The 144,179-nt window shown below is 45.7% G+C and overlaps 2 protein-coding genes across 3 annotated transcripts in view; one reads left to right on the plus strand and one right to left on the minus strand.

Annotated features, from left to right (window-relative positions):
- Positions 1-1,487: 1,487 nt before the first annotated feature.
- MDP1 (magnesium dependent phosphatase 1) lies at positions 1,488-88,190 on the minus strand. Of its 2 annotated transcripts, none has more exons than XM_086923729.1 (6): positions 87,437-88,190; positions 38,332-38,392; positions 36,913-37,023; positions 12,518-12,625; positions 11,601-11,686; positions 1,488-1,902 (listed from the first exon to the last, which is right to left on the minus strand). In XM_086923729.1, the coding sequence occupies exons 1-6, from the start codon at positions 87,471-87,473 to the stop codon at positions 1,805-1,807; spliced, it is 501 nt and encodes a 166-aa protein (XP_086779855.1). In that variant the 5' UTR covers positions 87,474-88,190; the 3' UTR covers positions 1,488-1,804. The 2 variants fall into 2 exon arrangements, with proteins under 2 accessions (XP_086779855.1, XP_086779856.1); XM_086923730.1 differs by having other exon boundaries at positions 87,433-87,535.
- A 7,948-nt stretch (positions 88,191-96,138) lies between these two features.
- The window catches only part of LOC147716780 (aflatoxin B1 aldehyde reductase member 2-like), a 387,565-nt gene continuing 339,524 nt past the window's right edge, over positions 96,139-144,179 (plus strand). The window contains exon 1 of the mRNA XM_086923731.1: positions 96,139-96,396. Within this exon, the coding sequence (XP_086779857.1) occupies positions 96,180-96,396 (217 nt within the window). The 5' untranslated portion in view covers positions 96,139-96,179. The remainder of the gene's footprint in view (positions 96,397-144,179) is intronic.

Here is a 144,179-nt window from a genome sequence, read left to right on the forward strand (position 1 = left end):
TGCAAAGTTGTGGCGCTTTTTTTTGGGCCAGTGACAGGGCCGTTGACAGGAGGCCAACGTGCATAGGTTCTCAGGCTTTGATGGTGTGAGAGATTGTTGCTGTAATGGTTTTGCAAGGTTCCTTTATTGTGATATTGAATATATGTTGCATATTTTTATCTTTATAAGAATTTACATCTAGAAGGGTATGCCCAGACGTGGGTCCCTTGCTCACTAAGCCACTGGAGTCAAGCTATCCGAGCTGAAGATGGCTGCTAGCCATAAACTGGTCCTAGGATGCTTGATTCCAGTCCAGGAAAGACATGACTTGGTAGTTCGGTCTGGACTGTTCCCATGAGGCACAGGGTCAAGACTGATTTGCATTTGGCCATGTCTGAACTGGGGTGGCTCGGTGAGCAAAATAACGATGGATTAAACCCAGATCTGTGATTGGGGTGAATGTTTTGCCATTGTGCAACATTCCGTCCATCATCTTGTATGTTTAGAAATTCCGAATGCCTGGACTGCAGATTTTACGTGGGTTTCTGAAAAGAGGTAGCTTCTCAAAAGAAGTTTTGGTTATAGAGTCAAGGCTATATTAATCAACCGCCTTCATCTTTTTCACTAGACGTCGGGAACCCACACATCAATGTCAAACATATCCGTGGTGGGTTCTCCACTAGAAGCAGAGGATCCTAAAGTCAAGAATGAACTCATAAGTGTGGAGTATTTCAATGTTGAATAGGAGGTCCTGGATACTTGAGAAATGGAGTGCCCAGAGACAGATTATTTTGACCTTGAATACATTGCTGCAAATTGGGAAGGAGAGTAACAGTTAAATGGGGTGAATTCTGGGGGCATTGAGGGAACATCAGATTAGACCGAGTCACAAAAACCAGATGAGGAGGGTACCGGACACTTGCTGTGCTAGAGCTGGTGGGCCATGAGGGCAATCGGCCCACTTTTTGTTTATTGCTCTATGGTACACGCTCTTTCTCCGTAACCCACATTTTGGGCATCTACAGGCACATTTTCACCACTATCAAATGGAAATTAAATCTGGAAGACAGACAATCCCATTGTTGTGGCCGTACTCGTTGCTGGATTTCTGACCTCCACAAAAGGTCACTTGTCAAAGAAAGCCGGCATGACGGTTCTAGAATGAGGGGAGAGAACATCTTAAGGGTAAGAAAGGAAACCAGAAACAAATAGCTCTTACATTAAGATAAAAAATTGTTTGATAGAGCTGAAGTCAAAGAGTTCGGATGTAAGCTTTGGAAAAGGAATATGTACTCTGCAACTCTTTTCTATGAGCTGGTAAAAGCAAACTGCCTGACTGACTCTAAACTGCATCTTAAAAGTGCAGTGCCAGTTTGCCTCTGTCTAAATGGGTTTGTTTTGCGGCCTCTTCATATTTACTTAAAACACTGTTGCATTTTCATGTTTTATGTTACTTGAAAACTGCACACACTTTTAAAAGTAAAGAAATATGTTACAACATATTTGCATCTTACAGACATGCTTTTGTTTATTTAATGGTCTTTAATATGAAAAATGTATGGTAAAATAGTGTTGGTGGGTCATCCAGGATGTGTGCGGAGATATTCTACTGTTTATGGATTCAGAAATTATCCGTTGATTGAGATCCTCATGGACTTACCTTGGATAACAGCACTCAAACCATTCTGAGACACAAAGCCAGCACTCTCTTAATGACCTCACTAATGTGATATCCAGTGGCTTACAGCAAGGCGATGGGAACCCACCTCCTGAATGTCATCCCGTGTACAGAATGGAACAATGTGAAATGCACCCCACCCTACGTCTACTGGCCCCCCGGCGTACGTCGAGCAAAGGACTCTAGTCCATCCTCTAGGGTCTTCGTAGTCATCCCATCATGGCCAATATGGACACAGGTCACACCTGTAATGGAGAAAGAGGCAGATGGAAAAGTGAAATGGTGGCAGATGGAAAAGTGAAAAGGTGACATTCATGTAAAAGCAGTGGGTTTGAGTAGGCAACAAAGAGTAAAGGAAATATGTAGGTATAGGAATGGGATGAAGATCGCTAGCAAGAGATAGGTTGGCAGCAGTACGTTTAGGGGTGAAAAAACACGCATAGGTGGAAGAGGTAAACAAGAAAAAGTGTGGCACAGGCAAAACTGATGTGGGATGGGCCAGAAAATCGTTGGAGCCCATTAGGGGGGGATGGAGAACTAGGCATGATAACCTAAAAGATAGCTTAAGCACATGAGAAGGGTGAACTAGACGTAAACAAGAGAAAATATAAGAGAAATGGGGAGTAGCAGGTATTGAAGAGAGTGAGGGGGAAGCAACAGTGAGAAGGGAACTGTAAAGAACGAGTTACTTACCTTTGGTAACGATGTATCTGGTAGAGACACAGTCTAGCCGCAGATTCCTTAACTTAAAATATCCCCATAGCGAGAGAAGTAGAATCCAGACATCGCAGAAGTGGAAGCAAAACACAGACACCAAAAGAGGGGGGTTTCCTTTCCAGAGTCGGTGACCGGGGAGACCAGGCTGGATTGTGTGAAAGGAACTGAATCAAGGTGAAAAGTTCGCCCAAACTAACCAATAATTGGAATCAACTTGTAAGAAGGTTCCAGAATACCTCGAGGCGACCTATATAAAAAGAAGGCGCTCTGAGAAGTCTCCACCTAATATTATAAATTCTGCACATCATTATCAAATCCTCCAGATGGTCAAGCAGAGGTGAACATATAAACTAAAGGAATATTCCACTCCAGGATCAAGACTGGTATAGCAAATTGAAAATGCTCTAAGAATTTATGAAGTTTTTAACCATAAGTCCTGAAGAAGGTGTTCGATCCAACTAAGCACCGAAACGCGTCGACAACTTTGTTTTTATATTTTTATACTGTAACATTAGGAAGAAAAAGTATATGTATGTATTTTGATGTTTATATGAAATTGTTTGAATTTTTGAATATCAATGCTTGTTTCTTCTTTTTAATAAATGTGACAATTTTTGATACAACTTTTGGTCTAAAGGTATATGTGTTCTTGAGGATACTGTAAAATCTGTCCCGCAACAGTGGTCTTACTCTATTGGTCTGATTTATTGTATAATCATTATAAAATAACCACAGAAAGGAAACCCCCCTCTTTTGGTGTCACTATTTCCCAGTCCTTTCTGGGTTGATTCGGGAAAACTCTCTCCTGTTTTTAGCAAAACACAGACACCACATGTCAACGAACATAGAGGTGTGCACCGACCGAACGCGTATAGAACACAGGAGAAATATGCTGTGGCAGCCCTTCGTGTCCAGGGGCCGCACCAAAATGGCTCCACCCTGACGTTGTCCTTGGGCAGGCCGTCAGGAGCAGAAGAACTGTCCCATAACGGAACAGAGCATGGTGGCTCAATGGACAGTGGCTGACGATAAGGGCAGCCAACACAGACAAAGAGGAAAACAGCGAGGCTGAAAGACACTCCTCAGAGTGGCAAGTGGGGCAGAACCTGGATGAATGGAACATCCACAGATGTAGGGGAGTGCCACAGCCCAACTGCAGACTCTAACGGAGAGCGATACCAACCCGTGGGTCGCAACAATGAAAAAGTTGTGAAAAAAAAGGGTTCATAACAGTAGAAAGAGACCACTGTCTCATCTACAGGATAACCCCTGTGTAAGAAGGTTCCGCAGGAGCCATCAAGCCTTCTGTGGAAGGCATGAAGCTATACAATAGCCAACGAATACCCCACATAGGGCAAGCCTCAACCCCAGCAAGGGGTACCACTTGCGATGAACTCACAGAAGGAGGACTGAAAAGAAACAGAAACAGCGGACCAGCTGCCCTAAATAGAAAACAAATTGGCGGAATAGCCAAACTGATCACCTGGGTATTACGTCGTGAACCCAGGGTCCAGCCCAAGCAGAGACTATACTGCAGATAAAAGAAAGCCTGCAGAGGGACGAGAAAATATAAAGTCACGGGAGCCCTGATATGAGGCGGTTGACTTCTGAGTCGGCATGACTGTCAAAAAGGGACACGCCATCAAATGGCAAATCCCGAAGCCTCTCCCGAACGTTGTCAGGGAAACCGCCATCGCGCAACCAGGCAAGGCGACACAGAGCAACAGACCTGGCCATAGCCCGACCCACAGATTCAGTGGTGTCCATGGCGGAGCGAATGGTAAATTTTGCCAATTATCGGCCATCATGAAGACGATCCTGGTCAGCACGAGGACCCTCTGGTAGAGAGGGAAGAAGACCCTCGACTGAGTCCCAAAGGGCAGAAGTAGCCCGCGCAAACACGCAATTTGTGTTCAAAGCACAGATGCCCGAGTTAGTGGACGCAAAGATGTCGCAGCCACATGTCTCCAACCAGCAAGACTCCCTAGTGGGAGGTAGCAATGGAAGAGTTGTGCGAGGCTGTGTGGCGAAAGCCGCTTAGACGACCTGTCACTGTGCCATAGGATGAAGGAACAAACCAATAGGGTCATTAGGAGCCGGGCAATGCCAGCGTGCAATGGCCCAATCCACAGACTTTCCAGAGGAGGAGAGTGTCCATGTGCCAAGAAGGGTGTTAAACAACAACCAGCCTAAAGGTAGCAAAGGTTCCACCTTGACAGGCTCCTGGTGGAGCAGATCCAGTAATGGATCAGAAGCCAAGGAAACTGAGGGGGGCTGCAAGTGTAAAATATCTGGAGCCCTGCGAACAGCCCTAGCAAAAGCAGCACTAGCCTCTGTAGCCATTCTAGGTGGCGAAAATAACCCACCTGTAGGGAACGGTTTAACACTCATGCCTCCATCAGAAAGTTAGGCGCTCCAGCCGGGGGCCGACTTAAAAACCACTGTCCAATTTGCAACGGAGCCGAAGAGTGGCGAAACAATCAAGGGCACTCCGGATCCTCAACGTCCTCTAACTGAGGATCATGGACCTGTGCCGGCTCATAGTCCTCCAACTGAGGAACATGGACCGGTGCAGACGGTGACGTCAGACTACGCAGACGTCGACAATCACTAGGGATGACGATACCTGGCCTTGGTCCGACGTCCACCCGACCTCCATCGAGACGCCGCGGGGAAGAAGGACACAGGGCAGGAGTGCAGCTCCGTGCTGCAGCCGCAGTCGGCGCAGGGAGCCCCAAAGGGCTATGCAGAAATGGGATGTAAGGGCTTAACGTCTGACCGGGATGCCCGTCCGGGCCGTGTCCCGACGTCTCAGTGACTCTGGAATCGGAGTTGAGGCACTCTGCCGGCGCCGAGGGTGAACCCGCTAGCGAAGACCCGACCTGAGTACCCACCTCCTCTGTGGGGCCTGAAGGCGGGCCAGGGAGAGGGGGTGACCCAAAGGTGGCATGAAGAGCCTTGGAATAGGTTGCCATCTGGGCCTGAGTCGCCCCAACACCTGGAAACTGTGGGTATGAAGGGGTCGAGTCTGGGGCGCCCGTGTCTGGTAAAGACGGGGAGCAGTGGGCCCAGTCATCACGTTTGTGTGAGGTAGACGACCTCAGTGACTTGTGCTTGCACCTACCTGCATCAGGTGGATGATGGCTGCGGGAACGACTCCGTGACCGAGAACAACTCCGTGACCGGTCCCGAACAGAAGCCCCAGCTCGAAATGGAGAACAACGGCGTGAAGACGCAGAGCGGGACATCCGGGTGGACAACAACTTCATTCGACACTCCCACAGGGACTTTGGCTTCATCTGCCGGCAGGCGTCACACTCCTCTGAGTCGTGGTGCTCTTCAAGGCACCATATGCAGATCGCTTCCGGATCTGTCGCTGACATCTGCCGTGTACAGGTCTCACACGCCTTAAAACCCGAAGGCATCGCACACTGTTCCCAGACGCTGAAGGCGTCGAGAAGGCCTGACAAAAGGCCAGAGGAACCGCTCACTCCGGATCCGGGTTGTGACGCGTAAAAGAAGGAAAACGACGTCAGCACGCCGGGGGAGGACTTATATGGCTCCACTGACGTCACGTCCGTGGACAACGTCAGGGCGGAGCAATGCGGTGCCATCCCCCTGCGGGCAGAGGTGCTGCTGCAAATGTTTTCCAGATCCAGTCTGACGCCTGGGAATATTCTACGTTAAGGAATCTGCAGCTAGATGTCTATCAGATAAAGTGGACGTGCATGAGCTAGACAGGGATCAGTTTACAAATGGGTAATATAGGGGCATATGTAGGTAATTTCCATTTTGCGATTCTCAAATAGCGATTTTTAAGGAATCGCTATTTGATAATTGCAAAATGGAATTTAGGTAAAAAAATCGCAACATTTTTGCGAATTGCTAAAATTCCTTAATTGCGATTAGCAAATTGCGAATCACAATTAAGGAATGAATGGGGATACATTTTCAAATTGCGATTTTCTATGAGAAAATCGCAATTTGAGAATCGCAATTCCAAGGGTGCCAGGGTGTCCAAAGAACACCTGTTGCACCCCTGGAATGTGCCTGTAAGTATATGTGTGTGCACATACATGCCCTAAGGGCATGTCTGTGTGCCACATGGCACTTTGAATTTTTTTTAAAAAAAAGCATTTTGACAGGAAATTGCAAAAAACCATCTACTTGGAGTAGGTGGTATTTTGCGATTCCTTAAGCCAAAATCGCATTTTAAAAGTCACCCCTACATAGCATTTAAGGAATCGTAAAATTGTGATTCCTTAAATGCTTGAGCAAAATAGGGAATCGCAATTTTTGCGATTCCTTATTTTGCTATGTGGCACCTACATACCAACTGGCCGTTTGTGATTTAAAACGCCGGAATTCTGCGAATTCCGGCGTTAGCATATCGCAAACGCCTTCCTACATATGCCCCATAGAGAGGGGGAAAAAGAGGGGACAGGCAGCAAGGAGTTAATTAAGCAACTGGTGGAGAGATAGAAGGAAAGATGCATGATATAATAATTAGTTTAACTGTTGTAAGAAAATGAGTTATTACTTGAGGGCTGTTAGTACGCACCTCAAGTAATAATTGCAATCCTGGTCAGGGTGGACAGCTAAAGTTACTAAATAAACTTGAGCTAAACCCCCTGGTGGTTATGGGACAAGCAGACAGGCTTAACTTGGAGGCAATGTGAAAACTATTTATGCAGTACTAAAATAGTAATAAAGTTAAAAAAACAATAAAAATCCCAAATGAATTAGAAAAATAGAGTACATTATAATAAACAAAATTACACCTAAATGGCAAAAATACAATCAGGAGAACCAGTGATGTGAATCTGTAAATGTTTAAGTAGAAATAGTGCGAAGAAGCACAGTACCAATGATAGTCAATGGTTGCAGTAGAACAGGACCTAGGCTCAATATGACATTGACTGTAAGGGTCAGATACACTAACTAGGTTTGTCCTGACCAAATAATTTATCTTCTGACTTAATCCTTGAACTCCCAATACACCACCACAAGAGTACATTTCTAAAGCCATCCAGGAACTCGGGGTAGGCCCTTAGAGACTCTTAGGGCGGCATGCAAAGGCCAACAGGAGGGCCCAGGACAGGTGCCACTAGCCGCTTAGCAGTTGCAAGAAAATTGTCTCTTGTAGTTTATTGCGTGTCCCTGTAGCTTTAACAGATGGTCTGTCTTATGACCCTTAGGGCCAGATGTACGACCATAACAATTTGCGAGTTGCAAATTGAGCTGGATTGCGAGTCGCAAAATGCCATGTACAACACTGCAATTCCCAATGGGTCGCAAATTGCATGTCTCCTCAAAAGCAGTAATACTAAGGGAAGCAAATAGATAGCCTCTAATTGCATAGGGAATAATCTAGAGGCGATATACTTACCCAGAACCTGAATGGAAAATGCACAGATAAAGACTAGTGGTCCTATTGTTATTATACTACAATTTACAGTACTGTAAGCAATATGATTAGCATGTATGATAAACTTAAGAAGAACACAACCGAAATGATACTGAAATTTGCACATGCCGATGGCAATTGTAGGTCAATATACTACGCCATGGTACTTATTAAGAGAAAAGACTGTACTATCGTATACCTTCCCACCACATATCAATATGAATCGTTCTTCTACATTACTATATACCTTCCTACCTCATTCTCTGAATGTTTTTGATATGCAAGACTTTTGTATTGTATGGTACTTTTATTTGTATTCTGTGAAGCGCTCTGATACCCAAGGGTCACGTTCGCGCTATACAAGACTTTCTAAATAAAAATAAATAAAAAATAAAAAACATTCATGAGGCACTCGCAATTACGACACCATTGGGAATGGCTGGCCCTCCCAGGGATGGCGGTCTGCTGGGCTCAGCAGACCTCCATGTCTGGGACTGCTTTTCAATAAAGCATTTTTTTTAACCCCTTCGCTGCGGCGGCAATTCCGCCGCAGCGCTAGGGGGTGGGGGGGTGCCGAGCGGCGCTCACATGCTCGTGACGGAGCCACTCCGTCACGAGCCGCGGTTGCGCTGTGCTCATGACGGAGCGGTTCCGTCATGGCCCCGCCCGCTCAATAGAACGTGCGGCGCAGGCGCGAAATCAGCGCCGCGCAGACGCGGCGGCAGGGCCATGACGGAACCGCTCCTTCATGAGCACTGCGCAACCGCGGCTCATGACGGAGCGGCTCCGTCATGAGCATACAAGGGGTTAATGCAGCCCGTTTTCCCGAAAGAAAAACGGGATGCATTTAAAAATAAAAAATTAAACGTTTTCGTATCATTTTTTAAGGGCAGGTATTGGTCCCTGGGACCACTGTCTGTCCCTAAAAATATTTTCTCCTGCATTTGCAAAGGGGAAGGGGTCCCCTGGGGACCCCTTCCCACTTGTGAGTGCATTACCATCCTCTTGAAGAGGGCGGTAAATTGCGAGTGTTTTGCGACCAAAATTGTGGTTGCAAAAAATTCATTCATGGGGTAGAGAGTCGCTATTAGGAAATGACGCCCTTGAAACGCCCCTTCCGAATAGCGAATTGCAATTCCTATTTAGCGAGTCGCAAAAAAATTGAAACTCGCTAAATAGGAATTGTACATGGCCCTATTAGTTTTTGCATGCGCAAACAGGTCGCTAACCCGTTTGCGCATGCAATTTATGGTCGTGCATCTGGCCCTTAGAGTGCATTTCTTTGTTGTGGGTACAAGAGGAAGAGCAGGCCCATCCTTCTAGGTCTCAGAAAGTAGGTTAAGTCCTCTTCTGACTCCACAGGTCCAGGAGTGTTCTGAAGTGGGTGCCTGGAGATGCCACATTTATGTCAGGCATGAGCTAGTGGGTGGGAATGACCCCTAGGGACACTTTAATCAATGGGGTAAAGGCTCCCAGGACTACTCTAACCACATTAGGCACGGTCTTCGTCTGCGCCTATCTTGGTCTCTAGGGGGTCAGGGTGTGTGTAGGGAAAGTACCATCATAATCCTAGTGTCCACCCACAAACTCAAAGACAGAAGTCTGGTAGGACAAAGTTGAGATTTCACCAACTTGACTGGATACACACAAATTGTTTTGGCATTCTCTTTACCTCCTTTGAAGTATGCCCCAAGTCTCATATGAAAACTCCCAGCAGACCAGTCAAGCAGGTCTTGACACTCAGCAAGATCGGACACTGAGATACCAACAAGAAGCTGAATGTCATGGAAGCTGGTCTGGCTACAGGATGAAAGAAGGTTGCAAGCCTGTGGGTTAGATACATCCGCTTGCGACAGGGTAAGCCTCTTTGGAATGAATCAAGTTCTTTGGCCCAGCCAACAGGCCATTCTATTAAGGGAACCACACCACCTCCCCTCAACCAAGGTCTTTTTGTCTTGTCCTGGGAGCAAGTTTGCACATCATTCACGCCCATTGCTAATTACACACTGGCAGAATGCAGATTTAGCTCCCAGAGACTTCAAAGCAGGGCAAAGGTAACTTTTTAAGAGTAATTTAAAAAATATTTCTTTCAAATCAGACTTAATCAGTGAATAGGACTTAAAATAAATATTTTAAAAAAATCTAAATATTACATTTGTAGCTGTTTGCTACGCGTCTACAACATTTTATAAACTTAATATTGTACCCCAATGCTTTCCTTAGGTGTAGCCAATCCTGCTATAGTGAAAATAGCTTTTGGAGCCTTTTCATTGGAAGAACCGGTATAACATTAAACTTTTACATGTCCAACCTTTAACCCCTTCGCTGCTGATGACGAGCTCAACTCGTCATCAGCCACGGTGGTCGTGTGCGGACGATGAGCTGAGCTCGTCATGTAACGCGGATTTTTAAAAATTGCCGCATACAGCGAGAAAAGCCGCCGCAGCGATGCGGTTAAATACCATAAACCCTGTCTTGATGGGCAGGTAGCCTTACTTAGGGTTGACCTATTAAAATAAAGTTTTAAGCCGATCAAAAAAGGGCTATTTTAGCAGGTCTAATTTGCAGTTAAAACCTGCACCGCCAGGCTACTGGTGGCAGACCTGTAAGCATGTTTTCATTGTCACTGCAATGGAAGTGCTGCCCCCTCCCCCCCCCACTGGTGTCTTAACTTACCAGCCCTAGGTATACTTTGGGCACAACATAGAAGGGACTTATGGGTACGTTAAATACACCATTGAGGAGTATGTCAATTTCATCATGGTGAACGGAGGAGCACAAGCATGCTATCTCTGTTTAGCAGGGTTAAAGTCCAGAGTTCTATGGCCATCAACCATAGGGTTCATCAAAAAGAAGGCAAAAAAACACTGGGGGTGACCATGCTGAGAGGGCACATTTCCAATAACTGTTACTCAAAAGCATGCTTGTAACCTATGGACGTGAAAGAGGCCCAAGTAATTACCAGTAACTGAGATTAATTCTATCTATCCACCTATGACTTTTTGGTTTCCTCAGCACAACACCCTAGGTGCAAAGGATGTGGACTGTGTGCTTACTGTGCCAAAGGAGTTAAGCTATACCTCAATGACAGAGCCTGACCAGACAAAAACTGGTGTGGGGTTGCTTGTGTACCAGTTTAGATGGGACCTGGCCTGTTGGTTCCGGCTGCTCCTTTTGGAGCAGATCTAGGGCTGATTTGAATAGGGCTAGTTCCTGTCTGATGTGACATCGTGACGAAAAGAACGATATACTGGAGTGTGGCCTTGAATAATTACCAGTGGCTGAGACTAAAGTATTCGCATCCATCACTTTTTTGTTTTCATCAGTACTTGTAGTGGAAGCCATTTTCCTAGCATGACCCCCAAGATCAGAGCATAACACTTACAAAAATTACCTAATAAACAAAAATACACAAGAGAACTCTTACATTAAATGAGGGAGACAGACACATATAAAGATAAGTCTTCCTGAAACAGAAAACACCGAAGTATACAAAAAAGTAAGGGATTGAATGCGTGACAAACTCAGCCACTTGTAAGTAATTACTCGGGCTGCATCCTAGTCCATCGTTATTTTGAACACCGTGACACCTAAGGTTGGACTTCGCCACATACAAATCAGTCTGGGTCCTGCTCCAATACAAACAGTTCAGCCTGAACTGCCAGGCCAGGTCTTCCCTGAACTGGACCAGAAGCAACCCAAGACCAGTTTTACCTTATTAGGGCTCATCAGTAAGGTAGGGCTTAAGTCAAACCTAATCAACATACATGGCAAACTCTTAATCCACCTCCTTCGGTGCTCCGAATATAGCTATTTTACCTAATTTACTGACGTCTCTGATATTTCTGGTTTCGTCATCGAAAAAGACCATTTCCGAGTAGGGTATGCCACTCTTCTTCTGGATTCTAAAGGAAAAAAGAAAGTTAAAACTAGGTTCACCAACTCCACAAATCAGGGACTTACACCCTTCTCTTGACCTCATCAATCCATGGACCAACCCGTGACATGTCCCACACCAGATCCCTCCTTTAACTTCACCAATCAGAGATTAAATTATGGTATAGCCCCCTCCCCCAATGGATTCCTTCCTGATCATTAAAGGGACACTAAAACGTTGTCCCCAGAGATCTCTTACTCATTTAAAAATCCCTAGCCTCTGAATACCTGGTTTTCCTATTGGACACCATCTTAAATGAAGAGGCTTCATAAGGCCTGTCCTTCTTGGATTCCCTTCCTTATTTCCAAAAATGACAGGCCTTCTATTACCTGCATCAAATTGGATCCTTTCCTCATTCATCATAGTCTTAACACTTGTACTTCATATTAACAACTAGACTGCCAGTGCTTTCACCTAGTGGATACTTTTATTCTCACCTCATCAATGAAGACTTCTAAAAGCTAATCCCCCACTGATCAGTGGTCATCTAATGCCAGTCCGACAGTGGCTCCCTTCCACACCTTCACCCAATCAGAACTTGCCTAATGTCAACCTCTCTTTGGATCAGGTTTACTATAATGCTGGTGCCTCAGAGAATCTGGTAAGGTGCGGGACAAAATACATCACATGCAAAAGCTAGCACCCATTATCTAATGAACCCTCTTCACATCCAGATGGTCCCCAGGGCGACAATGGAATCACCTCGGATGGTGCGTCAACTTTTGTGGGGGGACACTGCCCACATATCTGGTTGTTTCTCAAATTAAAGCAGACCAAAGATTTAAGTTCCACTTCTCACCTCTCAAAATGTGTCACTTTACATCCGGGGTAGATCTCTTTAATGCTGAAGTAGTGTTGTAGGTGGAAGAGATCCAGCAGCTGGTTAGCTCCGGCAACCTCCCCAGTACTAAAGCAGAATAAGAAATTGCAAGATGTTACTTCTGTGTGGGGACAATAACCACATGGAAAAGCATGCCACAACATGTATGACAAGGTCCACCTCTAGAAGGTTTCCTGTGAGCCAGAGTATATCAGGCATACACAGTATTTGTTAAAAAAACCCTAACACACCAAAAGGGCCCTTGGTGTCATGCTTCATCATCGGGGTCTTCCCGCCCCACTGCGGGACGGGGCGTGCTACTAATAGCGACTACGCTGGAGCACTTAGATATTGTAAGTGCTATGTGACGTGTATTGAGTGAGTGTGAGTAGGGTCAGGAGTGATATGGAAAAGTGAGATTTAAAAGAATACCTGGCCTTTTGAAAGCAAAAAATTATATTATTTATTAGATGTAGGATGGTATCGTTAAAAATATTGTGGCGGAGACAATCTAGCTTAACAATGGGCTAGTTCTCCTGGTGTGAATTTTTTGCTTTCATAAGGCCAGGTATTCTTTTAAATCTCACTTTTGTTTCCTTGTACGAAAGAGAATTGGGCCCAACCGAATAGAAGCTATATCTTGCTGCTCTTATTAGAAATTGAGGCCCTGTGGCTGGTGTCAAGTAGAGATATTGATCGATGTATTTGGATCCCATAGCCCCACTTCGGAGTTCTAGGGTCACATTCAGCTCTAGGACTGTTGCAATGCTAATCCTGACCAATGGGTCCCATTTCCGGAAAAAAGGTACAGATGTATTTCCTTTTTTTTAAAGAACAAATGAAGGAGTATTGCCCGATGAGAGATGAAGGCTTTCCAAACATGGAAACAGTGTTCCTTGTTAATAAACCCCTCACTCACCACCTAGTGGTGACTTGCTTCATCATCGGGGCCCACCCAAGTGGCCTAGCGTCACTCGGGTGTGCTTCGACACCTGAGTTACAGTGGAGCAGGTCGTGAAGTGTGGATGCAAACAAAAAAAGTGTGAGTGTTAAAATTGTCCTGGTTTATGACTTTATATTACAATTTTATTAAAAAAGCAACTGGACAATGTTAAAATGTGGGTGAGATACTGGAAGGGGAGCTACGACCTACGTATCTCAATTATGTGTTGGTCAACATGTTTCAACCATTTGGGGTGATCCCCGGTATTCATCAGGACCAATGAAGGAAGTGGGAGGTGTGGGTCCCCTAAAAGACGCACCCTGTCCTAAATCCTTAGTCATCCAGAGGAAAGAATGTTCCACTGGGAAGACACTCCTAAGTATGTAGGGTGCCAGAAAAAAACTGGAGGGATTTCTCTTGTTTGGCTTCAACGAGCAGGGGGTAGGTGCTTCACGCGTTACAACATATTAGTTGGCTGTCGTGGAGAGAGGCTAATCACCTACGTCTACCGTCCACCGCTCGGCTATATCGAAAGATATTACAATTCAGTTGGTAGAGACACGGGGAGGAGAGTGATCAACATTGTGGGACAGGAGGACCGGTGGGCCAGGGAATATGGAAAGGGAGAGGAGTTAGCCCCCAGGAGTTGGGTAGCAGGTGCACTGAATGCTTAAAAAAAAAAAAAAATCCTGGAATATGGCGAGCTTGGGACTGTCTAATTCCAAGTGAAACTTTTTAAAGTGTTTCTGTCCATTGATAATATGCTTACAGGACACCTGGTTGTGTTCAGATTTTAAATATGAGAATTATTTTGTATTTTCTTGTGCAGCAAAACCCACCATAAAAGATCACGCCAGTGGAGGTGTAGCTATTTTACTCAGTAGTAGTATAAATTAGAATCCTAAAGTGTTTATCCATCCCTAAAAACTTTGCATCTGCATAGAGTTAGCCCTGCGCAATGTAATAGGAAGACAGTATACATCTTTTCTTTGGGTAAAGTTTTATATAGCCCAGGGAGGTCGTCTGACTTTATTTGAATCCATGGGGGTCAGTATGACAGCGTATAGGGCATTTTAGGGCAAAGATTTTGCACAGTATAAATAGATTTATTGTATTAGTACTACTTATTTGCTGCATTTATTACGCTTGTAGAGTTTCCTGCATTTTACAAGAATTGTTTTGTAATGTTTTCAATTGCACATTTGCACTTTTTCTGTCCGTGCTGCCTTTTAGCAAAGTAGAGCATGGTCGTATGCCGAAGGGCTTTTTTGTGTATAATATAATCCTGTATATTTTAAACTGTATGAATTGCCTTTTATAAAACTTTGTATTTTATGTGGACCTTTTTGAGTGCCAAATCATAATAAAATATTTGACTTGACTATTTGAAATTCAAACTTGTGTCTATTGTACATATATAAAAGGAGAATGATATTATAATGTTCAATTAGGCAGTGTACATAATGGATTTGTGATGCAAATTTGAAATTATTGCTGTATTTTGATCAAATAAATTACAAGAAATGGAAAAAAGCAAAAGAAATTGATTTGGCTAATAGGGTCAGTTTACAATTTGTGACTAATTTAATATTAAAGGAATACTGCATAGCAGGAATCTTTTTCAATTTGTATCTTGCATAAAAAAACAATTAAAAAATGGTATACATTATTTTACGTGAATCTCGATTTTATGTATCTGTCAAAACTGATAAATAATCTGTAAAGAATATTTACGCCATACGTTCGCATTTCACCCCATGCAAAATAGTGCTCCTCTGGAGGAAGCTGTGTTGGGGAATGCCAAATAGCACAGATGGACAAAGCAAAGATCTCATCGGACAGTCATATTTGAGGCAATTGCATGCCTTAAAAAGAGGACAAGATTTTTGATACATAACCCGGAATGTGAGCGTTCGTTTTTTGAGCTTGCCAGATAAAAACTCCTGATTTTTCAATTAAGATAAAGGTGTTGGTGCTAGACTTTGTTTTTTTTAAGTCTCTATATCCTGTGTGACCTTTATGGAGGATGTTTGTATTAACTTGCTGGGAGGTGGTATCAGCACCTTAGAAATGAGCAAAAAATACTAGAGTTGGAAATTACTTTGCCCTCCTGAATATCTCTCAAATGCGTTTCTGTTGGGCATCTGGCATCAAATTTCTCCCATCTCCTCCAATTTTGTGCTTATTAGATCTGGCCAAAAGAGCATAAAGTTGGCAATTGGCCACTTCATTTCAGCACCCACCACCACTCTTTTTTTAAAAAAAATGTTGTTCTTTCATAACTTACATGCTATACAATTTCCACAATATTTCAAATATAAAGGTTCCATGTAGCATAAACCAACATTGTATAGCAAGACTCTGTTGAACTACTTAATAGTTTAGTCCTTTTCACACAGTGCACAATCACCCAAACACTCCTCCATGCCTCTGCACACTTAGAATTTATCTCAACACTTCTGAGATAATCATGCACATGGTATTCGCTGGAGGAAACACTCCCACACACCACCATTGACACCTGTAGTTGCAATGATGCTATTCCTCATAAGAGGGGAATATGCAAAAGTTTTCCTTATCAATAGCCATTCCCTGTAAGTCATACACAGTGATCTGTCTATCTGTAATATCAATTCATGTAGTGGTACTCCAAAGCACGTATCCCCCAAATACAATCCATATCCAGTCATCCTATCATCACTTCACACCCCACCAAAACTTATTCACATTAGTGAGTTCACAGTGGTCTTCAGTCTGTATGATCATTCAATAATCTAATCATCTCGGACCACATCATGAGGTCATCCACTACTTTTTCATCTCGCCGAGTCTGCCTTATCAATATCGACTCTGCCGTGGCCCATTCCATCATGACCTGTATCCATTTAGAAATTGCTAGTGGATGTACATCTAAGCCAGTGTACAACAATTCTCCTCTTTGCACGCACTACCTTCAATAGGTTAAATTGTCTAGCCAGTTCCTCCTTTTTTCCATCGGGCAGCAGTCCTAATAGACATTCTCAGATCATCGGCTGTTTTTCACAAATCTGTGCAATGTGTCAGATTAGTCCGTTCAGAAGCCTCCCACTTTCAGACACCTCAAGGCTAGATGTAAGAAGTCTGCACCTTCCTCCTGACAACACAGACAGCTGAGAGAGGACCTTAGACAAATTCTCCTGAGCTTGACAGGGATCAGATGTGTCATATGAACATAATTATATTGGACTAGCAGCCCGTCCCGACCTTGTCCGGAAGCAATAGGGTTCCCCGACCCCGCCCGCCCCGACATTGTCCAGCAGCCCGGGCCCCCGCCCGGCCCGTCCCCCGCCTGCCCCGACATGGGTCCCCTTACCTCAGCCGCCGCTCCTCCCGCCTGTCCGCTGCTCGCACCGCCACTGGCCTGTCCACTGCTCCTCCCGTCACCGCTCCTCCCCCGCGCCATGTCCGCTGCTCCCTTACCTCAGCCGCCGCTACTCCAGCCGGTCCGCTGCTCGCACCGCCGCTTGCCTGTCCGCTGCTCCTCACGTCACCGCTCCTCCCCCGCGCCATATCCGCCGCTCCTAGTCGTGCTCCTGGACACCGCTCCTCCCAATGCTCCTGACGTGAGCACGTACGTCGCCGCCGGTGCTATTTCGAAGGGACTACTTGTTTTTTTACTGTAAATTTTTTAAATAAAGTTTTAAAAAAAAATGTTATATAGCCTATAACCATCTACACACCCTGACGATTCCAACGGTGTATCGGGTATGTGTATTGGCGCAGTGGTTGCCGAGTTTACCCGCCTCAAAGGCTGAAAGTTCTTCCTTTATTATAGTAGTATTGATAAGTTTAAAGCTGATATTAATAGACTCCTGTCTCACTCCAATACAAGCCTTATCCCAGACCACACATCTTGCCATCCATCACAAACTCTCAACCTTCGTAGCGATCAGCCATCTCAAAGAGCCCAACATTGGTACGTAATCAGCTTCCCACGGTTCGCTAGAGCAAACAATTCAAGCATCACTCGATTAGGTGCTGTGGCCTGCATGAATGTAGGCCTTATTTCCGGAGCTGTATGTGCTATTTTTGCATATTGTAGAAAGTGGTTGCACCTTACATGAAGAGTCTCTTGTGCATCACTAAAGGACAAAAATCTGTCGATCACTTGGGTACAGGTTTGCCAGCATCTGACATCTCCCACCAGTCTCCATCCCTCCACTGACATACTGTGAGTTATTTTGGAAAATAGGTAGATACTCCACATCTTCATAGCAGGCGGGAACGGAGCCTAAATTGCCAACACTTTGCTAAGCAATTTCCAATCAGCATTCAACAACCATAGAGGACATGAGGCAGAGATATCTGTTGGGTCTCTTTCCGGCTCAGGAAACAGCACTATTAGCGCACCTCACATTGGTTCATAGAGTTCGCCTGATTCATGCCTCTACAAAGGCATCAAGCAACTTGTCTGCTAAAAGCACGTCATTTCCCTAGTAAAATTATCCAGACTACTAGTCCGCCCCAGGTGTTTTGCCTTAGGCATAGACAGTATGGGCGTTATTAAATCCTCTTTTTCCAGTAGCGTGTTAAATGCCTTCTGGTGTTCTAGAATAATCTTGCAAATAGATAGCTCCGACAAGTAGAAGCCACCTCGCTGCAAGTCACATCCCAGGGCTATCTAGATCTGTTGTAGGCAGGTAGCACATGTATTATTCATACCCAATTACAAGAGGACCTCACTGTCCTTATCTTTAACTCTGAGTTTCGGACTGTGTTGTGTCTCTCTTTTTATGAGGCGACCACTATAAGTTTGACGGCCTCATCTAGTTTCTGACTTTCTTTAGCCAGTAGTGGCATATTACCCGTCCTTTGCATAAAAGGTTTTTTTCTTTCTGCATGCATAATCAAGGACTCTGGAGGAACATGTCCTTGAAGGATCAAGTGGAGCAGCTCTAAACTTTTGCTTTAATCTTAGTGTGACCATTCATTATCACAGGATCTTTGAAATAATCTTAAATCATTTTAAACACAGATTTTAGTATTGGTAAGTACTGGCTAGTCTTCTCTGTTTTTGAAAGAGCCTCTATCAGAAAATCATCTTCTTTGATTAGCAGCAAGAGATAATTTTGGATTGCAGCATTCAGGATTATCACATATGTTGATGTTTCATAAGGTAAGGTCTCCTTTGCAGAGTATCATTCTGAAGACTCATAATCCTGTAACTGTGCAGTAGACAGAGAAGAAGTCTGTGCAGTAGACGGAGAAGTGTGGCTCAGGGGTTAGAGGCGGCAGACCCGGAAGCTGAGATCGGCCCTGGACCAGGGTTCAATTCCCCGCCTCGGCGGGTCTTGGGCTCAAAAATTCCACGGACTCGATAATTCTCACTCCGGTGCCTTCTCGACTCATGGGTTCACACTCTGCGACTCTGGGCAATAGCTTGCTTAATCTCCACAACGGCCCCTCGCGGCGGGATGCCTGGCTTTCACCTTGTGGATTCCCTTCTGGGGTTATCTCACAGGGGAATACCAGGACGGGTTCCCTAAGCAAGCGCCGGGAAACCCTTTGTGGGTAGCTGTGCGCTATATAAGCTCAAATACATTTACATTTACATTTAGACATGTCTTCTGTATGAAGAGTTGCAAAGGGGAAGCCAGAAATGGAGGCAAACTGGTCTGTTGTTTTTTAGAGATAGGAAAAGCTTGAATGTAAACCAAGAAATAGCATACGCAGAGGGGAACTTGTGTTTCTTTTTCCTGTGTTGGTCTAGGTGTTTGCGGGTGGCTGTGCCACAGTGTGGCCTTTGTCCGGATCAAAGTAAACTGCCAGCTAGTGACCATCTCGAAGATGACCAGATTTCCTTCGGAGTTGGACATTTTTTCTACACCAGAAAATGTTTGGGATATTCTCAACTTTGTTGGCATGTCTTAGTGTCAAAGTTCCACTTTCGAAGGAACTTGCCGATTCAGAGTCTCTTTGGTTAGCACATTAGGCATGGACTCCATGTAGACAGGTCGAGCCATTTTCTGAGGAGAATCGATTAAGTCATGGTCCTGTTTATTAGCCATTTATTAGTATGGTGATTATATTATTTTCATCGAGTAGGATGATTCTCAGTAGTCCATGGAGTGTTCCTATTGTTCATGTCAATACTCAATGTCAAGCGTGCAAAGCAGAGAAGAAGCCTTAGGTATTGGCTGTGGTGGCATCTCTGGAGTTTGAGCTCTACGGCGTCTGAGAGATCTCCCCATGTTGGAATCATTGCATGCAAAGGCATCACTGGAGAGCCCACATGTACCTGCAGGCATGCGTGACCAGGAGAATACAAGAAGTTAGCAGACCAAGAGGTGGAGGACACACAAGCCTGGAATAAGAGTACTTTCCAGAAAGCGAGGGAGCAGTGCATGAATGTGAGCTGTGCAGGAGAGGAGAAAAGGCTTTGTTTCAGGGTGGTACCAGTATCCTATGAATATGAGATGCTGGGATGGTACAGGTGAGATTTAGGCACACTGATGGAGAAGTCTAGGTTGTGCAGCAGAGATATTACTGACTGTAAATGTGACCATGTAGAGTCCTGACTTTTAGGAGGAGATTGCCCAGGTAGGAAAATAATGAGTTTCCGAACTTCTGATATAGGCTGTCGCCACTGCCATCACCTTTGTGAAGTCTGTGGTGTCAATGTCAGCCCAAGGTGAAGTACTACAAACTGATAGTGAGTCTTATCCACCATGAATGGCAAGTACTTCCTGTGGGACTTCAGGATTAGTATGTGGAAATAAATACCCTGCAAGTCTCCCAGTTCCAGCAGCAGAAGTAGAACTTGAGCTAGGGACAACACCTTGAACTTCTTTTTCCAAATGAAGAGGTTCACGACCCAAAGGTCCAGGATCAGACGAAGAACTCCATCCTTCTTTGAAACAATTTCCTCATAAATAGCATCCTTGTCCATTCTTCTGCCCTAGCACCAACTTCACAGCTCCTTACTGAAACAAGACTACCATTTCTTACTGCAGTAGGAGAAGGTGTTCCTGTGAACGTCTGCACAAGTAGGGGTAATCTGAGGCTGGGGGTGTAGGTGGGAGGTGGCAAGCGGTGGAAAAGTGCGGTATATGCATTTTCCATTTATTGTAGGACCCAGTGGTCCAGAGGTGAGGCCTCCCACGCTTGCGGAAAAGAGGACACGCAGCCCCCACAGGTTTCATGTGCCTTGACAAGGGCAAGGTAGAACTGCTTCCTACTGGGGGCAAGGGAGGAGGAGGTACTGACTGTCTAGGAAGGTGTCCGACATCGGCCCTTCCTGTGGCCCTTACACTGGCGAACAATAGGGTTCTAGGCCTGCTACTCTGTGATAGCTGCCTGACGCTGGGGGAAATTCAGTGCTCTTCCAAAAAGCATGATACTTTCGAAATTCCTGGTTGTCTCTCTTTAAGGGCTGCAGACCAAGGAATCCACCACCAGCCGAGCTGGTTCTGAAACGCTCCAGGAAATACGCCTTGACCCCTAACAGCTTGGAGCCATCAAACAGCAGGTCCATGAGAGACGATTGTATATTGATAGACAGCCTGGATGTCCTTAGCCATGCATGCCTATGTACCGCCACTGATGTCCCCATTGCTCTGGCGATGGGAGTCTGAACTGTATGGGCCTGACTGAATAAGCTGCTGGCAACAGTCTTTTTAACAGCTGGAGTAGACTAAGGCTTTTTCCAGGCAGCAAGGACCGACTCATGCAGGGCTGAACAGACAATGTTCTAATGGAACTCCAATTGCCAACCGTCATGAATATATAGCTCGCTAAGTTTAATAGCAGCTGCCATTAGTCATATTTGTATATGAGCATACTATGCTGCATTGCTGATCTCTTTGTTAAATGGAAAATCCCAATAAAAAGAATATTCCAAAAAGCATGCAGAGCTTAACGAGGTGTAGGCTGCAGCACCGTTGTTAAAATATTGTCCCCAGTTTTCACAGGGTGTAAAGATAAATCTAAAGTTTCTGCAGCTATCCGAATGACCCTATGCAAATATGCCACCCTCAGTGCAGAGAGCCTCAAGAGTCCATGAAATCCAGTGCAGGCGAAGTGTCAAGCCCACTGGCTTCCATGATGTCATGGAAACTTTCAGGGACTGCATAAGGTCCCCCAGCCTCAATCACAACCATGTCTGAATCCGGGCCAAAGAGGTTGTATAATGAGTACCTTTTCTCCTTATATTGCTTCTCCTCCAGGGAGCGCTGTCCCTCCCTTCTAGCCCCCAGGTTGTGGTATAGAATCGATGCTTCAGAGCCACGACCTGCATTGGCATTGGCAACAACAAGGGCTTGGGAGGTGGTGATGGCACCCAGAACAGCATCATTGGAACTAAAGGTGCTGACTGAGACGTGAAATGCAAAATTATTGCCATGGGAAGAACTGCCAGTGGTAGTACACGGGACAACCCGAAAGGACCCATTAGATCCGAAGGCACTCCAGAGGGGACAATAGCCAATCTGAAAACTCAAACATAGCATTCAGGTATAGCGCTGGATCCATACCAGGTATCAGAAAGTCAGGATAGGGCTGGACACTGATCGCTGGGGGTAGCGATAGCAGTGGCAACAGAAACTCCACTGGGTGCCCGCACCAAAGGAACATGGAGGATGATCAGCTCCAGCTCTGAAGATGGGACTGAGGGAAGAGGAGAACCCCTCACAAACTTACCTCCCTCTTTGTCTTCCAGCTGTGGCTCCTGCTTTTCTTATGTTTATAGCGGGAAGACCTGGAAGTTGATGACTCCGGAGACCTTGATGGAGATAGAGGATGTTGATTGTGTCTGCCCCTTCGCTCAAGCGATAAAGGATTTCGCTTCCCTCTCTTTAACGGCCTTGGATGCATACTTTGAGCATGACTCGTAGGAAGGCGAGTCTAGAATAAAATCTAGGCACAAGAGGAAAACAACATTTCAGGGGGGTGGGGGGGGGCAGTGACAGACATCTGACCCCCATATTACTAACAAGTCTTGAACCCTGACCATTTTAGTCGGAGAGCTAGGTCTTGAGGTCCTTCCTGAATTGCAGCAGCAATGGCGATTGCCTGAGGTGTAGAGGCAGGAAGTTCCAAGTTTTCGCAGCGAGGTAGGAAAAGGATCTTCCTACAGCAGTGGTCTTGCAGATCCGTGAGATGGTGGCTAGGGCTAGTTGGGTGGAGCGGAAAAGCCTGGTGGGAGTGTAGAAGAGGCAATGGTTGAGGTATGCAGGTCCATTGTTGTAGAGAGCTTTGTAGGCGTGCGTGAGGAGCTTGAAGGTAATTCTTTTGTTGATAGGTAGCCAGTGAAGGTTTCTCAGGTGGCAGTGATGTAGCTGCTGCTTGGGATGTTCAGGACGAATCTGGCAGAGGCGTTCTGGATGTTCTGCAGTTTCTTTGGTAGTGTCTGGGTGGTCTGGCGTAGAGCACTTTGGCGTAGTTGAGTCTTCTGCTGACATGCGTATGGGTGACCATTTCCTTGGACTCGAAACATTTGAAGAGCTTACGAAGCAGGCAGAGCATGTAGAAGCAGGAGGACGAAACGGGGTTGATTTGGCAGTACATTCAGAGCGAGGAATCCAGGATGATACTAAGGTTTCATGCATGGTCCGTGGGTGTGGAGTGGAGGGGTTCCAAGCGCTGCTGGCCACCAGGAGTCGTCCAAGGGTTGGAGCCCAGGTTGAGGATTTTGGTCTTGTCTGAGTTAAGCTCGAGGCAGCTGTCCCTTATCCAGGTTGCGACTGCCTTCATCCCATTGTGGAAGTTGTTCTTGACAGCTTTGGGTTCTTCAGTGAGGGAGAGAATCAGCTAGGTGTCATCAGCGTGGGAGACAATGTTGAGTCTGTGGCTTCAGACTATGGCTGCAAGCAGGGTCATGTAGATGCTGTGTTGTTTGTATCTCAGTGCCTGGGGTCAGTCGGCATGCATGAAGGAACTACACTATATGCGGGATACATTCTGGTACATTCCCAAGACAACAAAGAGGGGAGAAGTGTGGCTCAATGATTAGAGCGGCAGACCCTGATGCAGAGGTCTAGCCCGGGACCAGGGTTCAATCACCCGCCTCGGCGGGTCTTGGGCTCAAAAATTCCACGGACCTAATAATTCTGGCCTCGGTGCCAATTCCAATCATGGAGTCCCACTCTGCAACTCTGGGCAATAGCTTGCTTGATCTCCACAACGGCCCTACAACGCTAAGGATGCCTGGCCTCCACCTTGGGGGTGCCCAGGAATGGACACCTCACAGGGAAAGCCAGGATGGGTTCCACAGCGGTATTCGTACAAGCGCCTTGAGACCCTTGCGGGTGAGTAGTGCGCTATACAAGTATCAATTTACAATTTCTTTTTTTTACTCGGATCAGGGTATAAATAACAGACAGTAATGTGCTACCATGTTTTGTGTGGGACTTCCTGTAATCAGGTGCATCGCAATGCTTCTGGATTCTGTTATCTAGAAGGCTCTATGCTCCGGAGTCACTACTTCTCCTTAGCATTTTTGCCCAAGTTATTTGTGCCCCTTTCTCTCTCCCTAATTCTTTTGCCTATGGCTCCCTCCTTTTTTTTTTAACTAGTAGTTTTCCTTGGCCGTATCCTTCCCTTCCTTCTTAGTTTGTTTGCTACTCTTGTTGACAACATCAGAGGAGGTTTTTTACGCCACTGGCCTTTTCATTCTGTTGGCGCCGTTTTTTAAATTACTTGTTATATCCTGCTCTTCCGCTCTCTTTGTCCCTCCTTAGTGTTAGTATCTGCTTGTCTATGTCATGTCTCTGTTATGTCATCCAGGATTCTACCTGTTGCTGTTCAAGGGATTGCAAATGCTACTTACCAGTATGCCTCTGTTCTTGGCATGTAGGGCTGCTGACATTCATATCTGTGCATAGATCGCCGCCTAGTGTTGGGTCCGGATGATTGCACATTGTTGTCCTGGAAGAGTCTTCGAAGTATCACGAGATAGGTGGCTCCTCCCCTGGACTACAGTGCGCATGGGCATCGCCTCCATCCCCAGATTGTTTTTAGCCATTGGCAGAGATGGAGTGAAGTATGTGAATGATGCCTATGCTGTGAGCAGATATATGTATGAAGACTGCAGCTGCTACAGGCGCCGGGGAGGAGGGTGGGCGATATGAATGTCAGCAGCCCTACATGCCAAGAACAGATGCATACTGGTAAATAGCATTTGGAGGCATGTGGGCTGCTGAATTCATATCTGTGCATAGAATACATAGCAGTCCCTCCATTAGCGGCGGCCGCCCGTGCCAGCTGCAGCAGTCTGAAAAAGTGTTTTGAGAACAGCCTGACCAACAGCTGCCTGCTGTTTGGAGTGCACGTCTACACAGTAATGCTTAGTGAAAGTATGTGTGGTAGACCATGTGGCTGCCCTACAAATATCTTCTAAGGGAATGTTACCTAGGAAAGCCATAGAGGCCCCCAACTTCCTGGTGGAGTGGGCTCTTGGTGGGATAGTGAGAGTGCGTTTAGCTTTAGCGTAACAGATTTGAATGCATTTCACGATCCACCTAGCGATCCCAGCTTTGGAGATAGCGTTTCCCTTGTGGTGTGAGGCAAAAGCAACGAAAAGCTGCTTAGTTTTGCGAAAATCTTTTGTCCTGTCCACGTAGTACATCAAGGCTCTCTTAACGTCAAGGGTGTGGAGCATCCGCTCCGCCAGCGTCTCTGGGTTTTGCAAAAACACTGGCAACTCAATTGTCTGGTTCATATGGAATTGAGATACAACCTTGGGTAAGAATTTAGGGTTAGTGCGGAGCACAACCCTGTTAGCATGTACCTGGAAGAAAGGTTCTTGGATGGTGAGCGCCTGCAACTCGCTAACCCTCCGTAGCGATGTAATTGCTACTAAGAAAGCAACCTTCCAAGTCAGAAACTGAAGCTCACAAGAGTGCAGTGGCTCGAAGGGAGGACCCATCAGTCTTGTAAGAACCACATTGAGGTTCCATTCTGGAGCTGGTGGGGTCCTAGGTGGAATGACTCTTTTGAGTCCTTCCAGAAAAGCCTTGATAGCAGGGACCTTAAAAAGCGACAGGTGCTGCCTATTCTGGAGGTATGCCGCCATAGCAGACAGGTGAATGCGGATGGAAGAGTACGCCAAATTGCAATGATACATGTGGAACAGGTAACAAATTATGTTTTGAATGGAAGCATCTAGCGGGTCAATACCGTGGTTTACACAGTAGACGACAAACCTCTTCCATTTAGCCGCATAACAAGCTCTAGTAGTGGGCTTCCTTGCCTCCCGAATGATGTCCATGCAATCGGGGGGAAGATTGAGGTAGCCGAACTCTAGGACTTCAGGAGCCAGATCGCCAGGTTGAGCTGTTGCGGATCTGGGTGCTGAATGTCGCCATGGCTCTGCGTCAGAAGGCTGGGAGTGAGATGAAGCCTTTGATGCGGTACCACGGAGAGTTCCAGAAACGTGGTTACCATGGTTGGCGAGCCCACGTTGGAGCAACCAGGATGAGAGTCATCGAGTGCTGCCTGAGCTTGCGTGCCACCAGCGGTATCAGAGGTGCTGGGGGAAAAGCGTACGCAAATCTGCCTGACCAGTTCATCCACATCGCATTGCCCTGTGATTGCGGGTGTGGGAACCTGGCGGCGAAGCTTTGGCATTTTGCGTTCTCCTTTGTGGCAAACAGGTCTATCTCTGGATGACCCCACCTTTGGAAGTACGGCTGGAGTACTGATGGATGTATCTCCCACTCGTGCATTTGATGGCTGTGCCTGCTGAGCAGGTCCGCCATCTGGTTGTCCTTGCCCGGGAGATGCTCTGCCATGAGGAAGATGTTCCTCTGAATGGCCCACTTCCACATGCTCTGAGCCAGATGAGACAGCTGCGGAGAGTGTGTGCCTCCCTGCTTCTGAATGTAGTACATGGCTGTCATGTTGTCCGTCCGGATCAACACGACCTTGTTGCACAGATGTACTTTGAACACCTTCAAGGCCATGAAGATTGCCATCAGTTCCAACACATTGATGTGCATCTTCCTTTGCTGTAGAGTCCATAGTCCCTGCACTGTGTAGTGGGGTACATGCGCTCCCCATCCCTGGAGAGAAGCGTCCGTCGTCAGGATAATCTGTGGCACAGGCTCTTGGAATGGTCGGCCCTTGCAAAGGTTTTGTGGATTCCACCAATGCAGAGAGTTGTATGCCCGACCGCTCACCAACACTAGGTCTGTCAGTTGCCCATGAGCCTGAGTCCACTGACGTGCTAGGCACTCCTGAAGCGGACGCATATGTAGTCTCGCGTGCGGGACAATGGAGATGCAGGAGGCCATCATGCCTATCAACTGCATGAACACTTTCGCTGGAAGCGAGTGTTGAGGTCTGAATCGTTGGATCAGCGTTTGGATACTGGCGATTCTCACTGAATTTGGCTGCGCAGTGGCTGCCAGAGTGTTTATCGTCGCGCCCAGATACTGTCGTACATGGGCGGGCTGGAGATGGGATTTTGGGTAGTTCAGAGAGAATCCCAGATCGTGCAGGAGATGAATGGTGCGGGACACGTGGTCGGCGCACTGCTGTTCTGTTTTTGCCTGAATGAGCCAGTCGTCCAGGTAAGGGTAGACGTGGACGTTCTGGCGTCGTAGATGCGCCGCCACAGTCGCCAGGCACTTCGTAAAGACCCTTGGCGCTGTGGTGACCCCGAACGGCAGAACCCTGAACTGGTAGTGCTGGTCTTGAATCGTGAATCTGAGATACTTCCTGTGGGAAGGATGCAGGGGGATATGAAAGTATGCATCTTTTACATCCAACGTAGCCAGGAAGTCCCCCTGTTGAAGCAGAGGGAGTACCTGCTGTAACGTGAGCATATGGAAATGCTCCGAGAGAATGTACCAATTGAGGGGCCTGAGGTCCAGGATGGGCCTGAGGGATCCGTCCTTTTTGGGGATTAGAAAATACAGAGAGTAAACCCCTGTTCCCCTTTCTTGCAGTGGTACGAGCTCTATTGCCCCTTTTTGCAGCATGACCTGAACTTCCTGCTGCAACAAGTGCAAGTGCTCGCCGGACATAGGACGGCTTCTTGGAGGTATGTTTGGTGGAGTGGAAGTAAGGTCCAGACAGTAACCGTACTGGATAAGAGACTTGACCCACCTGTCCGTGGTGATGGATTTCCACGCGGGCAGGAACTGCTGGAGTCTCCCCCCGACCGGTGTTGCGTGGTCGGGAGGCCGTGACAAGACGTCACTGCTTGTTGGCGGTGGTGGACCTGGAGCTGTTGTTTCCACGTCCCCTGCCTTTGATGTTGTTGCCTCTGTAGCCACCTCTACCCTTGTTGTGTATGAGGTTTGGGTATTACTTTTATAATACTGTGTGGACTGCGATGCCTGACCCCTTGAGGTGCCTCTGGTATTGGAGCGGCGAAAGGAACCACCCCGAAACTGCTGAGACTGGAGGGCCCCCATAGACTTAGCAGTGTCTGTGTCTTTCTTCATTTTTTCCAGTGTCGCATCCACCTCAGGGCCGAACAGGTGGTCAGGATTAACTGTTTGGTTCAGGATGGTTGTTTGTATATCCGGTTTGAAACCTGATATCCTAAGCCATGCATGTCTTCTCAGCAACACACTAGTGTTGATTGCCCTGGAGGCTGTACCAGCCACGTCCAGCGCACATTTGATGGAAGCGTTTGTGATGAGCTTTCCTTCCTGAATTAACATTTCCCCTGCCTCCTTGTACTGGTCAGGCAAGTGTTGCAGCAGTGTTTCTAGGGTGTCATAATGAGCCCTATCGTAGCGTGCAAGTAGGGCCTGCGTGTTTGAGATTCGCCAAATATTAGCTGCCTGTGCAGCAATCCGTTTCCCTGAGGCCTCAAATATTTTAGACTCTTTGTCTGGGGGTGGAGCGTCACCAGTGGTCTGCGAGTTCGCCCTCTTGCGTGCGTTGGATACCACCAACGAGTCCAGTGGCAAGTGTCCCCTGATGTATGTTGGATCCGAGGGCGCTGCCTTATATTTTTTGTCAATGCGAGGATTGATGACACGCGCCCGGGTGGGCTCTTTGAAGACCTCAGTCGCGTGCTTTAGCACTCCCTTGAGCATTGGCAATGTCTTGACTGACTTTTCAGCCACTGAGAAAGTGTCAAACAAAAAGTCCACATCCACAGGATCTGAGTGCAGCTCGACATCATGGTTAGCTGCAGCTCGCTCAATCAAAGCGTTGAAGGCTGCCGAGTCCTCCGTCGGTGAGGTCTTTGCAGCAAAGAGCTGCAGTTCCTGACCCGATTGTGGGTCGTCCGGGTCGCCTCCGGCAGACCAAGGCTCATGTTCCTCCTCCGGATCCGAGTACGCCGGATAGTTGTACTCGACCTCCTCATCGTCACCATCCCCTGCGTTGGAACGCGTTGGCGAATGTTCTAAAGCTTGTGGAGAGGCAGGCTCGATCGGGGCCGAAGTACCCGCAGAATCCTTCTTATTTTTGAGAGGAATACGAAAATGTTCCAACACCGGCTCCGTGGTGATTTTCCTTTTGAGGAGAGACAGTTTTCCGGTATTGGCTTCGATGATGACCTCTCAACGCTCTTCCTCCGCAAGCGGCTGAAGCCGAGGCTTCGACACCACCAGTGCCGCTTCGGGTGTCGACACCTGCTTCGAGGGCACACCCGCCCCATGCTTCGGAGCGAAAGCCTTCGGCGTCGACGGCAGGGTAAAGCGGATAGGCGTTTGCGCCTTTGTGGGCTTTGTTGTGTGCTTCGGCACCACATCCCCTGGTTCGGGAACCACAGCGTCCTTCCGAATCCGTTGCAGGGACTCCGCGACCTTCTTCGTCAAGGCCGTGGAGGGCTTGACCGGCTCGAGCGATCTCCCCGAGTCGGGAGTCGGGTCGGCGAGAGGCATCGTCTTCGGAGCCGACACTTCACGGTCCTTGTCCCCGACGGGCGGAGCCGTGGAATCGCCTTGACGCTTCTTCGAAGCTTTCTTCGGGTCATCGACCTCGACCATCTTCGGCGCCGACGCGGCCGCGTCGGTCGACTTAGTCTTCGGCGTCGACCCCGAGGCCCTCGGGTCGGCCATCTTGGCACGGCTCTTCAGGTCGGCCATTTTGAATTTTTTGGAAGTCGACGCCTCCAGAGCCTTCTGCACCAGTGCAGCTTTCACTTTCGGTTTCGAAACCGGAGGAGTGGATCCCAATGGCTTCACTTTCGTTTTTGTCAACGGGAGTGGCGCCTTAGAAATGTCCGTGACCGGGCTCGGAGGCGGGGCTGCTGGACTAGTAACGAGGTCTTGGGTAAGTCCCGAAGGCGATCCCTCGACCTGGGCCGCAAGAAGGGGATTGACCCCTGAGTCAGTCTGGGGACGCTCTTCCTCCGAGCTGTCCCCCACGGTGGCAATTGCCCCATCGTCGTCCACTACCTCGTCGCCGGCTTCGTCAAAGTCCTCGTCTCCCGCGTCATAGGCATCCCCCTCAGACGCGGGGCTAGAGTCCGAAACCCGCATGACATCGTCGTCTTCAACAGATTCTTCGAAGATGTCGTCCGGCGGGGGCGCCGAGGTTGCCGATAACTGGGCCGGGAGTCTAGCGGCCCGACGAATCTTGAGAGTCTTCTTGCACCGAAACTTCGAGCAGGCCATACACCTGGCCTCATCATGGTCCGGTGACAAACATTTGTTGCACACAGGGTGCACATCGAGGTGTGAATACTTGGAGGTGCACACCGGGCACCTTTTGAACGGAGTCCGTTCCATGTCTGGAGCGTCGAGTAGGCCCGTCCGCGCCGAGAGCACGCGGATGGGTAGAGAGAGTTCGGAGCTGAGAACAGACAAAAACCCGAACGAAACTATACCGACGCCCAGCCTAAAGACCTTTTGGTCTCGAGTTAGAAAAGTTTTACAACTATCGATTCCGACAGAGGGAACCGAAACACATCCGAACCCAATGGCGGAAAAAAACAATCTGGGGATGGAGGCGATGCCCATGCGCACTGTAGTCCAGGGGAGGAGCCACCTATCTCGTGATACTTCGAAGACTCTTCCAGGACAACAATGTGCAATCATCCGGTCCCAACACTAGGCGGCGATCTATGCACAGATATGAATTCAGCAGCCCACATGCCTCGAACTTATCAGTTACCTGGAGGCTGAGCAGGAAGTTATCTGCTCCCGGTGGGGTTCTTACCATATTACATTCCTACCTGAATGCTGTACCTTCTATCTAATCTCAAGAATAAATATACTACATGAACATTACAACAAGGACCCTTCATCTTTATTTTGCTGAATTTAACACTGGCGAAGAGGTAAAAAAGGACCCATTTAAAAGAAAAAGGACTTCATTGAATTTAAAAAGGACATCATTGCAACCAAAGACAAGAAGAGAAACGTTTAAAGTTACTTTCCTGCTTCTGGGTACCCCACCGGTGTCTGAATCCAACCGACAGCCTCAACCCAGAGCATTGGAATAACCTTTGCTGAAGTAATACTACTACTATATCATCTGGCACTAGAGCAAACTTAAAGGACTCCCTGTTTTCATCTAGTGAGTCAGCCTTTTACGTGAGTAACGTTACTGCTGCTGTCTGTCCTAGGTGTGCTGTGCTACCTCTGCAACCTCCTGTTTGAATGGAAGTGTGCCTATGCTATTTCTGGAATCTGCTGTTTAAAATATTGTCAGCTCACTTTGTGACTTCAGTTTATTGCCTGCGCAACTTGTGCCAACCTGCTGTTTGCAGGTCTCCTGTTTACAAAAGCGCTACTTACTGGGACCATTACAACCTGCACTTAAAATTAAAGTCTGCCGGCATCAATCTGTGTGAACTCCGTGTTTCGGTACCTTGGAGGTTGTGCACTGGCAGTTTGAGTGAAGAGAGGGCTTTTCTACTTTGTTATTTGGCTTGCCTTGTGGCCTACACTGAGACCTGATGCCTATTTCTTGACAACTACCTTTTTCAAAAATCAAAAATAAAGATGTAGCTCGAGCTCCAGGGCACACTCACCTTACTTCTAGCGTCGCGTGGAGGCAGAGTGCTTCTGTTATGTCTTTCTCTCCTCGTTCCTCAATGACGCCTGTTCAGCTGCCTATCGACGCCTGCATGTTTCTGCGTGCCTTGAGCCACCCAGCTGGGCATCAAGAAACGTACCGCCATGTTGTGGTTGGTACCGTCATTGCAGTTTGCCTTCTTGCCAACCTTGTCCTGCGCATACTCTGCAGCAGTACTGCGTGTACTTCTGGTGTGTACTTTTGTCAATTTCTCTGTCATGCAGCACTACGGCTTTACTTCTTTAACTTCCAATCTTCGATATTTGTGCTCTGTCGTCTGGAATTCACATGCCAGCGCTTGGCTTTACACCATTTGGGAGTCTGTCTACATTCCTGACTTCGAGAACCTGATTTGCACACCATTTCACTACGTTTGGATCTACAACCCGGGTGAGAGATCGCTCACCGGTGTTTGCTGTTTCATGAATTATTTATTTATTTATTTATTTTCCTTAAAACAAAGGGTGTTCTCCAACAAGGTACTGTTTGATTTTCTTTACATTTTCCCGTGGAGATTTCTACAGAGCTGTTTGTGTCTCCCTTCATTCAAATGACAACGGTGACTACTTTTATTATTTTGATTTGTTATGTTTAAGATGTGTACAATTTTGCATTTTTCCTAATTTATGCAATGTGTAGTTTGCGCTGTAATTTACCCTTGGGTGCATTTCTTTTAAGTACTGTGGTGTGCTAAATATCGATTTATATGCTCAATGCTTAGAATTCTGTTTCTAGGTTATGTATGTATGCTGTTACATGTTCTTTTCTGTGTGGATTTGCAAGTGATGCATTTTGAAATAATTTATTCTATTATTGCCTACTTTACTGGAGCCACGTTTGTGCTCAACCTTTGTTGAGGTGCTCATTTGCTTTCAATTTGGTGATGATTTGTAGGCGTTATGCTTGTTGGGGTCATTTATGTGCTCAACTCTGTTGAGGTGCTCTAGTTTGTTTTCATTCTTAGTGATGATGAGCTAGAGTGATGCTCAATTTTGATGTTTATTTCTGTTATGAACCACTTATAGTGCTCTATTGTTAGAGGTGTTCATGTGCTTGCTATTAGAAGCCAGAGGGGCTTAATTCTATTGTCATTTCAGATGAACCACTTATAGTGCTCTATGGTTAGAGGAGTTCATCTATTTACTGTCAGGAGCCACAGGGCTCAGTTTTATTGCTGATTTTCTGTTACTTACTGTGAGGAGCTGCATGGTCTCAGTTTTATTCTATTGATAGAGAAGTTGCGCATTTTCTGTGAAGAGCCGTTTTGTCATGAACCACTTTTACTGTGCTCTATGTTTAGAGGAGTTCATGTATTTACTTTGAGGAGTTGGGCTCATTTTTTTGCTTTATTTTGGAGGAATCGAAAATATTCGAATTTGAGGAGTTGACATTTCATTTTCTATCTACGGTACTGAGCCATACTGTACCCTTGCTCATTTGTATTGAGATGTTCAGTTTTCATCCCATTTAAGCTTACATTTTTTTGTTAGCTTACGGTGCTTGTACAACCTTTGTGCCTGCGCCCCTTTGATATTACCTCTTCTTTCCATCTTGTTGAAGAGGGTGTTTATTTCTGGTGCATATATGCTCTTTCTTCTGCCTTTCTGCTTCTGCCATCTGTTTCATCTTATCCATTTTTTCAATTAAAGGAGGGAGGTGTGTTATATCCTGCTCTTCCGCTCTCTTTGTCCCTCCTTAGTGTTAGTGTCTGCTTGTCTATGTCATGTCTCGGTGATGTCATCCAGGATTCTACCTGTTGCTGTTCGAGGGATTTATCAGTTACCTGGAGGCTGAGCAGGAAGTTATCTGCTCCCGGTGGGGTTCTTACCATATTACATTCCTACCTGAATGCTGTACCTTCTATCTAATCTCAAGAATAAATATACTACATGAACATTACAACAAGGACCCTTCATCTTTATTTTACTGAATTTAACACTACTTTTCCACTTCATGTTACAGACCTTTGGCTAGCAAGCGGCTTCAAATCTAGAACACATCGATCAAAGAATTCATGCCCACATCCAGCCTTCTATCTGTATCTGAGGTGTAGAACTACACCGATTTATCTGGAAACCATTGTTTCCATGAAATAGTGATGGGTGTCATTAAATGTTAACACTACCATTATTCAACACACACACCTCTCAAATGACCGATCTAAAGGATAGCACATAAAATAGAACAGGACACAAATTATATTATCAAACATTCTTCATTTGCAATTTGGACTAAAATAAATTCATTTTCATTCATCCTCATTTATGGCCCGCCTCCCCGAATAATTGCTGAAAAGTTTAACAGCACTATGTACAATTAAAAATGTTACTGTCTTCACAGCTGAATGCTTACACCAAACCTTTTGCAACCTGACATTATTCATTCAAGACACCAAGCCTCTCACATAGCAAATATGGCCAAAGCAGGTAACTGCACATCTTTCATGCGATCAAAAACCTGATTACTATGCAAACTCACTAGCAGTTGGCTTATCGCATACACCAGGGTAAAGGCAACAGGACACTTCACATCCTCTTTCATGAGGTTGTCGCAGTTGTTTCAGATGTGCAATTTTGGGTGAAAATGTATTGGTGGGAATTAATGATTTTAATAATGCATATAGCCATAACTAGAGCTCCCAGTATTCAGTTTTTACTGATTTCTACAGATAAATACAGACAGAAAATTATTTTTTCCTCTGTGTATTTATTTTAGAAGAATAATACGGAAAATATGTCTTCTTTGCATTTTTTTTCTACTATCAATCATGAGTGCCTGGTCAGTAGGTGTACAGATCGAGAGGTAGGGGACGTGAAAAAATACAATACATTTCCTAATTAAGCTTATTTAAGTGCAGATCTACTGTTATGTGTGCTATTCTACAATGCAAGTGTTTTCAGATAATGCTATTGCACTGTATACTGCTGAAACATTTTGGACATTCAAATGTGAATCTACATTTACCAGTCAAATGTGAAAAAATACCCATGGCAGCTTCATTTATACAGAAAACACAAAATAGAAATGGATAAATACAGACAAAATTTGCAAAAAATAAATATGGATAAATAAAGATGGAAATGTACAAAAAATAAATAGCATAAAACCGGGAGCCCTAGTTATAACTGATGAAGCTGCACTTAAAACAACTTGATTATTTTGTTTAGAAGTGCGATTAATAATGCGGTGCAGGTATACCATATTTTCTTGCAAAACATCATTATTTTGAAATGGGATGCAATTTCTGGAGTTTAGCAGGTCATGCTTCTGCTTCCTCCATCCAGTGTCCCACTGCAAGTCATCTCTCCCCACAATATTTTTGCAGAGCACGGAATGCTTTGACGCAGGAGGCGAACTGTGTCAGTGAGCATGTATTGTGAATGAAACTTTCCATCATGTACTTGATGTATTATTTGAAGGATTTGCAGTGAAGTGTCGCTATAGGCTTACAAAAGAAGATAATCCTATGAGCTATGCCTTGAGAAATGTCTCAATTATGTTGTACATCTCCGGAGTTCAATTGCTAAGCAAGTAAGTGGAAGATTTCTCTTAACTTAAGAAATGGGTTACCGTTAAGAAACTTTAAAATTACGTATTTGTTTTTGATTTACCCATGCAACCTAACCATGCTCATACCATGGTGAATTTGCAGTTTTATTAATTGTTATGCATAATTGTGTATAAAAACCCTTGGTTTTGAAAGAGCAGGGGGAATTTTTCGTTTTCCACCAGAGAATCTGTATGATTTTGAGACTTTTTTATTTCTTCCCAAAGATGCTGTCAATACACTTTATAAGTTTGACACTTAAAATGTAATTGCCTAAATCGGGATTTTACTAGGATTCGTGATGCTGTATTCTGCATCTTAGCCTTTATGGCAAATTCATGCATTTCTCAGTATTATTTATATTAATAATTCTGTAATAAATCCTTTTAACTTTTTTAAAAAGTATATTTTATTGCTTTTTATGAGACAAGACAAAGGAAAGATCAAGTCTGCGCAACAATCACTCAATATAGTCATAATGCATCGATGTCACACAGTCATACATCGAGGCAGTTATTACATTCAAGGTCATCTTATACATTGCCAATCGATCAGCGATTTATCCCAGTCTATTCCCTCTCGCTGCTAAGAGTGACGCAATTGGGCAAAGTGCAGAAACTGGGCAGGTTGTAACAGATATTTCCACTGTAGTGAAGGAAACATCAGTCTGCCTTCTTCAAGTACATCTCCTACCGAGGAGATAGAGTGTATGCCACGCCCCAAATCTGTAGGTCAGGAAACCATCCCCAGGTACCTACCATTCCTTAGGGGGGTCTCTCGGGTTATCATATATGCCGATTCCAGCATTCTGGTGGTCCTATGCAGTGATACCTGCGTTGTCCGATGCAAAGCACGAGTCCCCGCAACCTTGCATGTTATGTTATGCGTTTTGTAATGCACATGGCTGTCCCAGCAAAGGGACGTCCCAGCGCTAGAGAACAGGAGAGAGAAGAAAGGAGAAGAATACGCTACTGAAATAACCACGTCTTTACTGCCTTTCTGAACACCAAGAGATTGGGGATGCTCTTAATAGCGCGAGGCATAGAGTTCCTTAACCTCTACCGCGCTAGCGGGTTTTCCCGCTTTGCGCTGAGATTTGAAAATCGCGCGGTTTGTGACAAAGCCAGCTCGTCATCCGCATAGCGCAGGTAACGCCCATGACGAGCTGGCTTTGTCATCCGCATCGAAGGGGATAAAATGGGAGCCAACACCTTGAAAGAACAGCCTCCGGCTCTGGCTCTACGGAAAGGCGGATGGAATGGAGGAGCAATTACCTGGAACGACTTATCACGTAGAAAGGAGGTGAGCCAATCGTACCGTCTTATTTTATTAAATGTAGGTATTCCAATTTCATGTCGCTGAAATATTTAAACAGTAAATCAAAAAGAAAACTTCATTGATTTAGGTTATGAAACATATAATCAAATTAATAGGTTATGTTAGCTTCAGCCCATAATCGGGTACATTTATAGGAATCCTTTACTAATATTTAAGTGATTTTGTTTTAACCAAAAACTAAAGTATACTTACTATAAAAGTTGCGTTCCTAATGGTGTAGGCAAAGTGGTGTAGTAACGTAGTAAATGGGAACAAAGTAAAGGTGCAGCAGAAGTAACTGCAGTGAAACAAATGTCAGGCAAAGAATGGTGATAAAGTAAAGATCATACACGGTCTGTAAAGAGAAAGCCAATCCCTCTTTAATTTAACTCTCCCTGGTGGAGTTCAGCACAAAAGGCCTGAGCAACACTGTATAATGAGGAACTGACTCTAATTGCCAACGAACATCAGCCATTTTCCAAAGATAGGCACTGTTTGGAGGACTGAGTATAATCATTAGAGGAAGAAAAAGGTGTGTCACCTGGAAGCAAAACTTCTTGAAGGATGATGGGTTGTAGAGAGGATTTGGGGATGAGGACTTACCGGGAGGCAGCTGCGATGTGAATACCCTCTCCGTGCAGCCGTGCCATGATTGCAGGTACATCCTGGTACAGTGTAATGCGGGTTCCAGTGGCATCCAATACCGTCCCATCACTGTAGGGAAGACAAGAGAATATAAACCCTGGACAAGAAAGACGGGAAAGAAAATGAGAGTGAAGATCAAAGAAAGAAAAAAGAAGCAGGTGAGCAGAGGAAGGGCATCCATAAGCTATCCTAGCCATCCACAACTCTGTAGCTGCACCTCCATATTTTAGGCCCACTCCTCTGTAATCCAATACACTCTTCCCTTCTTGCCACTTTAAAGACCCATCCTCACTCAATGACCTCATATTTCTTAGTATCCAGCAACATCAAAACCTACACTTATCCTAATCCTGCCAAAACAAGCCTGCAATCCTGTTCCATCTGAGACATCACTTTTTACCCATTAGCAGTTCCTACTGTATCATAAGCTCTCATTACTACAGAATTAATTACCTCTTTATGTCATTCTATGCTTTGTATAGCTGCAGCTTCATCACCGTCTATCTACTTTATTCATCAGACTTAATTTACTTCCCATTGATGCGCATCACAAACTTCACACTTGCTGAATGTATGTATCATCGCAGGCATTTCTATTAAGTCATTTATGATGCATCATATCCTAAACTCAATACCTGCCGCATCACAAGCTTCACCCTTAATTCAGTCTCGAGAGCTCAAAAATCAGACGTACACTCCTCCCTCCGCATTCAAGGAGTGATTCTTCGTCCTGGTCTTACCCATCCAAGATCTAGTACCATTTCCAGATCACTGGCCTCCTCTTTGTATCATATTTGTGGCACCTACCAAATCACCACTTTATCCCATGCCTGCCAAATCAGACATCACTCTCTTATTCCATTTTTACCCCATAACATATCTATCCATTACTAAATGTCGGCCCTATATATCATTAAACTGATCCTATACTGCCTGGCTCCCAAATCAGCATTGCTGCTTTAGGTGTGGCGCAGTAGCCAGAGCAGCTGCCTTCGGAGTGCGGGCTCATGGTTCGATCCCCGGTGGCAGCTCAGCTCAGCATCATGCGACTCTGGGCAATAGCTCACTTAATCTCCCCGACTGCCTCCAGTGCCTTGAGAATCTTAGGGGTAATTAGTTTGCGATTTACAAATGCCAGATTGAATGGATTGATTGATTGAAATCCATCCCTAGTCAAGAACCGGCATTCACAATACACCATTATTCGCCATTTAAAGCCTAAGACATATACCCATTACTGCCCGATCACAGAGCACACACATACCTAATTTCTGCCAATCACAGACCTTACTCTCTTATCACACTGCTGTTCATACCGGGCATCAGATCTACCATGCCCCATCTTCTAAGCCATTCCTATCTCATTAGAAGACTCACCTCTTCATCCTGAATGGAGGGGTTACGTGGGTATCCACCCAGAAGGGCCAGAGAGTGAAATCTGTAGGGAGAAGGAGGAGTAGGATTAGTGTGGGCAGGTAGAGCAGCTCTCCCAGGGTTGGCATTGAACAAAGCTTGGAGTGGGCAACTTTCTCTGAAGATTAAGAATGTGGTACCTAAAAGCTTCTCCTCTAGGTACATTGTGCCGAATGGAAGAATAGCTTTGACAACAGACTGCTAACTGTTGTGCAAAGATCTAAGGGTAAAGTAAATTGCACAAAACAGGGCCTACGCACGATTGGAGACTCAGCTCATTCAGTGCATCTGGAGGCATTTAATCCGCATTTTAGTGAAACCTCTGGATAATGTGAAAAAAAGGTTTTGACTAAAACAAACTAGGCTCCGATCCAGCTCTGTGAACATGGAGATTGCCAAATAACTTCTAGATTCCATTTCCTTAAAGATTCTGACTCACAAAGAGGAGATCAATAAGAACTTGATATTTAACAGGTTAGCAAATCGCGCTATTGAGGAGCAGGTGAGAAAAGGATAGGTGGATGAAACGGAGAGTGAGCAGGGCGAGGGAGGAAAAGTCAAATGTGTCATCACGAAAAGTTAGCAAACTGTCCAACAACAACGAAAATACATTTACCATGAGTTTGCATCACAGTTTACATTTACTGAACATGTACTGCTGGAAAGCTGCATAGGCCTAGGTTTCCAGGCACAAAAATGAAATCTCTTTCGTGGAGCTGTGACAGCTGTATGTACTGAGAGTATCTAGCATTCGGGAGATTGTTGAATCCCGTATGCAGCTCACCTGAAGACGTTTGGCTGCTGGGTCCCGGCTTGCCTCCGCAGACTCTCCCATCGCCGGCTCCTGCTTTCTCGCTCCCCCGCCTCCATACTGCTGCGTGGGGTGTGGGGGCCATCCGAGGCTGCTGCAGCTGTGGTTCGGCCGCGGCGGTACCGGGAAAGCTGCGGTAGCGTCGGCGGAAGCCGCGAAGGACCAGTACAGGAGCCGCGAGAGGCTGAGGTGTCGGTGTGAGCCGCGGGAGGCACCCGGTGGCGGTGCATATTGCGAGAGGCGCCAGGAGGCGGCAGGAGCCGCCGGAGGTGCCCGGTGGCGTCAGGAGCCGCGGGAGGTGCCCGGTGCAGGCGCGAACCACAAGAGGCGCCCGGTAGCTGGGTGAGCGGGGTGAGCCACAAATAGGCGCCCGGAGGCAGAGGCACCCGGAGGGCGCAAGAGAAGGAGCTTGAGCTGCAAGAGGCATCTCGAGGAGAGCCAAAAACGCTGACCGCCATTCCCACAAACCGCAGCAGCAGCAAGCTGCAAGCAAGGTCCTCTGCAGCACGTCTCCCCGCAACGCCAATCACAGAGCCCCCCGCCAGATAACAACCACCGCTCCCTGAAGACCCGAACCTGAACTCAAGCTGATGGTAGATCTGTTTGGTCTGCTGCTGTTGGTCTGCTGGTGCTGTTGTCGGACCGCCTAGTCCTCTCCAGCCGCACAGCCATCGACTAGCCATCGGCTGGCAGCCAGTTTCCCTGACCATCGTCCGTGGCAGAGATTTTCCAGCCTGACTCCTGCCTTCTACCTGGAGATTCGGTGGTGTTGCCTTTTAAGGAGGCGATACACGGAAGAGCGTGCTCAAAAGGGGTGAGCAGGGATTATTGAAGAGTGGCCATCTACTTGGAAGATCAGGACTGGCCGAGCATTGTTCCACGAGCAGAAGGGGAGACAAGGAGACCTGGTGGCAAGGAGGGGGTGAAAACGGCATCCAGCGCGCAGCCCCGACCAGGCGGAAGGCGGGATCTGGCAGCCTCAGCTCGGAGTTCAGCACCCAGTACCCAGCATTGAGCACCAAGCGGAGAGAGGCAAACGATAAGCCGGGGCGAACGGGGAGAGACCCACGCGCATAGGAGACGCCTTAAACTGACTCTGGAAAGTTCCGCTGATCAAGAGACTGCGAGCCCGGGGGTGGTGGCCTAGGCTGGTCTGACTAGGTCCGACTTCGCTAGCAGCTCCCCCCTGCGTGCCCCGCTCGCTCCAGCTAGTGCATCAGTGGCCCCTAACAGAAGGCGCAGACGCCGGGGAAAATGCCTAATTGATGGTCATTGAATCTCCGCAGCGACCACCTTGCAATAGAAAAAAAAGTGACAGTCAAAACAGGGAAGAAAATTGAGGACCAGAAATTCGTCCTTACTACAGGCACAGGAAAAACCTCGACCACACAGAACATCCAAGAGACGGAAGGCAAAACTTTTCTACCCTCCAGGGGTGGGTGGCCTTTACTCCGGACCTGGGCTGTCGGAGGGGGGAACCCCGGGAACACCTGGTGCCACCGGTGCAACGCCAACGTCCCCAGGATTACCAACTGCGTACCCAGCACTGACATCGTCGCAAGTAGGGCAAGATGGGAGACGCTATAACCCGGCACACCTTTTTCCCAGTCCCGGTGCAAACACTTCTCTAGGAAACAGAGACATAAGAAGTTTCTTTTATCCCCTGGCTACAAGTCCAGCTGCACCAATTAGATCTTTAAGCTGCACGCCGCCCAACAAAGCCATAGAGGATAGCCTACCCCCCAGTCCCACTGCCTCACGGGCTCCAGGAAGGCCCCATTCACTAATAATAACCACGCTACAGGGTGGCTTACCCCTTAAGCCAGAGGTCCCGGGCAGTCTAACAACTCTCTTACACCACTCACCTGAAGAAACTCACTCGAACTCTATCCCAAATGGGGCCCTGGCGGCTGACATATTGATCAGCACATGTAGCGCAACCCCGGCAACAGGGGAGTACACGCTTGACGCAACCAGTCACACCCATGAAAGTTATGAAGGAGGAGGCATCACAGAAATACAGGCCCGGCACCCCCCACCTTCATACTTGATGCACCAGAGCCCCCGTGAACAAGATAAAACAACCCTGTTACCATCTTCAATGAGTAGAAGCTCGGATAGGGGGTGAAAGTTCCCCAGTGATCACACCTTCGAACTGGATGTACCAGAGCCCCCGTGAACAAGATAAAACGACCCTGTTACCATCTTCAATGAGCAGAAGATCGGATAGGGGGGAGAGTTCCCAAGTGATCACAGATCACCTAGCTCTGATCAACGAGACACTCATCTCTATGACAGGTGCGGCAATAATGCACGCAGACAAGCTCGATGCCCAGATAAACATATTACAAACTGTCGCAAACCTAATATCTGGAATCGACTGTAAACTGGACCACCTGAATTCCCTGATTCGTAGAGCACAGGACAGCACACACTTCAAGCCTGAGTCATGTAGTTGCAGCCCAATTTTGATCAATTTAGGAAAACTTCCGGCCATCATGACCACATTAGTTGAGGACCTCAAGAACGAAGTCGGCAAGATCAAGGACCCGATCTATCAGGAACCAACCCCGTACCCTCCAAAAACAGAAGGCTCAAGAAACCTAACAAACCACTCGACACAGATCAATAAAGAAGATAAAATCGCTTGGGTGCGCCATTACCCATGCTCAGCATGAGCAGGCAAGACGCTATCACGACCAAAACACAAAACCATGAGCCCCAGCACATTACCACACCAACCAGCCCAGACTTCCACACTCTATCTAGGAAAAACAAGAAAAAATTGAAAAAACTCAATAAGGCAAACAGAAATAAATCTCTCGCTCCCAGAACCATCCGGGAATGGCTACTGCCTGCGAATGAGATGCCCGCCCGCAACGTGAATCAGGAAACGACCAAACTGGGAGCAACCGTTAAAATACTGGAAACAATCGTGTCAAACGTCGAAGGCACTCAGCCCACTAGCTTAGCAATAACCTCACTTGCAACCCCCAGCCAGTTTTAACAGCACCACACTCAAAACAAGCAATGGACCCCTACGGCCAAGTTCAGCTGAAGCAACTCAAGCAAACTCAAAAAGACACGACCCTCAGGTCGTTGCTCTATCAATACCCGCGAAGGGCTGCGCATCGCATGCGCCTTTGACTGTTACAGACCTCAGGGAAATTGAACTGCCGCCACTAACCATAAGCGCCCCCAGCCTGCCACAGATGGAGGCCCACCGGCGGCAATTGGGGCCATTGGGGTTAAACAGGCAGTACAGTACACAGTATAAATATCACAAACAGGAGGCAATGGGGCGGACTCAGCCTGCTGAATAACCCACCCCCAGGATCGCAAGATAACGCTGTATCCTGACTACGTCTCCCAGGGGTCATGGGACATTCTCAACCGTAGCAATTTATTAAAACTTTTTGCAAACATCCCAGGGTTGGAGGGAACTAATGCTACAGACATCGAAACCAACTCCTTCCTCCCGCCAGATGCGGAGGAGAAAAACGAACCCACGGAGCTAACCTTCGTGAGCCCGCACATGGCCGAGGCCCTGAAAAGTCAGCACAAGCTATTGGAAAGTTGGGGCATAAAAATAAAACCTACGCGCACCAAAAAATACCCACTCCTTTTAAAAACTCAATCAGCACACTCCCAGATGGGAAACATAGATCAGCGATCTGGAGGGAACCCAGGCCTGCATGCCCACCCCAACGACGCGCCTCACGCGGCACCCATCCTTCAGTTGTGGGAAGGCGCCAAAAACACTGGTCTGACCATCAGCACCCCAATCAAAATAACAACCAACACGAATCAGGGTACACACATATGCGCAACCTTGGGACGCGCAAGTAAAGACTGATCCTGGCTGCCGCTAGCATTAAACTCAAGATCCTAACACAGCCACGATGTCCCGAGCCACCCCTCGGCAAAATGACCATCGTTCAACAAAATCCTCCAGACAGGTACAACCCCCGGATTGCCTGAAAATCATGACTTGGAACGTCGCAGGGCTTAGGAGGCTGCTTCTTAACAAAAATGATGTGACATTCATGGAAGAGGCAGTTATCATCTGCATACAAGAATCCTGGCAGCTCCACCCGCTTTCATTAAGAGGATACGTAGATATGGAAAACCTGCAAAAAAGCTTAACATATTCGGAACACCATCGGGGGGATATGTGTTTACATAAAGCATTCACTCAGCCTGGAATTCGTGGCAATTCCCAATCTTCCAGACAATCTCCAGGCAGGCATCCTGAAAGGCTGCCGCCTGACAAATGGTCACTTTTCGTTTTTATTAATTAATCTCTACTATAATCCATATGGGCCCATACCCAATTTGGCCACGCTGACAACCCTCCTTGAGTCCTTAATGCTCCAACATACGGCCTTGGAATGCATCATTCTTGGTGACTTCAATACCTATAATATAGGGATATCAACCACACGACGACTTCAGCCTGGGGCCACCATTGCCCTGAATGACCTATTAAAAACGTACAAGTTGGCGACAGCGCACTCGGTCCTCCTAAATCTCAGCCCAGGGTCCTTTGTCGGCCCTACATATAAAAACCAAACAACGATCGATTACATCATCCTCAGCGAAAAACTACAACCTCTCATGTCAAATTTCACAGTTCACCCGCGAAGTGATAGCGACCACGCTGCCTTAACCATCACATTGAATCTCATAGCGGACACTCGCCACAGGCTCGAATACATTGGTGCATCTAACGGCGAAGATCTGATAAAACTGCCCAGAAGAATTAAATGGGTACAGACCTCTCTCACATCTTTTAACAACTGGGCAAACCAGTGGCCAGGCTGGCTATCGATTGAACAAAAAATGGGCGCAATAGCCACCTGGAATGCCACCACTGGGACCCTGGCTGCGATCCTTAGTGGAACCTCAAACACATCTAACAGGGACTCTCCACTCACATACGGACACAAGGTTATTATTATTATTATTAAATCGGTTTTGTACAGCGCACGGTTACCCTAGAGCATCCCAGCGCTTTGCCACCAGAGAATATCAGAAATAGCGAAGACAGAAAAGGTTAGCAGAAGAGGAAAGTTTTAAGTTGTTTTCAAAAGCGCAGAAGACAAGGTTCCGCGTGTAGACATAGAGGGAGGGCATTCCAGAGGGTGGCAACGTTGACTGAGAATCTCCTTCCTCCTGATCGGGCCTTTTTTACCCTAGGGACAACAGTCAGATGTTGCTGGTCTGAGCATAAAGTTCTGCTGGCTTTATACGGGATCACCATCTTCTGGAGGACGGGGGGGCCTTTGCCTTGCAAGATTTTATGTGCAAGGCATAGGGATTTAAATTTCACCCTTTCCCGTATTGGCAGCCAGTGTAGCGCCCTCAGTGCTGGTTTAGCAGAACGAGACATAGGGATGTTGTAAAGCATTTGTGCTGCCGCATTCTGAACTTGTTGGAGTCTGTTCAGAGTGCTCTTAGGGGCACCGAGGTAGATCGCATTGCTGAAGTCTAACCTAGACATAATCAGACCCTGGATTAGGAGCTTTCTAGATAGAAAAGGGATGAGTGGTAGTACCTTACGTACCGATCGGAGGAGACCAAAACAGACACCCGCTAGTTTGGAGGCCTGGGTTCTGAGGGAGAGATCTCGTTCCATCCAAATGCCCAGGCTCTTGATCTCAGCCTTTGGTTCAGGAAGAGGTCCTAGGCAACTGGGCCAGGACAAGCAGGGGAGAGAGGGATTTTTTGGTCCCATCAACATAATCTCCGTCTTGGACCCATTCAGTTTAAGTGCTGAGTCCCCCATCCAGAAATGGACCTGTGAGAGGCAGGCGTGAAGTATCTGGGAGTTTTCCATGGATTGGGAGAGGGCGAACACCAGTTGGGTGTCGTCGGCATAGCTCACGATCTTGATGTTGAATGGAGCCACCACTTCCTCCAAGGGAGCCATATACACGTTAAATAGTGTGGGACTCAGGGAGGAGCCCTGAGGCACGCCACAATGGAGGTGAGTGGATGCCGATCGTGCGCCCCCTTCCCAGACCTGGAAAGATCTTTCGCTGAGGAATGACCTAAGCCAATTTAGTGCTGTCCCCCTCACTCCGGCGTCCGACAGTCTCTGGAGTAACACTCGGTGGTTAACAGTGTCGAACGCTGCACTCAGGTCCAGGAGGATCACTGCCACTGATCCCCCCGAATCTAAAATGCAGCGTGCCTCCTCCATGACTGCCAGCAAGGCAGTGTCAGTGCCTTTTTGAGAGCTTTTTAACACACCATTGGACTCAACAAGATTAGATAACTGAGAGTTAACCAATTTTTCCGCGATTTTACTCAGTCCTGGGAGGAGCGAGATAGGCCTGTAATTGGTCATATCTAGGGGGTCTAGAGAGGGTTTTTTTTAGGAGGGCTTTCACTATTGCGCTCTTCCAATTAGGTGGGACAATACCCGTGCCTAATGAGGCATTGATGACTTCGGTGATGGGCTCCACAATGGAAGGGGCAACCGGTTTAAGGATCCTCATGGGGGCAACATCCCGAGGGGAGCCACTCTTAATTGAGCATAGGACTTTAAGGACTTCATCCTTAATGACTGGCCCAAAGGATTCCAAAGTTATCTGAGGACGACCCTCCTCCTCCTCCAATAGCTCAGGTCCTATCTTGGGCTGGGGTAGAGAAATGAGAATTTTTTCAATTTTTGTGTGGAAGTATTCTGCCAGGTTATTGCATTTAACTTCCAAATTCTCCGTGGGGGCAGAAGTTGCGGAAACCTTCAAAAGTTCTTTGACCACCAAGAAGGTTTCTCTTGAGGAGTTAGAGGCATTACTAATTTTCTCCTCGAAAAACTGAGTTTTAGCAAGCCGGATGGCGATCTTGTAGCTCCTCATTGCCGTTCGGTATTCCATCTTACTAGCTACCTCCCAGTTTTTTCTCCAGGAACGCTCAAATTTTTTGCATGCCCTCCGCATAAGCCTCAGCTCAGGTGTTTACCAAGGAGCGGTGTGTAGTCTTTTCTCCTATATTCCTGTCGATCTTATAGGGAGGCCAGCGTCTAAAGCGTTCGACATCCACCTACAAAGGTCTGCTTCGGCTACGACAGGGTCCTGTGAAAGTAGTGGGCGTGAGGCTTCCAGGCTACAAGTGAAATTTTCCACTGATAGACTGGCCCATGGTCTGTCAGGTGCACCAACACTCGAGGGGGGGATGCTCTCAGATTTAGTTTCCCTGGTAAAAGGGATCAGGAAGTGATCCGTCCATGGCAGAGGAATAGGGGGGGCTGCTTTCATGGTGGAAATATTTGCAAAGATGGGGTCTAACAGGTGGCCTTTGTTGTGAGTGGGCTCCAGGTTTATAAGGTCCATCCCATAAGTTTTAAGGTCATGTAGGAGGGCAATCGCCAACCGCTCTTCCTGGTCATCAAAGTGGAGATTGAGGTCTCACAGGGCAATGAAATTTGTGGCAGAGGCAGCACAAACCATTACCGTTTCCATAAGAGAACTGGTAAAATTTCCAATATTTCCTGGGGGGCGATAAACTAGCAGCCCTGACATAGCAACAGTAGGTGAGACTTGGAAGGAGAACTTACAGCTCTCACAGTCTTCCACTTCGCCTTTCTGAATTCTGCAGGTCAGTGAGTTCTTATACAGAATGGCGACGCCTCCTCCTCGACCCAACGGTCGATCCTGTGAAAGAATAAAAAAGCCAGGGGGAAGGGCGTTAACCATATCTGCTTCTGAACCCTGCGTAAGCCATGTTTCTGTTAGAAACAAGATGTCTAACTCCTGTTCCAGAATGAGGAGATTAACCTCAAGCGAGTGCCTGGGGAGAGATCTGCAATTCAGGAGACCGAGACGTAATGTGTGTTTTCCCACTGCTTGGTTAGGGGGGTGGCATAAAACACAATAAGTAAAAGGTAAAGGGTCAGTCTTACACAGGGTACAATATGAAGGTGGCAGGGAACGTAAACGAAGTAGTGCATCTCTGGAATAAGTGCGAAGGGTACCTGGTAAAATCGGCAGAGTGGCTGGCCCTAAGCTCGTCTGGGCGCGGACGGGCATGACTCTGGCACGACTCCGGCGCGTCCGCTGAGCGCGTCAGCTGCGCGGAGTCATGGCCGTTCTTTATGACCGCTGCTAGAGCGCGTCACTCACGCACCCCCACCCAATATGGCCGCCAAAGTTGGAAACAACCAGCCCTCGGCGTCTACACTCGGCCGAGAGCTGACCGGGGGCAGAGGGAGGGGGAGAGGTACAGAAAGCGATTAAACAAGAAGGAAAGTCTCTACACGCCTTTTAGATCAAGCGATATAGATGCAGGAAATGCGAACAAAGTGCAATAAAATCAGAGTATTTTTAAAATCAGTGAAGCGCTAAGCGCACTGTGCAAAGAAAAGTACAGAGACCTCCCGGCTTCCGCCTCAGGAGGGAAATAAGCAGCTGTTGGCAATACGAACAAAGATTCCCAAGGCCATTTATGACCGCTGCTAGAGCGCGTCACTCACGCACCCCCACCCAATATGGCCGCCAAAGTTGGAAACAACCAGCCCTCGGCGTCTACTCTCGGCCGAGAGCTGACCGGGGGCAGAGGGAGGGGGAGAGGTACAGAAAGCGATTAAACAAGAAGGAAAGTCTCTACACGCTTTTTAGATCAAGCGTGATAGATGCAGGCAATTCGAACAAAGTGCAATAAAATCCGAGTATTTTTAAAATCAGTGAAGCGCTAAGCGCACTGTGCAAAGAAAAGTACAGAGACCTCCCGGCTTCCGCCTCAGGAGGGAAATAAGCAGCTGTTGGCAATACGAACAAAGATTCCCAAGGCCCTCTATGACCGCTGCTGGAGCGCGTCACTCACGAACCCCCACCCAATATGGCCGCCAAAGTTGGAAACAACCAGCCCTTGGCGTCTACACTCGGCCGAGAGCTGACCGGGGGCAGAGGGAGGGGGGAGAGGTACAGAAAGCGATTAAACAAGAAGGAAAGTCTCTACACGCCTTTTAGATCAAGCGTGATAGATGCAGGCAATGCGAACAAAGTGCAATAAAATCCGAGTATTTTTAAAATCAGTGAAGCGCTAAGCGCACTGTGCAAAGAAAAGTACAGAGACCTCCCGGCTTCCGCCTCAGGAGGGAAATAAGCAGCTGTTGGCAACACGAACAAAGATTCCCAAGGCCCTTTATGACCGCTGCTAGAGCGCGTCACTCACGCACCCCCACCCAATATGGCCGCCAAAGTTGGAAACAACCAGCCCTCGGCGTCTACACTCGGCCGAGAGCTGACCGGGGGCAGAGGGAGGGGGGAGAGGTACAGAAAGCGATTAAACAAGAAGGAAAGTCTCTACACGCCTTTTAGATCAAGCGTGATAGATGCAGGCAATGCGAACAAAGTGCAATAAAATCCGAGTATTTTTAAAATCAGTGAAGCGCTAAGCGCACTGTGCAAAGAAAAGTACAGAGACCTCCCGGCTTCCGCCTCAGGAGGGAAATAAGCAGCTGTTGGCAATACGAACAAAGATTCCCAAGGCCATTTATGACCGCTGCTAGAGAGCGTCACTCACGCACCCCCACCCAATATGGCCGCCAAAGTTGGAAACAACCAGCCCTCGGCGTCTACACTCGGCCGAGAGCTGACCGGGGGCAGAGGGAGGGGGGAGAGGTACAGAAAGCGATTAAACAAGAAGGAAAGTCTCTACACGCCTTTTAGATCAAGCATGATAGATGCAGGCAATGCGAACAAAGTGCAATAAAATCTGAGTATTTTTAAAATCAGTGAAGCGCTAAGCGCACTGTGCAAAGAAAAGTACAGAGACCTCCCGGCTTCCGCCTCAGGAGGGAAATAAGCAGCTGTTGGCAAGGTGGAACTTAAAATCAGCGCTAGACAACTGAGCAAGAAACGTAAACTCTTCTACAAACATGGCACAAGAACAATGAAGAAACAACTCCAAGAGGCCAGCAAAAGTCACTCCAAGAAGGTTTGGGAGGTAAAACGAGATCACTGCGAAGCACAATGGCTGAAAATCTTTGACTTGCTGAGTCCAGGAAAATCGCAGGAGTTCTGGCACTACCTAAGCACCCTCGGACGATGTCCAAACCACAGAGAAAACTCCCTCGAGGCTCCCACTTGGGTCGCCCATGTAAAATCCCTTTACATTGAAACCTGGATTGTCACCAAGCAAAATGCAACAATTGACGTTGGAGCCGACTCAGACCCAATCACCGAGATGACTGCCCCGCCGGGAAGATTGGTGGTGTCCAAAATTCTAAAAAACATCAGACAAAATGGTGCCCCGGGGCCCAACGGCCTTCCCGGACACTTATTCAAGGCAAACATCGACTTCTGGTCAAAGACCTTGACCCACCTGTATAATGAATGCTGGCTCCTGGGTGATGTCCCTGATTCATGGAGAGTCTCGCTCCTACAGCCCATTCACAAAAAGGGCCTCAAATCTGAACCATCAAACTACCGCCTGATTGCCCTTCTGGACATCGAGGGAAAAGCTTATGCCAGTGCAATCTTGAGGGACCTCACAGACTGGACGAACGCTGAAGGTCTCCTCCCATTCTGTCAAACTAGATTCAGACCAGGGTCCTCCACAGTCGATAACATCACTGCACTTTCTTATCTGGTCCATCGTGCTCGGTCACGCAAAAGCCCCCCCTTATTTGCCTGCTTTATCGAAATTTCGGCGGCGTTCGACGGGGTAGATCGTGCAATCCTGTGGAGAAAGCTGGCCCAATGCAACATCAAGCCAGCTCTGTTGAGGGCGATCCAATCCTTGAATCATAAAACGTGGGTAAGAGTCAAACTCTCGAGGGACCACGCATCCGCAAAGATCAACACGGACCGTGGCCTAAAACAAGGGTGTGTGCTAGCTCCAATGCTATTTAATTTATACACAGCGGACATGGAGAGGGCCTTGTCTGGGGCGGCACTGCTTACCCCAAAGATCGGCGGGACAAAAATCCACTTTATGCAATATGCCGACGACCTGGTGCTCTTGAACCATACAAGAATTGGGCTACAAAAGGCGCTGACTGCACTTGCCGCATACAATGACAAAAATAAGCTTGTAGCAAATCCATCCAAGTCCAAAATTATCATCTTTGGAAAGTACCCAAAGAAAAAAATCTGTAAAATGGAGGCTTGGCCACCTTCTGCTGGAAAGTACTCAGCGGTACACTTACTTGGGAATTTGCTTTCAGGAGTCGGGGCTTTCAAGCGCGCACCTAAAGACCATCCAAGGCTAAGGCAAAACTATAACTTACGCTATCTGCAAGCTATACGCCTCCTTACACAGCCCGTCCACAATGGCCATCCAACGAGTACTCAAAGCAAAATTAATGCCGGCTCTAAATTATGATCTCCAAGCATTTCCAGGCAAACTGCATAAAGAACTAGAAAAAATCCACTGCAGAGCCTACAAGAGACTATTTCATCTTCCAAGGTGTATCAGAAACACTCTCGTTCGCTTGGAGTTTTCACTCAATCAGCAATACTTGGAAGAGATGGCCGCCCTAAGCAAATACTACTTCTTAACAACGACGGCCAAGGAGAACACACTTAAGGCAACGCTGAATTGCATCTTCAGAGAACCAGGGAACCCCTGGTCGGCCACTCTCAAGGCGTCGAAGGATCATATCAATCTCGCCATTGAGTCCTGGAATCTGGAACATGTCAGCTATACTGCCATCAAACACTCCATCAAAAAACAAGTGCGGGCGCGGTCAAGAGAACTGGATCTGGAGTCATTGGTGAAAAAAGATCTACACGAGTCCTTGTCCTTACCACATATCCTGCATAATCCCAAATACCATCTTAAGCAGGCCGTGGGCCGCGCAGCCCTTCACAAGATCCTAGCGTATAGACTACACCCGCTGCCTCCTAAAGAACTATATGCCTTCGGCACGGCCTGCCCAGGCGCCCGGGAATGCAGGCTCTGCAGGTACAAACTTGAGTCATTGGCCCACCTACTATTCTGCTGCCCGGCCCTGCGCATGGCCCGCAGTCTCTACCTCAGGCCAATTCTAAGACAATCAGGAATCCGCACTGCAAAGGAGGCGATCATCTACCTCTATACCTTGACAACGGTAAAGCATATGGCCTCCTTCGGAAAGTTCATTTACCAGACACAAACTCGGCTGATGGCCCCGGAGGGCCTCCGTTCATAGAGACTTTGTTGACCCATGCCTCAACATGATCCTCACCCACCGCAATCCCGCCCCCTGGGCAGCACAAACTCCTTTGGTTTTAACTTTTGTAATTTTATAACCTCATATTATGTTTTTAATGTAATGGTTTTGAGTAACCAAACAATAAAGAATTCATTCATTCATTCACATTTACCATGAAACTGTAAAGTATGCCTTGTTAATGTGTTACTAACTTTCTTTATTTATAAGAAATTCCCTTACCCAAAACCATTGTCATGCATTTCATGGGGTGCAGGGGTTAGATACAGACACTGCGATGTTTAGGTTCTTGCGGAAATTAAGGCTTAAACACTATTTCACCAATATAGTGGAAGACATGAGAGAAGAACGTAATGAACTGAGTGAAAGGCTAAAACCCAAGAGTAAATTTCAGGCACCCAGCTCACACAAAACACTGGATATGTTTGAGAACTTGGTGAAGCATGATTGTGCACGACTCGATTATAAAATAAGAACACCACCAAATCTGACGAAATACGAGATGCATTTGATACAAGGTATTGCTAATAACAAGGAATTAACGTTGAAACCTGCTGACAAAGGAGGAGCATGGGTAGCAATGGATACGGATTACTATGAAAAAAAAGTGAATGAACACGTATCTAATATTGATACATACGTACTACTTGAAGGAGATCCGACTCAAAAGCTGCAAACGATGCTTCAAGAAATTTTTGAATCATGCAGAAGGGGAAGGAACCATCGACTAGGCAAATGCCACTATATAGATAATGCCTAGAGAGAGTATCGGACATCTACGTACTGTATGAGATATTTAGAATATTACTGATTGCTGTGATAGACCCCATAGAAGTAAACTAGTTTACTGCATGTAGCAATGACTGTATATATGTAGAGTAATTGTAAATCTTTATTTGCAGAACACAGCCCCTGAGGAAGGAACCAGCGTTGTGAAATGCATTGGGCCAGAGATTAAATATGGTTCAGGAGCTTTGATGGAATCAATGTAGAAATTTGAAAACTTCATGTATTGAAACTAGAATTTGTATTTGTCAATAAGACGGACAATTATCAAATGTGATGAAATAACATATGAATGATTTATGAATATGTACATGAATAAGTTACAAATGTATGTTATGAAATAACGAGTAAACACCGATATGCAATATATCAATATCGTGGTATAATGAGTATGTTTGAAAATAATTAACGTTTGAAAAAATTGTTAACATTTAGTTCAACAGGCACAGTGCACACTAGAGCAGGTTGATCCTGTTCATGGTTTGTGCAGGGGTTAATGACATGTCTGGGACGGGTTAAGGAAGCTTTATTACAATTCACGTGGGGTTGGAAGCTTTGAAAGCGCCGAAGCTCTGTTTAGAATGGCTCTAGTTGAAAATGAGCCTGTAAACCGAGCATAGGTGAAGACCGTGTTACCTGGAGAAAAGGCGTATTCACTCCATAAGCCAGCAAAGAGGCATTTTAAGAGGAGACCGACCGTCGTTAATGCGCAGCTAGATTATCCATGGCAGGCAGGCATACTCCGTCTTCAATATCTAGCCAAGCTTAATAACGGAGCTCAATATATATTAACGGTAATAGATGCATTGTCCAAGTATGACTTTGCAGAAGCACCAAGCGATAAAAGTGGCACTAGCATCATCACAGCCTTTAAAGCCATCTTCAGGAAAGGGTGAACCCCTGAAAAACTGCAAACAGATGCAAGAAAATAATTTCTGAACAATTTGTTACAGAAATTATTAAAATAACACACTGTTTATCAATTGGTAACCTTCATGGAGGAAAAAGCTTCTGTTATAGAGTGTTTTAACAGACCTTTAAAATCTAAGATGTGGAGATATTTCACAGCCTTCAGCACCTACCAGTACGTGGATGTTCTACAGGCATTTATAGATGCTTTTAATGCCAGGTATCACAGAAACATCAAAACCTCTCCCGTACAGGTAACAACCGATAATTCCATAGCGGTGTGGAGAACAGTGTACGGGAGCTGTTTCGCAGCCCAGGTAAAGAGGCTTTTTTTTTTTTTTTAAAGAGGTGATCATGTTAGGGCAGAGGTCCTCAAACTTTTTTTACTTCGAGCCCCCCCTAAGCAAAATGTTTTGAGGTCGGGCCCCCACCAAAACTTTATGGCAAGGATTGGGGAGCACGAGGGACATGGCTGTATGCAGGGAACAGGGCTTATGAGATGATTTCAGAAATACTTTTTCTATAGCTAATGAACCGCACTAAATATGAACTTATGAAACGGCAAATGCATTAAAAAAATGGATACTATCCCAAACAAACTGCTCCCCATAATTGGGGTGTTGTGAGCCCCTCACACTCTTTTGACCCCACTGCAACTACACCTGCTGCCCTAATGATTAACTGCAGTCCTAAGTAGCAGGCTATCTCCTCAGCATACTTTTTACCTCTACCCCACCATGACAGATCATCACCTTGGTCCTAATGCTTGAAAGGAAAATAAGCTCAGATGCCCCTTTTTTAAAGGTAAACTGTCATAACTGTGATGCAATGGGCCCCTCAAATCCCTGGGCCCCAGTCCTGCTGCATCTGCGTCCTTAATGATAAGCAGTGCAACTTACACACTTGGCAGCAACACCAGCTTCACTAATGAATGTCCCCTTTGAAAAAAACACTTATATTGTCCCCCTCTTTGGGGAATCTATCTGAAGAAGCTGTCTCTGGCCATTTGTAAACATAAAAATGAGTCTCCATACCAGTGCTCCCTATTCTGGGCTTGTCTTTGACAATATCTATGAATCTCACTCCTTTCCACATTCTCTTAGTCATTACTTTGAGGCCCCAGGGATCGAGAGGATTAGGGCTCTGCATCTGAATGCAACCCTGCTGGCCTTCTATCTGCCAACCCCTGGACTCAGCTTTCACAAAAAAACTGCCCCTGAATGGTGAATAATGACTTCGAGGTGCCTCTGCCTGAAAGCGAATGGTGTGGTGATAGTAAGTATTTTTTTTTTTTTTAAACACAATTTCGATTAGATACAATACAACATAATATTGCAATATTTTGTTTAGCGGGAAACAGAGCATTTTATAATTTGCATCTTAACAATGTAATCCTTATTGTACGAGTATTTGGCTTTATGCGCCCTTTCACATCTGATACTTAGTATGCACATATTGTTCCATCCGTATTGGTAGTTATGCATTTCTACAATTCTTGGTGTTTCCACAATAGGGCAATCTGAATGCATATAAGATAACATACCCAACTCCCACATTTACCCTCACCCAAATCCTGGTTCAGGGTTACACATTACCTACATTAGATTGCCGCTCTCAAGCTACTGTGTTTGCATTACGCCATCCAATAAGAAAATGGATTGTAGAGTGTAGTACTGTACAGGTTCAGTTTTTCACTACAGAAAGTTAAAAAAGAAACCAGCCTTCTTACCAGCCATTAATTGATTGAGTCACTTAAAGCCAGGGCCACTGAAATTATGAGTTACTGCAGCAGCAGCGTTTTCCACATAATTATCAGTTTACCTCATTTGCTACATAATCTGCAGATTTCAACAACAAAAAAACTTGATTCTAGCTCAAACGCAACAAAAGTTACTTAAAGCATGACAAAGTGTTCCGCAGCAGTGGAAGGCAAAGATTGACTGGTAATCTTGTAGTTGCTTACTCCTGTATTTGGGTTTTAAACTGGTGGTAATGAGGTGAAATATTTCCCCCGAAAGGGTTACCTTGAGTTACAATGACAAAATAATGAAGTAATGCTAACCACAAAATGTGGCGCAGTGTGCAGCAAAATGTACCTTTTCTTGCTGCATAATTTAGTCAAACCTGCCGCATAATCTGGTCCTCTTCTGCTGAATAATTCGCATTTGCTTGCTGCAGAATTTAGTCAACCCTGCTACATAATGGCCTTCTCCTGCCGCATAATTCCAGTGGCCCTGTTTATAGTACTATGAGGTCCCAGCCTGTGGCAGAAAGCACTGTGAATATGTAAGTCATTATTTTATAGCAGTATTTACATACTGTCAGCTACGCTACTGCAAAATGATGCAATGATTGAGATAAAACAAGTTCTTACAAAATATACTTTTTAGTAATAAGTAATCAAACTTTATCGATACGACAGAGAAGATGTTCAGGTATCCTAATGTGGACAACATACAAGGATAGAGGAGATGGTTACATACCAACTTACACCCTGAAATACCCACCTAATCAGACACAGTAGACCATACCAACATATTGCGAGACTGGCCAGGAGATAACTCCTAAACTACTGTAAGATAACCTACCCAATGGACTAGATATATGATGACAATGCAAACTTGATCATGATGTTCAAATTCTTGCAAATGTTTGTTAACATGCAATAAGGATGAAGTATCAAACGGTAACCTGTACTGTAAAACACCAATAAAAAATGTAAACAAACAAAAAAAAAGGAATCAAACTTTATCTAATGCAGACATTTTTGTAAGGGTCTCCACTACTGCAGATCTCAGCTGATAACACCCTCACATTACATCTCAAATAGAATAAATCTTTGCCACCATGAAGCTTTAAGCAGAGCAACTAGAATTATGCTGCATAATGCTGCATATTTTGTGATAGCATAACTGCATTATTTTGCAATGTTTACACTTGTTAACACTGGCCTGGCTTTTATTGCCCCTCATAAGAACCACATTAACACCCACATATAGCAATAAGCAATGGAAAGGTGACCAGTCAACCTTTAGAAAGGGCCTTCCACTGTGAGGTAACATGTGTTGCTGCATTTTTAGTAACTTTTGAACTGTTTAAGCTAGAAACAACTTTTTTTTTTATCTGCAAAATTATGCAGCAGGTGATGGATTATGTGGTACATGAGGGAAATTCATAACTATGCGCTGTGAGTGCAGGGTGAGTGTGAACGTGAAGGGTGAGAATGAGGAGAGAGTTGTCTGAATGCAGGGTGCATTCCCATACACTTGAAGTAAATTAGCATGATATTGGCGGCAGAGTAGGGTTTCAGATAGAAGTTAAACTATTGCTATTATGGCATTAATCAGGGATCGATGGTGGAATAAATAAATAATGTGCTGCTTCTGCAGCAAACTTCCAGTCTTATGATTAGGGTTGCCAGCTCATTATTTTGAAAAATAAACAATCGTCTAAAGCCTTATTTTCAGCACTTATCTGTGTGCACTTCGAACAGCAAATATAAATGGAAAGCACTTTTAATTGTGTTCTCGGTGGCCTGAATGATTCATGACTGATAATTAAAGGGAACAAAGACAGAAAAGTCACATTACAAATGAATACATACCTTTTTTATTTACAACACTGTTTAGTGTCAATACAAGGTCTTTGCAGGCTCTTTCAACAACACATGGCTGGTATTTTTCTTTTGGCAACCCTACTTTATATTCCTAATAATGAAATGCATTCTCACACTAGTAAATGCAAAATACAAATATTAGGAATAGGCAGAGTGGATGCCCAGGGGGTACTGGAACCAGAAAAAAAACTAAGCCTTGGTAACCAGTTTACAAAAGGTATGTAAATATGCAAATGGTCTTTAAAGAACTGTGAAAAACTCAGGTGTGCCGGAATAAGACTCCAGACCCTGCCCAGCCAAGCCCACAGCAGCACACTCCATGAGCTCCGGCTGCAAGGCACTCTGATCTCACTTCAATGGCTTCAGAGTAAATGAAGACAGCCTGGAAATGCAGCAAATAAACACTGCCAAACTTCTTGGCCATCTTCAGGGAGCACTGGAACCAGGCATGTTGTTACACTTGCTTTCCGTGTTGATTATATTATATGGCTGGGTCGGGATCCGCCAATAATTTGAAATGTTTGTCATGGAATGTGCGGGGTATGCACTCTAGATGGCGCCGCCAGAAGTTGCATGCTTAGCTGATACGGCGAGGAGTGCAAATAGCGTTCTTACAGGAAACACATTTACAGGCGCAGGAGGGTGTGGCATTACAGCGAAGGTGGCGAGGTCAATTGTTCTACACAACCTCTTCTGCTTTTGCCTGAGGGGTGTTAATTTGGATCACAGCGGGGTGACCTTTTTTTGCAGGGAAAGGCTCATAGACCCAGGAGGGCGGTATCTGGTGGTCCTTGGGCAACTGGATGGGCGAAATATTGCACTGGGGAGCGTTTATGCGCCAAACACGGAACAGCTGACATTTCCCGTTCACTTATCCAGGAAATTAGCTCATTATTTCACGGGCTCTGTGTTATTGGGAGGGAACTTTAACTGTGTCTCAGACGTATTGTTGGATCACTCTCACCCTCGCTTCCAACAGCACCCACACACAAGATTGCAGAGGTGAGGCGTAATTGAAGGTAGAGGTGGTGCTTACTGGACACTTGGAGGGTTCAACATCCAGAGGAGCATGATTATTCATATTTTTCTGCACTGCATGACCTTCATGTGCAGCTGGATGTGTTATTATGTACTCCCGACAAACATGCAGGAGTGTAGGGGAGCGATTATCTGGCTAGGACACTTTCAGACCATAATCCTGTCTTGATTCGGATGCAGTGGTCGCGAGTCCGGGACCGGATACCGAGCTGGCGACTGCGCCCGGAGACGTTGGAAGACCAGGTATATCACGAGGCTGTGGGTGGGGCTATCACGCAGTATTTTGGGGACAACAGAGGAACTGCTTTCACGCCCCTAGTGGAATGGGACGCCTTTAAGGCGGTGATCCAGGACCGCTGAAGCAGTTGTGGTGCGGAAGGTACTGTTGACAGAAGTAGAAGAAGCGGAACAGCGACTAAGAGGTGGAAAGGGACCGACCTGAAAGGCCTGACAAACAAGCAGAACTGCTGGAGGCAAAAGATGTGGTAGCATGACCGGTAGAGCGCTTGCACTGTTTTGACTAGAAGGCTTATCTTGACCGTACCCATGTAGAGGGGGATAAATCGGGAGCACTGTTGGCCTGGTTAGCTAGCCCGTCCCGAAGAGGGACATCGATATTGGAGACCACGGATGATCCGGGGAAGCCTGTTTTACTCAAGAGGGCATGAACGTGTTGTTCTATGAGTTTTACAGGGAGCTCTACAGGAGCAAGACGTCCACTGCAGGAGATGATTTGGTCGAGTTTATGCACTGGCTTCAGTTCCTGTGATTAGACGACGAGCAAGCAGAGGAACTGGGTGGATATTTTGAATTGAGAGACGGGTGGCGATTAAACACATTGCACGGAATAAGACACCAGGATCAGATGGCCTCCCTATTGAATTTTGTTTAGCCTACTCTGAACTCCTAGCTCTGCACTTAGTAGAATTATATAACAAGGCCAGATGCCTGGGCCACCTCCCGACCTCCACAAGAGAGGCGATCATTATCCCGCTACTTAAGCCAGGAAAACCAGTGTGGGATAGGGCAGCGTATCGCCCGCTCTCCATGCTTAACACAGACTATAAGATATTAAGACGCATTTTGGCCACTCAGCAATTACCACACATGCCGACCTTAATACATCGGGACCAGGCTGGCTTTATTCCTGCCCGAAAAACGGCCTTGAACATTCTGCGCTCACTACAGGTGCTTGAATCGACACCTATCGGAAAGACACTGCCACTATGTTTGCAGTTGATATAGAAAAGGCATTCGATAGTTTAGAGTGGCAGTATCTGTTCCATTTCATGGCTGGATTCGGGTTAGGTGACACATTTATAGCATTGACTGCATTACTCTATCAGTCCTCCACGGCCCGAGTTAGGACAAGCAGGGTGATATCTGAAGCCTGCGAAGTGAGTCGGGGTACGAGACAGGGATGCCCGCTGTCCCCGCTCCTGTTCGCACTGGCTATGGAACCTTTGGGATGAAGGCTAGAACTGGGAGGTACCATCGGGGCCTTCAGGTGAGGGACCAAATTCACCATATTGCCTTGAATGCGGATGATTTACTCATGTTTCTGGTGGACACAGAGCAAGCACTAGAAGGGGCGAAGGCGCTACTGCATGGACTAGGAGAGGTATCTGGCCTCAAAGTTAATTGGTCCAAATCTCGTCTATCCCATCAGACAATAGTAGAGGGGTCTTGCAGAGAGTAGCAGGAGTACGGTGGGAAACCAGATGCCTCCCCTTACTTGGGGTCTAGATTTACCATGAAAGATCGAAATTGCTAGAGGAGAACGTGATGAGAGCAATGAGCGGGCTGATGGGCAGCTTTGAGTTCTGGAGCATGCTGCCATTATCAGCTGCGGGTTGAGTGGCCTTACTTAAAATGATGGCTCTCCCCCGGTTGCTTTATTATTTTACGACCTTGCCGGTCTGGATACTGGCGCAAGTGTTTAAACAACTTACATCTGTGGTCACTGTTTTTTTATGGGGCACTGGGAGGCGCCAAGTAGCCCTATCGATATTACAGCATCCGCGCTCAGAGGGTGGATGGGCAGTTCCGGATTTCGAAACGTATTAGTTAGCTGCGCAGCTACAGTGGCTGACACAGATAGCGGCGGCGAAGCTGAGGGGTCCGGAGCAGGAAAGAGGGAGAGCACCGGAGATGAAATTGCTATCGCAACTCCTGTTGGACCTCCCAGTTCAGCTGGGCGACCTGCCTGAGGACCTTAAGACAGCGAGGCAGTGCTGGAGAAGGAGCATTAAACGAGCGGGTACGGCGTTGCCATATGCTCCCGATATACCACTCACCGTGTGTGAGGTGTTCCCTCACGGAGGCTAATGGCAGGATCTGAGCGAATGGGAAGAGAAAGGGTTGGTTACCATTGGGGACCTCTATGAGGACGGGACTATGCTGCCCTTCCATGTGTTGCAGGAGCGGTTTGATTTGCGAGGGGTAGACTTTTTGCTACACACGGCCCTCAAAGCGGCTGTTTGGGTGCACTGGAAGGAGGGCCAAACTGAGCCCAGGACCTCCTTGGGTTGTCAGTATGTTGTGACTGCAGCAGGGAAATATAAGGCAGTCACATGCTTCTATAAGCGATTGACCCTGGAGAAGTTGGCCCCTTTGGAAGGGCTTAAGCACAAATGGGAAGTGGATGTGGGTGATGAGATACCAGATAAGGCTTGGGCTGACATAGTGGCGCGGGCATGGAAGAGTACTAGAAATGCTAGGTTTCAGTTGGTCCATTTCTGTATTCTGCACATGGCTTATCTCACCCCGGCGAAGATCAAAGCATATTTTAATACAGACACGGATGAATGCCCGCCTTGTAGGAGGGAAGGAGCGGACTTCCCTCACATGATATGGGGATGCCCGCTATTAGCAGCTTACTGGAGGGAGGGGGATGTCCTGCTGAACATAGTAATGGACCGAGGGTTGGATTTGGCTTTGGGAACATGCATTCTACACTGGTTTCATCATATGGCTAAAACCAAAATCACCAGTAAGTTCATAGATATGGGATTACTGCTGGCCAAAAGGGAAATCAAAATGCACTGGAAGGCGAGAATACCCCCTGGAGTGGCTAGATGGAAGAAAGAGTTTTTTAAGTGGGCAAAATGCGATGGGGTAGTGTGCCTCCAATTGGCAAAAAGGTCCGGAAGCGAGAGGGCACTGGAGATGGCAAGGGCATGGGAGCACCTGGTAGGATTGCTAAAAGACCTAGAAACTGATAGTGATGATGATAGAGCGCCGTTCGTGCAGAACCTAGAGCACCGCCACGATGGTTCGCAACAATAATGAAAGGGATGCACTTGCAGCTACCATGGTTGACAGCCGGGGATTGGATAATGGACATGCACATGTCCATAATATTGGGACATGGGTCTACTTCAAATTATGTGATGTGACAGATTAATGAAAGCCAGGTGTAATTCTAGAAGTGACATGCCTGGGGGGGGTGGAGAGGGAGGGGGGTGATATTTAAGAGTTATTGGGTTAGCTTGAATCAGTATGTTTTACAGTGGGCTTATACAGTACAGATGTTGCATAATGCGATAGACAGAGCTGGGTCGGGTTAGATTATGGTTTATCTCTGTTTTGATTTATAGACCCAGGGAGAATAGGTGGGAGGGCAGAGAATGGCTCATCACAGAATAGAGACTCGTTTGAAGGTAATGGGAACTGTGATTTATGTAACTGAAAATTGACATCTAAACGTGCCTAATGGGTGTACAATGAAAAACCAATAAAGTTTGTTTAAAAATAAAAAAGGAGGTACATAGATGCACAATGGAAGCAAGTACATGTAGACCAAAGATGATTTTTTTTTGTTTTGTTTTCATAACATAATTGTTCTACATGTTTTATACAAAGCAATAGACAACGATAGGCACACATCTATAGTGACAATAAATGCTTATCTACAGAGGGACAAATAAAGAGGGTGGGTCATCGTAATTAATGGGAAAATGGGCAGCATTTCTGGCCCTTGTCCCGACCAGACTCAAACAGGCATTCACCCTTGTCCTCTTCACCCTAAGCTGAGACGCCCTAAGCCTTGGCCGTTCATAGCCCGGGTAGTCAGGTGACCCCTTCAGCCAATGGGAAGCCTAGCCCTAACAATATCCAATTACAACACTAGCCCTAAAATCTAGAACCAATAGGAGACCAGAAACTTACAGCCGATCTTAACCCTAGTCCAAGCACCCAATCAGTTTAAAAACCCGGATCTCTATGTCCAATAGAGGCCCTAGCAATACTAGTAGTCCAAACCCTAGTCCAAGCAACCAATGGCACAGGAAGCCCTAGTCCCTACTTTCAATAGAAAGCCTAATCCTACTCTTTGTCCCACACCTAGTCCATCAACCAATAACACCAGAAGCCCTAATCGCTACTTCAATCAATCAATCAATCATTTGTAAAGCGCACTCCATACCTGCGAGGGTCTCAAGGCCCTGTCAAAGCCCAGCACACCTGAGTTTCTGTTCAGTTCTGATGGAGGTTGAAGACAGTCCGACCCCACCCTGAAACTGCTTGTTCCAGCACACTAGTTTTAAAACAGTGCACAAAGAACCAGAAGCTCAAGAGAAGGGGGGAAGTGGATAAAATAAACAAAGAGAGACAACACCGTTCTTGCGTTTCCACTGTAGAAGAGCTGCTAAAATCTGCGGCCCTCTCCGACTTCTGTAGAAACTGGTGCCTAATGAAACATAAACAAAGAACAGATAAGTGCAACCTATCCCTAAATGTGTTCCTGACTAAACCTTATTCTTATTAGAAATTCTCTTGTAAAATTACCTCTTGGATCCTGGTCTCAAGCTTCCAGGTTTGGAATGTGTTACTGTTCTGGGATGTGCTTTCTATTACTGTAAAACTTCTGTAAAATCAAATGAATATCATTATCAGAATTACCAACGTCTAACATTCACCTTAATATAACTAAAGCCTAAATTCTTAATAGCAAACTCACTTTTCACACATTTCCAGACTTTTTATAAAACAAATACTGTACTTTTACATCAAAATACAGCAGGTAATTTTTGCAAGTCCTTGATTTACTGTTTGCCTTGCTGTCAATGGTTTCCTCTGTTCGATTCTTAAAAAAGTTCCATGTAAAACAATGTTTATTTCACAAAGTTCCACAAAGTATTCTTGTAACAAAGGGTTTGAACCACAAAGTTTGTGGGAGATATCTTGTTCCAAATACATGAATCCAGAAATCGCCGATAAAGTTCTTTTAGGTAATAAAAGGTTTTGCACTTACTTGTTGCTGAAAAGGGATACTGACCAGTCTAACCTTGACCTCTTTCTCTTTTGCAGGTCGATTGCAGTGGACAGAAGAGGGGCTGAGGCAAGAAGTAGCGGAAACCAGAAGAAGGAAGAGCCAGAAGCTGCGCCCGTTGACGTCAATGAAGGTCTGGAGAGAACAGGAGTGCCAGCACTGAAGGATCTGTTCTCAGGTAAGTGGGAGGTAAACGAGCACAAGCACTGGGTGAGGCTCAGGGGCTGCCTTTTATAGACAGGGCTGGGTGCGGTTCGAAGAGCTGGGTGTGGTTCGAAGAGCTGGGTGTGGTTCGAAGAGCTGGGTGTCGTTCTCACAAGCAGGTGTGCAGAGCTTCAGTTATGCTAATGAGTTGAAGTAACACATGGCCTAGGGAGGAGTGTTCTAAATAAGCCTTGGTAGAAGCAAGGTCCAATGTTTTCTAAATAAGCCTTGGTAATAGCAAGGTCCAATGTGCAAACAAGACAGCAATGTCCAAACTTGTGAATACATTGAGCAACATACACAGAAGTCTTAGGGAGGGGCTGAGATAACAAGAAAGGCTTTCAGTAGTATGTTTAAAGAGAGCTATTACAGACACCACTAGTGCAATGAGAGGGGACATGCTCTTTGCTGTGCACAAACCCTAACAGGCGCTGGGGGGAGGGGGCGCTACTGATCGAACAGCCAGGCCTGGAGTATCCTCCTGAAGGTCAGCAGGTATTGGGTCTGTCGTAGGCACAGTAGGAGGGTGTTCCATGTCTTAGCGGCGAGGTGGGAGAAGGTTCTCCCACTGGTGGTTGTTCTTCGGATGCGCGGGACGGTGGCGAGTGAAAGGTCGGCGTAGCGTAGCTGGCGGTTGGGGATGTAGAAGGAGAGCCGACTGTTGAAGTAGGCTGGGCCGGTCTTGTGGAGTGCCTTGTGGGTGAGGAGCTTGAAGGATATCCTCTTGTTGATGGGGAGCCAGTGCAGGTTTCTCAGGTGGGGGGTGATGTGGCCGTTGCGTGGTATGTCGAGGATCAGTCGTGCCGAGGCATTTTGGATGAGTTGTCGTTTGATGAGCTTGGTCGGGGCTCCCGCGTAGAGGGCCTTTTCGTAGTCGAGTCTGCTGCTGATGAGGGCCTGGGTGACTGTCTTTCTTGTATCTGTCGGGATCCATCTGTAGATCTTGAGGCACATGCGGAGGGTGTTGAAGCAGGAGGAGGAGATGGTGTTGACTTGCTTGGTCATTGAGAGCGTTGAGTCGAGGAGGATTCCCAGGTTGTGTGCGTGGTCGGTGGGGGTGTCGGGGCTGCCCCCAGTACCGTCGGCCACCAGGAGTCGTCCCAGGCTGAAGGGTTGGAGCAGAGGATGAGGACCTCCGTCTTGTCCGAGTTCAGCTTCAGACGGCTGGTCTTCATTCAGTCGGCGACGGTCTTCATTCCTTTGTGGAGGTTGGCTTTGGCGGTGATGGGGTCCTTGGTGAGGGAGAGGATCAGCTGAGTGTCGTCAGCGTAGGAGATTATGTTGAGGTCGTGCTACGTGTGCGAGCGGGGCCATGTAAATGTTGAACAGCTAAATACTGATGGGGGTGCACGATTCCAAACAAAGTCCAGAGAGGCAGAAATATAAGAAAATAACTCTTCTTTATTCTTTAAAGTTTTGTCAGATAGAAAAAAATCACTTTTGTCAAACAGATCAGCCAACGCGTTGCTCTCCCTCACTGGGAGCTTCCTCAGGGCTGAAAACCAAACATATATAAAAATACATGAATAATACATTTAAAAGGAACAACATATACATTATATAGAAATCAAATAAACAAGCACAAAAAACAACACTCCACAGGAGAGAACACAAAACAAACATCACATTCAGATATAATTCATTTAAAAAAGGAATTGTGATTCTTATCAAAACAAGCTGCCATTTATAAGGCCATTATTTATAATCAATTGCCAAATCAATCCACTGGCTCAGCGGACCCTGCACACCTCCCCAGACTTCAAAGAGAAAAGGGGAAAGTAAAGAAGGTTTGAAGTCCTAAGAGAATAAGCAGGTCCAGAGGAGTAGATAGAAGGCCAGAGGTGGCACTCAAACGCTTTTAATAAAAGGCATTGCCAATTACAATGCAAATAGCTCAAACTCTTGCAAATACAAGACCTATTGCATTGCAAATGCTTGTTTTAATGAACTGTGCAACTACAGATTTGACTCTAGTGAGTCCCCGCCTGTTGCGGCGCAGAGTACTGTGAGCCACAGCATCCCAATGATAGCCGTGCCAGGGGGAAGGCCAGATTCCAACAGAGACGGGTATCCCTGAGACAACATAGAAGGAACAGTTCCACAGTGTCAGGAAGCCACCCGAGCCCTGTGAGCCACGGATTTCTCAAGTCACCAGAGCCTGTGGCCGGGCAGAGAAAAGCAGTGAGCCATGGTGGCACAGAGCTACCTTAGACCGTGGCAGGGCATCCTTTTAAGATGAAGTTTCGTGCAGCTCTGTCTTAAATGCAACAAAATGATTACAAACATAAAATAGTTTTTTCCCGAAGGACTTGCAAGTCTAATAGGCACCAGAGTGGCACCAGTGCCACCGCATTCACACTCAAACATTTGCATAGCTCCCACGCGGTTGTCTCTTGAGAGGCGCTGTATCAGCTTTGCGTTTTCCTGCAGACCCTGTCCAGTATGCACTAGCTGTAGTGCAGTGTGAGGGCAGCAGCAGCCCAGTCCCCTCTGCGGAGGACGCCCCCTGACCAGCTGTGCGGGGCTAACAGAATGCGGGTGGGATATTAAGCCGGCCTTTGATTAGTAATTACAGTTATATGGGAATTCCAGCATATGACATGATAATCCACATTTGTAAAGCGGCACAATCACCCGTAAGGGTCTCTAGGCGCTGGGGGCCGTCGGGAAGATTAAGCAAGCTATTGCCCAGAGTCATGATGATAATTTGGAAACGTTACTATTGATGCCAAGCCCCTCCAGAGATCAGCCCCAGCCCGCTTTGAGAAGGTTGCAAAAGTCCCTCTGAAGCCCCCTCGAAGGGATTCCTCAGATCTTGCGGTTGTCGAAGTGCACATAAATCTGAAAGGCGCTACTTCTGAGCGCTCCATAAAATCATAGCTCCCCGCCCCTTCCTCCGGGAGAGCCCCCTCTCCTGACCATTCACCCACTCCCCGCCTCGTGTTCATTTCTAGGCAGATGCATTCAGGGGCCGGCGGCGCTCAATGGGGCTGTGTGGCAGCTGCCCCTAATTGGCGTTAAAGCACTCAGTACTTGGGAGCATATGCGGGGAGGGGGCTCCCAAGTCCCATCGATCAGCGCACCCACCCGCAGGACCCTCAACCCGGAGGGGAAAGGCAGAGCAGAAGCTGAAAGTGTCAGGGTGTGAGGGAGCGGGAACTGGTACGGACCGAGAGACATTACCCCTTGCATTCCGCAGGTGTGGGAGCAGGAAGGGGGTTAATGGAGACCTGCCTTCTACAGGCAGAGAAATCTCGCTATAAGCCCCACAGGCCAGGCCACGAGAAGGGCCAGTTGTTCTGCACTACAAATGGGAAAATGGTTGGGGGGATGCGCACCCCATGGGGGGCATCGATGGAAGGACATTACCCCTGCATTCCACAGACGGGGCCCAGTGAGGGGGGTTCATGCACAGGTGCCCTCTACAGGCAGAGACATCGCGCTATAAGCCCCACAGGCCAGGCCAAGAGGAAGGTGCAGTGGCTCTGCACTTTACAGTACAAATAGGAATGGATGGATGCGCACCCCATGGGGGTCCTCGATGGAGGGACAGTGGTTTGGCTCCCCTCAGGCAAAGAGCCCAGAGGGGATCTTGGTGAGCGGCACTGTACAGGCAGGGCCTAGAATGAGGGCTGCGGGCATCGGACTGAGCGCCACACAGCCAAAGCCCCAGAGAGGGTGCTTCAAGGCTTTGCGACCACACGCAGGGGCCCAATGGGGTGTGAGGGGGCTCAATACCTCAGAGATGAGGTCTGCTTGAATCTCACAGGAAGGGCCATGAGAGGCTGGGAGAGAGTCCCAGAGGATAATGTCAGTGGTCTCACCCGGCATGAAGAGGCCACTAAACAGGGTGCATCCAGCTCAGAGAGCCTGCAGTGAATTCTGCCCAACAGATGGATCCAAGGAAGAGAGGATCTCGCACAACTGAGGCAATCTTTTTTCCTCCTAAAACAGTCTATAAATGGTAACGTTTGTCTAAGGCTATAAGAGTAAATAAATTTGCCATTCAGGTCAGAGTGAGCGTTGGAACTTTAGACTGAGGTGAGCTGGGGCAGAGCAGAAAGTGTGTCTCTCTCTCTCTCTCTCGAAGAAACCTAGGTTGGGATTCCGGCTCCCCAATTCATCGCGTTGTGTGATTCTTGGCCTATCGCGCTTCCTTGTATACAGCTACATTCGCAGCTCTTTAAAATGTAAATATTCTTATCTAGCTAATTGAAAGCTTAGAGCGCATCAAACAAAGTTGGTAGACACTACTGAGAAACGCTGCAAGCAAATACCGACCACAACAAGCAATGTACCTTTCTTGGATTGAGTGTTTCCGGTCCCTCTGCACGGGCGAGACACAGGAAGCCAGGCTGGACTGCCCGGGACTGCCTGCTTGAGGGCGGGGCCACCAGCACAGACAGGAAGCGGACGGGAGCCTACCCCACGCTCCTGTGAAGGGAAGGGAGCTAGCCGCCTATGAATCCCGTGCAGCGCCACTACCGCGGGACAGGACGAGAGGAGTATGAGAGACCCGGTGAGTGGGGGCGTCGGAGCACATTGACGGCTAGACTGATAAACTGAAGTCATTAGGCGCGGTCATTATGCACGTTCACAACACCAGAGCTGCAGCGCCCAGGAGGGTCTGAACACGTGATGCGAGCCCGCCAGCTGAAGCGCGTCCTCGAGGTGAAATCGCAGAGGTTATGCGCGTAACCACCCCCTCTCAGCCATTCCCAGGAAACCCACAACAATAGGTCTTTCGCTGGAGCAGCGCTATGCGCTGCTAAGACCAGCGAGACCTAAAAAACTAGACACGGAAGTCATTAGGCACGATCGCAAAAACACATCTGCAGCGCCCTGGAGAGTCTGCACACGTGATGCAAGCCCGACTGCAGAAGCGCGTCCTCAAGATGAAATCGCCGAGGTGAAGCGCGTAACCACCCCCTGTGCTCCATTCCCGGCAAACCCACAACAATAGGTCTTTCGCTGGAGCAGCGCTTCGGCGCTGCTCACACCAGCGAGACCTAAAAAGGGGCTTACCAACATCAGAGTAAAAATTCAATCAGAGTTTGAAGATTGTTAGGAGATGTAATGAACGGATCTTAGCGCCGATAAAAGTAGAAACCAAGTTAGTTCCAATGGTCCTGTAGAATAGTTAAAAATAGAAAATCAGAAAAGAGACAAACACCCAAATGAACAATAGGGTACATAGGCGTTGATTAGTTACACAAAGCCTGGACCCATCCTCAATCTCACGGAGGAAAAGCATACACGCACATATTCCCCATGTGCCATCAGGTTATATTTATAGGACCCGTGTTCGCTGTGACACAGATCTATTAGTCAATGAGGGTCTCTCTAATATACATCTGAATCAATGGATGATAAAAACACCCCTCCACCCCGCCACTAACTTCGTGGCTCTTTAAACCTAATAAATACACTGTCTGACATTAAATATGCTTTGTTCTTTATTTTTCTTCCACAGATGATATACTTTTGTTGTTTGGATATGTATTTGTAAGATATAACACTGGGGATTGCGCTATGTTTATAAATCGCCGACCTTGCTAACGAAATACTGATCACTGTTTTAGAATTGCCATAATGCTTAGCATGACCTTTACCCTTTCTTCGTATATATGCCTCCCATATATGTATCGCCGGATTACGTGATACTTTAAGATGGCGGTACGTAGAAGGATACACCTTCATTCTTCCACTCGAGTACCGACGACTAATGTGGGTGTGTTCTTGTATCAGTCGGTGATTGGACGGGTTAATGAGGTAATGATTAACCGGGTGCCTTTTAAAAGGAGGGAGAAAGATGGCACTACTAGGTGCACAGATTCTATATGCTAGGCCACGCCACGTTCTACAATTTTGCTGTGAGTATTGACCTCGGGGAACACTGTGTTGCCGCAATTCCTTCTCTAGTATCTGGAGGTAACTTTGAGGTGGAAGCCAAGGGGCTGTGCTTACTCGGGTCCGTTTCTTCAGACCATTCTAAGTCACTCACTATGGATGTGGTAGAAATGTAAGGAAACCTCCGTGGGAAGTTTGTAATCTATTTGGGTTGTGCAATTTGGGTCAGGGTACGACTCTTAGGGGAAACAAAGTGTTTGTCTATTTTAAGTGGAAGCATCTGTACCGATTGAGGATTCTGGGAAGTGTAGTGTTTGAAGCCAAATGTGATGTCAGTGGACACTCTTTGATGATATCTTGCTGTTACCGGGTAGCATGTAAAAAAATCTTTAAATTAAGTTTCATGGTGTTGTATTAGCACCTTACCCGACCGCGGGGGAGTTATTATTCGCCGCAATATAATATGCAGCTTTATCTCTTGATACACATGTACGTTTTTATATTAGGTCTGGACTATGGGACAGGGCGAGACAATACGCCCATGAAATTTCTAGACTTCCATGGATGAGAGCGGGATTTTCGCCAAGCCGTGCCTTCAACACAGAGTTATATGGTTTGGATCTTATAATAGGTATGCTATTTGAAAACCTGAACGTGTTGGGGCTATCTTAGTGTTCAGTTTAATTCATAAGTATTTTTGTCGCTTATTCGTTCTAACACCATCAACTATTCTTCCAACTCTTCAGGGGTGGGGCGCATGTCCATCCTACCCATATGAGACTCGTAGGGTTTTCATATTTTTTTTAAATGGGTTTATTTGCTTGTGCCTGTTTTAAAAGGCGCACTTTTTTTTTTTCTCGTTCATACATATAGAATGATTGTGTGATTTCTTATGTGCACCCTCCTAAGGTGATTCTACCTTGGGGACCGTGAATACATCCGTAAATGAAATGTCTGCTCGTGCAGCTTCTGGATACTTAATGAGGTGGGTTTCTATGTATACCACATACCCACCAGGTGCTACAATTAGGTATAGATGATGAGCTGTGTGAAACGTGCACTGTGAATCGGGCATATATATTCTCTTTTACTTATCATAACAAAGGGAAAAGGAGACAGTTGAAAGGAGTGGGGGGTGGAGGGGTGTTTTTATCATCCGTTGATTCAGATGTATATTAGAGAGACCCTTACCTTTCCCGTATTGGTTATAGGCTTAGTATCATTGACTAATAGATACGTGTCACGGCGAACACGGGTCCTATAAATATAACCTGATGGCAAATGGGGAATATGTGCGTTTATGCTTTTCCTCCGTGAGACTGAGGATGGGTCCAGGTTTTGTGTAACTAATCAACGCCTATGTACCCTCTTGTTCATTTGGGTGTTTGTCTCTTTTCTGATTTTCTATTTTTAGCTGTTCTACAGGACCATTAGAACTAACTTGGTCTCTACTTTTATCGGCGCTAAGATCCGTTCATTACATCTCCTAACAATCTTCAAACTCTGATTGAATTTTTACTCTGTTGTTGGTAAGCCCCTTTTTTATTGTATCCAAGAACTGAGGGCAATTTGATATAATGAATTACCATATGGGACAATAAACTAGACGGTTTAATTTTTTCACGAGGGACCCGGATAAGGTTCTGCTGTCTATGGCAGTTTATATCCTGTCGATCACTTGTTGGGTCCCGCAATGTGTACTCTAGGGACAGTTATTACCTTGAGTGCCACCTCTGGCCTTCTATCTACTTCTCTGGATCTGCTTATCCTCTTAGGACTTCAAACCTTCTTTTCTTTCCCCTTTTCTCTTTGCAGTCTGGGGAGGTGTGCAGGGTCCGCTGAGCCAGTAGATTGATTTGGCAATTGATTATAAATAATGGCCTTATAAATGGCGATTCAGAAAAGGGTGTGGTGATGAACAGAGTGTCTGAATTAAGCAGAGCACTCTTACCCAGTCCAAAGATCAGGGCTTGATGAATCACCGTTATTTAGCTCACTGCACCATCCCAGCTCAGAACCTGGCTATATGCAAATTAGTCTGTCCCTGGCCCAGTGCATCATGGGAACAGGGCAGACCAAAATTTTTCACCAGAAAGGAGACAAGCTTCCGGGGACCGGTTTCTGGCATTTCAGCCGTCGTCGGCCCGGCTTGCTTGAATCCTGATGGTGCAGTGAGCAAGGGACTCATGTCTGAGTATACCCTGCCACACCTGTAGTGGCCAAAAACGATTCAGAACAGGGGGTGGTGATGAACAGAGTGTCTGAATTAGGCAGACCACTCTTACCCAGTCCAAAGATCAGGGCTTGATCCATCACCGTTATTTAGCTCACTGCACCATCCCAGCTCAGAACCTGGCTATATGCAAATTAGTCTGTCCCTGGCCCATGGCATCATGGGAACAGGGCAGTCAAATCTGTAGTTGCACAGTTCAATAAAACAAGCATTTGCAATGCAATAGGTCTTGCATTTGTGAGAGTTTGAGCTATTGGCATTGTAAATGGCAATGCCTTTTATAAAAAGCGTTTGAGTGCCACCTCTGGCCTTCTATCTACTCCTCTGGACCTGCTTATTCTCTTAGGACTTCAAACCTTCTTTTCTTTCCCCTTTTCTCTTTGAAGTCTGGGGGGAGTGCAGGGTCCGCTGAGCCAGTGGATTGATTTGGCAATTGATTATAAATAATGGCCTTATAAATTGCAGCTTGTTTTGATAAGAATCACTCTTCCTTCCATTTTTAAATGAAGTATATCTGAATGCGATGTTTGTTTTGTGTTCTTTCCAGTGGAGTATTGTTTTTTGTGCTTGTTTATTTGATTTCTATATAATGTATATGTTGTTCTTTTTAAATGTATTATTCATGTATTTTTATATATGTTTGGTTTTCAGCCCGTAGGAAGCTCCCAGTGAGGGAGAGAAACGCATTGGCTGATCTGTTTGACAAAATTGATTTTTTCTATCTGACAAAACTTTAAAGAATAAAGAAGAGGTATTTTCTTATATTTCTGCCTCTCTGGACTTTGTTTAGAATTGTGCACCCCCATCAGTATTTAGAAGTATCTTGTGATCTGGAGCACAGTGACGTCACTCAGCAGCTGACGTAGGGGTTGTTTGCACGATTTTTTTGACACATTTCTGGATCGGGGACTGAGGTGCGGCATCCTAAGGCCCGCTGCTGCTCTCTTCTAAATGTTGAACAGCGAGGAGCTGAGGAAGGATCCCTGGGGTACGCCGCAGATGATCTCGGAGGCTTTGGAACGGAATGGGGGGGGGGGGCGGACGCTCTGGGTTCTGCCGGAGAGGAAGGAGGTGGTCCAATCCAGAGCCTTGTCTTGGATTCCTGCGGCGTGGAGGCATGCGTGTAGTGTGCAATGGCGAACAGTGTCGAAGGCGGCAGAGAGGTCTAGGAGGATGAGTGCTGCGGTCTCGCCGTTGTCCAGCAGGGTCCTGATGTCATCGGTGGCGGCGATGAGGTCAGTCTCGGTGCTGTGGTTGCTGCGGAAACCTGACTGGGAAGGGTCCAGGATTCTGTTTTCTTCAAGGTATCGGGTTAACGGTCTTCCAATACTTCCAATTAAAGGCCTAAACCTAGCCCTAGTCCCAACCCTACATTGATTGAATCACAGACCCAGACCCCATCAGAACCCTCAAATACCCAAGCAATGAGGACACAAACCCTAATCCAATAGAAACATCAGATACAACCACCAAACAGTGTACACATGTACCAAACAATATCAGAACATATAAGGTCCCAGCTACCTCAGACAAGGTTTGCTGGCCAGGGAGCTGGAAGTTGCTCTTTTATTCAGAAATCTCCTAAGAGACAGACCGGCTCAATCCACACTTTGGTAAGGCCCTAACAAACTTGTCCTCCAACAACACTATTTGTATAAAGCTTTACCCCCTCGCCTGGCCAGAAAACGAAGTGCACAGTCCCTATTAAACACAGTTTAAACAGCTTACAGCAGATTACTGCTGTCTCAGGGGGGCGGGGTAGCTGGTTTCACTGACTTGTTAACACAACTAGATATGAGAAACTGATGTGATTGGGGACTGAAACGTGGAACTATTCTCTTTTTGCGAAATTGCACAATAGCAGTGACAGCCTGTTTTAAGACATTTTTTGAGTGAAATGACCCTTTAAAAAAATTAAAGTTTGATTCGGCGCTGAAGCACGGAATTATATTATTCTTGCGAAATTGCACAATAGCAGCGGTAGCATGTTTTTATTTAGTTTTTATAGTGAAACTACCTTTTTAAAAATTAAAGTTGATTGGCACTGGCGGGATTGAATTCATTTAAACAAAATTGCACTTAAAACCCCAGCGGTGCCCACCTGTGAGAGTGGACGTGCTGTGGGGGGTTAACGCTCTAGTTGTAGCCCAGTGGCGCATATTTTATGTCATACTGGAGCTATCGCGCAGCGGACGCGCCAAAACCAAGCCCGTCCGCACACCGGCCGTCCACAGCACCAGCCAATCTGCCGGTTTTAATAAATTTAATATAGAGTCGCCTAGTTACAGATACACTAGGGAACAACTATGTGAAACAGGTAAGCAGGGTCATGGGGCTGGGTTACATAGATTAACTCATTTAGAGGGGAAAGATCTTGACATCTTAAAAATGGATACATTGAAGTGTGGCCTCCTTAATGTGAGGTCGCTCCCCAAACACTCTGCAGAGATCCAACTCCTGCTAGAAAAACACAACCTTGATGCTCTGTTTATGACAGAGACATGGACAGTATCAGGGCTGGACCTGAAGCTGGTGCTAGCCTGCCCAGCGGGATATAAAGCATTCCATAAGGTGGTGGGATTGGGATCATTTTTAAGGATTCTTGGGATATAGTCCCTCTGGATATAGATGCGGTCGCACATATGGAAATGTTAGGCTTTGCGGTGAAAGACATGTCGGGTCACAGGCTGACTGGCATGGTCTGTTATAAACCTCCGGGAGCAGTGAATGCACAACAGCAGGAGTTAGCTGATGTAATTAGTAATATGGCCATCACCCATCATAGGCTGTTGATATAGGAAGATTATAATATTTGGCCCAATGGCAAGATGGACACAGCTTATTTATTTATTGTTTTATTTTTTTCCAAACGTAGTTTATTGATTTTTTTTTTTGCATACCTCATACATATGCATACTATTCATTAATCATCATGACAATTCAACCCCTGCAAATGACCCTTACCCTCTGTCCCTTCCGTTCTTTGCAACACGATTACTGTGATTCAGCAGGTCGCCGAATGCCGATGAAGATGGACACAGCTTCTAACAGTCTTATTCAGTCCTGTGCAAATATGAATTTGTTGCAATGGGTCTCAGAAGTGACCCACATAGAAGGAAATGTTTTAGACCTAGTTTTCTCCGGGGAAAATTCAATTACACTGCATTCTGCGGTCAACTAACTAGTAAAATTGATCAGCTCTCTCCCATTAAGAACATTAGGAAACGGGGAAGACAGTCTGCCCCGTGGTATACTGATGAATTGAAGACTTGTAAGCTGGAATGTAAGCGGGCCGAAAGACAATGGGTTAAGCATTATGCTAATAATGAAAAAGTCAATTAGAAGGAACATCCGGCTAAGTACAAAAAAGAAATAGCTACCGCCAAGGCTGAATATTTTGGGAACCTCATTCTGAAGTCAACCATTAGCACTAGATGTATTTTTAGGTCTCGCCTAGCTATCGCGCAAGCGATGCTCTGCGAGATATTAAGTAAGGGGCTTTTAAAAGTGCTCCCAAAGTCTGCAGGCGGATTGGGTACAGTGCATGTGCGCTGTGCACGCGCACCAATTGTCAGCCTGCGTGATCACTTTCGCGGCCGCTTTTATGTTCTCAGTGAGCCGCGCGGCCACTGAGAACATCAAAGCGGCCGCAAAAGTGTTCACAGCAGTAGTGTAGTCATTAGTTTAAATCTGTCCCCATGAGGTGTTCTATCAATGCCTCAGGGTGGCATGTTGTTGTTCCTTCCATTAACAAACGCTAGTCATTGCACTGTCCTGTAATCGGCTTCTTAGAGAGGCGCCTTCATTCTTCCCCACGAAGCACAATGCTTTCTATGTCTGCCTAGTGTACTACCTCCTTTCTCCAGCTATCTAATGCGGGAGGTGTTGGTACCTTCCACTTCATCGTAACTGCACATTTGGCCAGCAACAACACTAAGCCCATAGATTTAGTTGTTACGTTCTTTCTTTTGGGTTATTTTTGTATGCCAAGCAGGCTACTCTCAATAGTGCCTATGTCTTGCCTCAACGCCGTAAACTCGAGTTTCTATGACTGCCCAATAGTAATCCTTCAATACTGCGCACTGAAAAATAATTCACAATTTCGCTTACGTGCAATTTCTCTCATGCAGTTTCTTTTCACAACTATTCTCTCTCATGTAGATCTTTCTAGATTACCAACCCTCATTTTCATTTGTAATAATTTATTTATTTAAGGTTGAGCATAGCGTTAAGCAGGCACAGATAGCCACGAACAGGGGGAAAATCAGAGCACATAAATCGGCAGGATAAAGACAACAGTATCTCTGCTCAAGGTCTAAAGGAAAATGCAAGTGACATCAAGACTGCAATGACCATCGAACCAAAAACAGATCTAAAATTCAACAAAAATATACAATAAAAAAGGACTGCTATTAACAAAATGTTAGAAAAGTATTCAGTTTCTAAAACACATTCTTGTTTCTTCTTTATTGCGTTAATGTTACCAGTTTATCTGCCAAGTTGCAGACAGAAGAGGTACATATAGAGCCCCACCCCGCTCTAGCTGCTAAAGTGGGGGGTTCACAATGTCAATGCAATAGATCTATGATCTTTGGCTCGGAAGCTGGGGTGTGGCCTTTGGGGATGCTGCCCACCAGTTATTCGCAGCGGTCTCTCCCGTCTCCTTGTAACCCTGCCCCTCCTTTCACCAGAGGCTCTCTGTTTCTAACCCGGTCACTTATTTCATCTCAGCCTTTCAGTCTATCCTTGTGGCACTCCCCACCACCACTCCAAGCTGTCTCTGCGCTCTTCTAGTCACCTATTATTCTATTAAAAAATATTTATACAGCGCACTATCACCGTCGGTTTCTTGGCGCTCACACCCTGTCCCTTCCTTCACAAGAGTCTCTGCTTCTTAACGGTCTCCTCCATTCACTTCACCCCTTTTGTCTCTCCTAATTTCCCTCCCCATGGGCTGTCTCTCCCTCTCCGAGTCACTCCGTTCTTCCTTTCACCAGAAGCTCTCGGCTTCTTAGTGGACTCCTCCTGACACTGTCTTCTAGTGATACTGCCGTCCTGTACTACACTGCTATCTCTCCCCTCGTCATTCTGTCCCTCCTTTCAGCAGAGGCTGTCCTTTTCTCAACCAGTCACTCATTTCATCTCAGTCTTTAAGTCTCCCATGGTGAGGATGGGGATGGAAGAAAGACTTGAGAGGACACCAGGGAGGAATAAAGTGATCACATTTGTGAACCTACATCATTCCAGTGCAGAGAAGCAAGGTGACTGGCCACCTTCACCAGCTGTCATCTCATCGTGCCAGTGCAATGAGGCAGGGTGACTGGCTGCCTTCAGCAAATGGCATCTCCTCGTACCCGTGCAGTGAAGCAGAGTAACTAGCTGCCTTCAGCAGCTGGTGCAGGGTGGCTGGGTTCCTCACACTCACACAACCACACACACAAAACCACACACACACACAACCACACACACCCCCAGACACACACCCACACACAACCACAACACACAACCACAAAACTAAGCAACCACAACCACACACACCCAACCACACACCCAACCACACACACAACTACACACACAAAACCAAACAACCACAACCACACACACCCAACCACGAACACAACCACACACAACCACAACTACAATCATACAACCACACACACAACACCACACACAACCACATACACAAAACCACAGACACACAAAACCACACACACAACCACACCGTCAGTGCACACTTTCACCAGGCACAGACACCATCAGTCGTCAGTGCACGCTTTCAATGGGCACAAACACCACCAGCCGTCAGTGCACGCTTTCACCTGGCACACACCACAAGACGTCAGTGCACGCTTTCAATGGGCACAAACACCACCAGCCGTCAGTGCATGCTTCCACCAAGCACACACACCATCATCAGTGCACAATTTCTACAGACACACACACCACCAGCCATCAGTGCACATATTAATTGTTAGCACATCCACATTTAACTATTGTGGCAATCGCAGTATGGCGAACTTTACTTTTATTTTGAAGGAATGGTGCGTGATAAAGATATCACAACCCTACCTGGCGCACAGCACAAATGTACTCTTTAAAGCAATTGTCAAGTTAATATAAAATACAAGCATATTTAAAAATGATTATCCACAATCCTTGGGTAATTTAAAAAAGTGATTCAAAATAAAAGTAAGCATTAAATGAAATTTGTAATCAGTGTGAAGTAGATATACATTGTAATAACTTGAATAGGTGGAAATGCTATAAAAAGCTGTGCGCCAGGTAGGGTTGTGATATCTTTATCACGCACCATTCCTTCAAAATAATCTTTATAACCTCAGGGACAGGCAGCCCTCAGTTACCTAGCAGCACGCCATAGAAGGAATAAAAAACGATCCAAAAATAATTTTTTATACTGGAAGTAATATTGAGAAAAAGGAGTGCCATAGGCCAACTTTCGCCATAGCACTTTACTTTTAAACATATTCACCTAAAGCGCAGCATGCCACCATTACTAAAAAAATAAATACACATTGTTGGGCCTACAATTTATAGACTTTTGTTGCAATTGGTGTTGCAATATTTAGCAATGCCAATAGCTCAAACGTAATTAATGCAAGACCTATTGCATTGCAAATGCTTGTTAAAATGGTGAGAGATATGATCACTCCTAAATGCACAAATAATAAGATTGCGCCGTCACAAGAACTATGTGATGGCTTGGCATCCTTCTTCCAGGAAAAGATAAATAAGATCGTGGATGGACTGTAATTGGATGTTCCCCTGTTATTAGCGAAGGGGAAGAAAGAGAAATATCTAATATAAATGGAGCAAGGGTCAATAGGTCAGAGTCACTTTATGCAGGGGACAACCCTTGACCACTTTGAACTGCCCTCGGAGGAAAAGTTTGTTGGGGTGGCCTTGGGGTCTCTTCAGGCTCACTGTTGGACCAGATTCCCCCAAAATTTTGGAAAGAATTGGGCCCAGAGGTTTTTTCAATGCTACATCAGCTGTGAAATCAGTCTCTTAGCAGTGAGGTGGTACCACCCTGCTGGAAGCAGGCAGTAATAACACCACTCCTCAAAAAATCCTCATTGGACCTTAATTGCCCCAAGATTTATCAACCAATTTCCCTTCTTCCGTATCCAGTAAAGATAGTGGAGCGCCTGGTGAGCCGGGCACTCTCCTCCTTTCTGGAGGGAAATGATAAGCTGGAGGAAGAACAATTTGGTTTCCGCCCAGGTCATGGGACAGAGACAGCATTGGTCACTGTGCTGGATAATCTGCGAATGCGTGCGGACAGAGGAGAGTCTGCGACTTTAATCCTCCTGGACCTGTCTGTCGCATTCGACATGGTGAACCATACTACTCTGTTGGCAAGGCTGGAAGAGGTGGGGGTGACAGATATGGCCTTGAGCTGGATGCAATCATATCTGGCTGGAAGATGTCAGGCCTTAGCCCCCTCTCCTTTCCAAATAGAATTTATTAATAATGAGCATGGGATACTTCAGGGGTTCTCAATCGGCCCCATTTTATTTAATGTTTACATGTGGACGCTTCTGGATGTTATCAAAGCCCACAATATCAGTGTGGTTAATTATACAGATGATACACAATTGATAGGGTCATTGGAAGGAGACCATGCCAACTCTCAAGAAACATTTTATAGATGTATGTGTCGAATGGTGAAGTGGTTAAGAAATAATTCTCTGCAATTTAATAATGAAAAAAAAGAAATTCTGCACTGTGGGGTGGGCAGAGTGCCGTCAGCTTTACCGTCTTGACTTCTGGCCTATTCCTACAAATGTCGAATGCTTTTATATAGCGCAACTTATCACCAAAAGAGGTCTCAAGGTGCTTTGCAGAAGAAAGCAGCATCCTTCCTGGGCGGAGAACGTCGGGGGGGGCTGGAGGCATTATTTGGGAAAGAGCCACGTTTTCAAGCTCTTACGGAACTCCAGATGATTGGAAAGGGACAGGAGATGGACTGGCAAACTGTTCCAGAGTTGAGGGACCACAAAAGAAAAAGGACCGACATCCATTCCTAGATGTCCGGACCCAAGGCTGGGATAACAAGAACTTCGAACTAGAGCGAAGTGCTCTGGACCGTGTATACCAGACTAGTTTTTTAGCTAAATATGAAGGTCCAGTGCCATGAAGGAGTTTATGAGTTAAACTCAGAATCTTTAAATTGACATCTCTGGCGCACAGGTAGTCAGTACAGCTTCTTGAGGTAGGGTTTAGAGGCAGACCTAGGGGGCAATCCCAACACTAGTCTCGCAGACGCATTCAGGATGGTTTGCAGCTTAGTCAGCAGACTCTCATTAATGGAAGCAAACATCGCATTTCCGTAATCAAGCCTGCTAACTATCAATCCCTGAACCAGGGGCTTTCTGGTTTCAGGAGGAAGCCTTTTAAAGATTTTTCGCAATTGCCGTAGTATTCCGAAACAAGTTCCCGATATTTGATTAACATGTGCTTTCATGGAGAGAGCGCTGTCAAGCATGATGTCTAAATCTCGTACGGCTTCTTTGGATTCAGGGCAAGGTCGTAGATCATGAGGCCACCAATCCTGAGACAATATAGTCTTGGCCTTACCGAATAACAGAATTTCGGTCTTACCACAGTTAAGTTGAAGTCTGTTTTCACTCATCCAATTATTGATATGAACCATGCATTGTTTAAATCTGGTGCAGGTTTCCAGGAATTCGGGACTGCAGGTGATAAGCACCTGCGTATCGTCTGCGTAAGACACTGTGGTAAAGCCATAGGATTTTATGATGTTAGCCAAGGGGGAAAGATACAAATTAAACAGTAGGGGACTGAGAATCGACCCCTGTGGAACCCCCACAGAAGGGGGGTGTTACCGGATGCAAGGGTGTTCATCTTGAGGTATGAATGGCGGTCCTTGAGATAAGTCACGAACCAGGCCAGGGCATTGCCTCCGACACCAATCTCCCACAACTGATGTTTCAAAATGCTGTGAGAGATTGTCTCAAAGGCCTCCGAAAAATTTAATAAGACCAAACTGGCTGATTCACCTCTGTCCAGGGCGAGTCGGATGTTGTCCACTATCTCAATCACTGCAATTTCCGTGCCATGATGCCCCTTTGGTATCTGTGAGAAGGGTACGCAATATGGGGGTTAGCTTTAATGATAAGCTTAACCTGGAATTGCATGTTAAGGGTGTAGCCGTTCCCAACCAACTTATTATTAGAGGCCTCTGGAAGGTGTTACCACTACTACCTCCTCAGGCCAGAGGCACAGTGGTTAGGAGTGTTATCCTTAGCCACCTGGATTATTGTAAATCTTTGCTACTGGAGTCCCCGAGATACTTAATTATGAGGCTCCAGAGAATCCAGGCGGCAGCAGCAAAGCTCGCACTATTAAAAACATGTTGGTCATCAACATCTCTGGCGTTAGCTGAGTTGCAATGGCTCCCGTGAGCCAAAGAATATTGTTCAAGTCTTTGTGCATCGCATTCAAAGCGCCCCAAACCACTTCGGGGTAGGTTTGGTTGGTATGAACCTGCTCGTAGCCTACGATCATCGTCAGCCAATCTGGCAATTATCCTGAGGACAAAGAGAGCTACAATGGGGGGGGGGGTTAGGGGGGAGCGTTTGGGGGCAGCTGCCACCTGTGGAATAGTCTCCCTCTGGAACTAAGGCAAATACAGGACCAATTGTTGTTTCGGAAGGAAGTGAAGACCTGGCTTTTTCCCAGAGCATATTTAACGGGTCAGTTTCTGCTCCTTAGCACTTTGCCGTATCTAAGCGCCAGGATGCCCATAGGGTTACAGTGCACTTTATAAATATTGATACAATACAATACAATACCAAATGGTCGCTGGGGGTGCACTGCCTAACATTTAGGTCTTAGCACAGGAGACATTTGGAGGGAAAACTGATAGACACGGGGAATGAGAGGGCAAAAACTACAGAGTTTGGACTGCAAATCCCACAATTCAACTGGTTAAATGGAAGCAGTCATGGGTAGGAAAAAAAACGCAAGTTTAAACACAAAAATATGGGATAAATTATGCAATCACAGGAAGGTTAAAACTCCAATTTGAAACTGTAACAACCACAGGCAAAGAAAGGTAAAGAAATGTAAAAAGAACAAAATAAGATGATGCAATAACAGGTATGGAAAATCGTTTTTTGGGTCTCGCCTAGCAAACGCAGAGCATACGCTGCGTCACCATGGCGAGACTATTGTAGTGGGTTTGGTGTGCGAAGGGAGACAAATCATGTGCGCGCATAGACACGTGCATGAGGTCTCCTCTATGGCGGTTCAGCAGCCTCTTCCATGATGTACAGGGTGTGCCTCTCTCATGGAAACAGCGCCGCCGCTGGTCTACTGCTAACCAACTCATATCGCGTGGTCGCTCAAAGGCCTCAGTCCTTGGAGACGGCGGAGTCTGCATGTGACTCATGTCACACGTCCTCTTTATGTTAATGTTAATGTTATGGTGATTTGTATAGCGCACGGCTGCCCCAGCCAAGGGGCGTGCCGGCGCTGCGAACAGACAGTTTACAGAGAGATAAAGGCGCAGAAAATGGAACAGTTATTGAAAGAGATGAGTTTTGACAGCCTTTCTGAAGGCTAAGAGATCCTGAATCCCACGGATAGCTTCGGGCAGACTATTCCATAACTTGGCAGCCAGGAAGCTGAAGGATCGGCCGCCCACTCAGGCCAGTCTGGTGCGGGGGATAATCGCAAGATGCTGCCCCTCTGAGCGGAGCGATTTTCTAGGGATGTACTCTGACATGTATGTTATTAATTTAGAGCGTGGTCCACTGACTTTAGCGGCCACGCTTGTTTTATTTATTTAATACATTTGGAGCGTGGGCCGCTGACTTTAGCGCCCGCGCTTTGTTTGTTTATTGGGGGTGGGTGAAGCTTTATTACACGAGGTTGGATAATTAATATTTTACCTTAGTTGGATGTTATTGCCAGCGCGATCCCTACATAATATTTTCAGCAGCACGTGATGGGTGACATCAGGCTTTCCGCCAATCCGAGTCTACGCTGCTCCCATCCTCAGGACGCAAATCGCACCAATGGTCGAAGCCCTTTAAGTCTCTTTTCTGTTTTCCTGGCACTCAGCTGAAATAAGGGCGCTTTACTGCCAGGTCGTCGGAAGCCGTGAGTATCCAAGTATACCCGGCACACAGTATGGACCTGCGCCGCGCATCTTCAGTGACTGGCACTGGCACGCAATACGTGGAAGAGGCAATCTCATGTCCAGACAAAGTTAAGATTATCTTTAAAGTTGACAGACCCTTTCTGTCCAAGTCACCAAACATTCTGTGCAGCTGTGTGTCAACTACAGTCCACTCATATAAGAGCGTGATGTTTATAAATGGGGAGTGCATTTCCCTCACTCTTCTGTTGGCCAGTATCTTGAAATTCATTTTAGTTTTATTGGTCAATTAAATGGTATCCAATTGCTGTGCAGTAACTTGCCTAATTCAATTTGGGAAGTACAACAGGATAGCCAGTGTGGATGATCAAGTATGTGCACACGCCAGAAATGACTGGGCACATTCAGCGGCAAATGATGCCAAGCTTTATTCCTGCAAACACTGCTGCATCTAGCACCACAAACTAATGATCCAAGAGACACAAACAAAGTTCTAAAATGCATAATGTCAACACACACCTGTAGTACAGAACTGCTTCAGATCCTAAACTCTCATCTCAATCCAAGCAACTAACTCTAGCTCACACTACTGAATATGATAGATTAGCAAATGCTGCAATGTCCTAATAGGGACACAACCAATCAGCCTCCTGCAAGCATGGTCTCTCGCACCACATTCAGCCCAGGCCTATGTGCAAACACTCCGACTTGCCACCCTATCTGTGGCACCACTTGGAGTGCTTTCAGGAACATCACACCACGCAATTTTGCACAAACATGAAACCTGGTCAGCATGCACATGAACTCACATATACATTAGAAGCTAGTGCAGCGACCTGATCCTTAAGCATTCATCGAGAGCTGTTTTTCATCAAGTTTCTTAAAATTGTTTTTAAGTTTCTTTTGTATTTTGCTGCCTCGTGCGACTAGGTTTGGAATATGTAAATAGCCAAAACAAATAAGCAGAAGCATGTGATGCTTACAGTATGGTTTCTCAATCATGTGGGTCGGGAGCATAATACGGTTGACAGAAAGCTGTGACGAGTTCATGTGGTCATGTCCTGTCAATAAATAAGTCATATTTTGCATAGCACTGTGGAAACGGGGGTAAGTCACAACACCGTAGAACTTTGTTGAATAAAAGTAAATAAGGCCATTTTTATGAACAGTTTGGAAACTCTGTAACAACTGTAAACTATGAATACCAGTTTATATTCTCAGGAATCCAAATACAAAATCCATGTAGTAAATACTCCACATAGAACATGTTTTAATGCCACATCAGCTGAAATACAAATATAACCTCTCTGCACACCTCCCAAGAATCATTGAATGACTTACTACAATACCTAAGAGTTACTGCTATTGTCCTATTGGTTTTTGGATATAGCGATATAATTGAACAGCGAATAATCTGGATTTGCTGCTATTTCAGAGTGCAAATTGCGTTTAGTACTTAATTTAATCCTCTGAAATGTGCGATATTCACAAACATGTAGAAAGGAAATTGTCACCCTTGGTGTCAACCTTATGTGTAATCCTATAAAGAGTAGGAGAAACTATCTTTCAAGATATATATATATATATATATATATATATATATTTATATTTCAAGGGAGTGTAAGTAAATAGGGTTCCCTTCTGGATAATGTTTCCAAATAGATTAAAAAGTGAAAGTTATACATGCTGAATGCAATAGGTCTCGCATTTGTTAAAGTTAGAGCGGTTGCTGTTGAAAATGTTTTTTACCTTTGTTTTTTTATTTGCAGGGGAGTTCTTATATTTGCACAGCACTAATGCCAATGGTATAAAAAAAGCGAAAGTAAAAAAAACAGTCATTTTCAACACCAACAGCCATAACTTAACAAATGCTAGACCTATTGCATTGCAAATACTTGTTTTAATTTTTTGGGAAATAGACAGCACCAGTCTGCCTCCTTACCACTTCCTGGACTCTGCTCACTGCAATCTGGGCACAGGTAGGCTGCAACTCACAAGATGGAGGAGAATGATGGATAGGTTAGCGGGATCCTCACCCACTAGTACCACCATTGGCATGCTTCATCATTGGATCCTCACCCATTGCACTTAGTGAGTGGGTGGGCTCAGCATGGTTTGTAAGGGGAGCTCTTACTAAAACCTATGTACAAGTTAAAAAAAGCCTTCAGGGTCCCAAATCATGTTGATTAATAAGGTCCTTTAGCTGGTATAAAAACAGTGTGATGTTCAAAGTGTACAATGTCCCTAACACCTATAGCTCAGTAAGGTCGGCATGCAAGTGTCTTGTTTAAAACAGCAGTAGTTGTTATGCATCCAAGATGTTGCACCACTGTCACCCTTTAAGTGATCTTCAAAATATCTGCAGTCCAGGATGGTTCTCTTATTGTACTTTGAAAGATTCAGAACGCTTCATGCATGCTGCGAGTAACTGTGGCAAACAAAAGCATGCACGTTTTTGTGTGCAAAGAAACAATGAACATCCAGCCACTCATGACTGTACGTGCTATTAAGGGCATACAGAGCTGGATTTGGAAATTAGGTCTATGAACGCAATAATTATGTTACTACAAAAGTGTATTAATAGAACAAATACTAAATGGCTTTATATAGTATGAGTAACGGAAAAGATGAATTTGAGTGTAATGAAACATTAACCCCTGGTAAGTGACTTTCGAAATGGTCTTCTAAAGTGTCTTTACATCAAAATCGCAGTAGTGTTTAGAAGCACAAATGGCGACAGCTTTATCAATTTTGTCTTTTAAAACAAATGTATTTATTAATTTTCTCGGCCAGGTAACAGACCCATATTACAAGTCCAGGATACAGAAATGTACACTGCAGTGAGAGTTAGGCTTATCAGAAAGCCAAGTCTAGTGCATTAAGGATATGCAAGTGGAACTAGGATTGCACTACAGTTTCAAAAGCATCGGAAGACTATAGAAATCGGTCGGCAATGGGGGGGTAACTGAGACTACAGTGGGGATGAGAAAAAGAAAAGTCCAGTCCAGTTGATGATATGCTGGGTAGGAAGGGAAAGGTTTGTAGGGGTGCTGCTCCTCGCTTATTAGGCGATCCGGGTGGAGCACAGCCGGTACCTCAAAATGGGGGCCCTCTGAGACAGGCATCACAGGAGGGGCGCCTCCTTGGTAGCACCCAGAAAACGCGACAGTAGCTGGTCCCAAAGTGGGACGTCGGCGAAGACCCTTGGCTTCCTCCCTATGGAGGGCAGTCGCCTCAGACCAACGGGTCACTGCGGCCCCCCAGGCCATGCATCTAAGGATGCCACGTTTTACCAGCACATTGGCACAGTGCGCTTTGCCATGGCGAAGTCTTAATTAGTGAAACAGGCTGATGTTTTATACTTTCTCACATTTGTATATACTTAGGGGGCCTGCCTCCCTGGTGTCTTTGGGCAGGCGATTTACTTCTCCTTCCTTATTGTGTATTTGACTAATTTCCCTCACTACAGCAGCTTGCGCAATTCTGAGTATTTAAATTAGTTGGTGCTGTCATTACCATACTTCTGATTACAACCACCGCACGTGCTCCTAACAAACAACTATAGAATCTACTGACAACTATAAAATCTCAGATAGGAAAGGCTGGTTAAATGAAAGGCAGAGGAAGAAATGTTGAGCCCCGTTTTAAGGTAATCTGTTGTACTCAGATTTGCTATCTAAGTTCCTGCTAAGTGGCTGGCTAGTACACCACTCAGATTATTAGCTGGCATTTACATACGTCAAACATTGTCATTTTATAAACTCTCAGATTATACATTATGAACTCTGGAGTACCAGTCATGGGTTACAACAATTACTTCTACTTAGTGCAGTTACAAAAATAATCTGCTGGCCTATTGAAAAGGGGGGTAGTCCAAGTGGGCATTCATGATAAAGTAGTTATGGGTACCAACCATCACTTTTAGAGCACAGCATGCCTGAACTGTTTCACTGAATAGTTCTACATCAAAGGTGAGCATCAATGTAGGTTTTAACAGTTATGAACAGAAAGGCTTTAGCATTTTAAGTTTAGTCTCAGGATACTTCAATCTATCAACGATTCACTAAAGTCACACTGGTATACAAGGGGGAGGAAATGCAGCAACTACTTTCGAGGAGCAAAAAAAATGAAAAGTCTCATACCCAAGGATCAGCAGAGGAGATGCCCTCACTAGAGTGAACCGGTGATTGAACATCAAATGGAGAGAAACCACTCCTGCATTCGCCATCATCTTTTTTCAGGTGTAGGAACAAGCAGGTGTGGACTTCTACAAGAGCCATTCTCCCAGGAAGCCGGTTCATACTGTGATGTTCATGGTCCAAGGACTAATCCTGTCACGCCTCGACTGCGGTAACGCCCTATACCTAGGTGCCCCACAGTCCACACTGTCCAAACTGCAAGTTATCCAAAACTGCGCGGCAAGAATCCTCTTGAACCTTCCTCGCCGATCCTCAGTCAAAGCCAGATTGAAGGACCTTCACTGGCTCCCAATGAAAGCTAGAATAGAATTCAAGAGCGTGTGCGTCGCGCACCGCTCCTACTGGGGAACAGGCCCCGCCATAAATCAACGATTGGTGGAAGCCTATCATCCTTCCCGTGCCCTCAGATCCGCGACCTCCTACCTAACCTCCGTACCACGTATAACAAGAGCCAGATGCGGAGGTCTCTCGCTTTCCTACAACCTGGCCAGCATCTGGAACACTCTTCCCCTAGCAATCAGGTCAGAACGCAACCTGCTCACATTTCGAAAACTCTTAAAAACTTGGCTTTTTAATAAATCCCTCACTTAACCTTTCCCTCTGCTCCCCTCACTCCCGCTCCTACAGTTCAACCCACCAGTTTGTCTACAGCGCTGGGACGCCTTTGGGTAGCCATCGCGCTTTACAAATCCTCATTCCATTCCATTCCATGCTGTAGAACGGACCAGGATTTGTCTACTTTTTTATAAATAGTTTGTTTTAAACAAGTGTGACTCTGCTTTTCATTCTATTTTCTCGGTGTGTAATTGTTATGAACATAAAATATTATTTTACTTACTTACCAAGATCAAAAACCACCAGCTTCGGGTTGTGAGACATCCTATACAAAAAGTAAGTCGAGATGTGTGTCCGTTGTGCCGAAAGAAGGGCAAATTCTTGGGTCTCTTTCACTGTTAGAGGTTGCCTTGCACTCCTGAGGACAAAAACACGATGTCTCTAACTCTTTGCGAGCTCTATCACTCTCTCCCTTTCGGCTGACAATAAAGATGTCCTTTGTGGTCTCTCTGGAGGTCTTCCTCGCACTCAAGTCGCCCCCAGTTTTTCTTTCACATTCGGCGGCTCTCTTGCTTTCCTTCGGTGATTACGCTCTCGCTCTTTCTGCTTTGGTGACTCAGTCCCACACAGCCTCAGGGACTTCCTTCTTCCCTCCCTTGTGAGTTCACAGTTCAGGGTGTTTGTCACACTCTTCTTTCATATCGCACTCGCTCTTTTAGCCAGGGGCTCGCTTGTTTGAGTCTCCCCAACACCTGCTCGTTCAATCCCAGAGCTCAGCGCCGCTGCCTCTCTCATGCCCTCTACTGCACGGCATACTTCCTCCGCAGCATAGAGTCGCGCTGTTCCGCTTTCCTTCTTATTAAGACAGTCTAGCACGCCCACTCACCCTCAGACCATCAAGTATTATAGGCTGTGTTTCTCTCACGTTTCTATTTCTTCTGCCTCCGTTTCGTTTATTCGACTCTGTTTTCCTTAACTCGAGTAATCCTTTCGCCAAATTATGCATGTACTGAATGGGTGTTTCTTCCTTTCAGCTAGGATATGTTTCTTTCAGTTCTATCCTTCTTTGTACGTGTCCGTCGTCTGTTTCTATTGCGCTCCCCCAGTGAATGGAATGTAACAAGCATTGGTGAATGCAGTAGAACCTTAACTTGTATATGATTAAGAGGCATGCATGGAAAAGACCTTGGCAACTGCAATATAAGCAGTAGTTTAAAACATGTACAATGTAACTATCAAGACTAACTGAAAATGTGTAGTAAATTAATTTGGGCTGACCTAAGCAGTCTTCCCAAAACCCCAAAAAATTCATGGATAATGTGCTCTCAATAATACAGCCCCTCCTATTCTGTAGTTACCCTGAGCTGGTTTCAATAAACACTACGGAACAGTTGTGACACACTGAAAGACTGAATTATAGAACATTTACACTAGTCTAAAACTGATTAAATATATAAAACATAAAAAATTTGAACTACAAATGCGCATATATTAGTGGTAGGGAGGCAGAGTTCCCTAAAGAAATGCAAAAAATATACAGACGGCTACACAATGGTGCTCTTTTAAGACTTTGAATGGGCCGCATTACACTGCATAATTTACCTTTTCCTGACACCTCATTAAGTCAAACCTGCTTTTTGTCCTATCCTGTTGCCTAATTCTAGAGGTCCTGAATATTGACCTTCAGTTAAGATGTGAAATAATATTTACATTATTCATTTTTGCATCTACCTGCTTTTTTAATAGCAAAATCGTTTGGTTTGGTACATGAATAGTAAATTGTACATGCACTCTGCAACATATCATATCTACCATTTAATTTTTAATACAAGTTGACCCTAATACATTTTGTTTTAAAATGATTGTATGTATGGCCTCTTCATTGTAAAGCACTGTTGTTGCTATTGACGTGGGTTGCGCTAAATAAGATTTTATAAATAAAACTAGCTTACCCGTCGTGCTTTGCTGCGATCTCAGAAGAAAGGAAATTTAAGGAAACTTGTTATGATAACATTCAATTTACATTGTGTCATTTTTATTGAAACTTATTCATTTTAATATGGAAAACATTTTAAAGTGTTGTTTTAATTCTTTTTATTTATTCAAGTGCTTGTGGATACACAGTATTTTTTGTTTTTCTGTCTGGTGCGTACACGAATAAATCAGAAGGTTTTCCGACACGTGAGCTGGCCACATACAGTTGTCCATGTGAGAAGCAAAGATTCTCCAAATCTAGTCCACACACTTGTAGCGATTGTCCTTGTGCTTTGTTGATGGTCATTGCAAAAGCGAGTCGCACCGGAAACTGTAAACGTTCAGTATTGGAAAGATTATGAGGGCCCTGGGGGCCCGGGGGACCGATATTTAGCACATTTTTCATTTTTTTTTTTTTTGCCAGAAACCTTTGCGGGAGTGTACTCAACAACTTTTAACACATTTTTTATTTATTTATTTATTAATTAATGTTTTGTTTTTTTTGCCAGAAACCTTTGCGGGAGTGTACTCAACAACTTCCCAAAGTTTCATGCCGATCAGATGAATGGTGCATTAATGCATAAAGGACAACCAGACAGACATACATTCGTTTTTATATATATAGATAGGTAAGATACACTTCAAGCAGAGCTATCGGATGAGCTACTGGCGCAGAGAATCGGGGAACATGAAAGCTCTGAATATGTTACATAGTCTTCAGTCTTATTTAGTACGTTGTCGTGGCGAAGAATATGTAATCTTCTACAAGGCGAGAAACTCTTGCTCCGAGACCAAGAAACACAACAAAGAGAACCCTCAGAGAGCTGCGAAACTTTAAGCTTGTCAGTGCTTTAAATGGACCTGTACTCACCGGTACTGAGTACTGGCACTTCTACATTTTCTGCGCTTGAGTACCGGAACTTCTTCTTATTCAAAGAGAGTACCGGTACTCATGGGGCAGCAAGCCAACTCAGTGAAATTTGGTATTTAAAAAAAAAAAAGAAGCGTGACACACAGCCGACGAGTCAGACCCTTTCTGTGAAGCACTCTGCTAATCTTCCTTTACCATCTGCTAATTGAGCAATGCCGCTCGCATCTCCTCCCCCCACCCCCCGCCCGCCCTCCCTCCACCACCACCACCTGTTGTGCTCTCTAACTCGGGCTGCTGCAGCCTCCTGGACACTCGGGATTCTTTCAGCAGACTACCCGCTGGGCTATTGTGATTTGTTGGCAATCCAAACAACTTCGAAAAGCGGAGGAAACTCTGTTTTTATTTTTACATTTCTTGTGCCCCCTGCAGTCGAGGTCTCTTCAACCGATTTGCAAGGCGTAAAAGACTTGTTGGAGGACAGATGAAAGGCCTAATTTGCATCTCGCCCCTCTCCCTACAGATACATTGTCAGAGCTTAACTTATAACAAGCATTTGCAATGCAATAGGTCTCGCATTAGGAAAGTTTGAGCTATTGGTATTGTAAATGACACATTTTCTATTTATGTGTTGGTTTTGAAAATAGCTAAATTAATTGCTGTGTCATTTACAATTCCAATAGTTTTAACTTTCGCAAATGTGACACCTATAGCATTTGTAATGCAATATGTGTTGTATTTACGTGACTTAGATGTATTGATATTACAAATAACAATGGCTTTTAATTTTTTTACTTAAATAAAAGTTATTGTAATTTATAATGGCAATAGCTTAAACTTTTGTAAATAACTTTTGTGAAGATTATGTTCAGTGTATTTTATTGTGACGAAAATCCAAGAACAGAAGTGAAATATTAACATCTTTTTGTGACATTTGTAATAAAGCTTGAAACATTGAGAGAACATATTTGAACCAGTTGTTGTTAAATGGTTGCACAGATGGATGCTGTGGTGGCGCTGAGTGATGTTGTGGTGGTGACGAGTGATGCTGTGGTGTTCAGTGATGCTGTGGTAGCGCATAGTGATGTTGTTGTGCCCCTGAGTGATGCTGTGGTAGTGTAGAGTGAGGCTGTGGTGATGCGATAGATAGAGTGAGTGCGATAGATAGATAGAGGTGGGGCGATAGATAGAGGGAGGGCGATAGATAGAGGGAGGGCAATAGATAGAGGGAGGGCGATAGATAGCGGGAGGGAGGGCGATAGATAAAGGGAGGGCGATAGATACATAGATAGAGTGAGGGTGATAGATAGAGTGAGGGAGGGCGATATATAGAGTGAGGGAGGGCGATAGAGTGAGGGAGGGCAATAGATAGATAGAGTGAGGGAGGGCGATAGATAGAGTGAGGGAGGGCAATAGATAGATAGAGTGAGGGAGGGCGATAGATAGAGTGAGGGCGATAGAGTGAGTGAGGGCGATAGAGTGAGTTAGGGCGATAGAGTGAGTGAGGGTGATAGAGAGAGTGAGGGTGATAGAGAGAGTGAGGGTGGTAGAGAGAGTGAGGGCGGTAGAGTGAGGGCAGTAGAGTGAGGGTGGTAGAGTGGTAGAGTGAGGGCAGTAGAGTGGGGGCGGTAGAGTGGTAGAGTGAGGGCAGTAGAGTGGGGGCGGTAGAGACAGGGCAGTAGAGTAGTAGAGTGATGGCGGTAGAGTGAGTTAGGGCGATAGAGTGAGTTAGGGCGATAGAGTGAGTGAGGGTGATAGAGAGAGTGAGGGTGATAGAGAGAGTGAGGGTGGTAGAGAGAGTGAGGGCGGTAGAGTGAGGGCAGTAGAGTGAGGGTGGTAGAGTGGTAGAGTGAGGGCAGTAGAGTGGGGGCGGTAGAGTGGTAGAGTGAGGGCAGTAGAGTGAGGGCGGTAGAGTGAGGGCAGTAGAGTGAGGGTGGTAGAGTGGTAGAGTGAGGGCAGTAGAGTGGGGGCGGTAGAGACAGGGCAGTAGAGTAGTAGAGTGATGGCGGTAGAGTGGTAGAGTTAGGGCGGTAGAGTGGTAGAGTGAGGGCGGTAGAGGGAGGGCGTGAGGGTGGTAGAGTGAGGGCGGTAGAGTGGTAGAGTGAGGAAGGTAGAGTCTTAGAGTGAGGGCGATAGAGTGGTAGAGTGAGGGCGGTAGAGTGGAAGAGTGAGGGCGATAGAGTGGTAGGGTGAGGGCGGTAGAGTGAGGGCGTGAGGGCGGTAGAGTGAGGGCGTGAGAGCGGTAGAGTGGTAGAGTGAGGGCGATAGAGTGGTAGAGTGAGGGCGGTAAAGTGAGGGCGTGAGAGCGGTAGAGTGATAGAGTGAGGGTGGTAGAGTGAGTGCGGTAGAGTGAGGGCGGTAGAGTGGTAAAGTGAGGGCGGTAGAGTGAGGACCGTAGAGTTGTAGAGTGAGGGCGTGAAGGCGGTAGAGTGGTAGAGTGAGGGCGTGAGGGCAGTAGAGTGGTAGAGTGAGGGCAGTAGAGTGAGGGCGGTAGAGTGGTAGAGTGAGGGCGGTAGAGTGGTAAAGTGAGGGCGGTAGAGTGAGGGCGTGAGGGCGGTAGAGTGGTAGAGTGAGGGCGGTAGAGTGAGGGCGGTAGAGTGGTAGATTGAGGGCGGTAGAGTGAGGGTTTGAGGGCGGTAGAGTGAGGGCAGTAGAGTGGTAGAGTGAGGGCGGTAGAGTGAGGGCGGTAGAGTGGTAGAGTGAGGGCGGAAGAGTGCTACTGTTAAACTGTTAAATGTTGTAAGAAAACAAGGAGAAGAAATCTAGAGTCGAAGCCTAACCCCGCCCTTTCCCACTCAGCCACGTCAAAACATGCAAACAAGTCCCCTAAAAAACTGGCAAAAATTGTGAGCAATTCTTGTAACGTGAGCTATTTCCTTTTTCCTGTGGCTGATAGAAGACTGACGGAGTGTATTCTGTTCAACACTTGGAAAAAAGTTTTCAAGGAATGTGTGATATGTTTGTAAAAATGGTAAATACGGCCCTTACTCCTGACACCGGAGCTGAGAGCTGCTAACTTGCTGGTAGAACAAAAAAAAGTCACGTAATTATTTTCAGACTTCTTCAACTACAGTAGGAAAAAATCTAGTAAAAGTATAACTGTTAGTAAAAAAAAAAATCCACGTCAGTTAGCTGCCCGGCACTCCTCCTTAGGAGCTTTCGCTGGTTTTACAAATGGATCCAAAAATAATACATGGTCTACTTTTTTTTTTAAACATGTATTTTGCGGTGGCTTAAACACCATCCAATATTGTGTAGTATCGAGTTATATTCTACCTGGAGGAAACGCACACTCCTCCTGTGAACGTTACATGGTAGTGGCTGCCAGCTGACCAATCGTTTCATGGGCCAAATGCACAAAGAGCATAGTGTCATAAAAATACATAAAAATAGCAAGGAACAAACAGGGGTGTCGGCACCGCGCCGGAAAGGGGAGTTAACAGAGAGGTATGAGGTAACACTGTCATGGTCGGAGCTTTGTATGTATTTTCATAAATGCAAAAAAATGCAAACCTATAGAGTTGCAAATGTTCAGGGCGATTTGTAACAGTGGTGTCTAAGGGAGAAAAGTGTGGCTGTGTCTATGTATAGGGCGTGTGCAAATATTGAGGTGTGTATATGCATCTGTACTGTTAAAGTGGTCATGAGTCTGTGTGGAGAGGCTTATATGTTTGTGTGTGGTTTTATAGTTGTCAAATTCTTTGTAATCGTTTTACCGACAACGTAGAGAGAGGCAAAGAGGAAATACGGAATGACGGAAAAGAGACGGATGGAAAGGAAAGCAAACAAGAGAAAACTAATGAAGGTTACACTTGAACAAGCAAACATCATCTGTGGATAAACAAGATTAAGCGCATTGGCCCCCATATGACGTGTGAATGCAGCCACTATTTCTGGTAGTGTGAGTAGTGAACAAGTGTGGCCTTCAGGATCTGTTCATGCTGACATTAGTGACAATGGTAAAGGAAATATGAGTGGTTCACGATTCAGGAAAGTTCCTAAAAAATGTGATGACAATATTAGGTATTAAGTAATAGACATGTAAAGTTTATTTTAAATTGTTTTGGGGTTCGGGTGTGTAATGTTGGCATGGCATCTTCTGCACTTCCAGCGAGCATCACTGTGCACTATTTAGCTCATGAGATGTATACTGCAAGTGATGTAAATTAATGTAAACTCGCACACAGAGCGGATCCTGGCAAGACTTCGAATGGCAAGTCAAAGATGCTGTTTGACCTCCGAGCCAGATGAACGCGGCATGCTGTGGGTGATGTTAAAAGCGGAAATAAACCAGCTTTTCTTAAATAACGCTATGTTGACTTCACTTACTACAAAAACATCTAAAAGATGCTACTGATAAACACTTGGAGCACATACGATGAAGATTTAAAAAAAAAAAGTTGTGACGATACAAACCTGTATTGCTTGCCTTCAGTACATGCTATAATTCCATGTATGCCAAATAGTGAGCTTTAATCGTAGCTGCTTTACATGACATACCGGGGATCAATTAAGAAATAAGTAATAGACTTGTAAAGTTTATTTTAAATTGTTTTGGGGTTCTGGGGGTGTAATGTTGGCATGGCATCTTCTGCACTTCCAGCGCGCGTTACTGTGCACTATTTAGCTCATGAGATGTATACTGCAAGTGATGTAAATTAATGTAAACTCGCACACAGAGCGGATCCTGGCAAGACTTCGAATGGCAAGTCAAAGATGCTGTTTGACCTCCGAGCCAGATGAACGCGGCATGCTGTGGGTGATGTTAAAAGCGGAAATAAACCAGCTTTTCTTAAATAACGCTGTGTTGACTTCACTTACTACAAAAACAGCTAAAAGATGCTTGTGATAAACACTTGGAGCAGATACGATGAAGATTTGAAAAAAAAGTTGTGACGATACAAACCTGTATTACTTGCCTTCAGTACATGCTATAATTCCATGTATGCCAAATAGTGAGCTGAAATCATAGCTGCTTTGCATGACATACCGGGGGTCAATTAAGCAATCTGCAATACGTCGGGGTTCAGTAGAATGTAGCTCATAAGCTTGCCAAAGACAGCCACAACACAAAACAAGGAAATAAAGGCTCACGAGAGCGAGTCCAGCAAGTTCGGGAGCGCATTCCTTTGAAGTCTGATGGGGGGGGGGGGGGGGCGGGAAGCGGGGGAGCGGCTTCCTTTGAAGTCTGATGCCAAGGCTATGATAAATGGTGGTGTGCGAGCAGCTTCCTTTCAAGTCCAATGGGGGGGGGAGCAAATGGTGAGCGCACGCCCGGCGCACATGCACTGGTCATAATCCGCATTCCAAAGCCCTCTGGCAGGCTTTCCTGGAGCCCCTACATAATTCTCGCCAGAGCAATGCGCAAGTGCATTGGCTCAGCGAGACCTAAAAAGGAGAAATAATATACATACCTTCCCTTCAAAATGTGATTAAACAGGAAAGTTAGTGATATTGCGTAATGTATGTTTGATTTCTATAGCACTTTCCCAATGCTTGTGAGGCTCAAGGCGCTATTACACTGGAAACAATGAAAGAAGGGGTTTACATTCAATTAAAAGTAAAATATTTATGACATTAGAAAAGAAATGTTAGTGAACTTTTTTCCTAATGCCTTTGAAACAATTTCAAACATAAAGCGCCAATGAAACAAAATCTTAAGTGAAGAGGTGCATTCGGTCAAGAGGTTTATTAATTATTTGAATTAATGGCCGCCCACCACGTTCTACGTTCATCCACTTGTTCCAGGTAATTGTTCTGCACACAAATAAATCTCAATTAAATTAAACGTGTGCCTCTGGCCCGGTCCCTCAGCACTATCTGTAGCCGCGCCCCCATAGCCCTACCCACCCCTAACCCCGCCCCCCTAGGCCACATCTCAATTATGTGAGTACCGGCACTTATTTTTTCCATTTAAAGCACTGAAGCTTGTCACAAAACGTAACAATGCAAAATAACCTTCCAATCGAAAAGCAGCCACAAGAAACATTGTACTACTGAAAGTATTATAAACACTTTGATTTCTGCGAAGCGTGTCAGACTTTTAATGCCAATAACGTGTCGCGTAAGAACAACTTCGCTAAACGCGAACTTATCCTCGAATCATCTACAGGTTGTGGGCTTACCTGCTGCTATCAAATGAGACGCATGCACGTTAGGTTTCAAAGATCAAGAGGGCTGCAGCTGACATGTCCCGAGCCGCTTCCTCCTTAGCAGTCATGGCGCGGTCTTTGCCGACCACCGTCCTGGGGACCATGGCCTTCGGCTCCAGTTTGGATCAGAGCGGGAGTGCCGAAGCGGTGCAGGAGTTCACGGCGCGGGGGTTCGACCAGCTGGACACCGCTTTCGGATATAACCAAGGCGAGGCAGAGCGTGTGATAGGCGTAATGGGACTTGGACTGAAAGGTAATGGAACTTTTGGGGTGTACGCAGTACACTACAAGCCTCGTTCCAAATGCAGCCCTGCATGCTAGGGGCACATATCGGTGTTTGAGAGCCCTGGCCCCATGGGCGCAACTTATTTCAGCAAGAAGCTGTAAATTTCACCTCACAACGCACTCCCAGCTGACGTCGTGTGAGTCGAATGAGCGACATCTAGATACTGTTATCACTTCCTCACAGTCTCACACCACATTTATATCAGATGAGTTGTGGAGACACAGATTTTTATACTTTCTCTGTGTTACTCTTTCTGCGGCAAGAACGTACAACCTCGTTTCCCAACTAGTTACATACCATGACTGATTCTTAACATCTCACAATGATTAACATTTATGGGATGACAGTTGCAAAGTCCCCCCCGACAGATCTCCCCACCATCACCCCCTCTTACTTGTGGCCGATCTGCACCATAAACTTTAAATTAAAAATCTTAGAATGGACGAGCCAGCCCTGTTTAGAGGAATATAATCCAAAAAATGCTAAAAGAAGACATGTAGAGCTGATCATATCTCCCCGCTTACTGTAAAATAAAACCAAATCTGCACTCCTGCCTCACACTTCTGAATCCATCACCACCTGCTGCATCCTTGAACGCCATAACCAGGCCACTGTGATCATCATGCATGACAATAGGACGAAAACACAGACAACACTTTAAGTTCAAGTTCAAGTTCGGCATTTATATAGCGCACTGCTCACCCAGAGGGTCTCAAGGCGCAAGGGGAAGGGGTTCATTATTTGTCGAATAGCCAGGTTTTAAGTTAAGTAAAGTTAAGCTTTACAGACCAAACATCCTAGACAGTGTAGCATGCTACCCACACAAGGAAGCGAGTTAGTGCCTGCATATAGGAATAGTAAGCGGTATATAGATTCTCTAGTACAATAGTATGGCAAGGTTGCTCAAGTTTCCAAGATCCATGATCGTCCCTCAGCCAGTCCAGGTTTTTCTTAGCATTTTAGGATTAGTAGTCCTCCTCATTACGTGGATAGATATCTTTTTATTGCATGATTAATTAAAATCGAAGGGCCCACAACATGGGAGGGATACAGATTTAAATAAGGTAGAAAACGCATGTAAAAATACTAGTGTATAAAAATCTATTAAAAGTGTAACAAATTCCTGGATTAAGCTCTTATACACCAAGCCAGTGGCCCATGTTACGGCCAACGGTCACGTATCTGAAGACTTCCCCTTAGCGAGAGGGGATGCGCCAGGGCTGCCCACTGTCGCCGCTACTTTTTGCTCTGGTGTTGGAGCCATTGGCGGCGTGGATACGGGGCCTTAACTGGACGGACAGCTGGGAAGATCGAGTGTCCCTATACGCCGACGATATCTTGTTATATCTGACCTCGCCGAGGTGCTCTATATTGGCCCTTCTAGATTTTTTTGAGGCTCATGGCAAGGTGTCCGGGCATATCCTAAATTCGTCTAAGTCTCTACTGTATGTGCTGCATGGCCCACTGCCACTTTTCCCTGAAAATTGCCTACTTCAGATTGCGGACAGTACGTTTAAATATTTAGGTATCTATATCACTGCTGACTCTGGGGAATTTTTGCGTAAAAATTTGCAACCGCCGCTGGACCGTCTCAAGCGGGACGTGCGTCACTGGGGGACGCTGCTGCCACTGACCTTTTTGGGGAAGGCAGCGCTTTTTAAAATGATGGCCCTTCCCCATTTTTTTATATGTTCTAGAGAATACACCATACCCAGTGCTGCCAACCTACTTTAGGCGATCTCAGCACAGGTCTCTAATCTTTTATGGAGTAATAAACCTGCACGTATTGCGCAAGCTAAGTTAGTGCGTGGTTGATACGATGGGGGGGGATAGCGCTCCCCAACATACAACTTTATTACTGGGCAGCGCAACTGAAAGTGATTAATCAATGGGTGCACGTCTCGCAGGCAGATCCGGCATTTCAGGCAGACAGGGCGCAACTGGGAATGAGAGAAATGCATACTTCCCTATACGACAAGAGTGGCCTCTGCAGTGTTCGGTCCGTTACGTCTCACGCTGGAGTTGTGGCATAAGGCACAGGCAAAACTTGGATTGCGGGGGATACTGACCCATCTTACTCCACTATGGGACACAAAGCGGCTTGGAAAACCAAGGAACAGTAAGGGATTTGATAGATGGGATGATATAGGGATATCCAAGGTGGGAGATATGCGGCAAGGAGGAGAGATAGTCTCCTTTGAGCACCTTCAGCAACAATACGACTTGGCCCCCTCGGAATTGTTCCGATACACACAGATATGACACGCCCTTATGACAATACTGCCTCACGGCACAGAAGTTCCGGAAGCATCCCCTATGGAGGACAGGTTATTGACTGATTACATGCCAAAGAGGACCACCTCTCTTACCTATAGTAAAATAGTGAATAATATGCCCGACCCGATGAGGCCTGTGAGAGAAAAATGGTCTCAAGACATTGGTGATATGGACTATTCAGAGTGGCAGGAGGCATTGACATCCCCAAGAGAAGTGGGCATGCCCTCACGCCTCAGACTAGTGCAGCTCCGCATCTTACATAGGTCGTACTACACTAGACACACCCCACACAAGAAGGGCAGGGCAGAACACCCCTACTGCATGCGTGGTTGCGGGGAAGAGGGAACCTTCTTTCATACTATATGGGATTGTCCTAAAATAACGGAATGCTGGGTGCAGGTAATGAGGACCATGTCACAATCTGAGGGAGTATCGCTCATACCGGAACCAAGACGCTGTTTATTAAATATGTGGGAGCCGAATGACCTTACCCAATCGGGGCAGAGCTGGGTAACACTGGGAATTATGGTTGCCAAACGGAACGTAGCACAAAAGTGGGGAGCGGCAGAAGTCCTGTCTCTTGCAGCGTGGGGGATGGACATGGATGCAGCCATGTTTGCCGAGAGGGAGGTGTTCAGTAGTAGAGGATGCCCTAAAAAGTGGAGTAAAATCTGGGGGGCATGGAATAAATATAGTGGTGATATTTGTGAACCACCTCCGGAAAGAGAAGATGATGACACCGACTCGGATGAGATGGGATGATTTGTGGGTGGATAGACGGGGCCCAGTTTCAAATATTGAGGAAAGGCGAAATGGTGACTTTGTAATAATACTTACTAACTATGGTGATAAAGTGTTGTGCTATACTGCTTTACTATGTCCAAGAATGGTTTCTTGTTTTGTTGGAATGAAAATTAATTACATTTTTTTTTAAAGTGTAACAAATGAAGATCAGATGCATTACTAAAGTATGAATAATGAGGTATCCTTCCCTTCACAACTTAAAAAAAACCCTTCATCTGCTGTTCGTGATACGATTGAGGGATTTGGTAATTGCCAAGTTTGGTCATTGTGAGTAAGATTCAGCATGGGGGCAAATCAGAGGCCAGGAGAGAGGCAAGTAAAGTGCCTACAGATTTTTTACATTTCACAAAGCAGGCAGCTAGCTGAGCTGATTTGCCTCTGACACATGCTTCTACGGTGCCTCAACAAGTCCTAGCATTTAAAATCCGAAATACCGGCCGAAGCCAGAACCTCCTTTGCGGTATTAACTCATCAAATATATAGAATACATGTGTCAATGATTCCTCTCCCTTTGCATTGTCTGTCAGTCATTCAGGTTCCTTCGACCCTACCAAGGATTGAAAGGAATTGATCCAAAACGCAATCCCATTGTGTGACGTGTCATACTCGAGATGAGGGGCAAAGAAAGTTAGGATGGGAGGAACCCTGGCTCATACACAATAAATGGTAACCCTCTGTACCCCAATTTCTCCACAACCTGTACGTCATGTTATGTTAGAAATGTACAAAGCGCCTGGTTACTCCAATACAGAGTGTCCCCATGCTAGGTTTATTCCTACATTATCATTGATCAGTGGACCAGCCATGGTCATTAGATAGCCTATGGATTGCCTGCAGAACCAGGACTTTAAATGTCTAAGAAAGAGCAGTTCTGGGGGAGGAGATTCCACATCTAAACTGTAAGTAAATTAAAGGATCTCCACCCAAACCAGCTCAGTGCACTTTAGGTAACAACAGCTTAGCTGTTCCGCAGGATCTGAGACTGCGATTTGGCAGATAGAGTTTCATCAGGGGAAACAGATATTGGGGACCTTTCAAATGTATGATTCTGTGACAGAAGCATAAAGCTTTGAAGGCCACTCTGGCCTGAATAGGAAGCCAGTGAAGTTTAGTAAGGGAATATTTTGGAGCATACAGGCCGCAGTGTTCTGCAACGTTCTTATTCTGCCCTTAGAGACTCCCAATATAAAGAACATTACAGTAGTCCAGACGAGACACTACCAACGCTTGCATTAATGTTTTCTTAGCCGACTCTGGTAACAGCTCTAAGATTTTGCATAGCGTCTTCAAGATGCCAAATCAGGAGCCAGACAGTGACTAGATCTGGTAGTCGAAGGACAGTGCTGAAACAAACCGGACCCCAAGATATTTTATTTTAGATTTAGGGACAGGGACCGACCCCAGTTCAGAAGGCCACCATACAGAGGACCAGATGGACGGTTGCTTGCCAACCACAAGTACGTCAGTCTTTCCCACATTTAGTTTCAGGCAACTAAAAACCATCGATTTTGCCAGGTCCACCAGGCACGCCCTAAACTTAGGGCCGGCATCACCTTCGTCCTGTGTCAGGGTGATACTCATCTGAGTATCATCAGCATATGATACCATCTTCACCCCATGACACTCAGCTACGTCCACCAGAGGGTGCATATAGACATTAAATCGGGTAGGGCTCAGAGCCGAACCCTGAGGCACTGCTTGCAACATGGAGATAGTCTCAGACCTGTAGGACTGCTGGAAGACCTAGACGGTCCGTTCATGGAGAAAATCTGTGATCCAGTCAAGTGTGAAGCTCCTATCTCCAAGAATACACAGGAGTTTCAGAGGAGACCATGGGATACTGCATCAAATGCAGCACTTGGATCTAACAGGATCAGGGCCGCCATCTTGCCCTCATCAGCAGATATTCTAAGAGATTCAGAGGCTAGAAGAGCTGATTTGGTGCTGAACATAGATCTAAACCCTGATTGAGTCATATGAAGAAGATTATTTTCTTCAGTAAACTTAGTTAAACGGGAGGGTAAAACATCTTTCAGCCATCTTAGCAAAAAATGAAAGTAAAGAGATTGGTCTCAGATTTTCTGGAAGAGTGAGGCCTAGTGAGGGTGTAGTGTAGTTCCTATTTTCCCTATATTGGAATAACATAAACAGCAGTGTAGACGTAGGACTGAGGTCTTCTAGGTCTCTACTGACTATGTTAGACTTAATTTAGGTTTGCGCCAGCTAGCTCAGAGGTCACTGGAAACTTTCTTGACTGAATAGGAAGTGATCAGCTTCCCTGGCTCAGACAAGAAGGGATTCAGCTTCCGACAACCGCATAAACATGACAACTTTGCTCCCCAGAATAAGAGTCAATCTCTAGAGTCGTGTGAAACAATAGACAGCTATTTCACTCAGTCAGTTGTGCATATTTAATTTCACCAGGGTGCAGAGAATAGAGAGACGGGTGTTTTCAATAAAAGATATTATTTATTGAGCAGTCTTCCTTCTCATGCAAGAGAAATGAATTGCCACAATTGCAAGACTTGTTATAACGAAAAGTGCGTACAGTAAAAGGAGTATTACGAAATAATACTGAAAAAGCATTGATATGGTTTCTTAGCCATAAGATAATTAAAATGAATTAAATATATACATTCATATATACATTGGCTAACAACCTCAACTGGTGCTTCTAACTACGCCTACCCCGGTGTACCTGACCTAAGCCTAATACGTGGGAGGGAGTAAGTAAGTAGCAGTTTAAGTTAAGTAGGTTTTGCCAAGGATTTGATTAAAGAATTCTCTCTAAGGGTTTAGTCAGCACGGTACCTCTGGAATAGAATGTAGGAGGTCTGGTATCTCCCTCTAAGGACCCGATATCCCAGTCACCTGCAAGGGTAGGCTGGAAACGCCGGAGCTGGATTTTCTCGGCAGGAGAAAAGACAGCGTCTTTCTCAGCGCGTCAAAAGAGGAGGGGCAGCGTCCTTGGGCTTCTTGCATCTGCTGGGCTCTCTGCAAGGGGACAGCTGTTCTGCTCCAGTATTCACCACCATGTGTTTGCTTAAGGCAACGTTGGTATATTTATACCTGAAAGGTGCCGAGTTTGACGTAAGTTTTGGACATAAGACGTCAATAAAGATCACTAAGAACTGGTCGTTCTTCCAGCGCTTGCAGGAGTTCTATTACTAATCAAATCAAAACAAAGCAAACAAAGCTTTCCCAGGTTGCTGGGGGTTTGGTGTGTCGAAAGAACTCTGTGTGTTCTCTAGGAATCTAAGGAAGTAGCTTCTGCTGTGTCATGGACTGCAGAGGCGAGTTACTGAAATATGGCTCTTATTATTATGCCATTATAGGGATATTTATTGATTATAGCCGTATAGGGGCATAAGGTCACAATATTGATCGGGTTCCTAGATAAAACACATCAAGGGCTTCTTTAGTAATGAACCACCATTGCAAGTTTCTAGTCCGAGGGGACTAGACCAGAGGCAAAGGAACAATTTAGAAGATTACAAAGTACGGGGGCAATAGGTTTATTCCCATGTAACAGCATGGTCGGTGAGATGGGAACAAGAGGGGAGCCCGATTTCACTGTAGAGAGAAGGCTCAGTCTCCGGAACAGTTAGAGCTTTGAGGTTGAAGAGACCCTCAGAAGGGAGTGTGTTCTCTGGTGGGATGAATTTAAAATTCCTGCTAGATTCAGGAAAGGAGGCACAGATAGTATCTATCTTTTCAGAGAAATAGTGGGCCGCTAGATTGCAGTGTTCTGTAGAGGAAGGGATGGTAGCAGCAAATCGCTTGAGGTAGTTAAGGCTTTTGATGAACTGAAAGATCTCCCTAGGTGAACCCCTAGAGGATTTGATCTTGAGGGTGTAAAATTTAGTACGTGTTCTCTTGATCTGTTTGTGATAATTGTTTTGTGCCTCTAGATATAACATTTTATCATCTGGCTTAAAGTCCCTTCTCCAGAGGCGCTCCAATCATTTGCAGATCTTTTTTTGACCCAGGAGGTCCTCTGTGAACCATTCCGCAGTTGGACTGTAGCGGGTACTGTTAAATGGCTTCAGAGGAGGTAAGGTGTCCAGATCTCAATTAGCCAAGAGAAGATTTGTTGATTGGCATTCTGCGGGCGTATGTCGAGTACAGGGGAGTTGAGAGCCAGTTTGGTTGTAAAGGCTGCAGAGGTAACCAAGGACTATTTATGTGTTTTTTTTGTAGGAGGCAGAGCTATTAGGTGAGCCTAATGCAGTAGAAGGTTCTGTAATCTGAAAAGGAAGAATGAAATGATCAGACCAAGCAACGGGAATGGGGCAGGGGTAGCTTTTAAAGACGTGCAGTTTGAACAAAGGAGGTTGTGGGTAAGACCTCCAATGTGCATGGGAAATTGTACCAACTGATTCAGTTCCAATGCCTAGAGGTTCCTTTAATAGAGAAGATGTTACAAGAAAGCTAGTGTATTCAAAATGTAAATTTCAATCGACCAGAACTATAAATTTCAGATGGGGGATGGCATAGGAGGGAAGTAGATCCACCAGAGCATTGGTAAAAGCCCTGGCTGGTTCTAGTGGGCGATAGATAAGCACTGCTAAAGAATGAGAGCGGGTGAAAGATAAGGAGAAGAGGGCTGCTTCGCAGCCAGGAATTGTGAGCTCCATCCCCATGAATTGTTAATTACTCTTAAAAATCACTGCGAGCCCTCCACCCCTTTATTTAGGTCTATCTATTCTCAATATGGAACAAGGCATCTCGGACGGCATCCAGAATGTCTGGTGCAGACTGGGCATGAAGCCTGGTTTCCATTAGGTACAGGGTTACTGGCTGTTGATTAATTAACAATTCTTCAATTTCAAAGAACGTCATGTTCCCTTGATATTAACTTTGCAGTTTGATCAGCAATTTGGCCTTCACGGAAACCGGTAAGTCACTTGTCCAGATTTCACATGCCTCTAGGGCCTCAAGGGCATGGTTTTGAAACTTTTGCCAGTTTGTAGCCGGGTTGCTTACCACTTCCCAAGTCATATTTTTTTAACAAATGGTTCTTCGCCTACTTGGCTTTAAGGCTATAGACTAAGAATTTAGCTTTTAATATTCAATTCTGCGAAGCGAATGCAAATTTGTGTCTGATTTGGGTGTGCAATTTGAAAGCAAAAATACTTTGCGATAGCAAGAGGACTGCGTTCGGTCCAGCCAGTTGGCCATTTTGTCTTTGAATATCATTGCCCCGTAGGCAATGGTGGGGAGGAATTTGCATACTAATACCTTCAAAAGAGGGGATAGATCTGAGTTCTTTGAGCTGCTTACCAAAAGTCCACTTATTATATTATAAAATCAGGACAATCCTCAGATTGCGAAGTATAAACCTGGATTAGGTGAGTACTTGCGCACAGAGCTGGGAAGCTTGAAAACAACTGAGTTAAACCATAAAAAAAAGTTCACCCCCAACTTTTCAAATATGTTCTTTATTAAATATATCCGTGCATGTTCTAGACTTAAACAAGTTTTCAATCCAGCCTAGACCCTTATCGTTCCATACACTGTCATAAGATGTAAACTGGCAGATGCCCAGTATTTTACAATCTCATATCCAGTTATCAGAAATGCGCTAGCATGTGCTTCGAGCAGAACACTGGCAAAATATTCTTATGGTCATCTCCAACAGCTATCACACCCCTTTGGTATTTCCTAAGGAATCCATCCTTTCCCAGTCATCTACGTCCTCTATATGGATCTTCTTGGTACTCTAGTCAGAAAAAACAACATTAAGATTATACTATGCACTGACAACGCACCACTTTTTATGAAAGTCTGTTCTTTCCCCTGACATCCAAAGCCTCAAACATGGCCTGCATTTATCCAGCCCTAATGTTCAGCACCCATCTTTAAATAAACAGCACCCAAATAGAATTTCTTGTGTCATCTAACAGCTACTTTAAATCTGGCTGAACAATATGAACGTGGATAAACGAGTCTAGGAGAAGGGTTTTTAGTCCGGTTTGAGAAAAGGGCGCACAGCTAAGTATTGGCGCAAAAATAATATGTGAGTACCAGTAGGATGTGAGGTGCAAAAAGGTAGAGGGGATAAGCCCTATAACCCCCCAATGCAGTAACAGCCTAGACTGCCACTGCGTACAGTACAAGACAAACACCTATGCACACTCTAGTTATTAAACAGTAATGTCAGTGTAGACATATGGGACAGTAGACACAAAGCTTATTGTAATCAAATAAGTCAAAAATAATTTGTGTTCTTGAAATTATTGTCGTTTTGGAAAGGTGTCTTTAATGTTCAACAGAACCAGCCGACACGTGTTTCGTCGCACAAGGGACAGTCTTCCCGTGACTCCTCAGGGCTCAGAAGAAAATAAGTGATGTTGCGAGAGTCGCTCTGTCGGTGATACTTCCGACCCGACAGGGCCCAAGACTGTTGATAGGTGGTGGTAGGTCAAGATTCTATTACTCTATGCCACTTAAATCCGAGGTGCAACAGAAAGTAGGTGGACACGGTAGTGGAGGACACTCCAGTAGCGCTGGATGGGTAATCAAGGATTTTTTATGAGTGTTCGCTAATACTGTCTCCACGGTGAAATGGGCAATGAAGGAACCACTCGGCACACGGAACAAAGAACCGGTGACAGATGCACCCGTCTGTGCACGCAAGGCGTTCTTCATAAGGATCACCGCTGGTTCCTTCATTTTAAGTTTTCCTTCTTTCTTTCTTGCATTCTTCCCCTTTTCTTTCCTTCTTTCCATATATTTTTCCTTTCATTTCTTTGTTTATATTTCTTTTTTGCCTTTCCTTTCTTTCTGTTCTTTTTTTTTTTTCTTTTCTTTTCCCCTTCTCTTTTTTGCTTTTTATCCTTCTTTCTTTAGTTTTTTTTCATATTTGCCTACTTTGCATTTTCTGTAGTGTTATTTTCTATCCCTCTTTTCGACTTCGTTGTTCTTTGTTCTTCTTTTGCTTTCTTTCCTTTTTTTTTTCCCTCCTTCCTCCTTTTTGCCGTTGTTCCTCATTCCCTCATTTGTGCCAGCCCTTCTTTCTCAAAGGCGAGGCTATTATGGTATTCACTGGAAACCCCGCCCACTCTCTGCCCATATTTGTCATTTGCTTGTGTCATTGTCCTCTGTAAATACTGCCTTGTGATTCGTAAATAGGCTTGTTATTCCCTCCTTGGTAACACATTGTCTTCATTTGTAACCTCCCATGAGGACTGGCCCTTTTACTTTCGTTGTTACACAGTATGTGTTCTATAGTCTGTAAGCACTATTTTCTTTAATTAGTTTCTCCTACTAGAGGCACGACATGCGCTGCTTCAGCTGATTTTTAATGATATTCCACAACATTGCAGCGTGCTGCACGCTTTTAGTAATGTATTTATTTTAATTACAGCACGGTCCCCTTTAACTATAGAGGTTGTGCTTATTCACAATGAAGTGGCACCAACCACAGAAACAAGGAAAAGGTACAAACAAGTCGGCTGAAAAGGCAAGCATCACAAAAAATCCATTAATTTGCCAGAGACGTGCGTGCACTGTGATTTCATGTAAATGCATTTTTAAAAAAACACCACCCATGAGTAGTGCCAAATAAACAAAAGGAAAGGGACGCCCTACCCTGGTATTGATCCATACCCATGCCCAAGAAGGACCAGTAGTGTCTTTGTACCCCCTGGGAGCAATTAGGTGGTTTGTCCCAATTGGTGAGACATTACCAGAAATTAGACACCCCTGGGAGCCTTGGGTGGTATGCTTTGCATGTATCCCAGTACATTTTCTTATGCACAATGCCCTGCAAACCCCCAACGATGCCAAATATCACACCTTTTCCTTTAATTTCTGCGACGTAAACGTCTTGAATCCGCAGAATCTTGAAAATTCCTGCCACCAAGTGTGCCCCCCACTTGATGTCCTGATTAAAAAAAAAACTGCCTCATTGAAATACCTGGGCCTGGTACCCGCAACAAGAATGGATCAAAACAGGCTCTGTGATAGTCCTCTCAGGGTACTCGCTTTGACCTTTGTTTCATCCGTTTCCTGGTTTGATAATTTAAGAAATAAATGGGTTTTCTTCATAGGCTTTTTATGGCTCGCGCACTGCGCAGCAGTGCTCACACAGCGCGAGCCGTTTGATAGGTGAAAAACAGGATGTGCAAGCTGCCCTAGGAATCGAACACGCTTGTGCGTTTGTTTTTCCTTTTGTTAACAGCAATTGGCCTTTGCATGCGTCTCTTTTTATAAAAGACTGCACGCAATTGGCCAAAGGCGGGCGCGTTGCTCCGCCCACGGCCTATTGGTGTCTATTACGCGCTTGGTGCACGTAATAGACACCAAAAGGCCTTCACGTGGTTTCAATTATTGTGCCCAGATACGGGCGCAATAATTGAAACCAAAACCAGGGCTCCCTGTGGCTTTGCACCACTCGCAGGCATCTGCTTTTTAAAAAAATGCATTTTACAGCTCCTGTGTCCTTGGTGCAAGGGTCTCCGATCCCGCTGAGTCCTCAGGAATGTGCAAGAATTCAGATAAGGTGAGAAAATCCCTGTCAAAGCTTAATGTGTTTTCACGAATACCAAGACTGCTTTGAAATAATTCTCTGCCCATGAAAGACTATGCATGAGCTTAATCGAACATGCGTCTTTATTTTGTATGTATTTCAGGCTTCATGGATTTCTACATGGAAATATATATTTCAGCATGTCTTTCTGTCTTGTTTGTTCTAGTTTATGGGATGCTTGCTGCATCTTCTGCGGTTTTGTGATATTTATTATAACCGCTCAGAATCTATTTCTTGCAATGTGTTGTGGGTAGCTGTGGTGTGATGTGCTACATACACCCTGGCAAAGATGTATTCGGTCTGGCAAATATGTATTCGGTGGGGAGCTGTTGTATTTGTCTGGCTTGCTCTGCCTCAACATGTTTGTGTTTCCTTGGGCAGACACTGAGCTCAACCGGTTTCGTTTTTAGTTAATGGCTGTGCCCAGTGACTGCTGACTTTTCTATATTACTATTGTACTTTTAGGCTTATCTGATTTCCGACGGGGCTTGGTAAATGTAATCTGTCAAGGTATGGCCTGGCAAGGACTACTTTCTGTATACTGGCTGTGGCATTGTAACTTCTGGCTGCGACTGTGCCCGGGGTAGGCAGTGGGTTTCCTATAGTAGTCTCGCACTGCCACAGCGTTTTTCATGGATGCTGGCGAGTCGCCCCGTATGCTGCAATACTCCATGCTGTCCTTCACACATGTTCACCTTCCTGTTCCTTTCACTTTCCCCTCCTGCTCTCTTCCCGGGTGCTGTGTGTCACTTATTCTTAGAAACCCCACACCCACGCTGTCCTGCTGAAGGTTTAGTTCGAAGCATGCACTTGCTCTGTGTGTAATTTGCTCCCTCCCTCGTAGCTCCCAGCGCAAGTTTTATACGGTCTTCTTAGTAATGCGTTTCCACTCATTGCAAAAAGGGGTGCTGGACGACTGCCTGCACTCGAGTGTCTGCCTGAGCCGAAAAAATAGTTCTAAATTATAATTCCCGTGATGTCACTGGATGAAGGGCACAGGGACTGGCGTCACTCCTCAGTTTCCTATTCAAACCGCCATGCCCAGTCACGTAGCACGAGTGGGTATGTTAATATATCTGTTTTTCTCAAGCTTTTAAAGTGTTGGGTCCCAGCACCAAGACCATTTAAACAAAACTTAATTGGTTAAAGCACTTACTGCTGACATCTTTGGTATGATCGCGGCACCCGCGCTTTACTTTTAATGTTATAAGTAAAGCGCGGGTGCCGCGATTATACCACAGGTAAAGAAATAGAAAAAAACCTCTATTTCTTACTTTTGGTATAATCGCGGCACCCAAGCTTTACTTAAAACATTAAAAGTAAAGCGCGGGGGCCGCGATTATACCACAGGTAAAGAAATAGAAAAAAACCTCTATTTCTTACTTTTGGTATAATCGCGGCACCCAAGCTTTACTTAAAACATTAAAAGTAAAGCGCGGGGGCCGCGATTATACCACAGGTAAAGAAATAGAAAAAAACCTCTATTTCTTACCTTTGGTATAATCGCGGCATCCAAGCTTTACTTAAAACATTAAAAGTAAAGCGCGGGGGCCGCGATTGTACCAAAGGTAAAGAAATAGATCTTTTTTTCTATTTCTTTACTTTTAGTATAATCGTGGCACCTGAATAGTCTCGCATTACTGAAAGTTTGAGCTATTGGTGTTTCATTATTTTTTGCAACAGCAATAGTTCAAACCTTTAGTAATGCGAGCCCTTTTGCATTGCAAATGCTTGTTTTTAAATCTCATTAAATTTTACAATATAAATTGATCTATACTCAATACACAATGGGGAAGAAATTATAAGGTGCAACTCAGTTGTTGGCTCTGGCTTCCTGGTGTTCTTGGACAACAACAAACCCTATATATCCCCGAAGAGTCTAGCAGACCTAATGGTACATTGCTTTTGTAATTCGGCCATTGTGACAAGAAGTTACAGATGAAAATGTTGTGACAATTGGCTGTTTTTTCCTGCTCATTTTTTAAGAACTTTTTTATTTCAACAGTTAGTTTCTTTGGGAAAACCTTGAGGGATCTACAGAAATAACTAGTTGCTGAATTCTGAATTAGATCTACTTTTCAGAAATGTATAGAATTCTGGGATCACCCATTGGTTTCACACTGGTTTTAACCACAAACTGGAAATTGGTTGAAAGTGCAAAAATTAGGAACAAATTCTACCTCTTTGATAAAAATCCTAAATCTTTGGTAAACTAATAATTTTTTTGATTCAGCTCTGCAGGTTCTGCAAACTGGGAATACGGTCGCTTTAGCACAGCAACCTTTTGTTAAAGGTGTTATTAAGGGAAAAACAATTCACTTTTCAGAGAGCACTTTTTTTCATATTTTTCACAAAGAAACTCAAAATGTAGCTATAATTTTACTGTTTTTTTAAGTCCCCTCCAGGCGAATCCACAAACTTTGGGTACATTTTAGATTTCACATGATGCTGGGGGGAAAATGGCACACATCTGGCGTGGATATCCTGTGTGGAAAAAGCACAGAGTACCCCAAATAGACAAAACAGGGCTCAACACTGAGGTTAAAAGCTTCTACAGTTGAGGGTTTGACATCTGCAGCATACAACACGTAGGTATGGCATGTTGCATTTCAATGCTATAATTTAATCTGTGTGCAAACATCATACGTCTGTGATGATGTGCGCTGTTTAACAGCTGGTAAAACAAGCATTGAAAATGCAACAGGTCTCGTCTTTGGTTAAGTTAGACATTTGCTTTGCTAATGGTATTGTATAGCAAAGCGAAAGGCTTTAACTTAATAAAAGGCGAGACCTATTGCATTTTTAATGCTTGTTTTTCAATTGTTGAAGAAGACCAGAAGCAGCCTACCTCTCCCATGCCCCGTTAAAAATAAAAGAGAGAAAAAAATAGTGCAGAGAAGCAGTTTTGGCGACATACTTAACGATCTAAAAATCGTTACTGTGTTTTCGTGTATGCATATCTACATGGTGTCATTTTCCCATGTGAGTGTACAAATCGAGGAAGCCAGAGGCTAGCGCCCAGAGCTATTTACAAACGCTAATAACTTTGGCGCTATTACTCCCTGGAAGGAGGTTTGCACGTAAACTGCGTGATGCCACGCCTCTTCCGGCAGCACTGGTACCCACCTGCCCTTACCACACCTGGCCAACGACGGGCGTGCAGACATATACCGGGGTTCCCATACGGGGTGAAATGACTTGAGTAAATTAATTTATTTAGAAGGCCTTTCAGTACAGCGAACTGGGGACTCATCTAATGGTTCAGTTTAAAAACTTTTAAAACAGGGCCTACACATTAGCATATGTTTCTAAATCGGGAAGACGGAAACTAATAAAATCTTTACAGTTTAGGGAGCACACTTTCACAGTCTAAGGTACACGTAAAAGTGTTCCATTTTACAAACGTGTGTGCATTTATGTTTGTGTACTGAGCTGTACCGTTTTGTTTTGCACTCTACACAGTTTATAATTACTTATTTAATTTTTAAGTGTTGTGAGTTGAACTCTGCTCAAATATCGTACTTAAATAATATCGAACTTATATATCCATTAAGTACTTGTTTTTGTTTTTTTAAGTGAATCTGGTGTGATCCAAGATTAGGAACCTTTTTTATTTTTACTATGTGTGGAATAGTTGAAAACCATAATGTATCCTAGCTTTTCTCCGTATTGCAGCACAAAAGAACAGCTTTAGTAACATGTATATTAATAAAGAGGGAGCCTGCTCATTTTATTCATTTTCCCCATATTTTCCGTGTGCGCATAATGAGGGACAATATGTTTGTCTGCTAAAAATAATAAATTCTCACATCTGGTAGTTATTGACCAATTTAGCAGTGTCCACAAATGTTCTGAGGACGGACCATGTACAGTGCACAGCACGTCATTAAGGTACTAAGTAGGAAGCCTACAATGGTCATCGTCGTGCGAGTTTTATTTGCAAACTTCTGGAGTCCAGGAAGGCGGCCGCTGTAATGTTTAAAAAATGCCCCTGGCAGAGAGGTCCTTTAAAGCACGGGGTATTCTGGGCGCTATTTTCGTACCTAGCCGTTGACTTTTTTTATTTTAATTAAAGTACTGCTTGCAGTTTATCGTTTATTTTCTAAATGTCCCTCTTTGGGGGGTGTACTAAGCGCTCTTTATAAACGCAATTTTACAAGAAATGAAAAACACGGTAGAGTTATCTCGCGTGAAATTTACGCAGGTTTAAGCGTACCTATATTTAAAGAAATGAAACGTAAAGTTCCTCGAGGCGCCAGAAGCAGCGCTTTCATTAGATATTGTAAAATTATAAAACGTGGAGATTCACAGCCAAGAATCTGACTATTCGGGACGAGCTATGTTTAATATTATATATACTCACATCTACAACAAGCAATGCTGGGGGAAGCCTCGCGCCAGCTCCTGGGGTTGAACGGTGGCTGCGTTGGATTCCTCAGCACTGCCGCCGGGCCCTTCAGCCTGTCTGGGAAAGCGAAAGCACGCACTTGTAGATACAAAAAAATGTGCGCGCGTGTGCACAAAGATGGCGTTGGGCTGTCCACATGAGTGTGCATTTTATTGTCCCCACGCGTGTATGTTTAACTTTGTGATGGCGAGAGCAGCCATCTTTGTCCATTTGGACGCGCCCGAATTCAACTTTGGCTGAATTGATTCCAAAATGTCCACTCCATGGCGAGAGCAGCGCATGTGCTGCTTTCGCCAGATGAGACCTAAAAAAAAAGCTATGTGAATATTTTGAACCTTTTTTCCTCAGAATCACACATTTTATCAGAAAAAAAAATGCATTGAAAGAAATTCAGTAAACGTGCCTGTCCTGAGGGTTGCAGTAACCTTAGTACAACTGCCTCAGGAGCTCTGGTGAAATGTGACCGCGGTACAACAATTTAGACAGGAGGGAGAAGGCGACAGAGATGTAGATACACGATTCCAGACCATTATATTCCACACAATTTCACTCCACTGCGTGTCATACAATACAACATAATTCATTTCCACGCCACACAGTTCTACTCCACGTCATGTAGTACAGTTCCACTACATACAATGCCATACAAACTCACTTAATTCCACACAATCCCCCCCATATCCACTCCACACAACACTACACAATTCTTCTCCACGCAACGCCACAGAGTTCCATTACGTGCCACATTATTCTTATCCACACAATTTCAATCTGTACAGTTCTACTCCACTTCACACAATGCCATTACACCCCACCCCAAGTCACACACGCCACTCCATGCCACACAATTCCATTACACCCCACCAAATGCCTCTCCACTCCACTGAATGCCACTCCAGTTATTTGTAATTATGCTTACTGTCCCTGATGAGGCATTGAAGTGTTTTGCAGCCTGCCACTCTGCTCAATGTCACTCCACACCACAAAGTTCAATGCCACACCACAAAGCTCAACTGTATGCCAGACAATGCCACATGATTCCACTCCATGCCACACAGCGACACTCCACACAATTCGACTCAACTCCATGGCATGAAGTGCCACTCCAATCCACTCCACATAATGCCACTCTACTCCACGACACACAATTCCACTCCACGACACACAATTCCACTCCACGACACACAATTCTACTCCACGGCACACAATTCCACTCAATACCACACAATTACACTCAATTCCATAAAATGCCACACACTACCCCTCCTGCCACTCTGCAGCACTCCATGTAGTGCCGCACAATTCTAGTCCTCACAGTTCCACTCCACTCCACACAGTGCGCCACAGATCCTCTTCACCTTATACAATGCCACTCCACTCCACTCGGCACATAGTCAGTCTATGCCACACAATTCCATTCTGGTCCATGCTATTCAATGACACACAATTCCACTCCACATAATGCTGTTCCATGCCACGCAATTTCACTTCATGCCACACAATTCCGCTCCACATAATGCCACATCTCACAGTGCCTCTCCACACCATTCAGTGCCACACAATGCCACTCAACAAAATTATATTCAGTTCTACTCCTCTCGATGCCACACAGTGGCACTCCACTCAATGCCACTCAACTACATTGTCCTTGTATTTTTATAGCTCTTACTACCCCTGATGGGACATTGAAGTGCTTTATGCCACGTCACTCAACTTCATGCCACACAATGCCACTCCACGCACACAATATTACAGGCCTCCATGCTACGCAATGCTACACCACACAGTCTCTCTATTCCACTCCTCATAATCCCACTCCAGTCCTGGAAAACCAGCCAGCTAAGTAATAACATTAATATGGCTAGAAGCTTGAATTTGTAGGGGACCCAAGTAATGCTCTGGAGATTATGCTGTGCTTAATTTTAGATGTCGTTCTTGGTTCCCATTTCTTCAGAAGAGTTGAGACATCTTGAACCAGCTCAATCTAAGAACGAAGCTGTGCCTTTGGGTTATTTTTATAAACCCATATATTTGAGTCATTGTCCCAAACACAACCAATTCAAAAGTTCCAATGGAGTTTGTAGAGAGCAATCTTCTCTCTCTACTCAATTTAGATTTGAACCACTTTAGAAAATTAATGAGATTGACTCCAGGGTCCACATTATATTTCTTCCCCACTTGTTGAAATTGTAAAACTGGCATCGGTGCCACACAAAACATCGGGGGCCCGATGTAGGTAATATTTTTTTACCACTTCTTAAATACCGAATGATACCGAATCGGTATTTAAGAAGTGGTAAAATAGAGGGGGGGGATGTAGGTAATTCAGACTCGGTAAATACCGAATCGTTAAGATTCGGTATTTACCGATTCTGTAAATACCGAATCGGTAATGCCCATTGATTCCGATGGGCATTTAGGCCCATAGGAATCAATGGGCATTACAGAATCGGTATTTACCGATTCGGTAAATACCGATTTCAGCAAGGGTGCAGGGGGTGTCACTTTGACACCCTCTAGCACCCCAATTCCGGACTTGTGTGCCATGTGGCACACATACATGCCCTAAGGGCATGTCTGTGTGTCACATTGCACAGGTGTGCATGCACAGATGTGCATGCACACCTGAATTCGGTATTTTACCACCCAATATGATTGGGTGGTAAAATACTGATTCTGAAGGGCCTTTGGCACTCTTAGGAGTGCCACCTACATGTGGATTCACCTAATCGGTAAATATACTGATTCAGTATTTACCGATTCTGTAAATTTACTGATTCGGGAAATTTACAGAATCGGTAAAACATAGGCCCCCTACATCTGAAAACCCATTTACCGGTCGGTAACGGCCGAATTCGGCCGTTACCGGCCGGTAAATGGCCACCTACATCGGGCCCTAAATGCTGTATTGCAAGGGTGGGACGTTATTATAGTTAGGAATGATATTCCCCTTGGTCAGCATAATTCATTTAACCTTTTGGCTTGGAATATTGCAAGGGTTACCACCAAGATAGAGACTCCAGATTGGATTTCTCTGATAAATACTTATATCCTTGTATGTTTACTAGAGACTTGGGCCATCAATTATTTGAATATTAATGGCTATTTAACCATCATTCGAGCACAGTTTCAACGAAAGCAGGTAAAAATAAGGTTTTGCTGCATGAAATCTCTTCTAGATTAACGTGCTATGCATCTTCCCCATTTAGTGGTTGGAACTGAAAAGTCCTACTTGTTTTAATTTATTTATTTTCCCATGGAGATGGGCGTGTCTGAAACCAGTTACCTCGAGAGCAGGCTGTGATTTCCCCCCCCCCCCCCCCCCCACCCCCCTCATTTTGTGTGGCCAAGCCTTCAGATTATTTTTTATTGCATCACATTGTGGATGATTGTGTATGACGTAGTTATAGCTGCTTTGTATTCTTTACCTGTAAGTATGTCTGTACCGCAAGGTGGATGTCTTCCGAATGAGGGAGTGTAAAATGCTGAAGCAGTGTTTTTGTATTCTCAGTTGATTTGGCATATTATATTTGATGTTAATGGCAGTATGTTAACATAATTGGGTGGGGCATTCTCTTGCCCCAAACCGACCGCACAGCTATATTGCGCCACATTAGCAAATAGTTCATTTTTTCTCCATTATAATCCATTTTTGAATATCTTTTCAAATCTTATTGCATCTCCATATTTTGCGACTGATACTCAGAATCCACGTGCAGGAGGTTATGCCATTTTCAAGTTTATTATGTAAAAGCTGCGCCCATCCCGACTTCTTGCTTAAACACGACAAAAGCAAGAGTTTGTCCAAAGCAGCATTTATTTAAAACCCAATGCATTTCGAGCTAAGAGCACCCTTCGTCAGGGTACACTGTAAATGGTAATAAAACAAATATCCATCATTACAATGACCTTAGATCAACATTTTAGATAATCAACAAAACAATCAAAAATTGTCAAACATTTTTTAAACCCCTTTGACCCTTTCACCCCATCTTCATTATAAGCAATATGTGTTAACACCAATACCCCTCTGTTCTCATGGTGGATCGAATCAGCCAATTTCCTTTATTTCACCCCCTCTATTCTGCTAATCAAACATCCACCCTTTCTCTGTGTAAATATAGCTTAATAACACATTCTATTTCACCCCTTACTTATCTCCGCCTCCGCATACATATCACACTGAAAAAAGCAAAGGTTACAGGGACGCTATAGTTAGGTTCACGTTTTACCCACACACAACCATAGTAATTCAGCACTTATAGTCTTACTTATGTTAAGAAACGTAAACTCGTGGCCTAAAGTTACTTAACGGCTCAAGTAATAATTTCTTCAGATAAGTATAAATATAACTGCTAAATTTCTATGCTTTGCGTAGGTAAAACGTGAGCCTAACTATAATGTTCCTTTGACCTTTTGGGTTTTTTCAGTGAATTTGTATTTTTTTTTTAACTAACATAATATTTAAATAGATCTGTAGAGGATCCACGTCCCTAGATATACAAAGTTTTATTTCTATAATAACTGCAAAACTACTCAACAGATTTACACCAAATTACAATAAAGGCTCTTTCTGGACCAAGAGCTATCTTTCTGCCAAATTTGGTGTAAATCTGTTCTTCCTGTAGCCGTGTTTAAATATTTCAAAATCCCCATATACATTGCATGGGGAAAAATAGTTTCTCCTCTGCACTTTACTTGACCCCAGCTTGACGAATCATTTAGCAACTTTCGATGCAGAACTAGGCAAAGTAGGGCGTTTTGGGAAATTTCTTAAAGATTCATCAAACGTCGCAAAAGTTATTAGCAAAACAAAAAACCCTTAGTCTTTGGGAAGAGTTGGTCCTAAATATAACCACCGACTGTCTGTAGACAGTAGAGGGGGTGGAGAGGGGGGGAGGGTGTGTTTGTGTGAGTAATCTTTATTTTGTATGTGGCTCCTTCCTGTCTTTTTGCTACAGGAGAACAATACACTTGTTATGTTTTTGCTATATCATTCTGCTGTTTGATAGTAGACTAAACATTATTGTGTGAGAGCATAAAAGTGCTCTCCTGTGGAGACGTGGCTAAGCAGCATGGCGGACAAGACGTGTCCTGCCAGAGCCCTGCAAGCCTGCTAGTGATCCTGCTATTATCCTGAGCCCACATTAATTCCAAGAGTGTGCATGCCCACTCGGAGTATCGGGGAACTAAGTACAAGAGGAGTTTGGGTCAGTGGGGCCCCGTGTGGCGTTGCAGTGGCTGTAGAATCGACGAGCGGAGCGGACCCCGCAAGGAGGACAAGATGGCGGTGGTAGGATCGGCGTAGTGGGAGGAATTGGGTAGCAAATCCTGCACCAGAGGGTGAAGAGCTGAGCTGTGCCCCTGAGGAAGACACCAAGATGCTGGGGCCACAGAGGGACTGACTGAGTCCTGCCTCTCATCCCCCCCCCCACCCGCCTGAACGACCAGGCTACCGTGTGGAGTTGGCGGCTGGGGATGGTCGCGGCCCGGATGCGGCCATAGCATATGGCGGGCAAACGGAGCTGCACCTCCCCCCCCCCCCCGCCCCCCCGCACCCCATCCCAGCATTCTGGAAGACTGGCTGCCTCGGTGAGCTGATGTCAAAGATTATCGTGGCTTTGCGAAGACTAAGGACGCTGCTTTTGAATATTTTTAACAAGGAACGGTGACCATCTTTTTAGAGTTTTAACCTGTTTTAAAAAAAACATTTTACCTGCTGTATTTGCACATTTGTATTTTGCTTCCGAAACTCCTGTGGCAGCTTCACCTCGGTCCGTCACGGCAAGTGCCAGTTGAACGGAGGGTGTCGAGGGCGCTAGAGTTTGACACACTTCCGGTCTTGGGGGCATTTCCGGTTCCGAGCAGTCTAGTCGCTCACGCTCACAGCCACGCACCCTACTTAAGTCGAGAAAAGAGCGGGACGTGGGTCTTATGTCCAAGATTATCGCGGCTCTGCCAAGACTAAGGACGCTGCTTTTGAATATTTTTAACAAGGGCCATGACCCCTGCACAAAATGAGACACGCCCTGAGTTGCTAACTTATACTAGCAATGAACTGCTTGCACTCGGGTCCAAAAACTCGCTGCCCCACACTGAATATGCTGAAGAAAATCACCTCCAGGAGGAAATCCCCCATCACAACCATGGTTCACTGACATACTGAAGACGCAAAAACAAAATTGTAGAAGGGGCGGAAAGGAAATGGAAGACTAACTATGAACAACAGTTGAAAGATTAATATAAAACCTCCCTGGCAACTTACAAAAAACGTATTTTAGAAGGAAAAAATAATTATTATATACTGAAAATAAATTAGGCTAAGAATTCCAGCAAGGAACTTTTCACCACGGTAAAAAAAATTAACAAAACTCAATACTAATGAACAGATAGTCAGTAGCACTGAACTATGCAACAGTTTAGTTACATATTTTTGTAAATAAAATCACTTCTGTTTTTGAGTCTTTTTTAAAATGACCTACAAGTATATTTTTCACTGTCATGCTCAGAACCGAAACAGGGACCGTTCCCCTGAATCTTCAACTCTTGGTTCCACTTTCTGCCACCATCTGTGGAACAGATTACACAGGTGGTGATGACAACTAAGTCCGGGGGCCTAATGGACCTGTGCCCACCAAATCTCGACACACAGGAACCCGGGAATTACAAACCAATTGCGAGAATCCCTTTTGCAGCAAAAGTACTGGAAAAACTAATGAACAAGCAATTGTCACAATTTCTTTCTGCTGTGAATGCCCCGGATCACTCATAGTACGGATTCCGAGAGGGACATGGAATGCAAAACAGCTCTGCTCATGGCTGTAGAGGAACTCAAGAGTGTACTGGATGCTGGAGGGAAGGCCGCCTTGGTTCTATTAGACCTCTCGGCGGCCTTAAACACAGTAAACCATGATGCACTCCTGACTGGACTAGCCGAAGTCGGAGTTCATGCGACAGCACTTAAGCTGCTAGCCTCATATTTGTCTTTTACAGTGGAGCTAGGGGAGGCTAAATCAAAAAATTTTAACTTGCTGTGCGGCGTACCCCAGGGGTCCTCTTTAAGCCCCACTCTTTTCAATATTTATGTGGCACTATTAGCGGCTATAATAAGGAACTGTGGTTTCTTATCAGTCTCCTTTGCAGACGAGACCCAAATAGTGGTATCAGTCTCAAACAACGTCGAAGAGACAGCAGGCAAATTTAATAATTGCATGAGGCAGGTTAATCACTGGATACAGTGCAATTGCCTAAAACTAAACGGTGATAAAATCAAAATCATGCTGCTTGGGACAGACATAAAAATCTGGTCCCCAGAGTGTTGGCCAGACAGTTTAGGCGACTGCCCATCCCCAGTGAACAAAGTTAGAAACCTAGGAGTGATACTGGATAACAAACTATCGTTTAATACTCAGACAAACAAATTGTCTTCCACAATATGGTATATTCTCAAAATGATTTTAAAAAACTACTGCCGTTCATTCCTCAAGAATCATGTAAAACGTTAGTAACAGCATTGGCCTTATCTAGGCTAGATTACGGGAATGCCTTATATGCTGGGATACAGACGCTGGAAAAAACAACACAGGGTTCTGGCTTTGACACAGTAAGGCGAAGCCAAATATAACAAGAGAACAATACAGTGGCCAATACTAGATTCGATTTTATCTATTCAAATGTTAACCTTTATGAATAAAACATACCGGTCCGTTTTTGTCTTACGTCACTAGTAAAAAAATGTATTTACTTCACTAGTAAAGCATTTTCATTTTTTGATCATATCACAAAATATTTATGCATGTACAAACAATTATAGGACTAAACATATCAAAACAGCAAATTTACACATATTTACAAAGAATTCTACACATCCTACCCACAACATTCATACTTCACTCGTACAAATATACACAAAAAAACTATTCTGGCCCTTTGTAGAAAAAAAAAATCCTTTGTCCATATAGATGGTATTACGTTTCCAAATAAGCAGTTTTATTTTTATCACAACTGTATTTTGAAAACAAATCCTTGTTTTTTTAATCAAAACAAATCCTTTGCTATTTATGATTGACAAAGAATCCAGTCAGGTCGACGCAGGACCAACATTTTCTAGAACACAAACCCAAAACAAAATGGTTAAAAAGTCTGCTAAAATCAATTCAGATTAAAGTAAACATGCCGCCAGTCGGCAAATCCGTTAATCCTTATGAATATGGTCTAACCCCTTTGACCAAAATACTCGTGGTAGTTAATCACCAGTGTCCGTTGTCAAACTGAACAAGAAAACACAACATGAGACTTTGTCACAAACATAGTTTTAAAAAAAGTCTCTGAATTCAGTAAGTTGAATAGCACTCACCTCTTTAGTTGTGAGAAGATATATCAACCTACTGAAAGACAGAAAACAACGTTTCGATGACTTTGTGTGGCCACTAATGAAAAGAAGGGAAGGCGGGGGAAGCGTTTCGAATATCAGCTTACCGGGCAATGTAACGGCATTGAATTTATCGCCAGTCTAATTTTTCATTGAACAAAGTCAGAAATCACCTGCAACAGAAGAATGCAGGTACCGGGGTTTAAGCAACTGTAAATAAGCCGGAGATTCAAAGCGCAATGCCCGCAAAGATACCTTTGTGGAAATCTGCCGGTCGCGTCTAACGATGTAATGCAAGTGTACGCTACGAGCATGGTCCTTCTATATTTACCAGGAAAAGTGTTCTGGTCCCGTGACCTTGATGACGCGGCAGGTCTTTTTTCTTTTGTTTATTCAGCGGTACGTGAACAAACAAAAACACGAGAAAGGACAAAAAGTTTTGATAAAGGAATATAGCACAGATAAATTAATGCGTAATGGAACAGAGGGCAGACATTAGCTAAAATGATGTATCTACTGAGTTCTAATCCATCCCACGTCCCACGATGTTATTTGCGGGGGTTGGACTTGTGTGCAATATTCGAGTCTAACGGTTTCGTAGATGAAAAATAATGGTTCGAAGTGAAACAAATATTTTTACTACAGATCTTGCAAATCAGGGGTTCATTCTGAAAATCTGAGACTTCATTCAGGCCATTTATTGCTGTATTATACTTCATTATAAGTAATGCCTGGGTTGTCTTACCTATATACAAGGCAAGGCAGTCTTCCGGGACAGGGTCCAAAATATTATTGCACATAAGAAACGCAAAGAAACTGAGGAGGTAGCGAAAATTGAAGCGCAGCTCCTACAGGCTGAATCCCAAGCCAGCACAGGAGATGACGTCTCCCAGTTAAGAAAGTTGAAGCTCCTGCAGCAGGAGTATCGGCGGGGGTAGAATTCCACCCTTCTAGAGGGAGAAGACATGTACACACTGATTTAACTGGTAATGGTTTAAAAGAGCCCTAGCATCACAAAATGGATGCTGGAGCCACATACACAAGTCTGACTTCCTGCTGCTGGACGAAACGCCGATAGGAGAGGCCTGGACAATAGATTTACTGTCCCAGGGAGGTGTAACTACCTCCCAGACAGGCTTTAGTGTATTGGGGCTGGGTGGGTGCATTCAGAGAATGCTTTTCAGACAGTGCTGGGTCACACTTGGTGTCCCTGTGCATACCTCAGTTCAAACCGGTTGCAGCGGCATTCAGCCCCAGCTCTGGCGCGAAACTGGACAAAGGGAAAGGGGTCTAACCACCCCTCTTCCCAGACCCTGCCATAGGTGGGTCCCCAGAGTATGTCCAACCCCCTAACTTAGTATAAGTATGGGACCCCAGTCCTTAGGACTTTAGATTATACCTGGACGAAACTCTGATGCTGAATCCTGGAACTTCGACACACTATATCGACTAGAGGACTGAGGAATCTCCCTTGGGGTCAAGGAGAGAGCCCTGTTCAAACAGGCACCAAAGAAGCATCTTGCCGGTCTGCATTTCCAAAGCTCCCGCCGGACTCTGGAGTATTTCCGACTCAGGACATGGACTTCCAGACTTGTCGGAGGTCGACGAGAGATCCCAGCAAAGCCGAGACTGGCAGCCCTCAAGAGTGACGTGGAACCGAAACTCCTGGACACCGTGCACATTTGCTAGTGCATCGACTTCTCGAGCTTTCCCGAAGTTGTGCATTGGGCTACTTTTAGTCCAAGCCCCGAGCACCATCTACTCCGAAGATAGTGGGCCTACACTCTGTAGGAGGGTAGCTCCTGACTATGGTTGCCCCCAACTTTTTGCCCTGTGTTTTAGCTGGTTTTTGACATAGTTGGCCTGGGACCCTGCCAATCAGGACCCCAGGCCTACTGATCTCTCTGTAAAATGGATTCCATGTACCTTAGGTACATATCCAATTGGTACTGGGCCACCTTATCAGACCCTGTAACTCAGGGCATAGGTGTACCCAGGGGCTGCAGCATGTATTATGCCACCCCTGGCTGGCCATCTAAATCTGACACAACTGGCTGCACGACAGCTGGGGCAAGGTGGTGTAATCACCCTTTGCTTTAGATATAGTATACCCATATCTAACCCTAAAATGGACACATAGATTCCTATCAGTCACTCCTATGGCAGGCCTTAACAATCCTGAAGGCAGAGTGCTTGGAATCATGTGAGATGGTGCTCTGGCATGAGCTGAGCCCGTTTGCAGCTTGCGGAACCAAGTCCTTATAGCTGTTCCATGATAACGCATACCATATACTCTTAAGTGCATTATAATCCTCGCGGTTATATGCCAACTCTGGTATCGCTTTATCAAAACATGTCGAGTAAGGTGTCATACGAATTGGAATACTAACCCCTCGCCAATGCTGGCGGCGGGGTTAGCATTCCACCCTTCTAGAGGGACACAACATGTATGTAACTGTGAACCCCGGTTAAAGTTAACTCGAGCCTCAGCATCACAAAATGGATGCTGCCACCACAGACACAAGCCTGACCTCCTGCTGCTGGGAGTCCTTCCAGCGAGGAGAGCTTGGACAAAGGGTTTCCTGTCAGGGGCGGTGCTAGCACCATCCCAGACAGGGTTTTGTGTATCCTGGGTAGGCAGGGCTGAATAGGAAGGTGACTGCAAGTGGCACCCCGGTGCTCACTATGCATAGGCCGGCTAGAACCAGTTCCAGGGGCACATCAGCCCCTGAGCTGGGGAAAGTCCGGCATGGGAGAGGGGTGTAACCACCCCCTCCCTGGTCCCACCCATGGGCAGGACCTAGTCCCGTACCAGCCCCTTTCTTTAGTATAAAGGTGGGAGCGGGGACCCTTCCAAATTAGATCATCTTTGAATCCTGAAACTACTTTCTACGAAAGGAACTCAAGACTTCTTCCTAAGATTTCTCCCTTGTGAGTAAGGAGTAGTCACCCTGCATCTGCGGGCACCAACTAAGTAACCTGCGGTTTGCTGCACGTCCTTCCTCCGGAACCAGACCGACCAGCATGACGAGACCCGGCTTCCCTGGCACCTCTGACCTCTACCTGCATCATCAGCCCAGCTGAGATTCGTGGGTGTGACGAGACCTCGAGGGACCGGCCATCTTCAGAACTGCACTAAGCTTATCCAGCACGACCGCCGAGGGATCCTCGAGTGAGTGCTTTGGGGTTTGAGAAGCCCTAATCCTGAGCAGCTCCAGCACCGAAGTCCAGCCCCCCAGCATCCACGAGATCTGCGTGGGGCCCTTCTGCTCTTTGCTGCTCACCGCGTTGTCCGGCCACTTGCCTGCTGGCTGGTAGCCCTCTTGACGACGAACGACGACATCTCCATCGCTGGTCTGGTTACTCCAGGCTGGCCCTTGCTCCTCTCCAACAGAGGAGCACCCCGGACCCTCCTGGTCCACTCCAGACGCCATTTTGAGTACACCGCGTGGGCTTGCATTTGCCAAGAGTTGTTGCCCCAATCCTGGGTCCAGCGACGTCGACAGCAGATACCTTCGTGGGACAGCTCGCACCTCCATCCTGGTCGCCGACAACGCCTCCTGGTCCGAGAGACTGCAGAGCCCAGCGTCGCCCACTCACCTGGTCGAGGTGACTTCGTCCGGTGCCACCCTGGTGCCCATCTAATCACTGGCTAGTGATTCAGAACTTGGTCCCCTCTGCTTACAGGTATCCTTCTTCACTGATCCAGGCTTGGATCCCATCGAACTTCATCACTGGTCGCCTGCCAGCAACTTCTTCTTTCAGGCTCCATAGACTGCAACGAGGATTCCCGACGTCTTTTCAGCCCTATGCAGCCGCAGCCCCTGGGCTAGGTAACCTGAGCATTTCGGTGCTCCAGCATAGCTTAACTATCTAAGTGTCCAGATCCTTTTTCGTTTCAGCTCTACCTAGTCGGATTCGTCCGATAACACTAACTTTACGAAATCTAGCATCCATAGACTTTGTCCCGCATCCCGCGTGAGAGTGCACACTCTGCACCCGATCTCCCTAGGCCTCCTGCTCGTAATATGAAGGTTCATTAGTCCAGTCCTAGCGATCCTAAAGCCTTTGAGACTAGTTACTTACCTGCTAGTATTTCGCATTCCACTTTTGTAGTATATGGTTTTTCGTGCCCCTCGGGCATTTGTGTAAATTGTGCAACTTAAAGTATTTTCTTAAGAGTTTTATGTGCTTAGCTCCCTGACTCATAAAGAGATCAGGGTAGACTTGTTATAAATAAATATCCTTTTATTTTCATAACAACTTGTGTGGTGTCCTTTCACCTGGTGTTCAAGGGGTATATGTGATGGTATAACAGCTGGCTTAAAACGCCCTCTAGAGTTTAGCCTAAAGACTGCTCTTGTCCATGCTACTAGGATAGCTGGTCTATCAGGTTGACTTACAACCAATCATCAATAAGGGTTGTTTGGACTGATACATAGTGATCACTAGAATAGTGAGCACTGCATATCAGGCCAACTTCTCACACACTCCACAAGTGTTCCGTGATCCCACTTCTAGCATTTCCGCTCGAGGCCCCCCTCGCGATCCCAGGTCCGTTGACTGGTGGGTCCCCATGAAGGTAACTCTTCTTTTCTTTGGGCTTCCCTGGTTGCTCCAGATGTGTCCTGACTCCCCACCGAGTGGAGAGTCCCTCAGACCTTGCTGGTCTGCACCAAAGCCAATCTTTGCTTTCTGCGTGGGTTGCTGTTGCCAAGGCTTGTTGGGTCCAATCCGGAAACTGACACTGCAGCACTCAACATCCTTAGTGGGACAGCTCGAATCCAGCACCTGGTCATCGTCGACGCCTCCTGGTCTTCGTGGCTGACGAGTCAAGCTACACCTTCTTCACCTGAAATCACCCGACATCGGTGGGCATCCGCTCATCGCCTTCCTGGTCACTGGCAAGTGACCCAGACTCTGTCCCCTCTGCTTTCAGGGTCTTCAAATCTCCGATCCACCCTTGGATCCACCCAGACACTTTCGGCTTGGTCGCCAGCAGTACTTTGCAGCAGATCGCCATTGAAATTGACGACGAAACCTGACACGAAAAGATACCTATGCACCCGGCTTCCCTGGGTGAAGTAACTCGAGTACTCTGGTGCTCCAGTCGGTGTTGACTCTAGAACCTCCTAGCTCTAAAGGGGTTTGCTGCAAGTCCTCTTCTAAGTGTCCTTAATCTTTAAAATTCCAACCACGACTTTCCCCATACAAGGTAATCATGATTCGCTGCGGTGTTTAGACACTGCACGCGTCCCCCGTGGGTCCCCTGTGTCACTACCTTGGGTGATTCCTGATGGCCCCAGCGGTTCTAAAGGCTCTAGGCCTTGTCAGTCGTGGTTCTTATACCACTTTCTTAATTTCTTAATATATGGTTTGGTACACCCCTAGGGCTCAACTTATATTGTGCTAATTTACTGTGCGCTAAATAAGTTTACTGAATGTACTTTTGCCTCTAGCCTCATAAAGAGTCTAGAGGGATTTGTTTAGAATAAATACATATATTTTATATATATACCTGGTGTGGTTCTCCTTTCATTTGCACAAAACCAAACAAGTCCCTATCCCAAAACAGTTTTATAGTAAGGCGCTATATCGTGCTAGTGGTCAAAGAGAGGAAAAAGGAAAAAAAACTACAATTGTAAAATATCAGTGAGTCAATACAACTAAAGATACATTAAAATACATAATCACAAGAAAACCGAGTTGTCAACGCTGCATTTCGGTGAGTGGATAAATATACACCTTCAGGACAGTTTTCTAAACAATAAAAAAATTAAATTATTATCATACACATGTGTTGCTGACAATCATATACACTGATTTGCTAAAAGCAATTATTTGTTTACAAAATCTTAACAATTTATAGTCACTCTGTTACCACCAGCACTAAAAATACATAATATTCATCCATCATAATGGTGGTAACTGAGTGACTATAAATTAAGATTTTGTAAAAAATAAATTTGCTTTTAGCTAATCAGTGTTTGTCAGCAACACATGCGTATGATAATAATTTAATGTTTTTATTGTTTAGAAAACTGTCCTGAAGGTGTATATTTATCTACTCACCGAAATGCAGCGTCGACAACTCACGGCAGTGAGTGTTTTGTTAAGGGATCTTGCCCGTTTCACCCGAAGAACTAACATCGGGGACTGGGATGCTTCCAGGAACGACGCATAGGACCACTTAATTTGATGCCTGGCAGTGCCCAGAGTTATCAAGGAGTGGAGAACCCCATGCATCACCGACTCCTATCTTCCTGCACCCCATAGCCGCTCCGTCCTCACCAGTGTTTCATACAAGAGGAACTGGCCCGCTGGGAGTCCACAAGCTCTGCGAAGGGGAGTAGGCACTGGTCCTGAAAACAGTCTCCGGTCGTGTCAATCCCTGCCGCAGTCCAAGCCGTCAATTGCTCTACTCCCAGGATCGCCTGAGGCTCTCCATAGGGTAGCCCTATCAGTGGCAGCGCCTGTGTGTATCTCGGGCCTGCCTGCAGCCAAACCATACATCTTCTTCAGCACTCTAAGGCTGTAGCTTGTAAGGACAATGTGTAAGGCACATTTGTGGGAGGGTTCAGCGATTTAGCCAACCATAAACGTGTGTGTTGGCCTGGCTACACTAAGTATGTTCCCTCCTGATTCACTCATTCTAATTATTGCGCCATCTACTGTAGCTGCGCAGCTTGTTGGTAAAATTCAAAATCTGGTACTCCCAGTCCTCCCTCTCTTGTAAGACGCTGCAGGGTCCGCAGCTCAACTCTGCGTCTCCCGTCCGCCCAGATAAGATCTCGCACTAGCACATCCAGTGGCCTAAACCAGCCCGCAGGCATCATAACCGGTAGGTTGGCGAAAAAGTATATTAAACGGGGCAGCATGACCATCTTCGTCAGCGAGATTCTAGCCATCAAGGGTAACCGCAGCGAGCTCCAAAAGGCCACACTAGAATGCAGTGAACAGACTGCCCTCCCCAGATTATCCTCCTTCATATCCTCCAGGGAGTGAAAGATCTGAATGCCCAGATATTGAAAGGAAGTCTGCATCCAGCTCTATTCATCAGGGAGATCCCCTGGTCTGGGGGATGGTCCAGCCACCTTGAACGAGTGCGTCTTACGATAGTTCACCTGTAAGCCGGACAAGGGGCCAAACCCCTCCTGTAGCGTAAAGTAGTGTCCGCCCCTCTAATAGCATTGTTAAGATAGATCAACAGGTCATCGACATACAGGGAGATTATATACATTCTCCCATTCAACAGAATCTCTAGCCCCTCATCTCCTGTATGAAAAAGTGCACCCAGCGGTTCCACCGCCAGTGCAAACAACATTGGGGACAAGGGGCCTCCCTGTCAGATCCCACAGGTTATTGCGTTCTCTGGGGAGATGGTGCCACCCGTGCCTTTGGGGATGTGTATAGCAATTGGACTCACTTTTGCCAGCCCATTCCAGGTCCTGTTTTCCGCATTACATCTATTAGGTCCCAGCTGACCATGTCAAACGCTTTCTCCAGGTATACTGAGAGAAGCGTGGCTCGCGGCAGGTTCTTCACCTCAGAGTGGTATAGTATCGAATATAATCGGCGTAAGTTATACAACGTATTATAGGAGGGGAAACCCTGTTTTGGTCTGGGTCAATCACATTTTTCATGTGGGGAAGCAATCTGAGCGCAAGTATTTTACTAAGTAACTTAAAGTCGGTGTTGAGCATAGACAAAGGTCTATAGTCCCTCACTCCAGCCTCGAAGCGCTCTGTTTTGGGGAGTGGTATCACTGTTGCAGAACACGTGGAGGGCAGTAAGTGTCCCAATCTAAGGGTTTAATTGTACATGGTTGTCAGAAGTTGGCCTGGCATAAGCTGTCCACTATTCTAGTGGGCACCTTGCACCAGTCCAAACAACCCTTATTGATAGTAGGATTAAGAGAACCTTTATAGAAAGCTATCATAGTGGTAGCCGTGGAGAGCAGCCTTCAGGCTAAGTCATGAAGGAATGTAAAACAGCTTGTTTTACCAGTCTATAATCTCATGAAAGACTAAATGAAAGGAGAACCACGCCAGGTATATATAAAATATATATGTATTTATTCTAAACACATCCCATACAACACAACACAAAAATACACAAGTTAAACTTAATTAGCACACAGTAAAGTAGCACAGTATACGTTTTGCCCTGGGGCTTCACAAACCATATACTAAGAAAGTGGTATAACCCCTGTGAACATACAGACAAGGCCTAGGGCCTGTAGAACCGCTGGGGCAACCAGGTCTAAACACAGCCGCGAATCACCATTGACTTCTATGGAGAAAGTTGCGAGTAGATTTTTAAAGAATAAGGCCACTTAGGAGTGGACTAGGAACAAATCCCTTCAGTACTGGAGAGTTCGAGAGTCAAGACCCACGGGAGCACCGAAGTACTTGTGTTACCTCAACCAGGGAAGCCGGGTGCAGAGGTGTCTTTTCGCGTCGGGTTTCGTCGTTGTTTCCTATGGAGAGCTGCAAAGGTGCTACAGGCGACCAGATGAAAAGTGTCCAGATGGATCCAAGGGTGGATCGAAGATCTGAAGTACCTGAAAGCAGAGGGGACAGAGTCTGGATCACTTGCCAGTGACAAGGGAGGCAGTAAGAAGATGCCCACTGATTTCAGGTGCAGGAGGTGAAGCTTGACTCTTCAGCCACGAGGACCAGGAGGCGTCGAGAACAAACAGGAGCTGTATTCGAGCTGTCCCACGTCGGATGTCGAGTGCTGCAGTGTCTGTATCCGGATTGGACCCAACAAGTCTTGGCAACAGCAACCCACGCAGAATGCAAAGATTGGCTTTGGTGCAGACCAGCGAGGTCTGAGGGACTCGCCCTTTGGAGGGGAGTCAGGGCACGTCTGGAGCAACTAGGAAAGCCCAAGAAACAAAAGAGTTGCCTTCGTGGGGACCCACCAGTCGATGGACCAGGGTTTGCGAAGGAGCCTCGAGCGGAATTGCTAGAAGCAGGACCACGGAACACTCGTGGAGTGTAGGCCTACAATCTTCGGTGCAGATGGTGCTCAGGGCTTGGACTACAAGTATCCCTATGCACACAGGGACGCTATCCTCCAGGCCTCTCGAGGGGGTGGGCCCTTGAAATTCGAGAACTCATCAATCAGCTCCTACCCGGATTTCATACCGACGGTCCAAAAACAGAGGCTACGTTTTCTGAGGGTGAAGACGAGACTTTGTGATATGGGTCTCAAATACGCCATGCTTTTCCCGGCCAAGTTGAGGATAGAGTATGACAAATGGGTCCACTTCTTTGATAGGCCTGAGGTGGTTGCCGACTGGTTGGACACTCTGCCGGCCCAACAAGAACCAGAGAGACAATCTGGCGGAGCGGAGGGAGGAACTATGGAGCAGGAATGAGCACCAACTGTCTGGTTTCTGGGGACATTAGGGGGTTTACTAATGTGGTGGTTTGAGTTTTGATGTACGGTTAATTGCAGATGGAATGGGGGGTTGTGAGGCTATCGGTGGGTCTCTCTCCTCCTCAGCTTTCCTTCTTGTAGCTCAGTTTAGATGTGGGGGCGACAGGCACACTGCGAGTTGGGGTGGCTCTATAGTCGTAAGCAGGGGTGCAGGGTGGGGGGTATTGCAACGGGTTGTTTGGGTGGGTGAGAGGTGGGGGTGTTGGTCTTCAGGTTACTGTTTTCGCAAGGCGCTATATTGCAAGACATTTTCATTGACGTGCTGGACTAAGGCGGGGGTTGGGTCTTCTTTCTCTTTTATGATGGGGGGTAGGGGGTTGAGGTTGATGAGCTGGAATGTTAACAGGTTGGGGGACAAGATTAAACGCGGGGTGGTATTGCAACTTTTAAAACAACGTTCCCCTGATGTTGTTCTACTTCAGGAGACCCACTTGGTAGGAAATACATGTCATGCCATGAACAGGAAGGGATATCGTCTTGTGGCACATGCTGGGTTCTCTTCCGGGTCCCGGGGGGTTGGAATCCTTATTAGGAACTCTCTCCCGCTTGAGGTAGACTCTACGGTCCTTGATGAAAGGGGGCGCTATGTGGCTGTGTCGGGACGGTGGGAGGGCCGCACACTTTCCCTGTTGTCTATTTATGTTCCTCCTGGCCTGCAGTGTACAATCTTCGCTGACCTGGAACGGGTTCTACTCTATCTCCCTGGGTTTTTTTTGATTCTAGGTGGTGATTTTAATGCGGTGGTTTCTGGCATGCTGGATAGACATCCACCTAGTGATCTCATGGGGGCTCATGGCTGGCTGCCTGACTTCATTGACACAATAGGCCTGGTGGACTGCTGGAGACTGTTTCAGCTCTCTCGTTAATTACTGGAGTTAAGAAGTAGAAGGAGAAGGATGTGGTAAGGGTAGAGACGGAGATAGCTGATTTGGAACTGGAACAAGAGGTGACCCACTCTAAACTGCATATCCTGCAATTGAAGCAGCTGGAATATAGAACATTGGTAACGGATGGGGCGAAGGCCCTTAGTCGGGAACAGCAGGGGGTTTCTATGATGTTGGGGATTAGGCGGGCAAATTAATTGCATGGTTGGGATAGGAAAGATAGAGCTAGTTGTGTGGTGCCTGAAATCGAAATGGAGAGTGGGGTGCTGATCACTGACCCGCAAGGGATAGTGACATCTTTCGCCGATTATTTCCACACTGTGTACTCTTCCGTGTCGGATAGGCCGGAGGAGGACTCTTGCTTGCTGTTGTGAGATATTGCACTCCCGTGCCTTTCTGAGGCGGACCGAGACCCCATGGACTGTAAAATCACTGCGGATGAGGTAGCGTTAGCTATGCGTTCCCTACACTCTGGCAAAGCGATGGGTCCCAATGGCCTCCCGATTGAGCTTTACAAGCTTCGTCCAGACAAGATTGCTCCGTATCTAAGAGACATGTTCCTGGAGTTCCGAGATCATGGTCTTCTCCCCCGCGATCAGCGGTTGGCATCGATAGTGGTGATGCATAAGGAAGGGAAACCGAGGAATAAGTGTGCTTCGTATCGACTGATTTCACTGTTAAATGCCGAACCTAAAATTCTGGCCAAGCTGCTGGCTAATACACTGATCAAAGTCATTAGTGAGCTGATCCATCCGGATCAGTCTGGTTTCAACCCGCACAGGAATGCGGCGTTGAACCTTAGGCGTCTGCACAGGGCTCTTGCGAGAGCCGCGACGCTGCGTGAGCCGGCCATTTTGGCGTCGTTAGATGCCACTATGGCGTTCGCACGGTAAAATGGGCGTATTTGTGGGCAGTGTTGGCTAAATTTGGCTTCGGGTCGGATTTCATTAGCTGGGTGCGGCTTCTCTATGCGGACACTCTCGCCCAGATAGTGGTTAATGGACACGGCTCGGCACCATTTTGTCTCGGGCGGGTACTCGCCAGGGTTGTCCACTGTCTCCTCTTTTTTGTTCGCATTGGCCCTTGAGCCTCTCGCAGCTTGGATCCGTTGGGAGCCCTCAATGAGGGGTATTCGTTGGTCTCCGCAGTTCGAAGATCGCATCTCCTTATATGCAGACGACATCTTGCTTTACTTAACTTCTCCCAGGAAATCTTTGATAGTACTGTGTGATGTTTTGGCTTCCTTCTGTAGAAATTCTGGCTTGGTTATCAACTGGGCGAAATCCTATCTTTATGTTCTTTGTAGTGATGCTCCGATCCTACCGTGCAACTGCCCCATCCAGATAGCACAGGAGGGGTTCAAATATCTCGGGATTTATGTCTCGATGGACCCCGTGGTTCGATATGAAAAGAACCTCCCTCCTTTGAGTCGGTTAAAGCGAGATGTTGCGGGCTGGCGGAAGCTACCGCTGTCACTGCTCGGGCGAGCGGCTCTTTTCAAGATGATGTCTCTCACTCGTTTTCTATATGCCCTTCAGAACACACTTGATATTGTTCCAGCTAGTTACTTTCGTGTAGTTGAGGGTCTGCAAAGGAAATTGCTGTGGGATGGCAGACCTCGTATTGCGCTTGCCAGGTTAACGCTCCCGTGGTATGATGGGGCATTGCTCTTCCCGACATTAAAAGATATTATTGGGCGTCGCCATCAACCACGGTATGTATGGCTCTGAGTTAAATCCTGGTTTCGCCATGGATAGGTGGCTACTTCCCGGCGGCAATTATTACAGAGCGTTATATTCTACATCTGTGGTAAAGACTCTGATGGGGCCGACGAGAACGGCCGTACGGATCTGGCAAGATGCTAGTAGTTCGTTAGGGTGGAAGGATCGTCTTCCTCAACCACCGTCGGGGCCAACAGGGCCAAGAAGGCGGCGATCTCCTGCGAGGCTCCCAACGGTGCTGTGTACAGTGCCTCATTGTATATCTGAAAGTCGCCGTTTATCTTATCTGGGTTATACTCAGTCCTATCTTCCGCAATGTTGATCTGGGCGATCGGAGATACCCGTGATTCAGGTCTAATGATCCATGCCAATAGCCGCCCAGCTTTCTCGTCTTCACTCTGCCCTTTGTCCATATATGCTCTGTAATCATGTGATCAGAGCCTCGCCAATGCCTTATTATGTTGTTTCCGCTTAGCCAATAGTTGCTCACGCGCCCCGTGATCTGGCTCTTGCATATTATCCAGGATCTGCAATTCTCCCTCAATCTCTCTAAGCTCTTTATGGAGTTCCCTCTATATCCCAGTGGTTTGCCCCATGCAGTGCCCCTTACCACTACATTAAAAGCCTCCCACTCCACTAGCCCCATAGAAGCGGTGTCCGCATTTTCAGTGAAATATGCATTTAAAGCAGTGATCAATGAGTCCGTAAAGGGCACATCCTCCAGGGCCACGGGGGCTAAGTCGCCATGCAGGTATCAGGGGTCTACGCCGTCAAGTCAATATCAAGGGACTGTGGTCTGATTCTGTGCGGCCCAGATATTCGGTAGAGTGGGGGAGAGAGAGCCAATGGTTTGTGAGCACCAAATTGAATAAATTCTCGTGTGGAGGTGGTGTATGTGCGAGTAGTAGTATTCCCTGTGTCCAATGTGTTGTAGACACCATATATCATGGCGGTCCCAATGTGCCATCCATTCCCGCAGCCCGCTGCCGTTCTTTGCACCTGCGCTCCCACCGGGGGGAGTGAGAGCCGTCCAGTTGTACATCGGCTACACAGTTAAAATCTCCTCCCACCACCATCTGTCCCACTGCTATGCGCGCAGATAGGGAGGTCAGATATGTCAGTTGGTCATTATTGGGGGTGTAGCAGTAACAAAGTTCTCCTGCCCTAGCAGTCGTGTGGCCACCAGCATATACCTTCCCTCAGTGTCTGTTAAGATGCAAATCGTTTCAAAGGGAACCCCAGGACATTTCCATATTAGATCCCCCCCCCCCCCCCCCCCCCCCCCCTGGGCAAATGCAGATTATCCCTTGGCAAAAACGTGTCCCCTCCATCTCTCCACCTCCCCCTGTGTCAAATGAGTCCCCTACAATAGTACAATCTGCACTCCTCGTTGTTTCAAATAATTCTAAATATATCGCTTCGACATCTTGTTGTGCCATTGCTCTTCAGTACATTCCAACACCCCCCCCCCCCCCCCCCCCTGCAGCCCCATCCTCACCCCAAGGCAGCAGGATTCACAAATGGGACACCCCTGCCCGCATGAGAGACAGGACTGATGAACTGTAACAACCCCAAACTTAAAACAACACCCCGGCCCCAGGGCATTCTGGCAATGGCCATCTGCCCAAACTCCACCTTTACGGAAATACAAAGCAATGAAGGCCCAAACCAAATGTAGTGAGTACCTCCAGAATGGTTGCAGCTGTGCTGGCTTATCAAAACTGTTGTGAGCTGTAATAAAGCAAGTCACTATATGTATTACTGCAAGGCCTCCAGCACAGGCCCAGTCCTATAGCAGGTCAGACTGGCCATTCTCTGCCATATAATGTCATCTGCCGTGTGTGGGGTCACCACCTGGAGCTCCAGGCTACCTTTACCGGAGGAATCGATTCTGAGCCTCCAGTTCCCTTTGTGGATCTCGAACCCTGATCCGACGGGGAGTCCCCTTTACGGGTGATCTCCACCACCGCCTGCAGCGCTGCCGCTCGTTCCAGCTCTGTCTGCAAGGAGTTTGGCTTCTTCGCCCCTATTCGTTCTGACCGCCTCTGGGAGCGCTTCTCCGGTCCCTTGTCATCCACTGGGGTTTCGTCGCCTGGCCTGGCTTCAGCGTGTGATAGGCTTCAATCCAGTCCCAGGCCATTTGGTGATTCTCACAAAAGTGGGTCTTGCCATCGACTACAATGCAGAGTTTGGCTGGAAACATGAGTGAGTACTGGACTCCCTCCTCTCGGAGTGCCTAATTAACTTCAAAATATGAGGGCCGATTCCATTGAACCTCCAACTTGTAGTCCGGGAACATGGAATCTTTGGTATTATTAACTATGAAGGGGCCATCCATGTGGGCTTTCTGTAAAATGATGTCTCTATCTCTATAATACAGCAGCCTGGCCACCACTAGTCTTGGTGGGCCGGCACGCGGTGTGCTCTTTCCAACGTGAAAAACTGTGTTGGCGCTCCTGGGGACACTGTAGTGTAGTTCCAATATCCCTAATAGGTTCTGCGCATTGGAATAATATACACTACAGTTTTGACTTAGGACTGAGGTCAGCATGTCTCTATCGAGTACATTAAACTTAATTACTTGTGTGTGCCAGCTAACTCAGAGTTCACTAGAAACTTTCTCGAATGAACAAGAAGGGATTCGTTTCTGACAACCGCATAAACATAACAAGAACGTGGAACTAGAGGTTCTCTAGTGTCATCCCTTCACGGGCACACAAATGGTTGTCTTCCCACCAAAAGAAGACTTTCAATCCAGTAATTCAGGTATTCATGTGATTTATTTAGTGTTTTTAGGTAATGTAGATTATCACCATAATTTCATATTGTTCATTCAATATTACTCATATATTTGTTGATCAGACATTGTCATAATAAAGCATCCAATGCATTTCGGGCATTATGTAGCATGCCCTTCATCAGGGAAATAGACACTGTAAAAAAAGGATAATAAAATAATATCACTAAAAAATTAATTAAGGCTGTAAACATACATCATGCAGATAACTATACACTGTATACATGATCCTATACATACACATATGTATGAACTCAGGGGTTCTGTGGTTCATTGAACAGCCTATCTACTATCTACTAACCTCGCCGTCTGAGGTTCTATTCCCGACACTTTTTTTGTTTACTTTCTTGTCTTGACGATTATCTAATTTATCCATTTAAAAGCACCCATTACGATTATTTACTTTTTTGAACTCACTCTTCCACTATGATATATCGTACTTTTGACTCTGACCAGCTTATCTATAGTGGCGATACCTAGAAATAATACGCATGACCGTCATCCACGTAACCGAGTCTTTTTTCCATGGTAGGGTCACGTGATCACCCACATGACCGGAACAATGTTTAAAAACCTTAACGCGACCAGCATTTCACCGTGCCGCCGCGAACGAAGAGGAGAAAAGGACCGACACGCGCGCCTACTTCCGAGTAAGGTTAGTCTGATAGAACGAGCTGGGTTTAGTAGTTTCCGATAGAACGAGCACTTTGCTCATGGATCGCCCCACCTATTGAGGCCGTTTTTTTAACACCGCTCCATCTTTTTCCTATTTTTTCAGAACACAACGCAACGTTAGACATCCAGCCATGTAAGTGGTGCATAGTATTCTTTCTGAGCAATCCGTTTGTTTTTCACCATTACCAACCACAGTACATTAACCACAGAACCCCTGAGTTCATACATATGTGTATGTATAGGATCATGTATACAGTGTATAGTTATCTGCATGATGTATGTTTACAGCCTTAATTAATTTTTTAGTGATATTATTTTATTATCCTTTTTTTACAGTGTCTATTTCCCTGATGAAGGGCATTTTTACATAATGCCCGAAATGCATTGGATGCTTTATTATGACAATGTCTGATCAACAAATATATGAGTAATATTGAATGAACAATATGAAATTATGGTGATAATCTACATTACCTAAAAACACTAAATAAATCACATGAATACCTGAATTACTGGATTGAAAGTCTTCTTTTGGTGGGAAGACAACCATTTGTGTGCCCGTGAAGGGATGACACTAGAGAACCTCTAGTTCCACGTTCTTGTTATGTAGCTTGACGTCGCAGGACCCTCGACGCCACCTTACGGTGCACCATAAAAACGATTAACAGTTGAACTTTGAACTATAATAATTTGCTGTGCATTTATCCAATCCAATTATTGTAACCGCATAAACATGACAACTTTGTTTCCCTTAGAGTCGTAACAATATCTTAAGAGTCGTGGAAACAATGGATAACCGTTTCACTCAGTCAATAGTGCATGCTTCGTTTCTACAGAGTTGCACAGAAATAGAGAGACGGGCGTTTCAATAAAAAGGGTTTTTTGAACAGTCTTCTTCCTCATGCAAGAGAAGTGAACTGCTACAATCGTAAGACAGAATACGAAGTATAATGCGTATAGCGTAAACAGTAATGTAAAATAATACTGTAATTGCATTGTCTGTAGCTATGACATATATAAAAATACATACATAAATAACACAGGCTAAAATACTCAACTGGTGCTTCTAAAATAATCCTACCCCAGTGTACCTAACCTAAGACTAGTATGAGGTAAGAAGTAGGTGCTGTCTTAGCATAAGTTTAGTTTTGTTTAGTTTTGCCAAGGATTTGCCAAAGGTTTCTCTAGGTTTTAATCAGCTCCATACCTTAGAATGAGAGAGGTTGGTATCTTTCCCAGGACTCGATTCTCTAACACCCGGCAAGGGGAGTCAGAAACACTGGAGCTGGATTCTCAGCGAGGAGGATGACAGCGCCTGGTCAGTGCGTCAGTTGGGGAGATGACTTCCTTCCAGACTTGCTGTAGCGAGCTACGTCATGCAAGTAGGTAGCCAAACCACACCGTGCCTTGCCATAGCAAGTGAAGGTATATTTATACCTCGAAGGTGTTTAGGAATGCCAGTATTGACGTAAAAGTTGGGCATATGAATGAACCCCTAAGGAATCGATGCTCATGCATAATAAATTAGTTCTTGGAGAAATCAATATCCAGGCGAAGGGAAGTTACTAAAGCTTAAGAGTCTGGTTTTCCAAGAACTCGTTGTGACATAGATGAACAGATGTAAGTAGCCATGCCTGTATTTGGGTAGCATGGACTTTGCCTAAATAAGGACTGGGTATCTATGTCTCTATAAGGGCAATGTGAATTGTACCTATATAAGGGCATGAATTGGGAAATTCATATGGAATCTAAATCAATACACAATAACACCACTTCTCTAAGCCACGGCTCTAGGTACGTCACCATATCCCCTTTTTCAGTCCCCTCCGGCAGGCCAAGAATTTGTAGATTGTTGCAGCGGCTACGACCCTCTACATTCTCTGCCCGCCGTTCCAGGGTCCGGAACTTGTCTATTAGTTCAAAGCTGTACATAGTGTTCTTAAGAGACTGTTGGCGGTTTCAACAATTTGTTCAAACCTGATAAGTCATTTAGAACTGGGCCTAAAATATGTTGAAGATCGTATCCGATTATGACTTCTTTTGCTCTGGCATGCCGTGTGAATCGAACCAGAAACGGCATTCATTAATCCGATTTTAATGGACTGTCTCTCTCTAGAACATGGGGACCATCTCCCATGATTAGCCTACATTGAAAATGTATGTTTAATTTGGGCAAACCAGAGTGTTTTAGTGGCCCTCCTATATTGTGTCGGGTTCCCCAAAATGACTTGAAATCCCTTTTCTTTATATGTGTGATAAGAAGCTGATGAAAGGGAAATTTCAGAAGTCTTCGAATGTTGCTCATTTTATACTTCTAACCTCAAAGGGCATGCAGTTTTATTCGTCTGATGTTACTAATTCTGACCTTATGTATTTTTTTTATTTAACAATTTTTATTAAGTAAAAGAAGCGCAGAATCATCAATACAATATCACAGTGTCATTCAAGGTGTACACATTACAAACACTTGATGCTGGCATGTACTAGGCGTTAACCAATCAAGGGGTCGGCGAGCCCTGTTCTTTCCATCGCCATATTCTCTGTCGGAGAACTAAAGAGTTTGCCTCTAAAGGCGTTCCACCCTCTACACTTCTATTCCCATTTTTTGGGGCATCCTCGTTGTTTATATACCTCTTTTTCTGCGATCATGCACCTGTCCATATCTGCCACCCACCCGATTGTCAAGGGCGTCGTGCTGGATCCCCAATGCTTCGCAATTGCACATTGCTCTAATGAGTATCCCAGCGCTACCCATTGCTGCTCTATATCTGTTCGGTCTGTGGCCTCCCATATGTTCAGGAGCCCTAACGTTAATGAAATGCGCTTACCCTGTGTGTCAGTCATTTTTTTGGTTGCCCTATCCCACAGGGGCCGTATGTGTGGACAATCCCATAGGATGTGATAAAAGGAACCAGGTTGGCCGCATCCCCTCAAGCACAATACATCTGGACGCCTACCAATTCTGACCAGGAGGACTCCGGACAAATAAGATCTATGAAGTATTTTTAACTGTATCAGGCGGAAGCAATGATTTATCGCTGTCTCCTTGGGGGACATCAGCGCAGTCTGCCACTCTTCATCGTCCAATGGTCCCATGTCAGACTGCCAATGTTCTCGTAGCATCTGAAAGGAGTCGGACATATTATTGCATAGTTTGCGATAAGTGCATGAAATGGCTTTCGTCAGGAGCGGCTCAGAAAGTAATCTGTCCTCTAAGGGGGAGAAGTCAGGCAGGGAAGAAAGGTCTAGCTCTAGTGTGAGAATAGTATGTCGGATCTGTAAATAGCGGAAGCCCTCACCCTGTGCTAGATCATATTTCTGTTGCAGGTCGTGAAAGGTAAGAAGTTTCCCCTTGCTGATCAAATCTCCCAGGGTAATGATGCCAATAGTGTCCCACTTGTCGAATCCTGCGTGGAAGCAGAGTGATCCCAGCCTTTGAGAGGACCACAATGGTGTGGCTTTTGTAAATTTATCTGCCCACCCCAATTGCTTGTTGGCTCTATGCCATATGGCTACAGTTTGCGCTATTGGGCCTAGGTAGCGTTTCCTCCGGACCTTACTGTAAAGTGCACCCAAATAACCCTGCCTACCCGTTTGGTAGTGTGCTAGGTGGAAGGCCGGATTCGCAGGGGTTCTGTAAAGCCATTGGTTAACGGCCACCAACTGTGAGGCCCACTAATAGAGATGTAGGTCTGGAAGAGCAATTCCCCCGTCATACCACCCCTTTGAGACCTTTCAGAGAGCAATACGAAGCGCCCTCCCATCCCAGAGCAAGAGACGGACTTCCCCTTCTAGCGCGTTAAAAAAGGAGTCCGCAATAGGGAAGGGGCAATTTTGGAGTACATATAAAAATCGAGGGAGTGCTAGCATTTTAAATAAGGCTGCTCTGCCTAGGAATGAGAGGGGTAACTACCTCCAATGTGTAACATTGTCTCGTAGTCGTTGGAGAGGGCCTAGAAGATTATGTTCGTAAAACAATTTAGGATCTGGCATTATAAAAATACCCAGGTATTTAAAGCCCTCTGAGGCCAGTTTTATGTTATAACCGTGGGGTAGAGGGGGTGGGGGGCCATGTAGGACGTACAATACCGATTTGGGCCAGTTAATTGAATAGCCAGCATATTTACCAAAGTTGGTTATGACGTTAAGTAAGCTGTTAAGGGAGGCGCAAGGGGACGTCAAATAAATAAGGACGACATCCGCATATAGCGAGATTTTGTCCTCCTTATCTTCGCTCCACTTTAGTCCTCGTATAGAGGCATCACGCCGTATCCAGTGGGCCAGCGGTTCAAGAATCAACGCAAACAATAGTGGGGACAGGGGACAACCTTGCCTGGTTCCTCTTTGTGGTGTGAATGAGTGTGAGGTGCGATTGTTCACGCTAACCTGCCCCAACAAATCCTTGTACAGCAGAGCCACCCATTGAAGAAATCTTGGGCCAAATCCAAATCTCCCCAACACTTCGAACAGATAGGACCACTTTATTGAGTCAAACGCCATGGTGGCGTCAAGAGACAACACCACAGCGTCTTCCTGCAGATAGGGCTGTCGCCCCAAGACATTATGGACACATCGGATATTCAGGTCGGTGTTCCGACCTTGAATAAAGCCCGATTGGTCTTCATGGACCAAGGATGGGAGGACTGTGAGTAATCGGGTCGCAAGAAGTTTGGCCAAGACCTTGGCTTCAGCACTAATCAGGGAGATAGGTCTATAAGCGCTGCATTTGGTCGCTGGTTTACCCGGTTCACGGACAACCACTATTGAGGCCAGTCGTTGATCTAAGGGCAGAAAACCCTTTTCTCGACTCTCGTCAAACATATTTTTTAGGTGAGGAGCTAGTTTAAGGGCCAGCCCCTTAAGGAATTCAATGGGGATTCCATTGGGTCCCATTGCCTTCCCAGAGTTAATGGCGAATATTGCTTTGCAAATTTCTTCTGCCGTGATATCGACGTCCAGGGCCGCCATGTCGGCTTCTGAGAGCGTGGGCAGATTCATTTCCTCCAGGTGCTGAAGGGAGTCCTCAGAGGTGTAATTAGTTCTAGAGTTATACACCGCTTCCAGGTGATCTACGAATGTATCTGCTATTTCTTGGGGGTCTATTATTTGCTTACCGTCTGGCCCTGAAAGCAGTGGGAGCCATCTAGCCTCCTGATCCCTCCTTTCCAGCCATGCCAGCATCTTGCCGGCTCTTTCACCAAGCTCGTAGACCCTATGACGAGTCTGAAGCAGTATCGCTTGGGCTTTTTCTCGTGCCAGGGCTTTATATTCCAATTGTTTAATCTGGAGTCTGTGGGCTGTGTCGTCGGTGGGGGAGGCATTGTGTTCCGATTGAAGAAGAAGCAAGTCATTTTCCATCTTAGCCAATTCTTCATTATGATTACGAAGGTAACCAACCTTTAATGCCAGGGCCCTTCCTTTGATTGCTGCCTTATACGCCTCCCATAGTATATTAGCCGATTCCACTGATCCTACATTTGCAGGGAAATATTAGTCTGTGTGCTCAGCTAGGTCTTTCTTGATGTCTGGGATTTTGAGAAGCCAAGGGCTTATGACTATGGGGCCACGGGTGACTTGTTTATGGAAAGTGAGATCGAGACTTAGTGGGGAACGGTCTGAGATACCCCGTGGAAGTCTTTTAAGACGTTGAAAGTGACCTATGTCTGCAAGGGAAGTGAGGAAATAGTCAATGCGAGACATACTAATATAGGCATTGGAATAGTGTGTGAAATGGGACATGTCAGGGTTTAATCTTCGCCATAGGTCCACAAGTCCTGTTGGTCGGGCAAATTCAGCCACTCCAGTCCTATGGCGGGGGGGGGGGGGGGGGGTTCCTGTCAAGCGTATCGCCCATTGTCATAGTGAAGTCACCTCATAGTACTTGGGGGAGATCAATCAACAACGTACCCAAGTCCTGTAAGGCCAGTTTAGTGGGAGATAGGCCGAAATTATATTTAACGGTTTGACTTCCTCTAGAACTACGAATCTCCCTTGGGGGTCGGCCCACATCTTAGTGGGTGTAAGGGCCAAGTTTTTACGAATAAGAATACCCGTGCCCCTTGATCCAGAGGTGAACCCAGCATGAACCACCAGTTTATAACCCCATCTATGAAGAGCTTTACAGTTATTCCCCACCAGATGAGTTTCCTGCAATAAGACCAGCTCCGGCAAGTGTATTTTGAGATATTGCAGGAGCACCCGTCTCTTTATTTTACTACCTAAACCGTTCACATTCCACGTCATAATCGATAGTGTTCTTTCTAGAGGGTCCCACATATATGGTATTTAGGGGAAGCTAACGTGGGCGTTCGTGGCTGTGTTATTGATGCAGATCTAAGGGCCCCATGGGGGAAGAGTGGAATGCATATTCGTCGTTGGTGGAGTTGACCCCCGACCCAACCAGCCCACTAGGCAACAAACACCACATTGTGTCCCTTGAGACCAGTGAAACCATCTTCTTCGGGATGTTCTGCGTAAAGAAGTTCTAACAACCAAAACCCCAACTACCCCTGACCCCCCCCAGGAAACTCCCCTCCCTGCCAGTGGAATTTAAACTATCCACTCCCCAATAAGGCAGAGTGCCTGTCGCCCACCCATCAATTTGCGGGGTGCCCCTCGCCTTGTTTTATATTGTCGACTTTTTACTTTCGAACCAGAATTTTGACTCTGAGGTAAAGGTTGCATATCATGCTGTAATAGGGCAATTGTGTTTAAACATAAGGCACATAATGGTCTTTTATCATTATAAAGCACCCTGGGGAATGTAGTGCGACAGCACCAACAGAATCGCTAGTGCGCCACAGGTGGTTTAGTTTAAGAGGAAGGGCGAGAGGTGCTCTTAAAGATCCGGGGAAAGCGGAGGGAGACTCGTTTTGCAGTTTAATTAGAATTTCGGCAATGAATTAGCAGGTACGTGGAAAAGGCATGGGTTGATAATTAGGAAGATCGGAATTGAGCGATGTATTTTACAAGAGGAATAGAATGTAGTTAAGAGAATTTCTTGTAATTTGCAAGGCGGATGTTAGATAAAGGAAACATCGTAGAAAAATGTAGTGGAAAACAAGATTAGCAATTGTTTGGGGCGGGTAGCCGGTATGTTAGCATGTAGAAGCATAGTAAGCCACGGGAAAAGCGTCTCATTTATACGAGTTATGGAATTCAGCACACGGATCTAAGTCGTGTTTCGAGGAGGGTTAATAACAGTGAGAACATTCCAGGAATGGTTGGCGATGTCGCGAACGCCTTGTTCAATAGATATTCAGTTGATATGAATCCAGTGATTAAGGTGAGTTAACAGTAGGTTCAGCACGATGTGTCAGTGAACTGTTTGATGATGTTTGTAGACCAGTTAACAATGAATTAATATGTAAAAAGTATATATTCTGTGGAGAAATGTATTGTAACATTTATTTAATTGATTTTCTAGTTACCCCCGGCGAAGGGCCCACGGAGGCCCGAAATGCATTGGGTTTGCAAATAAACTGCTATTTTATTGAAATCTGCTTCAGCGCATGTTCTTGAATGAAGAGGTTCGGATGGCCCATCAGGAATACTTGAAACTTAGAAAATTGGCATTACCCTACATGTGGAGCGAAAATGGTTAACGTATAACAACAATGGAAAATGTAAAGACATGGATTGAAAAGGTTTAAGATGATGAACATTGGTTTATATAGTGCACATGCAGCAGCAATTGTGCTATGGTTTGGGGGCACTAGACAGTGTCCCAATGTTGCGAACAGGAAATTGCAGCCATGTCCGGAATCGGAGCATGGATCTGGGAGCAGTCGAGCCTCCCATTGAGAGGCATGGGGGATACATCTTTCGGGTCCC

Source organism: Lissotriton vulgaris, chromosome 5 (assembly GCF_964263255.1).
Source record: "Lissotriton vulgaris chromosome 5, aLisVul1.2, whole genome shotgun sequence".
Taxonomy (NCBI): Eukaryota; Metazoa; Chordata; class Amphibia; order Caudata; family Salamandridae; genus Lissotriton; species Lissotriton vulgaris.

Excerpts from the sequence above, each read along its gene's own strand:
- MDP1 (XM_086923729.1), bottom strand. The coding sequence starts at position 87,473 with ATGTCTCACAACCCGAAGCTGGTGGTTTTTGATCTTG. Across the intron at positions 38,393-87,436 it reads GCTGGTGGTTTTTGATCTTG|ATTTCACTCTCTGGCCCTTC; the intron begins GTAAGTAAGTAA and ends TTCTCCCTACAG. Across the intron at positions 12,626-36,912 it reads CACATCGCAGCTGCCTCCCG|TACTGGGGAGGTTGCCGGAG; the intron begins GTAAGTCCTCAT and ends ATTCTGCTTTAG.